The 134600-nt window shown below is 40.5% G+C and overlaps 3 protein-coding genes across 4 annotated transcripts; 2 read left to right on the plus strand and 1 right to left on the minus strand.

The window, feature by feature from the left end:
- Positions 1 to 4386: 4386 nt before the first annotated feature.
- Positions 4387 to 91008, plus strand: ITGA11 (integrin subunit alpha 11). Its single transcript, XM_075207565.1, has 30 exons — positions 4387 to 4803; positions 20398 to 20509; positions 42000 to 42109; positions 42497 to 42588; positions 42855 to 42969; positions 43546 to 43673; positions 43750 to 43898; positions 44016 to 44160; positions 49118 to 49286; positions 51773 to 51843; positions 55235 to 55379; positions 59089 to 59237; positions 59607 to 59747; positions 60572 to 60775; positions 61440 to 61570; positions 62608 to 62774; positions 64926 to 65071; positions 65936 to 66046; positions 72880 to 72965; positions 77620 to 77827; positions 79212 to 79310; positions 79914 to 79990; positions 81236 to 81325; positions 82397 to 82487; positions 82801 to 82911; positions 83017 to 83103; positions 83644 to 83754; positions 83861 to 83956; positions 86955 to 87068; positions 88287 to 91008. The coding sequence occupies exons 1-30, from the start codon at positions 4737 to 4739 to the stop codon at positions 88344 to 88346; spliced, it is 3582 nt and encodes a 1193-aa protein (XP_075063666.1). The 5' UTR covers positions 4387 to 4736; the 3' UTR covers positions 88347 to 91008.
- A 6954-nt stretch (positions 91009 to 97962) lies between these two features.
- FEM1B (fem-1 homolog B) lies at positions 97963 to 100950 on the minus strand. The gene is made up of 2 exons (XM_075207566.1): positions 100600 to 100950; positions 97963 to 99935 (listed from the first exon to the last, which is right to left on the minus strand). Exons 1-2 carry the CDS (start codon positions 100851 to 100853, stop codon positions 98300 to 98302), a joined length of 1890 nt encoding a protein of 629 aa, XP_075063667.1. The 5' UTR covers positions 100854 to 100950; the 3' UTR covers positions 97963 to 98299.
- Positions 100951 to 101015: 65 nt separating this feature from the next.
- Positions 101016 to 109118, plus strand: CLN6 (CLN6 transmembrane ER protein). Of its 2 annotated transcripts, none has more exons than XM_075207568.1 (7): positions 101016 to 101092; positions 102042 to 102156; positions 103272 to 103370; positions 104599 to 104787; positions 106461 to 106516; positions 107917 to 108039; positions 108378 to 109118. In XM_075207568.1, exons 2-7 carry the CDS (start codon positions 102154 to 102156, stop codon positions 108646 to 108648), a joined length of 741 nt encoding a protein of 246 aa, XP_075063669.1. In that variant the 5' UTR covers positions 101016 to 101092; positions 102042 to 102153; the 3' UTR covers positions 108649 to 109118. The 2 variants fall into 2 exon arrangements, with proteins under 2 accessions (XP_075063669.1, XP_075063668.1); XM_075207567.1 differs by lacking the exon at positions 101016 to 101092 and adding an exon at positions 101102 to 101323.
- Positions 109119 to 134600: the final 25482 nt, after the last annotated feature.

Raw genomic sequence — 134600 nt, forward strand, 5'->3', positions numbered from 1 at the left:
GTAAACCAAGAATATGAATTGATTTGAAATAAGTAAGAAATGGAGCAAAAAAAGTCAGTAACAACAGATTTAGCCGCAAAGAGAAGACGGTATGAGAAAGGAAGAGAGCACAAAGTGAAAAAGAGAAAAACTAAGGAGTAGAATGAAAAGGATTAAAGGTTAATTCAGTTTTTCAACAAGTGTCTTCTATTAAATATATTGGGCCCGATTCATCAAGGCATGAATCTGCCGGTTTTGAGCGTACTCTGCACATGTCCAGAACCAGACCCTACGCCAATAAACGCAGCCCTGTCCGCTCCCTCTGCGAGCGCAAAGGACACTTACTACAGCCTCTAATTTTGGTGAGTGAATGGGGCGGAGAAGGGATGTTTTGCCGTAGTCAAGGTACAGTAGGGACATGCCAAGGTCAAGCACACATAGCCACGTCCGAATCTAGCTCTGAGCTTCTCAAAGGTACTTGATGTTCTGTCGTATCTCTCGCTCCAGCTACAGGGCTAGTTTAAGTCCTGAGTACTAGGGATGACAGTTCTGTATGCATGCTATAACATGTGTTTGCAAACTGGTGCAACTGTAAAAATGTTTTTATGTTCAGTAGACATTAAGATCCTAAGAAATGTATTTCATGAGAGGGGGGCATTTTTTTTTTTTATCATTAATACCTTTATTATTAACAGGTGATATTAATTCTATATTTTTTTCCTGTGCATTCTTTTGCAAATTTATAATCCACATAGGCTTTGGCCCTATCCTGCAGTGTCTTGTGTGAGCACAGCAGACCTACACCCGAATTCATCAGCGCGCGTTTCTGGAGATCCGTTCCTCGATGAATTCAGGAATGCACAGAGCCGATTTATGTGTGTTTTAAAACAAACGCATGTTGCACTCAGTAGGCAGGTGAGCTTAAATCCCAATATAGACATTTTGTATACAAAATTGTTCTTTATGTATATCATACTTGCCTACTCTCCCAGAGTTTCCGGGAGGCTCCTACATTTCGTGGAGTCTTCCTGGACTCCCGGAAGAGTAGGCATCCTCTTGGACACTTGTAGAGGCGGAGCTTAATGATCGTGCCTTTAAGCCTGCTATTCAATGTTGTGAATTTCTGCTTTTCTTTGTAGGGGGTGGGGCTAAGTTGACGCGTCAGTGTCACCATGCCTCCCCCTTACACTTGTAACATGACCTGTCCTCCGGGATCTCCCAGAGTACAGGTTTTATAAGTCGGCAAGTATGATATATATCCTGACACATAGTGATTTATATATTGTTTGTCTTTGAGTACCGGACAGCATTTTTCTTTTTTTTTTCTTTTGTTTGCACATGCACATTGGTCTCAATTGTCCTTGGCTCCTCAAATGATCTTATTCAATTGTACATATTTCATTAATTTAAAGAAGCATCCCTTCTGTTCTTACACTAAATTTTAACATTGTTACAATAATTGCACATGGTGACGCTGTGATTTCACTGCAAACTGTCCTTCCCGCTAGAACTTCATTTTGAAAAGATACAAAACCTAACAACTGGTACCAGGATTCACAGAAGCTCCTATAAAATGTACTTCTTTGGGTCACAACAAAAAAACAGAAACAAATGTATTGGGTATTTATTGTTTATACATTTAATTATTTTCTACTCTGTTAAAATAACTTGGAGTTGGACGCAGCAGGCACAGAAACCTTGTGACTCCTATATAACTACCTGTGCTCTTCCATTAATTTAAGTACTAAAAGAGAATCTGATAAATTAAATTACTGTTAAGATTTAAAGTTTCAAAGTTAATTAAACACACTGGTCCTATATTGAGTGTTTTTGTTGGAAAGGCAAGGTGAACCTCTAGGATAATCAGTATAATCAGTTGTGTTTCGGGAAAATATGAGTCAGATGTTCCGTAGAATGAGGTAATAATCAGATGTGAGATTCAGTGGGATATTCCCTGTAAAAACAAGCAAACAAAAAGAAGAACATTGGGTGTCACCATCTGAAATGCTGATGGCCTATCGGAGTGGCCTGGTAGCACTCTCTGTCTGAATGTTAGCCGCCAGGCACGACCATGCAGTGTGCAGCGGCACAGTTACTGGGTATGACAGGTTTCTGTTATACCAGTAAACAGCTGCTAGAAATCTGAATGATTGATGGCACTGGTCATTAAGAAATCAGAGTGGTGGGAGGTCTCCACACATTGAGTGGCGAATAGCTAGTACTAACAACCAATCAGAGTGCAGCAAGCTGTCAGATGTTCCCTGACCACAGGAGGTTTAAGTAATTAAATAATTCAGTCACCCCCACAGATCAGACTTTAACACTATAAAGATTGAGAGGGAGTTATATATAATAATGCCAGAAATCAGGATGGTAGGATGGGAGGGGATGTGTATGTATGTATGTATATATATATATATATATATATATATATATATAAATGCCACCAGCTTCTCGTGGTCGTTATTGGACAAATAAAGCCTCATGTCACACGAAGGGTGGATGTCATGTGAAGCTCAAGTTTAACCATTTGCTGCCCTCTTTAGTGTCTCTTGACATCAGCAAGGGTAGGTGCTAGTTTTAAAAAAGGCAGATTTATTGATTAAATATGACATTGAAAACTGCTACATATATGTTTCTCAGTAGTATTCCAGTAGTGTTCCTGTAGTAGTCTATTTTTAAAGGAGTTCTTAAGCTATTAAGCTACTGCAAATACATCTACATCATCAAAGCAGTTTTGCTATAAGTTTCACAAACATTAAAAATTCTTTGTACCTAACATTATGAATATTGTTATATTGAGAATATTTGGTAGATTGGTTGGTTAGATTGCATGTTATAGGCATATTTGCATTTTTTGTTTTTTAAACTCCTTATTTTGAAAGGAAACATGAGAACAGGACAGCATGGTGACTCAGTGGTTAACACTTCTTCCTCACAGCACTGGGGTCATGAGTTCAATTCCTGATCATGGCCTTATCTGTGTGGAGTTTGTATGTTCTCCCCCTGTTTGCGTGGGTTTCATCCGGGTGCTCTGGTTTCCTACCACACTCCAAAACCATACTAGTAGTTTAATTGGCTGCTATTAAATTGACCTTAGTCTCTGTGTGTGTGTTAGGGACTGTAAGCTCCAATGGGGCAGGGACTGATGTGAGTTCTCTGTACAGAGCTGTGGAATTGGTGGCGCTATATATATAGCTGATGATGATGAAAAATCAGATACTATAAACCCATAAATACAAAAGTTTTTTCCTCAGAATTTTGTTATTTGTAACAGAAAGAGAGACATAATATATGCATATTTTTAACCAAACATCTTTAAGCATTAAGTTTTAATCCTACTTCCTTCTTCTTTCACTAACTCGTAGTGCCACCAGGGACTCATGCTTGGGACCCATATGGTTTGGGAGATACTCCAGTCGATGCCTTTAACCAGTGGTGGAAGTGGGCTGATATATGGTGGTATCTGATATATAGTGGTATCTGATATATGGTGGTATCTGATATATGGTGGTATCTGATATATGGTGGTATCTGATATATAGTGGTATCTGATATATGGTGGTATGCCATACCACCACTTGAACAACTTGAGAATTCTGAATACAAGCTGAGCAGAATGACACAGAACAGCTCTGGCATTAAGCATAAGGTCATTTGTGCTATGTTCTCCAACAGCATGCACAATAAGAAAGGATTCAGTTTGCACCATCTTCATTCATCCCTTGTAGCATTTTAAAAGCACAAATATTTTTGTACTTTTACACTATGCTGATTGCATAGCACAAATGCAGAGGAAACCCTCCTAGCACGGTGGCTAAGTGGTTAGCACTTCTGCCTCACAGCACTGGGGTCATGAGTTTAATTCCTGGCCTTATCTGTGTGGAGTTTGTATGTGCTCCCCGTGTTTGCGTGGATTTCCTTCGGGTGCTCCTGTTTCCTCCCACACTCCAAAAAAATACTAATAGGTTAATTGTCTGCTAGCAAAATTGACCCTAGTCTGTGTGTGTGTATGTTAGGGAATTTAGACTGTAAGCTCCAATGGGGCAGGGACTGATGTGAATGAGTTCTCTGTACAGCGCTGCGGAATCAGTGGCGCTATATAAATAAATGATGATGATGATGATGATGAAGATGGCAAAAGTTATCACCTTGCCTCACACAGTCGTTCTCAGCCGAGCCACAGGAGGCACAAAGCGTAGGCTCACCTGATCTCCTTCTACACTACTGATGTTTAAGTATTATGCAACAATAGGGACAGTTTCTTATGTGGATTTGGCTGACATGTACCAGCTTACACCAGAGTTGTTATTGTGTAATCAGATCCTGCCAGATGTAAAGTCATTTTATAACGCAGACACTGAATCAGAGTGACTGCAGATGCCTTTGAATTTTTTTGCTAAGAAGACAAAAACAAGCAGGTATCTAAAACATTGCAACACAGAAGCTGAAATAGTCGTCCTTTATCTTTACATATGATCTGACTCATGGGTCTATTTAAGGGGCCACACTAGAAGGTTCACATTCTTTGTCTCCTATTGATGACCTTATGATTAATGTCCTCTTGCAGCCCACTATATTTTGCTCTTGTCCTGTCCCCTGTACCACTTACACCTCCTACTAGAGTCTGGTCCTCCCACTTCCTTCGTCTGCTATGAAAATCTAAAGTTTTGGGAGCCAGGGAATAGCGGAGGCTGAAGTGGGAAAGTGGCAGCTTCTCCAGCTACCAGTCTGGCAGAGGGATCCCCACAGACAGAATGAGAGTCTGGAGCATGGACCACGGGAGAGGGCTCCTGACTGCCTGGACCCTGTTCCTCCTGACAGGTGAGCTGCATCATGACCTGGACCCTTCCTCTCACACACAGACATAAGAGACACATCATCTTCTGATTAACCCTCGCATTGGCACAGAGAACTTCATCTAATGCTGCAGATGTATTGTTGTACAGCAGGGAAGGTCTAATTCAGCGTATTTGGGTCACTTTACAAAAATACTCTAAAGCTCAATAAAATAAAATAAATTGCTAGCTCTTTGGGGGAAAAAAGTACCTTGTACTGACTTCCATAGACTAGCATTTCCTGAGAGCGGGGATATTACATATCTTCCACCTGATTGAAAGGAGATGAGGTTCTTCTGGATGGTTGAGATGCCTAAAGTTCTATAAGGTACCGTTTGGGGTTACTGCTGGATCAGAACTAAAAGACCACATTGTTTTTATGACAATAGTTATATCCACTTTAATAACATCCATTAACATAAATTAACCCATGTAAGGAAAGTGATGCCAAGATGATATGAGAATTAACACACACCTAGCTTTTATAGGTAATGCAGTGCTAGATGGATGCAATAATGTTATTATAATATGATCTGCAAAGTGTCATCTTCAGAGCAGTTGTTCTGAGATACCTGGAAGTAAAAGTGTTATAATATTGCACAGTGATGATATGGGCTCTGGCTGTGTTACGGTTCATGCACTTTGTCCCTTTAATGAGGAGTCATTTTCCCTTTCTGTCTAACGCTGGACTCTCCCCGAGAGTTAAACATCTGGCAGTAACTGGAAACAAAATCCCCCATCAGCCCAAAATCCCAAAGCATAGCAGAAATGTGAGGAGCGGGGGGCTTGGGAGATGAAAGGCAGGAGCGGTGGGGTAGGGGGCAGGGGTGCTGGGCTATGTATCTTCTGAAGATGTTGCAGAATTGGGGGAGCTCAGGACCGAAAGGAGGCAGCGGAGGACAGGTCGAGAATTATTTGAACTACTGTAAGATCCACAAGTGTGTCAGGAAAGACTGTGCCACACGTCAGCCTCAGCAACACTAAGGAGAGGGAGCACATGTCACAGAGAAAGGAGTAAGATAGGACAGTGTGGTACCTGGGGGGAAATATAGAGATATCCTACAGACCCCAGATCTGTCTATCTATATCTAAGTAGGCAATGTGTACTAGTAAATGATGGAATACTTAAAGATCTAAGTAATGATGAGTAAACAACAAAATTGTGCATGTCATCTATAAATAAGAATGCATAGAAATAGCTATACCAATCATGTATTGGGGGCCATAGAAATAGCTATATCAATCATGTATTGGGGGCCATAGAAATAGCTATATCAATCATGTATTGTAGGTCATAGAAATAGCTATACCAATCATGTATTGTGGGTCATAGAAAATAGCTATACCAATCATGTATTGGGGGCCATAGAAATAGCTATACCAATCATGTATTGGGGGTCATAGAAATAGCTATACCAATCATGTATTGGTGGACATAGAAATAGCTATACCAATCATGTATTGGTGGACATAGAAATAGCTATACCAATCATGTATTGTGGGTCATAGAAATAGCTATATCAATCATGTATTGGGGGCCATAGAAATAGAAATAGCTATACCAATCATTTATTGGGGGTCCTAGAAATAGCTATATCAATCATGTATTGGGGGCCATAGAAATAACTATATCGATCATGTATTGGGGGCCATAGAAATAGCTATACCAATCATGTATTGGGGGTCATAGAAATAGCTATACCAATCATTTATTGGGGACCATAGAAATAGCTATACCAATCATGTATTGGGGACCATAGAAATAGCTATACCAATCATGTATTGGGGGCCATAGAAATAGCTATACCAATCATGTATTGGGGACCATAGAAATAGCTATACCAATCATGTATTGGGGGCCATAGAAATAGCTATACCAATCATGTATTGTGGGTCATAGAAATAGCTATACCAATCATGTATTGGGGTCATAGAAATAGCTATACCGATCATGTATTGTGGGTCATAGAAATAGCTATACCAATCATGTATTGGGGTCATAGAAATAGCTATACCAATCATGTATTGGGGGCCATAGAAATAGCTATACCGATCATGTATTGGGGGCCATAGAAATAGCTATACCAATCATGTATTGGGGGGTCATAAAAATAGCTATACCGATCATGTATTGGGGGTCATAGAAATAGCTATACCAATCATGTATTGGGGGCCATAGAAATAGCTATACCAATCATGTATTGGTGGACATAGAAATAGCTATACTAATCATGTATTGGGGGCCATAGAAATAGCTATACCAATCATGTATTGGGGGCCATAGAAATAGCTATACCAATCATGTATTGGGGCCATAGAAATAGCTATACCAATCATGTATTGGGGGCAATAGAAATAGCTATACCAATCATGTATTGTGGGTCATAGAAATAGCTATACCAATAATGTATTGGGGGGTCATAAAAATAGCTATACCAATCATGTATTGGGGGTCATAGAAATAGCTATACCAATCATGTATTGGGGGCCATATAAATAACTATACCAATCATGTATTTTGGGTCATAAAAATAGCTATACCAATCATGTATTGGGGGCAATAGAAATAACTATACCAATATGGTTTGGGGGGTCATATAAATAACTATACCGATCATGTATTGGGGGCAATAGAAATAGCTATACCAATCATGTATTGGGGGCCATAGTTGAGTGCTCATAAGGAGCAGACAAGCAACAGCTTCCTGTGGTTGATAATGACAATGTGCAGAAAGTGCTACTATGGCACTACCCTAATACAGCTATGTCTACTTAAAGGAAGACGTGATATTCCAAAACCACGGCCTGTGTTACTTGTTTGATGGTTATGGTGTCTTGACCTAGTAAACTAGTAGAGACATAGCCATTTGATTGTGTATATATATATATATATATATATATATATATATATATATATATATATATATATATATATATATATATATATATATATATATATATCTGAGTTGTAGAGAATAGTCACCTAAGGAAGAACTTTAATTCACTAGGTGAAATTCTGAGTATTGCTCATTTAGTAACCTCTTATGTGTACTAAGAGTTTGGGAAAAAAAATGTACCATCCGTCCATCATACCAGGATACCTTCTTCAGGGTGAAAATACCTTACCATATTAACTTCCTGGCTGAACAGTATAAACTCTGATGACCATGTTTATAAATAATTATGCAACAGCTCTATGATTTAGATTTTTCTTCCATGCTAACAGCTGACACCTGGTATACCTCCAGCCTTCCATGGCAGTGCCCGCCTTGCCTACCTGTAACGTTAGTTAGTGACAAGAGCCTAGGGCTCAAAGCTGTTTTTCAGCTTATAAAACAAGGATAGGCATAAAAATGTAGCGTGCACAATTAATCACCTGGGATTAAATTTATTAATCACCTGGGGTTAAATGTATCAAGCTGAGAGTTTTCTGGCGTGTTTGAAAAACCAATCAGATTCCAGCTATCATTTATTTAGAACATTCTACAAAATAATAGCTAGAATTTGACTGGTTGCTATAGGCAACATCTCCACTTTTCAAGTCCACCAGAAAACTCTCAGCTTGATACATTTACCGCCTACCGTGTATTAACTCGTGCAGTGAAAATGGTTATTACCAGCATTTATTTAGAGTAATAGGACAAAGTTTTTGGTGTATATGACATTATGGGCTCTGACCCTCACCTTGTTACACCGTTACCCCTTTCCTTCGTCTATGTCAAAATTTACTTAGAACATCTCTTCAATATATCTGGAGCTATTGAATGTAACCCAGATCCATATTCTGCAAACACACCGCACAAATGACCAGGATCTGTTTGTAAGCCTATCAACATAGAGCAGAGTTTTAGGAACAGGTATTCAATTACTATACATATAATCAGGACTTTGGGTTTTCCAGATAAGGGTTTATCCATAATTTCTTACACCTTGTCTAAAATCTATATATGCAGCATATATACATTTTCCTTCTATGACAGTGCTCCTTGTAGTAACTATAAGACTAAACACATCTGGGTATATGAAAACTAAATAAATTGAAGCAATGTATTTTTCTTCTTTATGTACTTCAGAGTTTTGTGGACGATGGGTTTAGGAGATCCCATACCTTTACTTATAATGAAAGAGTCATAGTATGTATAGTAGCAAAATATGGTAAATATTATATTTATATTGAGTAATAAGTGTTAGCTGGAGTAATTACAAATTATTAGCAGTAGTAATATGAGCTAAGTCTAGTACTCATGAGTCATCGGCTGATCTATGGAACAACAGCATTTATTGGAGTGTGGAGACTATATGGGATTTTAGGGGGTAATCAGGAGAAACCAAATGAATAATCTACTGGGAGTGATTATATGGAGTGATGACTTTTCAGTCTGATTCTTTTTTTTGTGATCAGTTCGTTATTAAAGTTCATTTATAAATAATAGAAAGCAAACTTACCCTGAACAGAGGAGCTATTCAATGGGATTTAGGCCATACATGGACTTAAATGGATGTTTATACAGTGTATAATACATAGAACAATCTAACATTCCAAATGACTAAAAAGGGGGTTCAGGTACTCTGATGCCCAAAGGTTAGACACAGAATAAGGAGCTTGGTAAAGTATACTGGTAAATACCAACCAATATTGGCAGAGACACTATGGGCTAGATTTACTAAGCTGCGGGTTTGAAAAAGTGGGGATGTTGTCTATAGCAACCAATCAGATTCTAGCTTTCATTTATTTAGTACCTTCTACAAAATGACAGCTAGAATCTGATTGGTTGCTATAGGCAACATCCCCACTTTTTCAAACCCGCAGCTTAGTAAATCTAGCCCTATGAGTAAAAGGGGAACACCCATACAGGAGGTGTATACATCACTTTGCAGAATGGTACAATATGTGAGGTAAAAGGAACAGGTGAATTTGGATCCAAAGGTGTAAAGTAAGTAAAACTGAGTATGACCTCTAGGATGATGTTGCCTTAGACATGGTCCTACAGCTCACAGGAGGAGCGTACCATCTCTCTAACCGCAAACAAGCAACTCCTGTTCAGCAAAATTTACCCCTCAGCAATGTTGTTTGTGGCACAGGCCAGTAATGATCCAGAATCCAACCTACAGTATATTTCACCCTTTTGGGGGTTCCTCAGTATGGGTTAAGGTGTATGCTAAGCATGTAAAGTGCTATAGAGACGATGTTACATTTATGAATACTGGTGCAGTGGAAAAAATGGAAGTGCCTATGGCAGTCAGTCAGATATTTGCATTCATTTTGTGAAAACCTGCTCTTGTCTCCCCCATACTCAAGAAACCGTCCCTTGATCCCGCCTCTCTCTCTAATTACCGCCCTATTTCGCTTCTTCCTTTTGCCTCCAAACTCCTTGAACGGGTTGTCTACAACCGTCTCACCTCCTTTCTTTCCTCTCACTCACTACTTGACCTGCTCCAATCTGGTTTTCGCCCCCTCCACTCCACTGAACCTGCCCTTACTAAGGTCACTAATGACCTTCTCCTCGCTAAATCCAATAGACACTACTCCCTTCTTATCCTTCTTGACCTCTCTGCTGCCTTTGATACCGTTGACCACGCACTCCTTTTGCAAACTCTCAAATCTTTAGGCCTATGTAACACTGGCATCTCCTGGTTTTCCTCTTACCTCACCAACCGCTCCTTCTCAGTCTCTACTCATGATTCTACATCACCCCCTCTTCCCCTATCCTTTGGCGTTCCTCAAGGCACCGTTCTTGGCCCCCTGCTTTTCTCCCTCTACACCTCCTACCTTGGTGTCCTCATCCACTCCTTTGGCCTCCAGTACTACCTCTATGCTGATGATACCCAAATCTATCTTTCATCCCCTGACCTCTCCCCTTCCCTTCTGTCTCGTGTCTCCTCCTGTCTCTCGGCCATCTCATCTTGGATATCCCAACGCTTCCTTAAACTCAATATTTCAAAGACCGAGCTTATAGTCTTCACCCCTGCCAGGATTCTTCCACCTCCCCCCTCTCTATTTCTGTTAATAACACTACCCTCGTTTCTGTCCCCCAAGTCCGATGCCTTGAGGTCATCCTTGATTCTTCCCTCTCATTTAAACCTCACATTCTGTCTTTCTCAAAATCCTGTTACTTCCACCTTCGGAATATATCTAAGATACGTCCCTTTCTCACCATGGAAGCCACGAAAACCCTTGTTCACTCGCTTATTATCTCTCGCCTTGACTACTGTAACCTCCTTCTCTCTAGCCTACCTGATTCTTGCCTTGATCCTCTTAAGTCTATCCTCAATACTGCTGCCCGCCTCATTTTTCTCTCCCGACGCTCTATCTCTGCGGTCTCCCTCCAACAGTCACTACATTGTCTCCCCATACCCTACAGAATTAAATTTAAACTCCTCACCCTCACCTTTAAAGCTCTTAGTCAATCTTCCCCTCCCTACATCTCCAATCTCATCTCTACCTACACTCCTACTCGCCCCCTCCGCTCTGCCTCTGACCGCCGCCTCACTACTTCACTGATCACCTCCTCTCACTCTCGTCTTCAGGACTTTGCCCGGGCTGCTCCCCTGCTGTGGAACGATCTTCCACGTTCCATCAGGTTAGCATCTACTCTCAAAGGCTTCAAGCGTGCCCTTAAGACTCATTTCTTTATTCAAGTCTATCAGTCCTCCTAACTTTCTTGTCCTGGCTCTCTCCCCTATGTACCACCCTTTATGTGTCTCCCCCTTCCCTTTAGGTTGTTAGCTCTCATGAGCAGGGCCTCTTTCCTTGTGTGCTCCTTCTACTGTTCCTTCACCCTCTGTACCCCTTGGCCTGCTTTGTTATCCCTGTTTTCCCTGTTTTATTAAGCTTCGGCCTTCTTCTTGCTGATTTCTACCATCCCTTTCACTATCTGTCAGATATAATCTGATTTACTTTACCCTGTCACCTGTGTTTGTATATATTTGTGTATCATGTTGTGTCTTGGTTCTGTTTTCTGTATATGTAATGTATGGCGCTGCGGACCCTTTGTTGCGCCTTATAAGTCAAAGATAATAATAATAATAATATGATTCTGGTTGCCATGGGCAACACCACCTTTTACCCTTTGCAGCAGTTTTCATAAATGTCCCACAGTAGTGTCCCTTTTAGATTCTGCTTGTGCCAGTTTAAAGCTTCCGTAGACATTCAGTGGTACTCACAGAATGGAGTCCCCTAAAACTGCCATCCTCTGGGCTTGATTATTCTAGCAAAAGTATCTGGTCGGTATATGTTGTATGCAGACTTCCTTCTTATCCCTTACACAAATTTCTAGAAAGATTTGAAGACATGTAATGCTTTCTACAAATAGCATTTATCAACATTATAAACATTATTCAATCTATATATCAAGTAGCAAATTAAATGTAGATTTTTGCAGAAATGAAAGTTTTCATTTTTAAACAGTTTCCCTGCTGCCCCCTAAAACTTGTTGCCTTAGGCCAGTGCCTCAGTTGCCATATTATACTGCTACTGCCAACAGCCCAACATCACTTTATGTCTCGCATGTAGGGTATGAACTTGTACTTCTGTGATTTTATGGGCCATGTCTGGGCTCTTATTTTAATTGTTGGAATTGTTATAATGCAAAAGAAATCCCCAAAATATAGAAATGCTGGAGGAAATACAGTGGGGGCGTAGACAATAGTACATGTCCCTTCCCTATGTCTGAGAGCAGCAGTGGATATCCCACTGGTGATATTGTCACTCTATTTTCTATAATTATCCCATTGCTTTACAGAGCTAGAAAGCCACAGAAAGTTCCCTGGCTTTCATATAACATGAACCATGTGGACAGATTACACGTTGACAAAATGTTTTACAATCTCTCCTCACGGATCAGAAAACTCCCTGTAGATCTCTTTTGCCTCTCACTGGCTCCATTGAGATTACTGCACATTTCCTAAAAGTAATATGTAGACTAAGTATAAATCCTTAGCACTGTGATATACAGCAGAGCATGTTACTATACAGCTAGAGTTATCACTGTAACCTCCAAAAAGAGAGTATCACCATAAAAGTTGCTCATTGGGCTTCTAGCACAGAGATATAAAATTAGAGCTCGTATGACTGATAAAAACATTATATTCTCCCATTCCCTGCCCAGCTACAAGTACTGATCAGAGAACTTGCGAATCAGCCTGAAATCCTTTTCCCTAGAACTCATACGGGTTAATTTAAGAACAGCTCCCGTGCAGATCATTTTTTTACGACATTCCTGTGGGTTGTGCACTTTCCGTCTGGAGGTTTTTTCAGGACATTATTCTGTAAGTAACGAAATATTCTTCTCAGCAGCCAGATAATGCATGCGTTCTAGCGCACAGTGCTGCAGCACACAGACATGAAGATCACTCACTGCTCCTAAGTATGCTTCCTAGAAAATACTGTAGGCCTCATTTACAAAATGCACTGTTTTTATTTCGGTGCACATAATGGTGCCCCCGAAAAATCACACACAGTGCTAAAGTAGAAAAGGCTTACCTCGAAGCACTTCAGAGACACCTCTTAAATTGAATTAAACTGTTGTTCTCTTTCTGACATTTAGTTTAGCCTTATTTATGGCTTAAACTAATCATGAGAGTGAAGGTACATTAGGTCTATGTTTATTATATATGTCACATAGTGATGGAGGTGGTTCAAATCAGGCTTTAGGCTTAGTGTGACGTCGTAGCCAGCGTCTTACTTGAAGCCAGGCACCAGAATTTGGTATTTAGCTTGGATTTGAGTAAAGGTCATGGGACTGGTGTTTTCCTATTATTCCTATAGTATAGTAAATTCTTAGTTATGCCATAGGTTTAAGCCTGGGAATGATTTAGCTAGGTTCAAGATTAATAATCGACTAGGTGGTAGGGTTAATTCTTTGATAATCAATTTCATTTTATCCCATGCGTACAATGAGTTTGTGGTGGGTCTTGAACTGTCAACGTTGCTGGGTTTAATTGTTTTTTGGGATCCATATAAGGTCTACCATGTGGAAGGTCTCTTGTATGGCCTTTTTTTAGCCCTACTCCGGGTTCCTGTGGAGATGAGAAGAACCATTTTTTAAGTTGGTCTATGAGGAACACTTGTTGATATTTTTCTAAATTTGGCAGTGTGTTGTTCCCTAGATAATCTAGGTATCTATTTTCCAAATAATTGTTATCTTATCATCATCCCTCTTGACTATTGCAACCTGCTGCTATCTGGCATTACTGACACCCATATATCCACACTTCAATCCATCCTAAATGCTGCTGCAAGACTGATCTTTCTCTCTCACCGCTCCACATCTGCTGTATCACTTTGAAAATCCCTAGACCACCAGAATCCAATTCAAATTACTCACCCATACCTACAAAGCCCTCAAGAACACCACCCCTGCATACATCTCAAATCTCATATCAAAATACTCTCCCTCCCACCTTCTTAGATCTACCTCTGACATGCGCCTTGTCTCATCTCTGGTAACCACCTCTCACTCCCACCTACAAGACTTCTCCAGTGCAGCTCCCCACTTATGGAATTCCCTACCACGCTCTATCAGACTTTTCCACAGCCTTAAAATCTTTAGACGCTCTTTGAAAACCCATCTCTTTTTTAGAGGTGACCTTATCCTTGATAACACTATTCACACTGATGCACCCTCACAACTGTCCCAAACTCCAGTCTGAGACATATTTGCTCCTTTTGTTTCCTCTCCCACTTAGAATGTAAGCTCTCTAATGAGCAGGGTCTTTCATACCCTTTGTTTTCATGTCTGCATTTATTTTTTCACCTCACAGCATAAAATTTGTTGAAGTGTTTGAGAGGCATTATAAACGGTATGGTGGAAAAAAACAACAACAGTATTTTAGGTAACAACATTATTTATAAGATTTATTGAAATGTTATATAAAACTGTTAGTATAGCCATCTAGGTCTGGAGATTTGTCTTTAGTCAGTGATCTTATGGCCATTTTTAATGTCCCATCTGTCGAAAGGATACAGAGAGATTGTGTTATTTCCGGAGTTATAGTGGGTAATCTTAAATGGTACATGGAGGAATTTATAGAAACTACTGTGAGTTGGTATATAGAGGGGTCTTTTCTAGATTGTTTTTTTTCTTTCGTAAAAAGCCAAAAAGGCGTTCATTATATCAAGAGGGTTTGATACTGTAGTCCCTTTCTTATTATTATGTGTGTTCATTATTCTATTTAGTGTTGTTTTCCCTCTTAGTTTGATTTCTATATCCCTTTCTATTTGTGTCAGAGACAAGGTGTGGAGTTTTTCCCTCGACTTTGAGTGCTTGCTGCAAATATTAAGTGTTTGTGGGGCACCTTTCAAATGGCTTTTCAAGTTCTATTATTTATTTCCCTAAATTAAGCTGTACTTTATTGTCTATTTCTTTTATTCTATCTGCTACTTATATGGCCGCACTTCTTAACACAGCCTTGAGAGTACACCAATATGTAAATCTGGGCAATTTGTTTATAGTGTTTCCTGTTTGACTTTGTTTGGCTTGTTTGGTCTCAGTAGATTATAATAAATAATTTGGATATCTATTGGAGGGGTTAGTGGATTTTAATTCCCATTTATATATCAGTCTGCCCATGCTATTGGTAGGATAGTCTGGGTTTGGTGGCAGGATCACTTATCTGTCAGGATCAAATCTATAGTATGAGCTATTGACATGTAAGTAGAATGTATAGTATTTAGTATTTAGTGTGTGACCCAACATACGTTGTAGATGGTTAATTTCCTGCAAAATGTGTTAGAACCCAGAGGAAGCTCTTAAACTGGCATTACTTATTACCTTCGTATCTGGTAGAGATAATTTCAACCACGTTAAAGGCTCTCATCATTATTATTGCCCCACTCATGGATTTTATTGAATCTCTCAACACAGTTCTTTAATAAAGTGAATTTGTGTTAGTTGAGGGCATATGCAGTCTGCCTACTAGAGTCAGATATTGTGCTTTTCTGCTTTCCATGTTATGTTCCATTTTAAAGGGGCAGTTTACATTCAATAAAATATCTACTCTATTCCTTTTGAAGGGACTGGTAGCTTAAAAGTACATTGGGCACCTAACCTAAAATGGTTACTTTGATCCCCACAATATCAACTTTGTGTTTTAAGAATGATTTTAGAGCAAGCCTACATTTATTTAGGGAGTATAGTCACTGTGAATAAATTAATATAAAAATGACCATGGTATCTTGAAGGTGGGGGAATTTAGCGATGTGTGTAGTAAGTAGAATTATGTTCATACCCTGTAAGAAAAGTAGCAACATATAAACCAACAACATTAAACTTGGCATAGATCAGTGTTTCTTTCCCTCCGCTGTCCATTACTGGTGTATAGTGCAGGCGTTTGGGGCATTTAAATGTCAATAGGAATGTTCCAGCCCTTCAATGTTTTCAGGCCTGTTCATGTTCAGTCCATTCTTCTGGCCATTCAGTTTTGTTGATAATCCCCAGCGGTACATTATGTTGGCTGATCTCAATGCCACTATAGTAGGTTTGACTAGATGTTGTTACGCTAACATGGTGGGAGATAAGAGCTGAAGTTCTCCCAGCAATCCAGTGTAGAATGTTGAGGGTTTGGCAGCTCTGAGAGACCTTTCTCTTATGTGGTGTTAGTGGTCTCTGAGCAAAGTGTCTCGGGGAGTCCCTTCTGGAGCTTGTCTGGATTTTAGTAGTCCTGACTTTTCCTGACGCTAATGGGGAATACCATTAAGATTATTGGGCCGATTGTTCCGATTTTAATCGTTCCATACATGGTGTATTAATTGTGTATGTTTTACCTTCTATAAAACCTACATGAGTGTGATGATCCCTTAATCAATGTTTGGTCTATAATATGTGCAGGTTTGTCGAATGTGCTGTTTTTATTATTAATGTAATATATTATAGATTGTCTTATTAAATACTTATATTACTAACAATGAATTGTGACAACTTTTGTTTAAAGATTCAAAGTTTGATTTTCAAGCGCTGTATGTTTTTTTCTTTTTGTCTACTTTATTCTGCTTGTGGCAGTTCTGTGGCTTTCTCTGGCAAGTATATTATTCCAGTAAGTTATTGTATTTGTCGCCTGAGATCAAGCAAGCCTCCACAGAAATATTTCTGTAGCTGCTGTCTGGTTGGTCCTATTACAGGACTTTACGGCTGTGCATTATAGATATTTTGTTATTAGAGACTTGTCTAAGCCGCTAATATATTACTGTATTTACTCTAACAAGCAGTCCTTCAATGTTTGATGTGTTTGCTAATAATATCAGAGTTAGGCTTCACATATGCTACGGGGTGTTTTCCTCTGATGGAGCCTATGGATTTCTAGGGGCACCACTTTGGGTAACCCTTCTTCCTCAGGGGTTAATATTTAGGTCGCTATATTGCTCTTGTGGGATGTATGTGTCCCAATTATTTGTTGTATTATTATTGTATTATTAATATTATTGTATTATTATTATTATTGTATTATTGTGTTATTAATCAGCAGCCGGGAAGCCTTTTTTATACTGTCTCTCTGATGGACTTTTCTAACAGAGCTACTGAGTTGCAGCTCTGTCTGCGTTGTCGGCAAGGAGTTCCCAGCTTACGGGCTTGCAGTAGGCCACGACATAGCGGTTGTCTCAGACCTCTTATTTCCTGACCGAGACCAGTGGAAAGAGCTTTGGTCATTACCAGGGATCTGGCTCTATACCTTAGGGTACAGGCAATACCCAGTTACCGTGGGTGCTATATTATTTTTGGCAGAGCTCATTTACCAGCAGCCGACACGTTAGGCTCTCTAGCCACCCCTTTATTTCATTTAAAAAATGTCGCTAAGTAAAATTACATTTTATTTTTGCACTGCTGCACAAATCTAAGCATAATGATGTACTTACTACTTACTTTGCAAGAAATGTTTGTCCTCCACGCAACACTTCCACTATGCCCACCCTGTGCAAACACCACCATCTTGCTCTACATATCTATGGCTTTAAGAGAAATCTACACGCATTTAAACAAATCAAGGCACTCTGCAAGTTTTTACCTTCAGTATATTTCTGTTGGTATCCGTTAATATAAGTGGAGTTATTGCATATTATTGTCTGCTATTATCACACATAATACCATGTACAACTTTCCAAAAATGTATCTCTGCATATTTCTGCTTGGTTCCTGTGAATTTCCTACAGCTAAGCCTATGATGACTCTCTATACCTTCTGCTGTTCCATGTCTAGGTCATAGCAAGAGAGTTGGAAGGAGGAGGATTTTTCCTACATGTTTTAATTCTAACCTTACTTTATTAGTGCTGAAACAAGCTGTTTTGGTTTGTGGTTATCTAAAAACGGGTAAGGAGCGACTCCTATTTGCCTCAGCATAAAATCCACAGTTCTATATGACTGTATGAGGAGGGTTCAGTACTAGGAACTGTATGCTCTGAGAAGCCAGTATTCTCACTTTTTTTCACTTATGCAGCCACTAATTGAAGCCAATACGAAAAATCTGATTTTCCCATTAATCCCTGCAGTATTCTCCACAAATCAGGTTGCATGTTAAAATCATCTCTGTCATGAATCTAGTCACACCTAGTAGACATCACATTTCTGCCACTTAGTGGCAATTATTCATTTATATTATTTTTAATTTTCCTTTGTATTTGTTTAATGCAAATATTATTAGGTGAAAGTATATTACTTTCTACAAAGGTATCACTAAATTTAGGCAAACCCAATTTCTGCAAGTATAGAATGATTGTCCAAGAATAAATATGCAATTCTCTCCTCCCAAAATCCTCCTTGCTGTTGTACATCAAACCTCTGACAATAGAACAGCTTTGGAGTAAACAGTCTTATATTGTCCTTTAGATTGTAAGCTCTTGCGAGCAGGGCCTTCTTACCTCATGTCCTCCTCCTCTTGTTACCCTTCCTTCTGCATGCCAGCACCTCCTCCCTGGGCTCCTGCCCTTAGTCTCCACATCTCCCACACCTTTGTACCTCAATCACTGACACTGATCCTGGTACTTGCACCCACTCTGCCGGCACAGGTTCAGCTTGCTCTGGTTCGTTCCCCTACCTCTCCTCCTTCCCTTTTTTAGTTTTATAGTGTTCTGGGATACCATTATACCTTATTGGCCTGTGTGGCGCAAGGACGTCACCCCTTTTACCCCTGTCACGTGACCTGTCCTCCCGGAGAACAGAATCACGAAGTCGGCAACTATGAAGTAGACAGAAGAGGAAATCACTGCTTTCCACAGAGAAACAAACCAAAAACTAACATTGTCGTCTGTCTCACATTTGCCACAAACCACTTAGATGACCCAAAAAGCTATTCAAAGGTTGTTCTGTGGACAGTGGGACAAATGTGGAATTTTCTGGCATAACTGACAACTGCTATAATTAGAGAAAATTCTGGATCTCAACAAATCAGCTTGATTTATAAGTCGTCATCATCATCATCATTTATTTATATAGCGCCACAAACTCCACAGTGCTCTATAGAGAACGCACTCACATCAGTCCCTGCCCCATAGAGCTTACAATCTAAATTCCATAACACACCCACAGACAGACGGGTCAATTTGATAGCAGCCAATTAACCAACCAGTATGTTTTTGGAGTGTGGGAGGAAACCGGAGCACCTGGAGGACACCCACGCAAACACGGAGAGAACATACAAACTCAACACAGATAATGCCATGGCCGGGAATCAAACTCATGACCCCAGTGCTGTGAGGCAGAAGCGTTAACCACTAAGCCACTGTACTGCCCTTAGTCAATTATTGAGAGAAGAAATGATTCTAAATAGGACCTGAGCATTCTACAGGAAAATATGTTTGTATCAAGCAATGCTGGTCTGCCTCAACTGCATGTGCTTGAGCATGTCCTTACCATACTCCGCCTCGGTTAGACCACCTCTTCCCTCCCCTGCGCTGCCTTCTAGTCATAAGGAGATGCAAAGGTCAGATGTAACATGCAGCTCTGCATGGGTGCATATATATGCAATCTCTTTGTGGGCACGTGCAGTGTAAATTTTTAGCATTTACGCTATGCAAATGGTCATACATCCAACTCAGCATCAGGCCCTGTGTGCAGTATTGATAAACATTACAGGTAGCATTGGATTTAAGTTGTTTCTGCTAAAGGAGAAGCCATCGGTTACAGTACACTTTTCCCCACAATGATTTTGATGCATATGTGCAATAAAGATATGATAAAGTTCACTTGTTTTGTTTAATTTGCTTATTTGGAAAATTATTCTTTTAATGCATTATTAGACTATATCTAAACTTAGATCTCATTTTAGGTCATAGAAATGAAAGATCTAAAGGTGCCCATACATAATACAATTTTTATGATCAATTAGTCCTTTTTAGACCTCACAAAACACTAACAGTGAAAATCTATTACGTGACATTTGGGGTGGATGGTAAATCTGGTCTAATGATCACCCAATATGACAATGTATGTGGTCATGGTGCTAATGGTGCCCTGTTAGCCCTTCAATTTCCGCGGCACCAGTATAAGGGCACCTTTACTATCATGCCTGGCATACACTAGTCACGTGTGCCTTTTCTGTGTTGTGTGCCATACTTCTCAGTCATACCAAACCCAGTCTCTTTCTTTTCTAGGTCTCACTAACACATTCAACATTGATGACAAGAAACCGAGGATAATCCCTGGGTCCAAGGATGCTTTCTTTGGGTATACTGTACAACAGCATCAGATTGCAGGCAAGAAATGGTACGTGTCATTCCACTAATCACCTTTTTGTCTAGGTCAGTGTTTCCTAAACTCAATCCTCTAACAAAGCATGTTTTCCAGGTCACAAGTTAAATTAGAGCCACCTGTGGATCTGTTACAATGTGTCAGTCAATAATGAATATACTTGTGCTCTAACAAGGAGATGTGGAAAACATGAACTGTTAGGGGTACCTGAGTATGTCGTAGTTACTACATGAGCAGCCCAGGGAATTTATTGTGGTGGGATACTCCACAGAGATACCTCCATCATATGGAAGGGTGCAATACCTATCATTTGTCTAGGTGGCGCTCTTACTTTAGCTGTCTCCTTACTTGAATGTTTCATCATCATCATCATCATCGTCATCTATTTATTTATTTATTTCTAAAGCGCCACTAATTCCGCAGCACTGTACAGAGAGCTCATTCACATCAGTCCTTGCCCCCATAGAGCTTATAGTCTAAATTCCCTAACATAGAAACTCACAGGCCGAGAGAGACTAAGGGCAATTTACCTACTAGTATGTTTTTGGAGTGTGGGAGGAAACTGGAGCACCCGGAGGAAACCCACGCAAATATGGGGAGAACATACAAACACTACACAGATAAGACCATGGTCAGGAATCGAACTCATGACCCCAGTTCTGTGAGGCAGAAGTGCTAACCGCTAAGGTTTCTGGAAAGAATGTAGAATGGTAGCAAATATAAAGTGAAATAAATATTTAAATTCTAAAGAAGCATTATATTATATATAATTAAATTATATTATTAAGTTGTCCTTTTTAAAATATGGTGTTTCAAGTTGAATTTCCCCAACAAACTACACTCACATAAATACTTTCAAAATCAATAACAATTTATCACAGAGGTGGATTTTCATTTCACCCCCTATTCAAATTTAACATTGGAATATTAATCTCTTTTTAATCTTTGTTTTAATTATTAAGGCCTTCCCTTGTTTTAGAGTGTGAATGTATTCTGCTGTTTATCAAAGCAAAAATCACAGCATTCTATAAATTCTGGACAGCTGGGGAAAAGAGTACAATAATATAATACAGTTTAGTACAACACGGTTAGAAAAATATTTAGAACAGCAAATGAAGACAGATCGCTGTGCTCAACATATAAAGCATTATTGATAAATGATATTATAAATAATAGAAGAAGCAGATTACAAAATGTTACTTTATCATACATTATTATATTGCCACAAGAGTAGTTTCAGACATAAATTGGATCATAAAGGTACATATTAAAGAGACACATACTAATGGTAATTTACAAAGATGCAGGACAATGCCGTTCTGTGATCCTATGTACCTATTTATGTGCCTATCATCGGTAAACATGTGGCTTAGCAGGTCAAGATGTGTTCTTATGGGTGGAGCTAAGTGGATCTTGGGGTTGCTTACAGAATGTGGGCTCACTCCACATCCACATATAAAAAAAGATATTGGGCTACAGTTTCTACGCTGCGGGTTTGAAAAAGTGGGGATGTTGCCTATAGCAACCAATAAGATTCTAGCTGTCATTTTGTAGAAAGCACTAAATAAATGAAATCTAGAATCTGATTGGTTGCTATAGGCAATATCCCTACTCTTTCAAACCCACAGCTTAGTAAATCTAGCCCATTGTGTTGCAAGAGAGATATCAAAATGAACCTCACATGGTGGAAAATGTCTATTTTCAGAGGAGCATTCCCACTTTAAATGGTGGCCATAGACTTGTAACCTCCACAAAACTCATTTTTATACATCTTGTGGTGGGTGCCAAAAATCTGGAGTTGTGTTTTCAGTGGAGGTTTCTTTTTGCTCTAACCAGGCACATGCTAAGTATTATATGTTAAAAGCGTTCACATTTACAATAGTGACATATAATAGAGGCAATCCCAATTTGTCTTGGAGGTTTCAGGTTTTTTGGGGAGTTGCTGTTTTTTCTTAACATTTTCTATTTAAGTCTTAACAAAAGCAATATGTTTGTCCCGTGCATTTCTCAATTCACTTGAACACCACAACTTATGTGGATCTACCACCCTTGCTGTAAAAAAACAATAGTGTGTTTCCTTGTTCTAGAAATTCTCTCTTTATTTTAAATATTGTTGTTCTAAACCAACTTGGCATGTAACATATACCTCTAGTAAATCACATTATGGGGCATATTGTGTGTGCATGCCTTTTTTTATTCCTATAATCTTTAAACTAATAATTGATTAATCCAATACAGATGATTCATTTAATTTTAAACTTAGTGTGCCTGCTATATGCTGAACCCATTATAAGTTTATTCTTAGCTGAGATACAGCTCTAAATGATATCTTATTGCAGAGATGCCATAAATTAGTAATGCCTTAAATGTCCTACATTCCCCTTTAATTAACTTGCCTCCATTTGTTCCCATGTTCAATTCTGTAGTATTCTCTCTATACAACATATAGTCTTGAAAAAGAGATGTTGCTTATATCAACAAATCAGATTCTAGTTATCAATTATTTAGTACATTCTACAAAAAGAAAGCTAGAATCTGGTTGGCTGCTATAGGCAACATCTCCAATTTATCAAATCTGTAGTTTAGTAACCCTTAGGGCTAGATTTACTAAACTGCGGGTTTGAGAAAGTGGCGATGTTGTCTATAGCAACCAATCAGATTCTTGCTGTCATTTATTTAGTACATTCTACGATGACAGCTAGAATCTGATTGGTTGCTATAGGCAACATCTCCACTTTCTCAAACCCACAGTTTAGTAAATATACCCCTTAGAGTGGATTATGAGTGTTTGAAAAATATCAATGAGCACTTGCCTTTGATATGCTGAAAATAATTTAAGAAAGAACCAAGTAGGTAAAAGGTATAAAAACAGGGACTTGTTAGGAGATGAACTGAACTCCCACTCTACTTATCCTCTACATGTCTCACAATGGCCCTTGCCCTCGCTATAAAAGATACAATAGGATTTCAGTATTGTGACACCAATGCAGTGAAAGGGTTAAGAGTTCCATATGTTTGCATTTTTGTGGTGTGTTTGTATCTCATTTGGGATCTGTAGGAATCTCCAGCTTTGGCTGGGTCTTATCTGGAGGAATTATTTAAGGAGGGGTTTAGATTCTAGCCATGATTCCATATACAGGGGAAAGCCAGACAGGATGAACCCACATAAAATATTAACCGTTATTTATGTAGCAATAGAATATTATGCAACGCTTTACAGAGAATGTCTAATCATTCACATTAGTGTCTGCCCCAGTAGAGCTTACACACTTAAGCTGGGTACACACTACATGATGTAAGGTTGGATGCAATTTATACTTAAATAAGTGTAAATTGCATCTTGTAATTCACCTAGGGTTCCAAGTCGCACGTATCTTTAGATCGGTGCAACTCAAAATACTATGCAAATTACACATATTGCGTTAGACACTCCTCTTTGTCTGTCTTACAGACAGGTGCACATGATACCCTTAAGTGTATCAGTTTCAGCGGCCTCATAAGATAAATCAATAACCAGCTAAATGTAAAAATAAAGAAATGGCATGCTGCAGCCTAGGCTGGTATTTCCAAAATCAGGGGGACAAAGAACATGGGGTCCCCCAAATTGACTATTATTAGCACTAGGCTTTGCCAGCCTGAGCTGGTGGCACTATATCAGGGAAACCCACAGCATGAGGTCCCCACTTCCATAATTGCAAGCTAGCCCTAGGCTGGTTGTTGCAGGGCCATCTTTCCGACTGGGCACACTGGGCAGGTGCCCGGGAGCCCGGCAGGACAGGGGGCCCTAGGCAGGACAAAAATAAAAAATCCTGTTTAAAATAAAAACAAAAAAAACCTTACCTTTTGCGGTCAGGTCATGTGGCTCCCTTCCTGGTCCCCTCTTCAGTGCTGCGCTCACAGTGAATGTCGGGCATGATGACGTCATCACGCCGACATTCACTGCGAGCGCAGCACAGAGCGAGGACTCAGAAAATAGAAGTGAAGGGGATCGGAAGGTAGGTTAAGGGGACGCTGAATGAGCACATATAATTTTTTTTTACATATATATATATATATATATATATATATATATATATATATATATATATATATATATATGTGTGTGTCACTTTTTCTTTTTTGTTTACACACATATATGGGCCCCGGTGTACTGCTTTGCCTGGGGGCCCATACTGTTGTTAAGATGGCCCTGGGTTGTTGGGGACAACAGACTGATTTCTCAATATTAAGCATGAAGCGTCACAGTTTACAGATAATTGTTAAACTTTGGAGCTCAGGCCAGCTTTATATTTTCAGCTTTGCACAGATTGCAGGGGCTGTTAAGTGATAACTGGGCTGAGATCGCTTGCAAAACTGAAAGTATAGATTCTGTAGAACACAAACTCCTTTTTCTACAGTGTATTCTGCACAATCTTCGGTCTCGATGGCGCTTACTCTCAAATAAAAATTGGGAAACATTTGCCAAAACAACAATTCCCTACCATGCTATCATATGGAACATCTGAATGTTATCCCTGAATGTTGTGAGCCAAGTGCTTCGTTGTCTCATCTGACATAGAGTGACTTAGAGTGGAGAAATGGAACCAATGTGTTCTTCCAGGGCAACATTTAAAATCGGTTCCAGGGACACTTTGCTGCAGAGACGCTGCGTCCACACAGGTTTCACATGATCCTGTTTCCTGCAGCACGAAGCAGTACAATACCCGTTATGTTATGGGTACTGAATTTGATAACAGTGGTTTTTTTACATTTTAAATGCTCTCTAATAAGTATTAACTTATAGAGCCACAATAGTAGAGTAAGATGGTAAGACTGGCATCTAACATGCAGAAAAAGAGGGATTGTACATTTATAAAACCTTGTACTGTTCTTGGAAATAGGCAAGACTCATATAAAGAAGGTTATATTTACCATAGAAGTATATTAGTTTAATGAATACCACAACAGGGGCTGCATAGTACTTGTTTTATATTAAATATAGGATGGGTGTAAACTACAACACCTTATGGCAACATTAACTATAAATATGGCCCTGCCTATAAATCCCTTTATTTCAACACATTTTACCTTTCTATACATTTAATGGTATAAGATAATACAGGTCACAAAATAAGGCTCTTCATATTAGACTGGTTTCTAAGTATGGCACTACATATTGGTGCCAAATCAGGCACTGCATATTAGGTTCGGCGCCAGATGTGGCTTAGCATGTTGGCTATATCACCAGATTAAGCTCTTTTGGACATATTCAATTAAGAAGGGAGATTGCGGTAAGTGCAAATATGGTACCCTATGGGGTGCAAATGGAAATCCGCGATGTTGCAATAAGGGGAATTGTACAGTTGTGCGTAACTGTAATTTGCCTTCTTAATTGAATATGCCCCTTTATATTAGACTTGGAAAAAACGGAACCTCAGCCTATTATTCTGCCATTCATTAGGAGCGGACTCCTTGATTTGTGTCCAGTAGAGGCCTGCTGGTGCCTCAGAACCATGCCCTGTGTGGTATGTTAAACCCGAGCTGGACCCTGAAAGCTGCTGCTTAGAATGCTGATGATTCTATATTTCTTCCAATGTAAGCAATAGATGGCATAGGGTTTTATTCTGCACAGTGATGGGCGTTATCATTGTTTTATGAAACAGACCTATTTTATTATTTATTTTTAACTGGTTTGAGCATTATATTTAGAGATAAAAAGTATTAATGTCTATTCAATACAATTGCCTGCTGTTTATTATGCCAGTAATGCTGGTTACCCACTGGTAACACACATACAGTTCCCTAGGGAACGGCCTCGGCGCTTGTAGTCGGCAGATAATCCTCGTTAAGGGAATGTTCTCTGGTTAACCCTGCAGCTTAGACCACGGTTCATCGAGCCGTGTAATATACAGAAAAAAACACACCAAAATGTCCAGCGCTGGGAATAAACCTTCTGCCCATATACAATTAATCTCTATTAAATACACACTTGAATAAAATGCACAATGGTATTGCATAAGACACCAATGACAGCGTAGGTTGGAGTTGCAGTGAACTTGAGTTCAGAAGTGGCCAGTCCGTTGACCTCAGAGCGTTCACTTGCGATTATTAAATGGAGCATAAACCATCCAAAAAATGTTGCCACAGCACCAACAGTCCCAACAGCAAGTGCACATGCTTGTGGAGATGGACTCATTGGAGTCTATGGGTTCAGTTTCTTTTCTCTTTTAAAAGTGATTACTGGCATTTAAAATAAGTGCAACTGACCTTTTTATCTGCATCGCAGATAGTAGCCCTGAAATCCACAATATTATTTTTGATCATATCCGCACTTACTAATTGATTAGTAATCATCTGATTTTCAAGTATGGAAAATCCTAGAATATTTCAAGTAAGCTGGACTCCCATAAATGAATTAAGCCTATCAAACTCAGTTTCTTATGCACAATTCCAAGTCACATAATTAGAGGGAGTACATTTAGCTGTCAGCGACGGAAGCTCCAAGGGATGAGTTGCTACTGCTTTTCCTGTAGAGAAATAGAGATCTCGGGTAGGGTAATGCCCGGTGGTCAAAGTGGTCTGGTATATGGTGGTCTGCCATACTGCCACTTCTCCTACTGCCTTCTTTGTTAAACCTCCAAAGAATTGTTATCTGCTGAGGCTGAGAAACTTACAATCAATAGAAGGGAGTTTATAAAATGGACATTTTTTTCACAATATAGAAATATAGAGATCTGATGCAGTAGTTTATCTTTCTGTCAAAGTTTAATATGTGGAATAATTAGTCATGTTCCCCCTGGACCAGTGATGGGGACGGTTGTTTTTGTAAAGAGAATGGATGCTGAGATACTGTCATTGTTATGTAACAAGTATTACTGAGTCCAGGATTTAGGGTAATCTGAGGTTGGCCCAAGGGAAGTTTCTCATTAAATGGAAGGTTTATGGAATGAGCTCATTTGATGCGTAACTTTCTTAGATCAGAAGGCGTCAACGCGTTTTGGAAGTGCCAACTCTGCACTGTCTTCTGGATACAGAAATGATGTAAGAATAATTCTTTGTATACAACAGCTTGGCAGCAGCGTGTGCGGAGGGAGAGGAGATAGGGCCGTTCATGTGATGTTGAGCAGCACAAGCCCAGACACCACATTAAGGAAACTTGAAGGGGAGAGGGTGGATATGTTTTTTCCTGCTTGGGAAAGACTGGTTTATGTCTTATTACTGACATGATGCTGAGCTTGAACTGCCGGCTCTTCACCCTTTCTTCCATATTGTATCTTATGTCATAGCTTATTCCCTATATATGTGGTGTCTGTGTGAAAAGCAGAGAGTGGAAATTCACACACAGTATTCATGGGGTATTTGCCAGGGAATTCCATCACATTCAAATACACAGACAAAAAAAAACAATATTGTTTTCTTAAGAAGTGTTTAACTGTTTTGTGCAGAGTCAGATTAGAGGGGGGCGGGGGCATTGGGGGCATCCCAGACCAAGTTCTCTTTTTGCTGCCCCAAATGCTGATATACAGGGGGCAGCACATGGTCCCGCGTTTAAGTGCTTAGTCGGCATTATGCGCTTAAGATCAGGCCGGTATTCTAGTAATACAATGTGTGGATGCTTTTATTTGAAGCCTTCTGGGCTTCCGTAATGATGACACTGCCGCGACAATGACAGTGTGAAGGGCAGCAGAGAGGAGCCATGAAGATCTGCAGATAACGGAATAAGTGTGTGTATTTGTGTGTGTGTGCGTGCGTGTGTGTGTGTATACCAGAGGAAGGGAACAGAGCCCACACTAATGAGGAATTGAGGATGCTAAGTAGGTGTCAAATGAGGAGTGACAGGGAAGATAGAGAATGTTTTTAAGGAGGATAGAGGATTCAGATGAAGAAAGGGATTGAGGAGTGGGAAGTGGGGATGGAAATGGAGAAAAGAGAAGTATGATGTGGTACTTAGACCTGGATTTTCTATTTGCCCCTGTGGAAGCTTTTATTGTGTAACCTCTCTCCACTATAAAATTGGGCATTATGGAATAATGAAACAGTAAAATTACTGCCACATTTTCCATTAGCTCTCCTCCTCTGAACATACTTTATATGGAAATGCATAACAAGGCCATGTAAAAATGTTAATATACCTTCATGTTAGCTCTGTTGCCTTGCCACAAATCCAGACTGCTAGTGCTTAGCTGGACTAGGCTGGTAGGGATAACTAATATATACTTACATATATTAAGGTTATTTTGTTAATTCTATGTGTCACATGACATGAAGTAGGATGATCTGTCCAGGTGGAGGCTGCAAGAGAGGCCAACAGAAGATTCTGCCTCTCCCAACACAGCTCGGATATGTGAGGACAGGATTCTTAATGTAATGTGGGTAGAAGGCTATTAGTTTGGGTGGAGGCTAATTATTTAATGGGTGCTATTAATTTATTTGTGGGGTGACGGTGGGGTATTTAATTTAACAGTGGGGCCTATTAATTTAATGTGAGGCTGAGTTTGGGGAGAATGAGGGCCACTTATTAAGTGTGTGTAAGAATTTTTTAAATGTCGGCAATGGGTTTGGGAAATGGATTTATTTATTACATTTATTGCCGGGCTATTTGGTGGGGAGGGAAATAGGTTAATTTATTAAATATGTACGCTATTAATTTATAGTCCGAGCAGGTTGGAGAAAATAGTTTTATTATTAAATGTGAATACTATTAAATCTATTAGATTTCAAATTTGGGGCTGGTTGCAGGGAGGGAGGCCTAATTATTAAATGTGGGTGCCATTGATTTAATCCTGGGGCTGCTTGGGGCTTCATACATTTTATGTGCCTATCTTTTTTCCAAATAGGGATCCGGAATTCAAGGATCTACACAAGCAGCAACTAAACTTAAGACACCGGCAGCCACAGGTAGTGATAGTCACAAGAACAGGTAGGAGAGAGCATGACAGTTAATCATATGTCCTGAATCTGGTGGGGCAGTCACAAATTTGGTTGACTGTCCCACTTAGTCAGGATTTGGTCAGACTACAAGGACGTTTGTGAGGTATGTCCTGCTTCACACTGTACTGCTCATGGTCACAGCTGCGTGTACCTAACAGTAGTGCACACAGTATTGCCTGTGTATTTGTCTAAAATTATAGCCATATTACACAATAGCCCCCTTCCTTTTTAAGTGCCCCAGGCATCCCAGAACCTTATTTCAGCTCTGGTTTTGGGTAGGTATTTTGGTAATAACAAATTAATCTTAAGTGTTCCTTGTTGGAAGTACTAAAAGAGATGTAAAATATTTACTTAACTCACACAAATGATCATTTAAATATATGCTGTACGACAGTAAGAAGACACAGTTAAACAATTTCTTTAATGGTAGCTGAGTGAAATATTATATCAAGCGCAAGGGTAAACCATAGAGAGTTTGGATGAAGCAGAGGGGGTGATGACTTTCCAAGCCTAGTTCAGTGGATAAGGGGGTGATGTCTGTGCCCCTGCTGTCCTCAGGTTACATCTCTGCTGTCAACTGCTTGCTGTGGTAGTATCAATTGACTCTTATATTAATCAGGTCAGAAAAGAGGAATACTGTTGTGGACCATCCTTCTTTGCCTTGCTTTTACCTGTCCGTTGGTGGTGTCTATAACCCTGAGTACCTACTGCTTGTATGTACAGTAGGAACCAGGACTACATATCTATTAACAATTAGCAAAGATTGCAGGTTTTTGCTCTATTATGGCAGAATAAGATTAATGTATATGGTCAACAACTTACATTGTATGTGTCCACCCATGTAAACTTGTCAAGAAGTGTTGTATTTTCATTGGTCCCCTATATTGTAAGCTTGCGAGCAGGGACTTCTTACCGCTCTATCGGTCTGTATTTTCTAGTATTGTTTTATTACTGTGTTTGTTCCCAATTGTAAAGCACTACAGACCTACCTGGCTACTCTGCTCTGCCTCTGACCTCCACCTCAATTCACCTCTCATTACCTCCTCCCATGCTCGTCTCCAAGACTTCTACCAAGCTGCCCCCAATCTTTGGAACTCCCTACCCCGTCTCACTCAACTCTAACCCAACCTTCAGTCCTTCAAACGCTCACTCAAAAGTCACCTTTTCAAGCTCGCCTATCCTACCACCTCCTGACCATCTTATCCATCACCTCCTCTTCCTCGTCTGCCATCTCCATTTTCTCCCAGTCAGTCCTACTGTCTCCCATCACCCCTTCCTCTAGAATGTAAGCTCTCGTGGGCAGGGTCTTCTCTACATATTGTCCTATGTCTGTCTGCTGTCTGACTCCCTCATACGTCCTGTTTTTTTTTCCTGCACTCTGTGTGAGTTGCCCTAGCATTACTCACACTCATCTGTGCTACTTATGTGTATTACCCCATTTATTTGTTACTTGCTTCTGTATCCTGTGCTACAGATTATGTGACGCCTTATAAATTAATTAATTAATAATAATAATAAATGACAGACAGACCAAGAGGTAAGAGGACCCTGCTTTAAATCTGTAGGACAATAGGAGTTGGATACATGAGGCTAGGTGCCACATATTGCATATTAGTTCAGGTGTAGGAACAGATGATGAGAGTGAATGAGAGATGCAGATTTAGTACAGAGTGGAGTTGTTTTGTTGTGGGATATTTTGCAACAAGCGAGGAAATGTATGTTGGCACAGTGTTGTTTATGGCCTTGTAAGTTAGTAAAAGAATTTTACATTGGATTCTGTAAAATACTGGCAACCAGTGTAGAGACTGACAGAGCGGAGCAGCAGGAGAAGAATGTTTTACAAGGAAAATTAGTCTAACCACTGCATTCAAAATAGATTGGAGGGGTGAGAGTCTAGTTAGGGGAAGACCAGTAAGAAGTGAAATTCAGTTGTCAATGTGGGAGATTATGTGTTTATGAATTAAAGCTTTGCCGTGTCTTTTGCAAGATATGTGCATATTGTGGAAATGTTTCTTAGATGTATGTAACAGGATTTGGATTCAGATTGGATGTGCAGAACAAAGGAGAATTCTGAGTCAAGCATAACACCTATGCAGCGAACTTGAGGAGTGGGGTTTATTACCATGTTTGTTGTCAACAAGTTAGCTGGTGCCCACCTGTTAACACCTGTTGACTTACCATAGTGCCTATTGGAAAGTTAAACCACAGCTTTTATTGCTTATGTAGACAATGTGTTTCTGGTGAATGCCTCATAAAAAATGCTATATGTGAACCAAAAGAGTAATTCTTTTTATTGAGTGTCATCCGTACAGATCTAAGGACACTGTGCCATGGTCTGTAGAGCTCTCACATTAGAGTTTCATGAGTCTGTCCCGTTGCTGGGCTACACTTCTGCTGCTGCTTATTTTTTCCTGGCTCTGCTCCCTTAGACCAGATGTTAGAAGGTTCCTTCTTTATGTCTGTTCTTCGGAATGTCCCCATCAGCAGTGTGGCCACATGCGCACAGCAGGAGGTGTTGGCTGTGTGTGGGGAGGCAGCGAGGATGCATAAAGACTACTGATTATAGACATGAGCAGATATGTGCGTCTTTAGGTACAAAAATACACTTGTTGTTTGATGCAGTGTACACTTGTGTAGTTTATAGGTTCAGTTTTTTAGCTAAGGTTACCCTTGCCCAATGAGACATTGCACCCCCTCCCTTTACATCTGGTTTTGTTGAGTAGTTTTTGGCTGCTGCCTGAGTCTCATGGATAGGATCCCAAACCCGCTTTGTCTACTGAGAATGAACCCAAAACCTATAAAATAAAATGACATCTTGCACACTCCCAAACGGCAACTGTGAATAAACATAAGTTTTGGGTGAACTGTGTAGAGGTTTGGTAATTAGGTGGAATAGCCTAGGGAGGTTAAAAGGTGGTTCCAAAATTTGACAAGCTTGCCTAAAGAGGTGAGCTTTCAGAGTACTAGGTGAAAGTCTACTTGTATAAGAGATGGAATACCACATGCAAAATGATTTAGATATGACCAAAATGAATGAACTACATCATCATCATCATCTATTAAATTATATAGCGCCACTAAATCTGCAGCGCTGTACAGAGAACTCACTCACATCAGTCCCTGCCCACTGGGGCTTACAGTTTAAATTCCTAACATAAACACACACAGAGACCAAGAGCAATTTAATAGCAGCCAATTAGCCTACTAGTATGTTGTTGGAGTGTGGAAGGAAACTGGAGCACCCAGAGGAAACCCACGCAAACACAGTGAGAACATACAAACTCCACACAGATAAGGCCATGGTCAGGAATTGAACCCATGACCCCAGTGCTGTGAGGCACCGTACTGCTCCACAGATATAAACTTGTGGCTCAGCAAATGTATGGATACATATTATTATGTACCACACATTATAACTTTTATAAACAAGACAATACACTAATTACTTAATAATAATATGCAGGGTAAATGCTATTGTAAAAATAATACAGTTTTGGGAGGCGGCGGTGGAGATGATACATACAAATCTACTCAATAGGCCTAAGAGAGGGACACAAATGGAGGAACAAGGAAAGGGATTGGGGGGGGGGGGCAGGATTTGGAGCCAAAAGTGAGACAGTTTGGATTAATGGGCTAAATGTGGACTATCTATGGTGACTTTGTTATTGTAGTATCTATGGTATTGAGAAATGAGGAGTATGTGATCAAATGGACATACTCCCACAGAAAGAGACTGTATTTCCTGTGAGCATGTCTAGTCTCATATCAGTCCTTTTTTGAAGTCCATATTTGTAATTTTTAAAATATTTTAGACTTAATAAAGTAAGAAGTAATTTTGTTTTTCTAAAGCAATGGCACATACGGACTATGTAAATATACTGCAGCTTTTTAACTTAAATGTTTACAGATCTCTACAACGTCTGAGAGAGGCATCATCTGATAATAACTTGCTATAGTCCGTCTATGAGTCTGCATGTCTGTCTTACTCTCTGTCTGTCCTTCTGGCTAGGTAACAGTTGTGTTTTGTGTTGTCTGGTTATGACACGGACTGTAGTTTTTGTGGACTAGTGTCGGCAAGTCTCACGTTACTACTTATGGCGGAGAGACGAGCTAAGATCAGAAATTTCCATTGACAGCAGCCAGGTCCAAATAATAAGACTGGCAAATTGTTTTATTGCAGGATCTGCAAATGTAAGCGTTACACCTGCAGACACCAAACTGTAGACTTCATTTTTATTGTGTAACTATGGTAACACATTCTTGTAGTTGTGTAGTCCATGCACCTTTATTCTACAAAGGTCTTTCCATTGTCCCTAGCAGAGAAGTCGACCGAATGTTGCATATGCTTTACATTGTTACAATTCGGAATACATATTTTATAAAGCATTGTTAAGAACTATGACCTTTTTGTACTGTTCACATGTTAAGAAATTAGAAACAGGTAATATAAGAGTTAATGGTGGTGTTTGCATTCTACAAATTTCATGCTACATTTGTAAGGTTAGAATATGGCACAACCTACTCCTTATGCATTATACGCAGTATAACAGATTGTATTGGTAACAGCACAATGTATGAAAAGCATACTTGACAACATTTGTTTTTCTTCTTCCGGGAGATGCCGGCTGGGACGTGGGCGTGCAGGGGGCGGGGCGCCGAAATCGCGTCATTTTGGCCCTGCCCCCGTGATGTAATGATGCAAATCGCGTCATTTTACAGCGGGGGCGGAGCCAAATGCCGCGATTCCGGGGGAATCGCGGCGTTTAAACCGAATTCTGTCCACTTCACTAGGAAGTGGGCAGATCAGGGAGATTGCCTTACTCTCCAGAGAGTCCGCGAGGCTCTCGCGAAATGCGGGAGTCTCCCGGAATTGGCAAGTATGATGAAAAGTGCACAGAAAATTCACCACTTCAACACATCTAAAGTACATGTCAGTTTTCATGTGTTTTTACCCATTGTACTAACACATACGTGTGAGCAGTGGCAAAAATAAGGCAGTATGTCCTTGTGTAAATGTATTTAAGATAAAATATAGGTTATTTATAAGCACAGATAATTGTTGAACCACAGAGCAAAAGCCAGAGAAAGGACTCTGGTTCTGCGGGTAATTGCACAAACAAGGTTTTATTTTGTGGGACAACATGCTCAATAATAAGTGATCAATGTCAGTTGTGCATTTCCTGCTTGTCTTGTCTGCAGAGCCATTTTTGCCTTGCAAAATGAATCTCAAATGTGATGCAATCTGGCACTGAGCATTGCTTTCAAGCATTTAAGCACATTTTATAGGGTAAGTGCATTTATTTAGGCACATAATCCAATGTAATTAAGCTGTTAAATAGTCCATAAGCGACACATGTAATAAAGTGCCTGGGCCTGAGTGATCTTTAGACACAACCTGCAGCCAAGTTGCTGCATTTTTGAGCACAGAACTTGAATGTTCATGCGCCTGTTTTCAAATCTAAAGATACGTTGCCATTAGAATCTTGGTATAAGTACGCTCTGCCTAAACGTCACTTGGTACACGTCAGAGCCCAGTGCAGAATGCGCACAAGCGTTTGTACAATATGAAGCCCCATCAGAACACATTAAAAAAAAATGATAAAATAAATTGCCAACTCATAATAGTATAATCATTAATAAGTGTTTTAAAAAAAACAACAACTTTCTTTAACATAATAAATCAGGATGTCCTTAATGCGTACTGTTCGTGCAATCAATTTTTATAGTTTATCTTCATTGCAAACACACGTTTTGTGCTATCTAGTAGCACGCAGCAACACGTAGTAGCATGAATACGTGTCGTTTTTAAGATAAAAACGCTGCCGTAACATTCGATACTTACACCTGCCCTGGTGTAAATGATACGGCTAAAAACACGTATGTACAAGAAGCCCAGATCTTGAATCATCTGCATCTGTGTTGGCACGTCCATAGTCAAGGGCACCCCTGTGGGGGAAGGGGGGTTCCAGTTGCCCAGAAACCCCCCTTCACTTGAATCAAACAGTTCTGTGATTTAGAAGAAGGAAATGGCTTCCAGGCCCCTCTTCTTGTCTGCATTAAAAATGCTATAACAGTATGCACTCTTAGACCCAATTGTGTTATGATCTGCCTATGTTTTAATGGACTTTGGCTTCAGTACAATGGCCACCATGATTGTGCTCACTGTTGGCTGTAGTGTTGTGTGACTTTAGAGAAAAGGAAAATGTGATATTCTGCAGTTTCTTTGCTGCTGACAGCAAACTGAATAACTGTAATGTAATGTTTTTTATTTAATTGGATGTGAGTGGGAGATAAGTGTTAATTTTGTTGCATTATTCCATAAGTTATTACATTGTTATTTTGGTAAGATGGTCAAGAATAATTTATTTAAAGCAGATTAATTTTAATGTGGGTTTTTTAATGTACAGCTTACGTTATGCCTCATTTTTTTTATTTAACATACATTATTACATAATCAGCAGATTGAAGATGTGTCACTTCTGCTGTTATAACCTTTACTACACCTAAATTCCTAATACTAAAGTAATAACACAACACAACAATTTGTTGGTGAAATAATAGGTCATAGTTTATTACATTTTAAATTTGATTATTGGAGAAGGCAAATTGCGAGGGGGCACAACCGATACCAATGACCAAACAGTGTATGGCCATCTGGCACTAATCACTGGTCCCAGGACCAAAGTCCTTTACGATTGGCCGGTGCTAAATCTGGCATCAGAGTGACTACTTCTCCTCTGGTCTCACAATGATGTGTCCGTATGGGGCAGGTCAAGGGATCCCTGAACAAGGGGACCAAGAGCCAAAGTACTTCGCAGAGGGTAGTGACCTGCGGCCAATCAGTGATAGCACCATATGACCTGGTCGCCAACTAACAAATGCCTTTCTGCCAACTGTGCCTGCTCTGTATCGGAGGGAAAAATGGTTAAGCATCAAAAACATACATAATAAATTGACGGGAGGGATTACAGCAGGGAAAAGAGGGTCCAGCATGCTTTGTGGGAAGATATATACTATCCTAAGAGGACCCTCCCATCGACATCCTATTGGCTGGAAACTACTGTGAACTTAACCCCGAATGGGTAAGCACCGTACATTAACCCTCTCATCTGCGTTTAGGGACATTTAGTTTACGGCTTCACTTGTCATTATATACATTGAGATTTTTTCTGCAGCAGTTTTTTTTTCTGAAACCAAGTATTTGGAAACCCTTCATTAGAAATCTTGTGTTTGCTCCTGCTTAGTGTACATTTCCTAAGTGCATCTACCCCTTCCCTCACCCATTCTGCCCTTCAAGCTGTAGGCAGTAGTGTTATTCGCTTTTGGATACGGCTGCATATAATTGAGTTCATTGGCGTAATGTCCATTTTTGAGCATGCGCAGAGCACTTTCACCAAGATTAATCTGGGCCCCCTGTGTTCACTTACTTATTGATTTGGTGAATCCACTAATACATCTGATTCTTATTTTATTTCATCTCACTTAAGTGTAGCCAAAAGCCACATTGTAGTTTTGGGTGTATTAAGCCTTTAAGTCATAAATACTGCTCAACAAGTAGTATAATAGTAGAATTTTTTTTTTCATTACTATCATAATTAAGGGGTAATGCAGATGTGAGATAGGAATTTTGGGGGTCAGTATCAGCTTTGCCTATATGCTTCACACCAGCAGTAAAACCCACAAAAATGTCAAGCAAAACCTATGCACAGACAAATGAATCATAGAAATATAGAGTACACACCTGGAACTCATAAAGGAACATTTGATTTAAATATAATGTGACGTGCCTCTACTTTTTCCATCTTATACATGAGCCACATAGGGAAATATATAGAGGCACACTGGATGCAAAAAGTCATTTTATAGCTAGAACTTACAGTGATAATCCTATTACTTGTTACTTATTTACTTACCAATTGAGAGGAAGCCATGTGTACATTTAATATTCATAACACATACAGATGAAGAACAACAGTACATGATTGCCTCAAGTAGGATTTAGTATGAGGAAGATGACTTTAATGAAAGGCTAAATATACCCAGGGGTGCCGAGATGGGGTGGAGCAGGCATAATGTACCAGGGTCTGGGCCTGCCAGTGGACGTTGCCTGCCTATGGAGTAGGAGGCCCCACCAAACTGGTGTGGTCACGCCCCCTTTTGTGGCTATGGAAGGGGCCCAACAAGCTGCTGTACCGGGCCTGAAATTGCTCTTGATGGCCTTGAATATACCATATTTATAGGTAGTAGTAGCATTGCATAGTTGCTAATACGTCATGTCAAATTCCAAGGATTATTTCCATCCATTCCATGGCATAATCACTGCACTTGACCTTATGCACTATTTTTTTGTATTTTATACAATTGCCTTTAATAAATTGTAGATTTTACTGAATGCACAGTGCGTGTGTGTGTGTATCTATCTATGTATGTGTGTGTGTGTGTCTGTCTGTGTGTCTGTGTGTATGTATGCGTGTGTGTGGGTGTATGTGTGTGTCTGTGTGTGTGTATCTATCTATGTGTGTGAGTCTGTGTGTGTGTGTGTGTGTGTGTGTGTGTGTGTGTGTGTGTGTGTGTGTGAAACTTTTTAGCATTCTCCTGAAGTTAAAAACGTAAGTGCAGATCTAGTCCTATTATGAGGAAAAAAACTGTGAATTATCAGGATACATTCTTGATGGCCTAATTTGTGCTTATGTATTCTATGGTCCCCTCTTCTTCTTCTTGTGCTCCCCATCCTCGACCCAGGTTTTTTTTTTTTTTCCTCTTTCGTCTCCCTCCATGGACATAGGGAGCATATAATGGCATATATGTGAATGTATGTTACTAGGTCAATTGGAATCATACTTGCCAACTCTCCCGGAATGTCCGGGAGACTCCCGCATTTAGCGTGAGTCTTACGGACTCCCGGGAGAGTGTAGCAATCTCCCGGATCTGCCCACTTCCTTGTGAAGTGAGCAGATTTAGGTCCAAAACTCAGCGATTCACTGGGAATCTCTGCGTTTGGCTCCGCCCCCGCTGTAAAATGCCGCGTTTTGCGTCATTGCGTCACGGGGCGGGGCCAAAATGACTTGATTTCCGGAGACCGGCCTCCTGCACGCCCACCTTTCCCGGCAGGCTCCCGGACCATACTTGCCATAGGTTGGCAAGTATGATTGGAATTTCGGGACTTGAACTTTCCTTCCTCCTTTTTCTTTCCTTTTCTTCCTTTTTTTTTATCTTCTTTCTTTTCTTTCTCACTTATTCACTTTATCTTAAAAATCACCAAAAACTATATTTGTACATTTTATTGATTATTTACATTTAATTGTAATTGTTATTGTAATTTTCTTCTTTCTGTACAATAAACAGATTTGAAAGAAAAAAAACTGTAATGTAAAATCTGATCAAAGTAATGGTGGAATTGTGCCCACGAATATATTATTTGCCATCTGATAGTTCCATTTCACTGTACCTTTTATTACTTGCTATAACTAACGAACAAACTTGCTATTGTCCACATTAGTCATACCCTGTAAATTATGTTTGGAAATCTGATATGAGTTTTGTCCTGTTCAAATGATCCTTCATAGTCTGACATGCTGCTAACCTCAAACTTCTGTGTAAACCACAAGGTCACTCTGCCAGTAGTTTGTGGGGTTTCAAATCTCTTGGATCTTATAAGTCCCTTCCTGACATCTTTAAAATCATAAGTCTCACCATTTAAATGTATTTACTAATCACCCCCATCCTTCCTGCCCTCTATTACAAATGTATTTCTTCTTATCTCTAGTTTAAAATTCTCTTATTCAAACGTTATCAGGGCCATCTTTTCCATTGGGCACGATGGGCAGGTGCCCGGGGGCCCCACGGGCAAGGGGGCCCCATAGGCAGGGCTCTTAATTAGAATAAATAATCCTGCAAAAGAAAAAACCTGCAAAAAAAAAACCTTCAAGGGTCACTGAGTAAGTACATCTATCTATCTCTATCTCTGTATATCTATATCTGTATCTCTACACATCTATATCTATATATATATATCTATATATGTAGGGGCCCCGGTGCACTGCTTTGCCCGGGGGACCATAATGTTGTTAAGATGGCCCTGAACATTATTCCTTTATTAATGGAAACCTTGGTCCCAAAACCAGAAAATAAGTCTGATTGAGACTGATTGGTTCATTACTGGAGATGTCACTAAATCAGATCAGAGGATGACCACTATAAGCCTGTGTGTGCAGTCATCTTTAGACCCACGTGTGGTCAAATTGGACACTGATCCTCATGCCAAACATCCAAGCCAATTGACGGGATTGAACTATGTCTGGTCAGCATTCTATATTCTGGTCAGCATTTCATATGGAATATTTACTATATAAATAAGCAAATAGTTTTAATAATGGACAAGCAAAGAAATGTGGGGAGCTCGTTAGAATACATACATCAGCTAACAAAGAGGAGGCAATTGGACACACAGAGTCCCTGTCGTCTGCTTTGGAAAGTCGGCAGTGTGCACTTCACCTATTCATAGGGAGCAATGATGGGTAATAAAATCTGAGAAAGGACATCTCTTGAAAGCTCATTTTGGGAATGGACTAACACTCCAAATAACAAAGTATGAGGATACCACCCTTAGCTTGGATGGTGGTTACCCTCCGTGGGATTCAACTCACTCGTGTAGAGCAGAGCATATCCAAAATAAAGCTTTATTATGACAGCACAACACCATAAGACGTTCACAAGTTACAGGGTAAATGGTAGCATGTACCATCCAGTAGTCTCTTGCAGTCAACACTCCAAAGTAATAATCTCAGTATCTTTCAGAATTGTATCTTCTCACAGTATTACCACTGCCATTTAGCTAGACAGTTACTATGTTGCCCAGCCTGGGATACTGCCTCACACAGACTCTGTCCTAGTAGGGTTTTCTCAGTGGCACTACAGTGCCTGCCCAGAGTCCTGTTTGCTGATGTCTTGTACACCAGATTCCTCCAAGCTAGAATAACCTCTATTGGCATTCTGCTCTCCTTATATTCCTGGCTGTTTACACAGGGAGTAAGGTCAAATGTCTCAACCCTCCCTCTTTCAGCAGGGTCTATCAGTGGACACTTAAATTATTTAACAGTTAATCATACTATCTCTGTTACCTTGATTATACAATGCAATGGCTTTACTGAATTAGCTATTTGGCTGGATACACTTAACAAAGGGTTACAATATTACATAAGGGAATGACGCTTCACGCTTGGGTGAAACATTAAGACATTTGACTCATTGCAGCGTTACACAATCTGAGTCTTTGATACAATAACATTTATATTGATACATATTAATACATTTCCTAATGCTATTTCAGTCAGTATAGTACTGTGGGGCCACATTGTACATAATCTAGAAGTTCTAACCTAATTACCTCTCAGATTACCTGTTGACCTAGCTAAATAACATGGACTGCCAGCTAACTATGTCAAGTCACTCAGACATTGTTCTGATTACAACCCAGATCTAACCCACACCTCATAACAATGGACATTTGAGACAAATGGTAATTACTTTAGCTAATACAAGCAAAATTACTTCTGCTGTCCTGTTAATTTCACACAGTATGGTAATGTTCTTTATATTTGTAATACATACAATATTGCAGGTAATAGCATGCACAAAATGTACCTAATAACAAAACACATAAAACACCAATGCTCTGGTGTATAGACTTAGACTGGGACAAGGATTGAAAAATACTTTAAACTGAGAAACAGGTGATAAATAAAAAGTCCTCAGTCCAGTGGAACCACGTTTCATCCCACAAAGTATCATCAGACAGCGCTGTACTCCATTTTTACACTTTTTGCACTTAAATTCCTGTGACACATTCAGCACTGGGATGCACAAATGTGTCCTGACATATTGATTGGGAATCCCTATATTAAGTGGCCTTGGAGACATATGATTATGTTACCACTATGTCCTTGTGGGCTAGTCTATACTAGCAACTTTATACTATATAAACTGCATGAGACAGATTGCAATATCTGTCATTAATTTTTCTCAGTGGCCACACTGACACCACAGTAGTAGTCTGATAGTCTGATACCATATGCCAATACCGGGCAATTGTCCTGATATGGCAGAATGCGACCCCAGAATAACGGAAATGCCAAATAACAATCCTATTGAAATGAATAGGATAATTGTCCGTTATGGTGGCAAAGGCAATCTGAAGATAACATCTGTTGGCCTGTGTGTGCCGTCATCTTCCAACCGCACTGACAAGCTGAAGCCGGACATGGTCAGGTCGCTCTACTGGAGATCTCGAGGCCAGATCTGAATATCTGATCCTGTTTATCAGGTCATCCTGTACTATTTATCAATTTGTAATGCAAAACATTTTTTGTAATGTAAGTATACTACACAACTACTTAGTCATAAACGGTACACAATAACACCCTTCTCTATATGATTTAATGTCAATTTTCTCTTTTAAATGTATTTAGCTAGGATCTAATGCATTCACCTGATAGTCCTCAGATTACTTACTTAGATAAGGTGTTCCTATACATGATCCCTTCCTTGGATTGTTAACACTGTGCACCATAACATTGTGTTGTGTCACCTTATACAGGCTGGTGGTGGGAGCCCCCTTTGATCAGAACGGAGCTCAGAAGACGGGGGACATATACAGGTGTTCAGTCGCAAATGATACGTCCAATGACTGCAGCAAGCTTGGAATTGGTAGGTGACAGTACCCACCCTCACTCACACACATGATCATATTTACATGCTTCATGCATGGCTCACAGATGAACTCTGAAATTGACATGGCAGTAATGAGCCTCAGTTAATGTTTAGTCCATTCCCGTTAATGTAAGCTATGGTATTTGGCTTTTGATGCTGGTACAACTTAGACTGGTGTTATCCTCTGGACCACACATTAAGCGTGAGGTCTATAAATCTATGCTCACTTTGACAACACAGTTTTTTTGTGAGTGACAACTTGCAGATATTTTAGACTCGCTGGTAGTTTGGTTGTCTCTAAGATCTCTATGGTAATTCAGAGGTTTCTCAGGTCTCTATGGAGGTCTCAGAGGTCTGTGTCTCTGGTAACTGGAGGTCTCTCAGGCAGGGTGACGCTGTCAAACGTCTCGGAGCGAAAGGATAACATGCGCCTGGGAATGAGCCTAGTCACAAATCCCAAAGATAACAGCTTTGTGGTAAGATTATATTATATTCTGAACTTGCCCTACGCTACCCCTTCCTGCTGTACACCTGGCTTATGTCTTTCTTTGCATCTCAAAACCATCCTTGCAGCATGACGTGTGTCCCATATTCCAGACTGTGTCTGGGACTTGTCTTGACATTACCTTCAGTGAGTCCTGCATGGTCGTCTTCTGTTATGTTAACTTGTCTGCTTCTCTAACCAATATTAAACTTACCCAATGCTGAGTGTACATAAGTGTTGTACTATTTCATGTTTCAGGCTTGCAGTCCACTCTGGTCTCATGAGTGTGGAAGTTCTTATTATACCACAGGGATGTGCTCCAGAGTTAATGCCAATTTTCGCTTCTCCAGAATTGTGGCCCCTGCTCTGCAAAGTAAGCCAGAAGTACACCTGAATTCTACCATCTATAACCCAATACACATTATAGCCAATTGTTTTAGCCCATTTCAGAAACACTTTGAAAGCTGCCAGAGCCTGATTATATTAAGTGCCTCCATGATAGAGTCAAACATTAATGCGGTTATTCAGGGGTAGTTACCAATCCCATTCAAAAGAGTGGGACTTACATGATGAGAGATGTTCAGCTCGTAGCTTGCAGGACAGCACACTTACACATTTATATGTGGATGTCTATTAGAATCTGATCACATCCCGACAGAGGGGGAGCTAGCGAGCTGTGGGTCCCCGGTACAGGGAGTGGGGGAGGAGGGAATCTGGGCCCCCAACCCTCTGCATCTGCCATGCAGCGGGCCCTATTAACTCCTTGGGCCCTGGTGCACCACACCTGCCGCAACAATGGTAGTTCAAGCACTGCATCCAGACATTATTAGGGGATAAAGCTAATGGTCGAGTGTCTTCTCATATGGAGATTCTGATTGGTCTTTCTAGTATGGGACAGGATTGAACTAGTGTGTAGATCATACAAGTGTGCCCATGGTTTCCTTCTTAGGGTGTCCAACTTTCATGGATATTGTCATTGTGCTGGATGGGTCCAACAGCATCTACCCTTGGACAGAAGTACAGAGCTTCCTCATCAGCATCCTACAGAAATTCTATATTGCACCGGGTCAGATTCAGGTAATCAAGTTAAAAAAGAGATCTAGTTCTGTATCAAAGCCATACATTCCCTAATACTCCCTTCTCTTTCTGATAGGTCGGAGTACTGCAGTACGGGGAAGAGGTCGTTCATGAATTCTACTTGAATGACTTTCGCTCAGTGACTGATGTGGTGGAGGCTGCAAAACGTATCGAGCAGAGGGGAGGAACAGAGACACGTACTGCACTGGGGATTGAGAAAGCCACGTGAGGAGACATGAGCATGTTGTGTACACAAAGAAATAATATACATTATATCTGTATGTCTGAAATTATATATATATGTCTGTGTCACAATACATTCATGTTTATGTCTCTGGGTAGGACTGAGGCATTCCAGCATGGTGGGCGGAAGGGAGCCAAGAAAGTGATGATTGTTATCACAGATGGAGAATCCCACGACAGCCCTGACCTAGACAGGGTGATAGAGAGCAGTGATAAAGACAACATAACACGCTATGCAGTGGCAGTAAGTAGCTTTCTTTCACTGGTGTATGTTTTCATTAATTCACAGTGAACTTAATTTGTAATATTATAGTGTCAGAGATACCACTTCAGCATCCTACAGAACACTGCAGTGGTTTGAAACTTTTTGGAAGCATGTAGAATGACTTGCCTTTGTCCTCACTGCCTGCTGATTAACCATTTAGGTAACTGGGTGAAATAGCAAAAGGTTTCATGTACTACCTGGAGAAGGGTGTACACTCCCGAAATATTGTATCTTTACCTCAGCAGTTGGAATAAAAATACTTCTTTGGTAGATATTAGTACTCGCTGGGCTGGGTGGCTGCTTTTTCTTATTTATATTGTTGCTGAGACTTGTGGAGGTTCTTCTATCTAAAGCTGGCATTGGCTAGAAGTTTGGAAGAACTTCATCTTGGACTACTAAATAGTTACCACATAATCTTCATTTTGATTGGCAGGCACACACAGTTCAGCCAATCAAAATGAAGCTACACCTACAGAGCTACAGACCACAAAAGTAGGTACAAAAGGGACTGTATACAATTAAATATTATTGCATTACAAAGATGACTCCACCTTCATATTACTAATTACAGCTATTTCTGGTACATATTTCTATATGTTGGTTTTAGCAAATATAATTCTCTACATTTATAAACAAAAGTTTGAGATACCAGAGCTCCTATAACGGCAATAGCTGCCAAACTCTTAGATTGCTTCCCATACAGCAAGTAGACATGTTTGTCGTTTTTTTACTTTATATTTTCAAAGTCCCAGTGCTATACCTGTTTCCACTGAAACCTTTACACTTAATGCTGGACCTGGAAGTATAATTTTTAGATTGCATTCATTTGCTTCTGATTAAAATGTGTCCAGAATTCAAGTAACAAGGGCTTCTCAACTTTTGAACAGATGATATTTGGATAATTTATGAACCAGAAAAAAACTCTGACGTGCAGTGCATATTTTTTGTACAAATGCACCAATCCTCTCTCCCCCATATTTCCCCAGACTGTGGTTAGCTGTATTTTCAACTGATTAGGTAAATTGTACTTTTTGCTATATGTACCTACTTGGGACATTTAGCCAGTATTGGTCATCTCTGTAAACACTATAGCATTGAGCATATGAAGACAGGAATTCTTAAACTATGGCTCTGGTCTGGAGCTAATACATAACTCGCCAAGTTATTTAGGGTGTGTCCGCATGATGCTTTGCTTGCAATCCTCCTGTGTACCGCTTGCTAAAAAACAAATGAAGAATCTTGTTGTTATATTATATTGAGGTCTAAAATGTAATACATTTGCAGAAGTATACACTTCATTTCTAGATAGCAAGTGTGTTATGAGATTGTTAAAGATTTGTCCCTCATTCATGGATCTAAAAAGTCATTAATGAATGCAGAAAAATGCCGACCTTCAGTGCAGATGTTTTTTGGGTGATTATGCTATTTTTGCACTGTTGTGCTGTTCGTTTACGGTTTAGCACATCTATCTAGTGGAGACTGCAGGGAGCAAAATGTGGCTTCTTTATATGGGGAGGCCTGGCAAGATCAGAGTGTTCCTTGCTAAATCTGGACTGCAGTGGCGCACTAGTATCCAAATGTCCCTCTATTCCTATGATCTATATAACACATGAATGAGACACTCAGGGGTAAATTTATCAAGCTGCAGGTTTGAAAAAGTTGGGATGTTGCCTATAGCAACCAATCAGATTCTAGTTATCATTTATTTAGTACAGTCTACAAAATGACAGCTAGAATCTGATTGGTTGCTTTAGGCAACATCTCCACTTTTTCAAACCTGCAGTTAAGTAAATATGCCTCTCAGTATTATATGAATCAATTATTATAGTAATTAAATGGATGGTCCTACAGTGAGAGTAGACAGAACAAGATTTCATGTCTTTGTCTATGGTGAAGCAAGGTTTTGCAGAATGGGTGAGTGTACATGAGTATGTATATGGGGGATGGGGGATATTGGTGCATTTGTGCAAAAAATATGCACTGCATCTTAGCATTTTTTTCTGGTTTTGTAAATGATCTGTTAAAAGGTTAAGAAGGCATTGTCACTGATTCTACCTGTTCACATCAGGGGGTAAATGGATGAAGCTCCGGGTTCTTCAACACCCGCGAGTTCGGCGTCTTCATCGCTTAAATTTAAAGCGGCGCTGCCTTGTAAAGGGAAGTCTCATACATTTACCCCCAGATGTGCTTTATAATCCACTGGCACTGTCTTACCAAGCAAATTTGCACCATAGTGAAAATAGGTGTTTTCACTTCACCCCATATATGTAGGGTGTTAACTTTCACATTTTCATGGGCAAGCCTAATTATAATGTGTCATGATATCAGGATGGTGTTAACATAAAGAGATGACTTAAAAAAATAATTTATTGATGAAAGAAAAAGTTTTTATCAGTCTCAATTTTTTTAATCAATGGGACTATGGACCTGTACCCAGAAAATAAATATTGCTTTTAAATATTGGAGTGAGGTAAACACTAGTGTTATTATTTTATTTTTATGTACATAAAACCTTTTTCTTAAAAAATATATAATTTGTTAGTGTGCCAAACTGTGTCAAACTGACCTTCCAGTACTACGCATGAGCCAAGCCCCGCACAATAAAATAAAATAATGTTTAATTGCAGCAAGTATTTTTTGTAGCACTGTGTTAATTGGTGTTAAAAAAAATGACACGTATTACTTATAAGTGTCATTTTAATAAATAGGCCGCTAAGTCTAAGGGGACTATTTACTAAACTGCGGGTTTAAAAAAGTGGAGATGTTGCCTATAGCAACCAATCAGATTCTAGTTATCATTTATTTAGTACATTCTACAAACGGACAGCTAGAATCTGATTGGTTGCTATAGGCAACATCTCCGCTTTTTCAAACCCGCAGTTTAATAAATATACTCCTAAGTGTTTTGCATGTGGTAGACATTCAGTTGGCTATGAAATTATACTGTGAGGCCTTAGATCAGTGGTAAATTAAACCTAGCGTAAGCCTGGGATAATGATCAAGCCACATGTCCCCCAATTTACATACAATTTTTTTGTATGATCACAAAGTAAAACATTAATTTCTTTAAAATCTACTGCAGTTATCATAATTATAGATAGCAAGCCTCAAGTAACTGCAACAGTAAAAACATCTCTCCAGGTACAATGGAATATTCAGCAAATCCCCCACCTCAAGCTCACTTTATCCCTCATCTAGGTCATACCTGCACCCTTGAACTTGAATGAGGAAGGCCTGGGTCCCATTAATGCCCCAGGCTGCTACCCAAAATGCCTCGATTTAATCCACACCTGCTTCATGTTTGGAAGACAACCCCTGCAGACATGCAACGCCTAGATTGTCTCCATGCCCGCTGTCCAATAAATTCCATTGTCTCTACCTGTGAAAACTCTTACAGGCAAAGTACAAAGGTACTGTAAACTTTGAGGCTGATTCAAGTCCAAACGTAACTTGCGGTTGAAAAAGAGTACGGAACTTGAGCATAATTCTGCCCGTATTCAAATCCAAGCAGATTTCGAGATGCGTTTCGATTTGAATCTGATTATAAGTACTTAATGCCTAAATGTATTTGCAATATAGAGTCACATCAGTACCCATGCAAAAAAAGAGATTTCAGAAAATAAAGCTCTATTTGTGTGAAGCTATATACTTCAGGTGCAAAGTCATGTCTGAGAACCAGATGTGTTCCAATTAAAATAACTTGTTCTGATGTTTAACTGTAACATATTGTAGTAAAACAACTTGAGTGAAGAGGCTGTGTCTGATTTATGGGTCAAGTTTGCCCGTTAAGTTTTTAATCACTTTGAGTTTCAGTGCACACAATTAAACACCAAGCACATTGCACACAGCTTCGAGCTGCAAACCTGTGATAATAAGATCCAGCCAGTTTGCTCTATGTGACCCTTGAAAAATAATGAGCATGCATCCAAATCTCTCGCACCATCTCATTTTTTCTCATTTAAATGTAACCTGCTAAGTCACCATTTTTGTTTCAGATTTTGTGCTGCATAAGACATAGAAATGTGTGCCCATCCAGACCATCCATTGTAGGTACAACAGCCTTCATAGGCATAGAAGCCAATTTGGCGGATGAAAATTAAACAATATGTGTATTACAAAATACACCACTGCTTTTGCCATTGCACCAAAACATTTTAAACAGGGCCTGACTAAGGGTTCAGGCCGCTCTAGGCTAATATGCTCATATCGCCCCCTGGCCTTCCACACCAGGCTAATACGTCGTAGGCAAAAATGAACGTGTAATTAATTTAAAATCTAGCTTCCTTCGTCCCAACCCACCAATGTATATGTTTACGTAACTCTGCTCCACTAGTCTTTTTAAAGGGTCACAGCAATCTTTGTTACACTTTGTTTTTACTAAAGTCAGAACTGCATAGCAGAACAAGCGCTACTCAGGCTAAAGATGTGACGGGGGAGGGGGCTGTCACATCTGAACCTGTCGTCATCCTTGTCTCTACTAATTGTTTATCCTCAAGCCATCGCCCAAGGAAAACTCATTGCCTTCAGTCTTTACCATGGGAATATGTCAATATTAAAACCTTGATATATTTTTCTGTCATGTTTCCTTTTCATTTTGGAGAACAATTATTCTCTTATGTTTTAAAATTAATTTCAGTTTATAACTCTCCCCGTCATGATTTTGCACCCCAAGAAAATGTTTTGCCCCACCCAAAGCCTGGTGCCCTAGGCTGCAGTCCAGTCAGCCTATTGGATAATCAGTCCCTGATCTTAAGTGATTCATAATATGTTTCCAAAAAGGGTTACAGAGTTAACCAACTGTGTACAAATCAGACTAGTCTGGATATTGTATGGGGAATTTGATTTCAAAGGATCTGGTTAAGACTATTACAGAGAATTAAAACTGAGCACAAGTCCAGAGAGGAAAATCTGACACCATAATCTGCTTTTCCCTCAGGTTCTGGGATATTATAATAGACGAGGGATTAATCCTGAAGCTTTCCTAAATGAGATCAAATTCATTGCCAGTGACCCTGATGACAAGCACTTCTTCAATGTGACAGATGAGGCTGCTCTAAAGGACATTGTGGATGCGCTCGGAGAAAGGATTTTCAGTCTAGAAGGAGGTATGCTTCATCCTGCAATGCTGACAACATTATATGTTAGTAGCAGTGCTTTTGTTGTAAGAAAAAAGGTGCCGGAACTCACATCACGTAGTCAATCACTGTACACACACCCACACACATCAGTTGTGTAACGAAACATAACGGTCACTGCCCGTAGTGAGCACACAGCGGGCGACCACACAACCAATCACATGCTGAGCAGCGCCACAAGCCGAGCAGTGACATCACAACCAGTGCGGACGAAGTACACATGCATCGGATTCGACACACAAGCAGCCCGCATGCACCGTTATAATGATTTTGCGCTGACCTGCTACACTCAACGGGGTGATTCAAGTCCACGTGGACCAAACATCAAATGTTCAAATGTTACTTTTAAAACTTAGAAAATCTGTCGAAAAAAGATGACGGAACTCGGCGAGTTTTATGACAACAAAAGCACTGGTTAGTAGGTTGTTTGTTTCATTTCATTGTTATATTATTTATTTGCATCACACTTCCAAGAACATGCAACACACAATGAAGAAGGGGAAGGTTTCAGAAGTGGAAAGTGAGGGATAGGAGCAGGCTGGGCTGGTACCATAAGTGGGCTAATTTGGGCTGGGTCACCTGTATTTTTTCCCGCTTTAAAATAGGCTGCTGAGCCAAGTCTTGCCCCACGGTCTAACATTTGTCAGTCCCCCCCCCCTCCCTGGTGAGGGAGGGCCTGCAGGGTAGGAAGTCTCAGGACTTCTGAGACCTCCTACTTACTGCAGAGAAGGGATTTAAGAGTATTCTATGGGATTATTTCTAAAAAAAAAATCCCTATATGTGACGTCGCTGTGCATCACTAAACTAGAGCTTCGCACGTGTGTCATTTTTGCTGAGTACAATATAGGAGTATGAGTATGTCTGATTTCCTACCATATTGATTAGGAGTTTGAGTGTGTCTGATTTCCTACCATATTGATTAGGAGTTTGAGTGTGTCTGATTTTCTACAATGTGAATTAGGAGTATGAGTGTGTCTGATTTTCTACCATATGGATTAGGAGTATGAGTGTGTTTGATTTTCTACCATATGGATTAGGAGTATGAGTGTGTCTGATTTTCTACCATATTGATTAGGAGTATGAGTGTGTCTGATTTTCTAGCATATGGATTAAGAGTGTGAGTGTGTCTGATTTTCTAGCATACGGATTAAGAGTATGAGTGTGTCTGATTTTCTACCATATTGATTAGGAGTATGAGTGTGTCTGATTTTCTACCATATTGATTAGGAGTATGAGTGTGTCTGATTTTCTACCATATTGATTAGGAGTATGAGTGTGTCTGATTTTCTAGCATATGGATTAAGAGTATGAGTGTGTCTGATTTTCTAGCATACGGATTAAGAGTATGAGTGTGTCTGATTTTCTACCATATTGATTAGGAGTATGAGTGAGTCTGATTTTCTACAATGTGAATTAGGAGTATGAGTGTGTCTGATTTTCTACCAAATGGATTAGGAGTATGAGTGTGTCTGATTTTCTACCAAATGGATTAGGAGTATGAGTGTGTCTGATTTTCTACCATATGGATTAGGAGTATGAGTGTGTCTGATTTTCTACCATATTGATTAGGAGTATGAGTGAGTCTGATTTTCTACAATGTGAATTAGGAGTATGAGTGTGTCTGATTTTCTAGCATACGGATTAAGAGTATGAGTGTGTCTGATTTTCTAGCATACGGATTAAGAGTATGAGTGTGTCTGATTTTCTACCAACATGCATAAACAAGATGTTGTTTAGAGGATGACATTTTTTAAATGAGATAAAGGTGAGGACATTTGCAGGGACTCGCCTTTCTTTTCAGAAGGGTGGGCAGCCTTAATCCTCCTGCAGAAGTCCTTGATTTTCACACCACATCTTAAGTGCTTGTGGTTGGTCTCGTCCTGAACTTCTAATGGGACATTTGGCATTTTGCACCTTACTGCTGCACGTCTGCAGGAAAAGTGCCTTTCTTGGTGTATGTTACATATTGTAATAAGAACCTTCAAACACACAAGAGCCCCATGTTATGAAGACATTCTTAATATCCCCTCACTCATGATTAAATAAGCCTAAAACAAGCAATATTTTAGGAGAAAAACATAAAAGTGTAAGGTAATAAAGAGGGTGTTCGTAAAGTTTTAGTAGCTCCCAGGACACACCCGTAAATCCGCCTGAAGAAAAAGTGAAATATCACTTCAAAGTGAGGCGCAGATTGATAATCTGAGGACAGATACTGTGACAGTGAAGTGGGCGTGTACACAGCTATACGCTAAGTGGACAAACAGTCTTATTCAGTGTGTGAATGACACATGATGTACTGTATTTATACTTACGTTGCTAATCGGAAAACCCAGAGCCATAACACTTTGGTAACATTGCCTATCACACCGCAAATTGAATGGTTATGCAGCCTTCTTTCAGGTACTTTGGCAGATAGTGGTCATTCACTCAAATTTTGTTTTTCATTTTAATCTCAGGAACCAATAAGAATGAGACATCATTTGGGCTTGAAATGTCGCAGGCAGGGTTCTCCTCACATGTGGTGGAGGTGAGTACAGAACATACAAGACCACGGTGTTTCCCTGTACTTCTACTAATAAGTATCTCAAGTAATCATGTCTTGTACTTGACACAGGTGTAATGGCAGCATGGTGCTGCAGTGGTTAGCACTGTTACCTCACAGCGCTGGGGTAATGGGTTAGAGTCCAGCTAAGGCCCTACCTGTGTAGAATTTGCATGTTTTCTCCGTATTTCGTGTTTTTTCTCCACAAGCGAACAAGCTGATAGGTAAAATGGCTGCTGACAAACATGGACCCTAGTGTGTGATAGGGAATTTACACTGTAAATCCACTGTAAGCTCCACTAACGTGCATGATTTAACATTCTGTGTGCAGCGCTGCCTAATATGATTGGTGCTACATAAATAATAATGAGGGAGCAGGGCTTACAGAAGTATTGAAAATGTTTATTTTTTATCCCATCTAGGAAGGCTCTATATTAGTTACTGGAGCTGATGACAGGGGGAACACAGTTACCAATACTCTATTATTGAACAACAAACACTGCCTCTAATACAGTCTACAACAGATTTACACCCTCAGACTTACTGTTCTTTATTTCCTTCCCCTTTAGTATCTGTGCCTAAACAGTTATTTGTTACTTTTCTCCTTTTTTCTCTTCTTTCCTTCTTTTATTTTTTTTATTCTCTTTTCTCCTCATGTACTTTAATATTCTTTCGCTGTGTCAGTCATCACCTGCCTTACACCTCAACAGACTTTCTGGCTATGGCTTAAAGATGCTTATTACACACCAATATTTGACACGCCCGTTTTATTAACGTTACAGGTTACAATCAGAATGCTGCTGTCCCAGTAGATGACTGAATGGATGGTCCTGGAAACCATCACTAGGTCCATCACAGGGACGGATCTAGACTTTTCTTTTAGTATGGGCCAGTTTACAGAGTTACACCATCTCTATTGGTGTAAAAACAGACCCCAGATCTGTAGAGGGGACCCAATTAAATTACTTACCCTCCTGCGGTCCCTCACTGTCTCTCGGTGCTCAGTACAGGCCATGTGACGGGATCCTGCACTCTGATTGGTGGATAGTTCCCGCCATTTACCAATCAGAGTGTGGAGGCCTCCTACTACTCTGATTGGTGATTGGCCAAATGGAGGTCCTTGGCCGCCAGGTAAGGTAACGTAGTGTGGCTGCGGCTGCAGTCAGCCAGACTCCTAGAAAAAGCCGGACTCCCACCCTGACCCTGGCCTCTGGATCTGTCTCTTGCCTTTCGTACACTTAAAATTCTAATTATCTGGAGATAATTCTAACAAAAAGGAGAGTATGCACAAAAATGTAAAATTGAGGCATATAGAGGAAATTGAGTTCAGGGACTGCAAATAGGAGGCTGAAACCCATATTCAGGCCCTAATTGGTTGCTTAATGCTATGTGAAATTAAATACTATCCTCTATTGTTACTGACAGGCACAAATGTGACTATAATTTACTGATGGCTGGCAACCACGGACAAGTGAAGTCGGTAGTTCCTGGTGAATTGATAGGTTGATTGTTGCTACAGGCCACAAAATAGCAGTTTTCACTGGTCCTTATTTACGACATGCAAAATACACGGATTAAGTGTTCTCTATTTCTACAGCAAAGTTTTACCTTGTTCTAGTTTCCTGTGGTCTGAAAAACAAGCTACACTATAAATTATATGTTTTTCTCTGATGCAATGCAGAGGCTATCCTTTCCACTCGTAGGAAGATAAAAATTGCTCTTAAACATTTTCCATGTTTACACAAAGCTCATTTACCCATTACACATTCTTGACCACACTTTTCTCTGCTAGTCTGGCTTTGGGGTAATAAACATTGGTGATTGTTCAGCAGGGGCTTATCATAGCAGTAACTGAGCTTTCTTTATGAGCAGTTTTTCATGAATAATCTTTTCCTACAGTAAATATTGAGAGTTTTTCTTTCAAATTTCAGCTTTCACGTGCAGTGGAAAAGGACAGCAACAAATCGTTGCTTAATAGCAGTAAATTTGCTATGTGGGCCAGGTAGTTGGCAGATACCATTGATTCCAATACAGCTGCATTTTCCACTACCTTTTTATCTGCTGGACTAAATTGCTGTCAGCAGCAACTGTCACTATAGGAAAATCACTGGTGTGCCATCCAAAAACACTTAATCTATATGGGAACAAATTTGTAGCAATTTTGATTTGCTAGTGTAACACTAACCTTACGTACTCATGGCCATATGTACAGCTGTATCTGTGGGGGCATCAAAAGCAGCACCACTCCTGCCATGGAAATGATGCCACCCCTTTGAGTGCTGTGCCCTCACCTCCGATGTTTCCTACCTTAGCAGAGGTTTGGATGGTATCCTCTGCTCCTCAGTGGAAGTATGGCACTTGGCTGTGACATCATAGCCAAGCGCCACTCTCTCAGCCCATCCCTGACATTGAGGTAAGAAGCTGTCATCTGCTGCTCCTCCATAACAGCAGATGGCGGTCCGTGTGTGTGTTGGGGACACACATAGGCACTTAAACACTGGATGAGTATGCCGCTCATTCAGTGTTTTAAGGAACCCCTCCATCCCCAACCATTGGAAAATTAGGCAAACACTTAGGTTCGCCAGCACCACCCTGGTGAACATAGCACGTCATCCTAAGTTCACTGGTAGGTGAATCCATCATAAATGCAACATAGAATAGGGAGGCATTATGAGATTCACATAACACCAGCCTGACCGATTATGCAGCATTATCTGCCCAGTATGCATCTAGCATTTAAAGTTAGTTCTGTGCCCTTATAGTAAACTATTGATCACTACTCTGCATTCACATGCAATGTAGCCAGGAGCATAAACAAGGAAACACATTATATTCAATTAGTATGTTCTAAGGCTTATATATTATGTTCAATTAAGGTAAGCAGAAAAATTTCATTTATATCAATTCTGACAAAGACGGTTATTTTCCACACCTCTCCTGCATAGGGACAGGTGAAATCCCAAAGAGGCTGCATGTACAGACAGGGTTATATTCCCACTAGTGCTTTCATACAGCACACAGATACACAGGTGCACCACATGGGTGTAATTAGTTCCTCTACTGATTAATTAGTGCTTGTGAGGAGAATAAAAGACTGTTTGTTTGGGCTGGGTGACCGCAGCCAGTTAGATGGCTGGTGACTAGAAAGAAGATGTATGTCTAGACAGAGACAGGGTCACAGGGATTTTGAATGGCTACAGGTGTCATTATATGGTGAGCAAACAAACCTCTGTCCTTACCCATCCTGACAATAAAAGTGGACACTTGATTCAGCCATCCTGGTGTGAAGTGTCGTGTAAATACCAACCTCAACACACAATTTATACCAGTTGTTGTTCTCTATGATATCATAACTAATTGATGTCTCCTCCGCTAGGACGGGATATTGCTTGGTGCTGTTGGAGCATATGACTGGAATGGAGCCGTTCTGAAAGAAACAGGCAGTGGAAAGGTTATCCCACGGAGAGAGTCCTACCTGAAAGAGTTTCCTGACGAGCTTAAGAACCACGGAGCTTACCTTGGTAATGGCAATCGTTCAGAGGAAAGTTTGCTTAGAGGGAATATCTATAAGTGAAAGGATGTGGTAGATATTACAATATAGTGGTCACTGGCATGTAATGATGGAACTTTCATACACAATATGACCTTGTTTTCCTAACTTGAGTTTAAAACTACTGTAGTATTTTTCATTGAACAGACGCTTCCATTTGACTGTCATAATACTGGCGTGATCCCACTTTGGTTGAGATAAGAAGTTTGGACCCTTTAACATGGTAGACCTGGTTTATGATTTGCACCTAGAAATGTGCTTCTCCACAGAGGTTCAATTGGAAGGCACAAAGCGTGTCCCATTAAAATTATAGAACGAAACCTGATCTCCACCAGCTCAGCACTAGAGCAAAAATCAAGTCCTTTGCAAAGTGCAAATGGCTGTGTGTCCTCCTCAACGCAAGGAACGCACCTGAAAATGTGCCCTCTCCAACCCCTTATCACATATCAATGATCTCAGTCTGCAGAACGATTGTCTTGTATTTGCTCTGTCCTACAAAACTAGGCACTCTGATGTGTCTCCAATGTACTCTGCAAGGAACACCCTCAGACTAACTTATTCCATTATTATCCACTCAGATACTCCCATCGCCCTGGTGCAAACTTCTGCTATTCCCCAAACACCACTATTGTGCTGCAGAAACCTATGTGCTTTGGTGGGAACCTAGACGCGTTATTATAGCGAGTCAAAACTTGGCAGCACCTGGAGAAACCTGTCTGCTTATACAATTTTAAACCAAGTAGACTTATAATATTAAATTAAATCAATCTTGGCAGGCAATCATTACACATAATAGAGTTTACAAACTTAAATCCCTCATAGCGATTTCCACTAATACAGAAAATGAATCTTTCATTTTCCCCTGCCAGATCATGTCTCTTCTTAATACCATTATTGGCCCATAACATTTTTTCCAACTTTTCCATTGATGTATTAACTGCTCCCTATAGCTTCTCTAATATGTAGTCTATATATTAACTCAGATTGACTTTCCCATCTGCTGTAAATAATGACAATATACAGGATTGCTTAAACTATGTACCAGCCCCTTAAATATATTATTTACAACTATAATAAGTGGATTAAGAGTAAGGGCATCATTCTTTGATACTTTATGATTAATACATAACTTGTATTCACAATACGGAATCATAGGCATCTTACGGGTTAATGCCCAGTTCTGAATTTTGATCTATGTCTTGGAACATGGCATGGAAAATTGTGATGAGAAAATAAGTGTTTTATATCCGCAATGTCCAGCATGGATCTTATTGCTTTGGGTCCTGTGGAAAAGAGCCCTGGCCCATTGCCCAGAGTCGCTTACCACACCACAGACCCAGCGAATGCTGCAGGGGGAATGTGTGATTGCTGAGTGCTGCTCTCCTGCATTGGGGATTGTCTTACCTCTATACTTCAAGCATGTACAATAATGTTATGAAAGGCAGTAAGCCAACAGTATGGAGCCAAGACATGCATAGAAATCCTAAGCCGGCTCCTGCATCCCATCCCAAAGATTCCTCACCTTTCAGTATTAACCCTTTTGGGCATTAGTGGTTTCAACTCGGCTGTTTATCAGGACCACGGTTAGCGACTGTAAAGAAACACAACCTAAGAGACTGAAACATCACCATGTCTGTGGTATAAACAGCCTCGCTCACACACACTCTGTATCCTACTCACTGATTCTGCCAGTATTCACTTGTCATATTAATGTGCCAGGCTTATATCTTGTTGCTGCATCAGCAATCTGTATTATGTGTATGTGTATTATATTGTTATGTGTATTATATTCGGTCACAGAAGCATTAACATGTGGAGGCTCATTTAATGGCACAAATGCGCTTCAAAAAATTTCTTGCAATGCAAAACCTCACTGGCGTAAATCTCCTATCCCTAAAGATTTTCTCACATATAGTGCTAACTATCACTCCTTTCTAAATGCCCTGGATACTGCCAAACAAACATGCTTCCAATCTCTCATCTCTTCTCAGACCTCTAAGTCCAAACACCTTTTTAATACATTTAAATCTCTTTTCTACCATTCCTCCGCAAACCCTCCGACTACTCTCAGTATCCAAGATCTTGCTTCCTACTTCAAGGACAAGGTTCATTAGATCCGACATAAAATGTTATCCTTTTTCTGGACAAACAGCCAGCTCCATTCCTTCACTTCACCCTCTAGCATTATCTATTCATTTGATCCCACAAACGAAGATGAAGTATCTACTAACTTCTGATCTTCCTACTCCACTAACTGTCCTCTTGATCCTACACCCTCACAAATCAGTCAGTCCCTGTCTCCTGTGCTCATGCTAAACTTAACTAAACTCTGTAATCTATTCCTCTCTCTTTCTCTCACTATTCAAGCAGGCAGTGATCTCTCCTATCCTGAAAAAAAACTAAATTCTGACCCAAACTCTCATATTACTGCCGGAAGTGACGTCCCGGTCATCATGACGATGGCCGGGACACAGAGGGGAGCGAGTTGCGGCCGTGCCCGGAGCCGCTGCGGCTCGTAACACGTTTTTGGGATTTCAGTATCATCTCTATGCAGATGAAACTGAATATACCTATCCTCTCCAGATCTCTGGCCATCTGTGTTGGCCTGGATTACTGATGCCTTTCAGCCAATTCATCTTGGATGTCCTCTCGCCAACTCGTACTCAAAAAGGTAATAATATTCCCACCAGCCAACAGAAGTTTCCTACTTGATACTTCAATTTTTGTTGACAACATGACAATAGATCCTACCCTCAAACTTGTTGCCTTGGTGTGATCCTTGAATCAGAACTATTCATTGTTCACTAAATCCAATCTATATCTAAATCCTTTTACAAACATCTAAAAAACATTTCCAGAATGCGCACATATCTCAGTCCAGACACTGCAAAAACTTTAACTCATGCACTCATCATCTTGCACATTGACTATTGCCATGTTGACACATAGATTATTTTCCACACTCATCAGCTGCTCCCATTCCCAGTTACAGGACTTTTTTTGGCTGCACCCACTTTGTGGAATTTCCTCCTTCACACCACAAGACTGCCCTCTAGTCTTCAAACCTTCAAGCGTTCTCTGAAACCCCACCTCTTCAGGCTAGCTTATTAAATTTGTCAACCATTGTCTTATCCTCCCTTATTTACCCTAGTACCGCCCTCTACACAGTTCACAGAAGACTTGCATGTGTCCTTTCTATACTCAGTCAACCCTCTGACCCCCTGACCAACATTGTGTCACTGTGTGACTGGATCATATAGCCCACTAAGCACTTTATATCCTTGCTATCTGGCTGAACCAATATGCAATTTGTATCACTTAACATCATGTATCAAACCTCTATTATTCTATAGATTGTAAGTTTGCGAGCAGGGCCCTCTTACCTCTCTGTCTGTAATATCCAGTCTCCTTTTATTACTGTGTGTTTCCAAATTGTAAAGTGCTGTGGAATATGCTGGCACAGAATATTAATAATAATAAGTCCCCTTCTCTTTATTCTCAGCAATTTTATACAATAATATTTAGGAATCTGTTAAGCAGTAATATTTTGTCACTGTAGACATTTGATGCTGTACTGTTATACTAGGGATTACTAGAGTACAGTATAGTTTTTCATGCAGTTTGTGATTTATCCACTACACATTCTCAGCCCTCACCGTTCTCTCTCTGTCTCTGTGCAGGTTACACCGTCACCTCTGTGATGACCCCACAGCGAGTAAGACTGTATGTGGCAGGAGCTCCTCGGTTCAACCATACGGGGAAAGTGATCATCTTCAGCATGCAGGGGATGGACAACCTCATCATCCACCAGTCTCTTCGAGGGCAGCAGGTAATCACATGCCATTGCAGTGGATATGCAGTGGCCAGTTATATGACTTTGGGATGCATTAGTGCTGTATTTACTATGGGTATGCATTTGGTGTGTAAAGTATGTACTGGCTATGCTACAGCATGTAGGAAAATTACGACGGGGGATATTTATGATAATTGGTTCAAAAGCAAATTGTGCTGTTGCCCATGGCAACTAATCGGATTCTCTTTGTCATTTCTCTACTGCAGTTTAGAAAATGAAATCAAACTTCTAATTGGTTGCTATTGGCAACACCACCTGTTTCCTTTGCAGCCCATTGCATAAGTGTGCTCCAATGTGAGCAGACTGTTGTCATTATGTGACATGACTTTCTTTCCTCACTGTTAGATCGGATCATATTTCGGCAGTGAAATTGACTCTGTAGATGTGGATGGTGATGGGGTGACAGATGTTTTATTGGTTGGAGCTCCAATGTTCTTCAGTGATGTCAGGGAGCGTGGCCGGGTCTCTGTGTATGTCATGAGAGAAGTAAGTAATCATGCTCACCAGTGCTGACTATATATAGGTTGCCTTATATAAAGAGCTGCTAATCACAGTGTCTGAGTCGTCCTGTCTGCATCTTTTGACATTTGAACGTTCTAATGGTAGATGTTTCTGTATAAGTACATATTGTTATTTTCACTATTATGGTCTAGCAAACTAGCAGCTTATTACAGGCTCATTGTGCCTTATATCAAAGGTAAGAAAACTAGCAATTAAAATTTATGGACTCAAAAAAGATTATGTGCTTGATTATGAGTTAGGAACAAAGCAAAGAAAAGGAGCAACTTTGCACCTGGATAAACCATGTTACAATGCAAGGGGTACAAATGTACTTATTTTTTTACATGCAAGGAAATTACTGGCTGTTTTTTCATGTAGCACACAAATACTTCATAGATTTATTTTTACACTGAACTTTAAGTTAATCTATGACATGCCCTATCCCAACTATAAATTTGTCCCTACATTTTAAATTTACCTCCCCCTCTAATGCAACATGGTTTTGCCCAGGTGCAAAGTTACTCCTTTTAATTACTTTGCTCCTAACTCAAAATCAGGCTCTATATCGTGAAGTAAAACCAAGATGAACATTATAAGCATACAATAATTATATATAAAGGGTGTGTTATACCTAAAGGGTAATGTATAAATGAAATCCATATAATATAGCATATATATATACAATGAACCCACAGTGTGTGTTATAAATGCATCCTTGCGTGTAAAGGACAATATATCTTCCTTATATGCAAAAATCCCAGTTCCCAGTAGAATTGAGAGAGAAACCTTAATATATGTTGTTGTTACAGAAGCGGTTTGTTCCAGATGGGGTGCTCCAAGACTGGGACAGCTCACAGAACTCACGCTTTGGATATTCCATAGCGGCTGTGCCAGATCTTAATCAGGACTCTTTCAATGACGTGGTGATTGGAGCTCCCCTAGAAGACGGCCACAAAGGTGCAATCTATATCTTCCATGGGTTTAAAAAGAACATTTTGAAAATGTACAAACAGGTAAGAACCAAAGCTATAATAGGACTCATAACAGAATTATGATTTATCGCAGCTTCAAAGGGAGTTTCCCGTATCAGGCAACTTTAATTTATTGGTTTTATCATAACTTCCTGCAACTTTTACTGAATTTATTGCTGTGTTTTCATCATGGGGTTACTTCTGTGTTTCTCATCAAGGTTTTCATATCTACCAGGCAGACTTTGCTATGAATATTGCCTTAGCTACAGCCTACCACACAGCACAATGTTCTGTACATTGAATACAGTTGTATCCACAGAGTAGTTTTCTGTCCTATCCAAGGACAAAGACAAACTGTGCTTTGATTTTGTTAAAGATATGGAGAAAACCACACAAGGAAGTCAGAAATATGAAGCAAGTTGTAATACACTAAAGAAAGATGAAACTATGCATTTAGTAAAAGTTGTAATACACTAAAGACATCACAATGTAGAGAATCTCTTCTAACAATTAGATTTGTGCCATAGGGTGTTAATGCTAACAGAACCCTGATATCTCTAGATTGATAGAGCTGCAATCACTCCCGTCTCCTTATTATGCTGTAATTGTGCTATTTCAAAGACATGTTTTGTGTGCTTGGGATGGAGATGTCTCTTACTATGTGCATTAGGATGTTGACCTTAGTTCTTGATTTTCTCCCTTTCAGCGTATTGCTGCCACTGACCTATCTCCCCAACTGGTGTATTTTGGCTGCAGTATTCATGGGGAGATGGATATGAATGAGGACGGACTGGTGGACCTGGCAGTGGGATCCATGGGAAATGCTGTTGTACTTTGGTGTGTGGATGATACTGTACAGAATAGATACAACTGTGCTAACCTTACTTCTGCTTAATGCAATAACTATGCTGTAAACATAAACCGCTCTAAAGCATGTATCCACCTTTTGCTGTAAAATTAATAATTAGAATCCCCACCCTTCCTGCACTTTTAGAGTCTCTGAATAAATCAAGCTCCCACAATAAAGGTCCATATTCAGGGTTGGCCTTGACAGTTACTTACTAGCGCTTTGGGCTGCTTACGTTCACAGTACCAGTACCAATTATTATTATGGAAGCAGGAGGTGTGGCTGACAAAGCGTACTTTTTAAGGTGGACCCTCTTTTGTGGGGGCCCCATCAGCGCAGAGGAAGTAGGTACCATAAGATTCTTAAGTTCTGTACAGAACCCCATGATGAAATGTATCACCTAAATCTAGAACTACTGCTAAACTTACCCATCACTCAGCACATCACTGCAGCCAGTCAGCAGCTGTAAAACAGAGCCTGTCCTAACCAGGGCCGGTGCTAGGGTCCACGGCGCCCTAGGCATTTTTTAAAAAAACGGCGCCCTTCTCCCTCCTCTCCTTACCATGTCTCACCACCGCCGCCTCTCTGCTCCGTCTCCTCCCCTCCACTCACTGACACTAGTAAGTGGAGGGGAGGAGACGGAGCAGAGAGGCGGCGGTGGTGACAAAATAGCCTCTTCCCCCCCCGTCCCCGTGCATCTGAATGCTGTGCGGCGGCCGTGACAGGTATGGTCAGCGGTCGCTGCACAGTTTTAAAGTTATTTACTATTCTATGGCGCCCTCCAGAGCCCGGCGCCCTAGGCAAGTGCCTAACCTTGCCTAATGGGAGCGCCGGGCCTGGTCCTAACACCATAGCACCATGGTCATACTGCTGTATAGTCAACCTGGTATACAATCTCATACTGACCTCAAAGTTTCCTGCAATTGTCAGTTATGCTCACACTGCTTTCTTCTGTATTTGTGTCCCCTAATATATGTAATATTATGGAGCTGACAACCACTTGATGCTTCTGTGCTCTCCTTGGCAGGACCCGCAGCATTGTACAGATTAACGCCACCATCAGGTTTGAGCCACCAAAGATCAACATCTTCAGTAAAGAGTGCCGGAGGAACGGACGAGAAGCCACTTGTATGGCAGCATTCATCTGCTTCTCCCCCATGTTTAAAGCACCCCAATTCCAGGGGCAGAGTGTGGGTCAGTGTACATGTTTTTTTAATTCATCCCTAATTCATATTAGCATGATTTTCAAATGATAGTTATGTTTTCTGGTGGGGCGCTAAGAATATATTTATGTTTAAATAGTGGGTTTCATCCTCCTCTCCCTGCTCACTATTAGGGCATTTGATGGACAGTCACAATTAAAGTTTTATTGCTTTACTGGAACAATATTGTTGCACTCTGTAAACATTAACCCTTTATCCCTTTAAGAGTAGCTGCTAAGTAATGGTCTGTGGCCGCGATCTGCATTTTGCCATATGAGCCCGGTTTAATACATATTCTGTATGGAAAGTTCAAGACAGAGATCTGACCACAACTTGCACTTGACTACACATATGTACAACATGGTGTGATTTTGTAACAATTTTCCAGGAAATAATAAATTACTTAATCAGGTATATAAGAACTCCAATAACATAATGCAATCAAAATGAATTACTCAAGATGCAATCAACAGATTTGTGCTTAAAATATTACAGAACAGGTAACATCCACATTTCCCAGATTGTTTCCCCAGCTATATAAGTATAAATAGAAAAATAAATCAAGGGATGTAACCGATACAAATGGTAGAAACACCCAGGATACACAGTAGAAACGCACTGGTTTTGCACACAGTGGAGGCTGAGTGATGAGTCCAGCACACATGAAGGTACACACCTACTCTACGCTCTCATGAGACACCTCCACAATCTAAACTTCACCTAGTTGTGCAGAGAGGTGGGAAAATCGGACTGTGCAAAAGTGTAAACGTCACATCACATCACAAGGGCAACCTCCCATTACTTTAACACCACCCCTTTTATTAAATAGATTTTCAGTTTTTCTCCTATAATACTGCTCAGTTTAGCTTAATTTATGGGAGAGGAAGATGCATCAGGACTGTCTAATTTACACCTGTCACTTTTGTGTGTTTTTACATTGGGAAAATTTATCTGCTCGATCATAGAACAACTAGATGGCATAAAATGCATTCAATGTATAGGATGAGACCTGGGGGTAAATGTATGAACATGCGGGTTCTTCAACACTCGCGTGTTCAGCGTGTTCGGCGATTAAATTTCAAGCGGCGCTGCATTGTAAAGGGAAACTTCCCTTTACAATGCAGCGCCGCTTGAAATTTAATCGCCGAACACGCGGGTGTTGAAGAACCCGCATGTTTATACATTTACCCCCTGATCTCCAACAGACCAGAGCTGGTGAAAACAACCTAATAACCACCCTTACTGCACTTTCTGCTTGTGCATCTCGATTTGCACAATTGAGGTAGGCTTACGAGATGCACAGCACAACCATCATCATCATCACCATTTATTTATATAGCACCACTGGTTTCGTAGCGCTGTACAGAGAACTCATTCACATCAGTCCCTGCCTCATTGGAGCTTACAGTCTAAATTCCCTAACACACACACATAGACAGACAGAGGTGAGAGAGGCTAGGGTCAATTTTGATAGCACCCAATTAACCTACCAGTATGTTTTGGAGGAAACCAGAGCACCCAGAGGAAACCCACGCAAACACAGGGAGAACATACAAACTCCTCACAGATAAGGCCATGGTTGGGAATTGAACTCATGACCCTAGTGCTGTGAGGCAGAAGTGCTAACCACTTAGCCACCATGCTGCCCACAACCAAAGAGGGATTTCATCAAATTCAATTGCTAATTAGTTGATATGGATTTCTGGACATTTGTACTAAATATACCACTTAGACTCCAATGTAACAGTGCCCCCAGAGGCCACAGTATAAAATGTTTTGTTGACTTTAGCGAGCAATAACTTTTATCAGTATCAGTGTTTTATTTAGTAAGAGCAATTCAATAAAATACGTAGCTAGGGGTGATATAGGTGATAGCGTCACTTTATAAGTGGATATGTAGAAAATAACAGTCTGCTTTAGAATAGGAAATCCCTATACACCTTAGACAATGGAATACTTTTTATTAATCATGTACACAATATTCTGTGTTGAGCTTTACCTATGATAGATGATGTGTTATTACTACACTATATTATATGATAAAGAGATGTCACAACACTCAGGAACTACAGAAATATCTCATCTTCATGTTGATATGATTGATAATATCCTGGAGGTCACCTATGTCTGTATGTGTTTTCAGCCATTAAATACAACGTGACGATTGATGAGCGGAGATATACCCCCCGCGCTGTTATTGATGACATTGGAGGAGACAAGCACTTCATTAAGACCATCCGAGCCACAAGTGGGCACAGCCAGTGCCAACAGCTCAATTTCCACGTGTTGGTGGGTGTGAAACTGGGGATTTGAGGATTTACTGCAGCACTTTGTCACCTTTATTTAATTGAGTCAAACTCTTCCTGGGGGAACAGATTAGTGATACTCTTATAGATGAGATTAATAACCATTCCCCATTACACTTTCTCTGCACTAGTACGATTCTTATAGGTCCTTCCTGTTCAATCTGACGCCATGCACCCAGCAGGTCATGGTCTGTAAATATCTATATCTGTCGTTATAGAATAGGATAGAACAGACCACTGAGGTTTATTTATGAACATTATTTAAAGGTACAAATCTGCGGTAAAACTATAGCAAGGAAGGAACAAATAACTTTTATCTATCTAGTGCACATTAAAAAAATCAAAACAAATTTATGTTAAGAAATGTTCAGTCTTTAAAGATTGAAAGAGTTATGATTACAGATGCTCGAAAATTTTGGACTGCTTCAAAATTTGTTTGAATTTCCCCAGTTTGAGGACAGTCACAGTTGAAACAACATACCTGTAGATGGTAGGGCATGAAGCAAAACAAAAAAAAAGCCCAGGGGGTAAATGTATCAAGCTGAGAGTTTTCCAGCGGGTTTGAAAAGTGGAGATGTTGCCTATAGCAACCAATCAGATTCTAGCTATCATTTTGTAGAATGTACTAAATAAATGATAGCTAGAATCTGATTGGTTTTTCAAACCTGCAGGAAAGCTCTCAGCTTGATACATTTACCCCCAGATCTGGGTTTCAAGTTATGAGTCAGACAAGACAGGGAAAGGCTGATTCTACCCAAACCAGATTGAATGGGATCACTGACTAGGGGGGATATCAAGTATGAAAAGCTACTTTGTGTTATTTTTATATGTACCCTTTCCTCTGCAGGATACAGCAGACTATGTAAAGCCGATCACCTTCTCCTTGGAGTATGAGCTGGCATTTCCAGAGCAAGGGCCTCTACTGGAGGAGGGATGGCCTACATCTCTCAAGGCGTCGGTATGTTTGGAATAAGACAGGGAATAAAGTTAATAGGGATATGTACACTGTAATAAATGCTCAATAATACATGCATGCGTAAGTTATAGTGATCATTAACTCTGCAAAATCTGGAAGTTTATTATAATTGTGGAAATGTTTAAATCTACCTGAATTACTTATTATTTTAATAAACTTATTTGTTGCTTTTCCTGCCCAGATGCACAACCCAAACCAAAACAACCAATCAGTCACTTGCTTTCATTGTCTAAATTGCACTGGACAAAATAAAGCTGATTAGTGATTGGTTATTTGATGCAATTTTAATAAATACTAGTCAATATTATCTTCATAGTATTTAATCGGGAGACAATTGCCTGTGAGTATGTTCTCTGCCGCCTCTAGGCTTCAGGACTGTACTTATACTACATCCAGACCCAATACATTGAAACTTTAATTTCCTACTTTGTGAATCAGGGTTATCACTTTGACACACTATAAAGTCATTTTTTATGCCTTCCAAAATTCTGTACTGATTTTCCCACTGATTTTGTAACTGTAACTGCAAGAAATGAATATTTAGTATCTGTTTAATCCACTAACTGGAAAATCAGTGTGAAGAAAGGAGCTGACTAATGTATAACTGTGAAATGCGTTGTGTCTCTTTCATTGTCAGGATTTGGTTGCATTTCAGGCTGCAGTGTTCTATAGCACCATATACTTCTATAGATATTCTAACAAAGAAATGTTTGAAGCTTTGGCCACATTTGAACGTCATAACTATAATACATAGGTTTGTATTGATAGTTCTTGGTAAAGCAAAAGACTATTCTACCCTCCGCTACACATATACTGCTCACATGAGAACAACAAAACCGCTTTATGCACATTACTTATATTATGAGCAGACTATTCCAACACAACCCCCAGATGCTGAAACTGATTATTTTCTTTCCTTACAAATTCAACTTTCTGTCATTTATGTAAATATTACCAATTCTGGCAAATGTCACTGTTTCCAATCCTTGAGGGAAGGGGGTCAGTGACTGTACCAAAAACTGAAGCTGAGGGCAATGAGTCAGCAGTAGTGGCGCTTATTGAGAGCAACAATCAGTTAACAAGGAACAGGATCAGCAGAACATTCCCCCCTGCTTTACACATGTAACCCCCTGTCACTGTGTGTAGTGTGGTGTGCAATGGGTACACAGTGCACCTCCTTCTCTAGCCCTGGCTAGCTGATGGGCATGGGTGTAAATGATCAGGGGGTCCCTGCACATACAGGTGTTTCTTTGTAGTTAGTAGGACACAAGTAATGTCACTTTGTAATGCAGTGTAATAGAAGTCACAATAATTTGGGCGCCAGACCATCTCTATGATAAACTGAACTCTTTATTTACACTCCTCTTCCTCCAGCACGATAATCATAATGGTTGCAGCAATAAAGAAAAATATATACATCTCCTCACTCTCTCCAGCACAGTTCTTAATGAGCAATACGAATATGGTTGCAAATATATCTCATTACTCCTCCTGCACAGTTCTTAATGTTATCCAGATGTTATATAACATAAATCACATGTCTTGCAGATCACCCTCCTCTGCAGGGGCACTCACATGGATGCTAACAGGCAGGCAGCTTCTCCTCCATGCAGCTCTAACACACTCTGTGTACCTCTCAACTGCAGCTCACTCACCCCTCCTCTGTGGGGATGATGTCTCCTGTCGGCTCTGACACTTCACTCTGTGTACTCCCAGCCTCAGACAATACAGCTACCATGCCTCTTGTAGCAACCCTCACTCCAGGGTCTCTTCAATGCGACGTGTCCCCCTCTCTCTTGGGTTCTCTATAATGACATGGAGTTCTCCCCCTCATCCAGGGCACACATTCCTTGCCCTGACACAGTCACCATGCTCAGACTTCCAGGCAATGCTGGGGGATCCTGGAGCTTCCACCCCACTCTCCCAGGTCCCCAGCTACATCTCTCCACTCCTTAGTGATGGGTAGTTCACGAATGATTAGTTCAAATGAACTAATCTTCAAAGTGAACTAAATCATTTAGTTCACAGCTCTGACAAAGATTAGTTCACCAGGAACTAAAACAAGTGGGTGGAGTTAGAGATAAAGCAGAGCAGCCCCAGCAGCCTCACTCACTGTCTCATTCACACTGGCTCTTTTGTTTCTATTCAGCTCTCATTTAATACTCATGAGTCAGTACCTCTAAACTACCAAAGGTGGCACTGCTGTGCTCAGACATTGTGTGAGACTCTGGAGCTGATCACTGAGCTATGAGTCATTCTCCTCACTCAGGAGTTCAATAGTTCATCTAGTTCATTTCACTCTTCGAATCTTTCCACTCTTCGAATCTTTCAACTCTTTCCACTCTTCGAATCTTTCCACTCTTGAAATCTTTCCACTCTCCGAATCTTTTCAATCATTTAGATCATTTAGCTCATGAGTCACAGGATACATTCCCTTCCCTGTCAGCTCAAGACACATTGCACTGCTGAGTGCTGCATGCTATATACTGTAGTTCTGTTTACTGCACCATATATACAGGGGAGATGTATTAAACCTTCAAGAGAGATAAAGTGGAAGCGTTGCCCATAGCAACTAATCATTTTCTGTCATTTTATAGACTGCTAGATAAATGACAGAAGCTGATTAGTCATAATTGGCAACATTATGTTGGTTACGTCTGGGAGTTCCTGGAGCTGGGTATTGGTGTAGGGGGTGGGGCTTCATGAATTGCGTCATTTTGGCCCCGCCCCCAGTGACGTGATGCCTATTTGGGGTCTTTTTACAGCTGTAAAAATTCCCCCCTAAGGTTTGATACATCCCCCCTATATCCTGATTGCACTGATCTCAATTTTAAAAGCAAAAAAGTGACACTTTATAATACTCTGAATTTTGGTCTTTTTCATTTGCATATTATGGAAATAAAAAATAATAATGAAAATGTAATTAACTTTGCAGAGCTCAACATGTCACTACTAGTTTTTGTATAAGTGATTGCCCTTTTTAAAATATTAAAAATGATCTGACATATTAAACTTATCTGATCATTTTAACAGGACTATAACTCATCTAATGAGATGTAGTATATATGCCTACAGTATGTGTAATAGACTAGGGGCTAGATTTACTAAGCTGCGGGTTTGAAAAAGTGGGGATGTTGCCTATTGCAACCAATCAGATTCTAGCTTTCATTTATTTAGTACCTTCTACAAAATGATAGCTAGAATCCCCACTTTTTCAAACCCGCCGCTTAGTAAATCTAGCCCTAGGTCTATGTCTCCAATCACTTCTCTCAGCAGTGTTCCAGAGCCAGTGATCTAACTGAACTAACTGAGCTAAATGAACTAAATGAACTACTGAGTCAAATGAGTGAAAAGAGCGAAATTAACTACTGAGTGAAATGAACTAATCTTTTGAACTAGTCTTTTGTGTGAACTAGATCAGAATGAACTAATCTTCAAAATGAACAAGATTTCCCATCACTACCACTCCTGTCTCGCCCTATCTCTTTTCCCCCCTTTCTGACAGCCCCTCCTTCCTCTCACTTAGTCTCACAGGCTGGGCTGGGTTATCACCATGGTAACCAGTTTATGTAACTTTTCATAAACTTCTAGCTTACCCTCTAGGTGACCCCTTTCTGTATTCACTGAGGTGCAGGCTTAACTAAAACGCCACTAGGGGGGCGTTACACACAAATAAAACCTAATATTAATTTTATTAGTAAAATACATCCAAATTAGATACACATTTTGCATTAGCACGCATGTGCACTCTGCTCTGTGGTGACAGATGGTACTTGTAAGAAGATGAAAACAGTATCATTGGTCCTTATGGAGAGCGCCTTGACTATATACATGACACTTATATTAAATACTGTACATACATGATAGTCCTGCATGTTAGACTGACCCGCAGTTATACCGCCGTCTCATGCAGGGTCCGGCGTCAATCACCCTGGTGCATGAAGTATTCTCTGAATGCTAACTTGCATTGCGATTTTAAATCATTCATTGGAACAAGTCCTTGGGGTTTAATCATACTTTAGACCAGAGCTCGGCATCCTTTTCTCGCCCTTGGCACACCTAAGCTCTGCACAGAATTCCGTGGCACACCAAAAGCAAAAATATACAAAAAAAAACAGGACTTACAAAGTGCATACAGAGACAGGTTACATGGCTGCACATTAAGAGAGCAGTGTAGCAAAATGTGCCTGTATGTTAGCAAGTATTATGTTGAAACACTCCTTAATGCTCCAGCATCCAGCAGGCTCGGCATGATTCTTTTATTGACTTTTCAAATATCTCCCTATTGTCACATGCACACATTCCTTAGTGTAAATTCCCTTAGGAGATGGTAGGTGTGTTTTTTCCGTGACATTGGAAAGTGCTGTGTGCACAATATTTTATTTAAACATTTGACATACCTTGATAGGTCAGGAAGAAACCCCTGCAAGGTTGGATCTGATTGGTTGTCCGGTGGGGGTGTGATTGCTACATACATCAAATCCTGTTGGAAGCTTAGCTGCAGCCAGAACCGCATCTGATGTTGCACTTGTTACACCTCTTACAAGTAGATTGTGTGTGGACTCTCTGGGACACAGGGGTTATGGGCGACTTTCAAATTCAAAATGTCTCAGGAACAGTTTGTAACACTGATCCTGTAATCAGGGGAAGGAGGCGTCCCACTTAGTGTGCACCGCGGGGAGCCGGGGGGAGAGGTAATAGAGAGGAGGTGGGGAGCAGGAAGGGGAGGGATGGATCAGCCCGGAACGGATCCCACACGGCACAGCTAGTAAGGTGGCTGGATACTGGGGAGGAGCCCGCCACCAGGAAGTGCCTAATCTGCCCCTGGGCCCCTTTTTCTCCACGTGCCCCGGTTCCTTGCACCGGCTGCACCTCCATTAGTTCTGCCTCTGGCGCCACGACACACTTAGCAACATCTCGTGACGCACTGGGTGAGGAGCACTGCTTTAGGCCATTTTAGGGAACAATGTTAGTGCTCTAGAAGGGTATCTTTCTCCTGTTTCTGAGAATGATAGGGGTCTATTCAATCCAGCACGATAAGTGGAACTTTTAATTGAAATATAGCACACTTTTTTGTGGCCAAAGTTCCACCCAATTCAATGGAAGTGTCTGCTTACTGCTCAACACACGAAAAGTGCAGGGTTTGGTGAGCAGGAAAGAGCAGCATAGTGTGCAACTATGAGTAGCTGGTAACCAACTAAGGGAAGGCCATGCTAGTGCTTGTTGAACCACAAAGACCCCCATGCCCTTCCTGTCAATGGCTGCTAGTGCATACAGGAACCTCTCCCTGTGAAATTGCTGTTGTACAAAAAGAGCCTCAAGGGTTGGCAGAGGCACTTCTTGAGCTTCGATGCAATAATAAAGCAGGTATTGCATTCGAAAAGAAAGCAGATCTGTCATATGTTTGGATGTCAACAGCTGCAAAGGCATTCAAAATTGCACACGAGGAGGCAGTCGAAAAGTTGCTGCCTTTTGCAACAACCTACATTTGCGAACAAGGATTTTCCACTCTAACGAACATAAAAACAAAGCAGAGAAATTGATTGGACGCTGAAGACTGTATCCAAATTGCTCTGACATCAAAATGCCCCAATATTGATGCTCTCGTATCAAAAATGAAGTTTTGAAGTTGAAGCTTTCAAAGAAATTTGGATTAGATTCAATAAAATTTTGAATTCCAATAATTAATAATATATGATTTCCTTCCTTTCAAATCAAGGGGGTAACGTCGGCGTATCTAAATATATCCCTTGCCTCAACTGGCTCCTCTTGTGCCTGGTCTGTTTACCCTCCCTTAGGATGTAAGCTTGTATGAGCAGGGCCCCCTCTCCTCCTGTCTCCATACCTGTTCTTCCGCTCTGTCTTTACTGCATATGACTGGCCGGAGTTTCTGAAGTATTGGTACTTTTTGTTCATTGTTCTGTATGGTTTCACCCTGTATAGTCTACTGGCAGTACTGTGTGCGGCGCTGCGGATACCTTGTGGCGCCTAACAAATAAACTTATAATCTTTTACCCCCAAAATATATTTGGGGGTAAAAGATAAAAAAGTTCCCTGACCCCTGATCTAGAATATATCTTCCTACGAATAGTAAAGTCAGACTTATTGTTTACGCAAGTATAGTTTTGCTGCTCCAACTATTTTGCTAGATGAGATGAATAGAAATAAGAAGTTAAATCCCTCTTGACAACATAAAAGTGATATATTAGAAAAACAATTTAGCCCAAAACAACTAGCAAATTGGTAGTGACATATTCACTCACGTTTCCCTACACTGATGGAAATAGCATGCCATTGTCACATAATAAATGATAGTACGCATATAAGGTAATAAATATTAGCACATTTCCATTTATATTACATACAGATTCATAATAGAGCTTAATGTGTAACCAAGAGAGACTGACTGCTGGATACTTGTTGTTTTCAGACCGTCTCATTCAGGATATACAAACCCCAGGTCCTGCAACTCATTATTTTCTTTCCAAATTCAATTTTCTACCATTTATTAAACCGTTGACAATGCTGGCAATTGTCAATGTTTCCACACTGTTTGTGTGGGGAGCATTAGTGGCATAAATTAAACAAAGCTGAAAAAATAAGCATAATAATCATATAAGCACACAATAATGGCTGGTATAGAAGGAGCTGCCACCAGGCAGGGGGTGGGATGTTTATTACAACAATCTGTTAACAAGAAACAGGATCAACCCTAATATATATTCCTTCCAGCGTTGCATAGACTTAAAACCTAATATTAATTATTATTTTGTTGCATTCAATGTCCTGTGATGATGACTTCTCTGCCGGTTCAGGTTCCGTTTTGGAATGGATGTAACCAGGAAGAGCGCTGTGTACCTGACCTATTCCTGGATGTGAAACACGATATCCCGACAGCACTGTGAGTGTATGCATATGGGGAATTTTATTATAAGGCCCATTATATATAGTTTTTATATAATATGTTCGTTATATATTTGTTAGTGACATTAATAAATGTATAAACTCCTTCAAATACTATTTGTCCCATGTCATCACATTCATTAGAAACACTTTTATTTTCCAAAAGTATAACATAAATCCTACTCTATTATTACCGTATATATGATCATTGGAGCCTGTAGTGACACGGTCCTTGGTGTCAGCTCTGGGGGGTGCCCTAGACAGCGCCCTCCCCCACCTGGGAAATGATGCCCACCTCTCCCCCTCGGGCATTGCACCTCCCATACTCCTTACCTTAGCAGGCGGGAAGCAGCATCCTCTGCTCACAATGGGAGAGTGCACCTTGGCTGTGACATCATAGCCAAATGTCACACTCCCAGTCCATGAAGGAACACCAGCCGGTAGCTTTACAGGTAAAAGACTGCCGGCTGATTCTTCTCAATGTCAGCGGCTTCACGTGGGAGCACCGTGGGGGCATTAAAAAAACTGGATTACTCATTCAGTGTTTTAGGCACCCCCTAACTATTGGCGTTCTAAGCAACTACCTAGGTTCACCTATTGCTAGCTTTGACCCTGCTTAGTGCCATAGGCCCCGTCTCATCCACTAGCCACAACTCTTTGATACAGAACATTTTCTAGCTTTGCTGGTTCTGTCATACAGCAGAATATAGTAACATCACCTCCTTAGCAGTTGATTTTTCTCAATTGCTCAGTTTATTATCATCGCTTGTGGAAGAAAAGTATTTGACATATGCACTGTGCAGGAAAATACCTGTCTGCCTCTGCTGATCCTGGACACAAACATATAATGTCCGATGCTTTATCGGGCCCTGGTGGCAAGCAATCATTCTGCAGGTTTATACATTTATATTGTCACTAAGCTACTTGCGTTTTTCTGATGTCCTTCTGATTTTTCTAAGGGGTACCTTATTCCTAGGCTGCATGTTTTCTAGCTTTCCCAAGACAATCTCTGCCTTTCCCACTCATATTATGTCACAATAATTATATTGTCTTAATTCAGACTACTGCTGCTCCCAAATTAACAGGGTACATGGAAAATATTCCTATAAATTTTTCATCCTATTTGGGAACTAAGTATGTGGCAATATATGGCAATATGGGATGTATTTTATGGCCTAAGCCAATTTGATATGTCATGTGTGTCCTGATTCATTGCAAGTAATAAGATTCCTAATTATTCTGTATCATCTACTCTATGTACGTTAATGGATGTGTGCCAGCTAGTCTGTTTTCTATTTATAAGGTCTGGTGTTTATGATATTATTGTGTTTATTCACTTTTACAATGCTTATATATGTATCCTAATCCTTTCTTTAAGGAGCACACAATATAGATTAATCTTCCCTTCATTGGGTCGCCTAATCCAGATTGTCTGAGTTATCCCTATAATGAGGTGGGGATTTAGTGAGAGCGCGTTACTATAATGTAAATGTTTCCATCCGTCCCTCTGCACGCTAACAATAAGACACAGTAGCACATGGCCAGATGTTGAAAGTATACTGTTACATACCTCCTGTCTGGATATTCAGCCTTCCCATTACTTAATAGGTCTCACCGGTGACTGCAACAGATTTTATTTAAAGGGCCACAAAACTGAATAATAGTTTATCTAAAAAAAGTAACTTGTAAAATTCACATATAGAAGTTATGTAAAACTGTATACCATAACTAATACCACTTTAAGCTGCAATAATGCTGAAAGTATTCATGGCAATTGGGGGGGTATTCAATTGTTAGCGAGATGCGTTAAAATTTCGCGCTCGCAAAAAAAAAAAACGCGCTAGTTTTTTCCTGTTCGAGCGTGCGTTTAAAAAAAAACAAACCTCAATTCAATTGGTTTTTTGCATTCACCCCCTCGCGCTCTATTATTGGTCCTGGCGAGTTTGAAATGAAGAGTTGTTAAGGCAGTCATTTTACTATAAAAAAATAAAAGTAAATTAATGCAATCAAGAAGGGCCCCAGCACTGCACAAGAGAATGGGCCCCCACACTGCAATGAAGAAGGGCCCCAGCACTGCAAGCAACAATGGCCCCCCCTGTACAGCAGAATTAAAGATTTTACAAGGAGGTAAATTTTTTGAAATTTACAAACATTTGAACACTGGCCAAGCATGGACATTTGTAAGGTACAAATATTTGTAGGACAGTGGGCTAGCCGGACCTTTCTTCGAAGGTAAAAATATTTGTTGGGACTTTGCGTAAATGAGTGTGTGTAAGTAAAGCATCATAAAACTGAGGATTTCGTCCATGGTGAGTATTTTTTTATTTTTATTTTTTTAATTAAAATCTATGGTGTACATGAGGGTGTTTACTGTATTTCTTGGGGTTTTATTATTTTTAATAAAGATTTGTGGTTGGAATGAGGGTGTTGTGCTTTTATTTAACATTTTGCTTTGTGGAACTACAGATCACAGCCAGCCGTGGGTGTAAGAGCATGTTGGCACTTGTGGTTCTACTACAAGTGCAAACATGCCCTGGGTGCTATGGGTACGCTGGTGCTTGTAGTTGGAAGAGTAGCAGCATGCCCACACTATTTAGGACAACATGGCTGGCTGGGACATGTAGTTCCACAAATCAATTTTTTTTTATTTATTTTTTTTATCCAAAATCCCCATTTATTACCCTACTACCCATAGCCCAGGGGTAGTAGGAAGAGCCCTAGTGCTATCGGCACTGGCCTGGGTGTCCCTAGGGGGGTGGCCCGCTTACATTTTTCAGCGGACCACAATCCCTAGGGAATCTAGGCCAGCGCTGAACAGTCTGTGGGTGTTTAGTCATTATGGCTGTGGGACCCAAACTGCGTCCCGTCCCCCCCCTGTTATAGTGCCTATCACCCCGGCTGGTTTGCCTAGTGCTGGTTCAATTAAATTAGGGGGAACCCTACGTCAAATTTTTCACACATCAATAGCCTGCCAGCACTAGGGCGAAGACTAAATAGAGTGGGGAGCAAACGATTTTGCTTTTAAAATTTTTTTTAAAAAACATGATACTTTTTGGCACAACCACCCTCCCCCCCCCCCCCCTTAAAAACAAAAAATATATATAAAAAAGTTTAAATACATGCATCACTATGGTTATTTCTAAAGGGGGAAATTTTCAAAAATTATTAATTATTATAAAACTTTTTTAAGTAATTTTTTTTTGTTTAGGTTACTTTTATGAACTTTTCCACCTATTTTCTCAATTTAATGTATATTTTTCTTAACTTAATAAAAAAAAAATTCTTTGAGCAGACCATGGAGGTGCGAGAAAAAAACAGCATATTTGCTTTTTTCACACTCGGCGCTAAAAAACAATTGAATAGCTTTTTCCGCTAAGGGTTCGCAGCCAGCCTATACTTTAACATTGACAAACGCTTGGAGCGCGATAACACCGTTTCGGTAAAAAAAAAAAAAAGATTAGAATTGCGTGAGAAGTTTTCGCGCTCGAAAATAAGGTAAAATAGCAAAAAAATTACTTTGCACGCTCAAATATCCAAACTCGCTAACAATTGAATACCCCCCTAAGAGTCAATTAAAGAAATTTTGAGGGTAAAAACCTAAATCATTTATTTTGTTACTTTGAGTTGTTCATTTTTTTGTTTTAGTGGTTCCACTTATGGAATAAATCACCTGTGAGTAATCTTACAATGCGTCATTTCAGAAGTAGTCTTAAGACCCTAAAACTGCAAATACCCAATGAATTATTACATCATTTTGCTTGTCTGGCATTAACGCTGCTTCTTTAGTAACCATATACAATATGCACAAATGTGGAGTTTAGCCATGACAACCAATAAGGTGTTTGCTGTCATTTTCTAAGCTACAATGGAAAAATGAAAGCTAGATTCTGATTAGTTGCTGTAGATTACAGCACCTTTGTGCACCTTGCACCATGTGATGCCTTGTTTCCGTTCCATCTAGTTCAGTGACGGGCAATAGGCACCCTAGGGCGGCATGTGGCCCTCCAAACCTTCACCTGCTTTATTGTCAAACTGGATTGATGATTAATATCTTACATTAAAATGCCTGATGACATGTTATTACATGATCTTGGGCCTGATTCATTAAGGATCTTAAATAAAGAGGTAACTTATTTCAGTCTCCTGGACAAAACCATGTTACAATGCAAGGGGTGCAAACTAGTTTTCTGTTTTGCACATAAATTAAATAATGACTGTTTTTCATGTAGCACACAAATATCAACTTTAAATTTCAGTGTACAAATAAGCTATCAAGTATTTGTGTGTTACATGAAAAAACAGTCAGTATTTAACTTATGTGCAAAACAGAATACTAATTTGCACCCCTTGCATTGTAACATGGTTTTGTCCAGGAGACCGAAATAAGATACATCTTCATTTAAGATCCTTAATGAATCAGGCCCTTTTTCTCTTTCTTTCATTAAACATATTGTTTTAACTAATTATTGACATTGAGGGCAAGGTGTGGCCACTATGAAGGTTAGAGGCTGTCACTGTGGCCCCTGAAGTATATCAGGTTTCCCATTACTGATTTAGTTACCATATCAGCAGATTCAGTTTTTTCAGGGTCATTTTGTGCATTGTATTTTGTTATTGGTGACGTCTTCACTCTCTGCTCTCTCTGCTCTTAGGGAGTTCTGCCAGCGCTCTCTCAGAAGATCCGCTTCAGACTGCGCTACCTTTATGCGCTCTTTCGACAATTCCGTCTTCATCATTGAAGGGAGCAGAAGGCGAGTGGCCCTGGAGGTCACACTTGAAAACAGAGGGGAGAATGCATATAGTACCGTACTCAACATTTCCCACTCTCCGAATCTTCAGTTTGCCAGTCTGATTCCCAAGGTGAATACACATAAGCCTCTGGGTGAATACAGTCCATCTATTCAGGATGCTTCATTTTTATAGAGACTCTCAGATTAACACAGAACAGGGGAAGAGCAGAGACACACAGCAGGAAACGCCCAAGAGAATTCAGTGATAAAAGAGGTTAATAGAATTTGTTGGAACAAAAATATGTCTACTGTTATGCTGTTTGTGGAAGCTTTTTTGTGAAAGCAGGTTTAGACATCCAGAGGCTGGCAACCATGCTGAGACCTGTAGTTTCACAACAGTTGCTGAACCACAGGCTGACTGCCATTTGTGCTGGAGAAAGGCAGGCAGTATTTACTATACCAGTGTTGGCTAACCTGTGACACTAAAAGTGTTGTGAAACTACAAGTCCCAGCATGCTTTGCCAATATATAGCAGCTTATTTCTGGAAGGGTATGCTGGGACTTGTAGTTTCACAACACCTGGAGTGTCACAGGTTAGCCAACACTGTACCATACGTTAATATTTAGTGATCACTGGGGTACAGGAGCTGAGAATGAGCTGTGTGTATTGTAACGACTGATCCAATAGGTGAATTGGATCATTGGTCTAGGTGAGCAGTGGCCCACAGGGGCCACTTGCAGCCCCCATTGGGGTCACATGATGTCCATGAGGCTATAAGAATTTCCTTATAGTGAGTACAGTCCGTGCACACCGTGTTGCCAGACATAGTTTAGGCTTGTAGACTTGTGTGACCACTACATACTGTGGCTATGATATCATAATGTGATCTGATGCTGCTCTGCTAAAGCAATTTGCAGCCCTTTGTGGGTCCAGGGGCCACTTGAGAGGCTTAGAAAAAATATCATGCTGACCGCTATTGGTCTTACATAGTGCTAGAATAGTACAGGTTTTATGGCTCATTTATGAAAGTGCAACAGCAAAACCCACACAGTGTGATACTGGCATAAAAAGTGTAATGTAGAAAACAGCAACTCACCAGACTTTGTTGAGCAGTCAGAAGAATGCCCTATTTATGGACTTTAGTATTCAGTCCTGGATTTGGACTTCTGTCAAATGTTCTGTGCCAGCTGTTTTCTCCATTTAACTCTGTTGAGTATTCCGCAATACAGACACCAGTTTTCAGTGCTGCCTGCGTCTCTCCCTATATATATCCAGCATTGACCTGGGATGTCCACGGCCTACCGGTAGACCCCACTGTAGAGCTGATAATAGGAAGTGTATGTAGTACACACATTTTAGACCTCAGATGCACAGTAACATACACTAACATAGACATATTTAATAATAAAGTCTCTTTTCCTATTTTACCCTTGTCAATTATGCTTTAAGGGCCCATTTGGGCTTGTTGCCCACCAGTGGCCTCTCTGGTAACTCTTCTGTGTATGCCCTGCAGGAGGAATCGGATATTAAAATTGAATGTAAAAGCGGTGAACGTATTCCACACAGCAAGATTTGTAACGTCAGCTTCCCTTTCTTCAGAGCCAAAGCCAAGGTAGGCAGACAGCTGTCAATCACTTACTAATGACAATTACTGATTGGTGTTTATAGGTATTGTGCTGCACTGTGAATGTGGGAGAACTACCAATTGCTGGAATACCACTACATTACCCAGGAGAACTACGTGTGCAGGCAGGAGACCCTACGTGGCATTATACATTCGTATTTATATCTGTTTGTTGTGTCTTCTGCTTTATTTTACTCTCTGTATCTATTGAAGAGAACTCTTCTAGCACATATGTATTTTTTGCTTACTACAGGTTCCCCTGTTAATAAGAGAGGTATTATCAAAAAAATTAAGGTGTTTTTATGTGAGATTAAATCCTTTTCACAGACACTAGGTGGGGCTACTTACCATAGCCTTATATAGGAGTTTTGCCTCCAACAGAATGGTCTCAATAATACAAAATGAAGTGGTATTCTTCCTGCTAACTGTACATTAACTGATTTGCACTTAGTTCCATATTGCATCATGTTCAGCTGGGGAAATAACAGAAGATGCTTTTGCTATATGAGGCCTCTATCTAGGTCAGGGCAGCTGTAGCAGACCATCTACCATATATGTTCCTGACCCTACCAATGTATTTCTGACATATAGGTGGCGTTCCGACTAGACTTTGAGTTCAGTAAATCTGTTTTTCTTCCATCTCTGCAAATCCATCTCACAGCAAGCAGGTGAGTTATGTGTTGTCTTTGTCTTGGGGTCTGTATAACTTCCCAGTGTGTTTACATGCCACATGCCTCTTTCTGGTCACTCAATGACTGGTACATTCATGAATGAGCTGCTTATTAGTTCCAGGTTAGGCTCCCTATGTAGAAGGATTCAGGGGGAGTTCCATACACACCATCTCAATGCTAGTAAGCACATTTCTCCGTGTGTGTAGTGTTTCTGCAAGTGGAAACTATCCCTTTTCTGCATAGATTCTTATTGTCTTCAATCAAGGGATATATCATATTAGAGAATAACAGAGAAAAACTTCCGTGTCTTAATTTATATACAGTTCCCTGTGTTTTAATACTGGTTTGTGTTTATTGGAAGCACTCTATTATACCACTCTCCCTGCAACAACGGGAGACTTTATATTGTTTGTATCTTACTTACTGCTTGTTATTGTGCATTACATGTGTATTGTGCTGTGTTATATCACTTTATAAAAGATGAGTAGTGTGAATACTTGTATAATTAGCGGTGAAATAGATCTTTATCTTTGTCTCTCGCTACTCATCAGGAATAACATGTTTCATTATGGTGTCCACTTAAAGCATAAACATAACTATGTACTTCACACTTATTCAGTCACTGTGTTTAGACACTACTTACTGCTTCTCTGCTTCATTCCTTTCTTCTTTAATATGAGTAACCACAGCAACAGATTACGCATTCCACAATACCCCCAGTCTGGTTCTACCAATTATAATTCATGCCCTATACTGAGCCCCATACTCTCATTAAAAAAGAAAAAGAAACATAATTGAACATAGACAATTAAGCAAAAAGATATGTATACAAAATATTGTAACATTGTAATAAAATTACTAAAATATTTCAAAAACTGCTTCCGGAATAACGCACCCCATGCTGTGAAATATAAGGGCAGCAAAAATCATCTCGGAGTAAAGGGTTCTTCATAAAAGCAGTGTGCCTGTTAACTTTATACCACCACGAAGCTCCTCCGTGACTTCTAACCTTACATCTGGAGCTACTATCAGATATAAGGATATTACAAGTCATCTCCAATTGCGTTGACCCTTATAAAAGCACTTGACCAGCATATGTGTGACTTTGTGTGCTGGCTGATCTTCCCTGTGACTTTTACTATCTTTATATTTTACAGTCAGGGTGAATTATTCCCATGGTCTATTATAGAGCCAGCTGTGTTTTTTTTGTGTCACCTGTTGCACTTTATCCTGTTTTGTCAGTGACAGTGAAGAACTGGAGGGAACAATTGCCGATAATGAGGTTTTGTTGGACTTCAACCTGAAGTATGAATCTGATCTCCTGTTCACTAGGTAATCCTGCTATACAAACCCTCCTGACTTCTAACACAACTCTTGGGTTTATATTTGTAAAGTCGGACCTCCTATAATTCTCCATGTTTTCATTGCGGATGGGAAAAATTATACAGTAAATACCTGAAGCTGATCTTTATTTCTTGAGACCTGCCATTCACTGTTTTATCTTCTTTTGAGCATAGCTTTATCTTGGAGCCATCATTCCTACAATATATCTGTGGTTGACAGCTTATAGCCATTTTGATAAGCGCTACGGAATTTGCGGCGCTATATAAATAAATGTTGATGATAGTCCTACTTTATGTATCCAATCAACTAGCAATTATCAAAAGAAGTCTATTATAGGATCTGCTTCCCCTTTAATGAATTATCTTTCCTTTGGTGATCAATCTTACCTAGCAACGAAGGAGTTACTATACATGCTGTTGAAATATAGTGTTCTTATATTCCCTGATGGGAGATTATTTTGTGCAGCCACTACCACAGTACTGCATTGAAGAGCAATATTCGGTGCCCCATGTGTTTCAATTGCTTTTGGTGCAGGACAGTTATTTCATCTGGTTTTGATTCCAGTTGTTGTGTAGAACCTTTAGAAACCTTTGGGTGAACTTCGAGTACAAAAGAGACATTGAAGTTGGAATGTACAAATCGCAGAAAAGATATGTGCTTTAATCAAGAGCCAGACAGAGCACTCACAGTGAGGTGTCTGGCTGTGGGTACCACCTACTTGTCATATTAAGAGCTGCTTTTAGTACTTGCGCATATTTCAGAGTGAGCATTTGAAAGCTTCTTAGAGTGATGACATGATATGGAATCCTACTTCTAAAATCAGGATGTGAGGGACGTGACTCTTTAGTGTGACACATGTTTGTGATCAAGAAAATATTTGGGCCACGTGCTGCTGGAACCAGCCCACATTCTTTCTCTCCTAAATGTATCTTTACACTACTGAGCAGGTCTGCTGCCCAGGGACAGTCCATTAAGAGCCCTTTGTAGGTGGGTGTAAGGAGCGGCCTGTACAGGTAGACAGACACCCGCCAACTCTTGACAGCCTTTCATCTATTATAGATATTCCAGTCTGGACCAGTATGAAGTCAATTCTAAAAGGTCAACTGACAGATACAATGCAATCGGGCCTCCATTCAACTGCACCTTAAAGGTGAGTTACGGATTATGTCAAATAGAAGAAGCTGACAAAATATTCCGCTTATTTTACTGATAACTGTGTTTAATGTGATGCTCCATTTTGAGGGCTACAGTCGTGTACTACAGCTGCCTCCTGTACATTTAATTCAATGACTTTTCTAGTGAATATCAAAAGTTTACAACTATTTTCATAAAAACAGAATAAAGGCTAATACATATCGGCATTTAAGCTAATGTGATCAAGTGACTGGATCCATCTTGTAGAGTCATTGACAGACTGTGCTCTAATTGGTCCAGATCCTAGACTTGTCTGTATTCTTTTACAGATCCAGAACTTGGGCTTCTTCCCTGAGGATATCACTATTAAGATCACTGTGCCAGTGGCTACGCGTGGAGGGAACCGCCTGCTCATTTTACAACAGCTACTCAGCGACCAGGTAGGTACTGCCTCCTGCGGAGAGCAAAGCTAAACACATGTCCAGAGACACCGATTCCGTCATGCAGAGCTGTGACGTTGCCTATCATTGCTCTTTCTGTATTAGGGGAATGAAACCTGCAACGTCTGGGGTAACAGTACGGATTACAGAAGGAAGCCGTCGGAGGAGGACCTCAGTCACATCCCACAGCTGGTAACTCATACAGACAGTAACTGAGCAGGATTGGAAACACTGCACTAAAATCGTCTAAAGTGATTCATTGTTACATCTCTCCTTTTATTCCATTTGCAAGTAAAAAAATCACCAATTATTTTAGGCTTTAACAACAATACAAGTCACTAGCAACATTACACTACAATGAATGGTCAATATTAAAATACAGTGTTTGCCTCAATAAGTCGCTAGTTCTCACACTGCAGCTTACATTGGTAAATGTGAAGTTACACTGTTCTTGCAGATGTGATCCCTTCTACCTGATAGAAAATACTCTGCTCCCAAACTTCCCACTTATTCTCCTGTTGCAGATAGCTACACTCAATTAACCAGTGAGAAAGTTTTTAAACAATAATTAAGTCTAGATAACTGATAAAGAAAAATAAGTGGGAAAAATGGGAGTAGAGCATTTTCGCACCAGATGGAAGGTGTCATGTTGGAGGATCAGTTTTCAAGACAATTGTCTGTTCTTTCTTGTACTACTGCAGAGATGACAGGTCAGTTTGTGATTTCTTTCAGAATCACAGTAACTCTGATGTGGTGTCCATTGACTGCACTATGAGCCTGGCATCCAATCAGGAAGCAGCTCTCACTCTGTATGGGCAGTTGTGGAGCAGATCTTTCCAAGTGGTAAGAGGTGGCTGCTGTTGAGGACGAAGGTGGTAGTTAGGACATGTTTTTATATAGATATATAATCACCAGGTTATCTTGAAAGATAATAACATTTCCATTGTAGATGAACTTCCGCTCTGTGAATCTGGTTATTTTTGCGGCGTTACAACGGAATTTCCACAGTCCTTTTATTTTCCGAGAAGAGGAGCCCAGCCGCCAGGTAATGATAATTTCACATTTCTATCAGATACTTCTGTGCATTTTAGTGGTATATTCCATTATGCTCTAGGCTTCCTGAGTTTTTGATTTGCTTTTTGTTGTCATTTGACAAATCCATCTCTCTTTGTGCTTTGCTGCTTCCTTTGGTGGTACATAAGATTTTATGTTGTGCCAATTTGGTAAGTTTTGTCATTTTGTTTTCTTTGTACTACAACATATAAACAAAAATTAACATGCTTAGAAAATGTGATTCATGACACTTATTTTAAGTAGCCTCACAGGTCAATTAATGTCTTTAGTAAATCTTCCCCTTAGAATCTTTAGTAAATCTTCCCCTTAGTCTTTTTAATGGAAGGCCACTTTGCAATAATTGAACAAATTTAATTTAAAGTTCTGTAGTAAAATAATTTCTACCGGGTGTTAGTAATAAAATATATAAATAAAGAATACTGGATGCATTTGTGACATTTAATAATATAATGCAAAATCTAATATATATAAGCCTAGTGGCGTGTGTTAGTGTGTGTGTGTGTGTGTAAAAAAATATTTTCTCAGAAAGGGCTCATCCAATTGACCTGAAATTTGGTATACTGACATTATTTGACAAAAAAAATTATAATAGTGAAGTCAGTTAACTTCCATCATCCCCCCTCCCCCCCGTGGTAGGGGTAGTAAAGGCTAAATTTACGAGTTGAGGGCTCAAACTCTTGACTCCTTCCGGAATGCCAAGGCACAGATTAAGATTGAAAGTTGGAAGCATTATTATGCTATCGAGAAATCTGAATGTTAAGAGAGGACTGTGCAATGGCACTCGATTAGTAGTGACAGCACTGAAAACGAATGTGATACAAGCAGAAGTTTTGACTGGCTCTGCTGAAGGAGAGAAGGTGATGATACCTCGGATTGACTTATGTCCATCCGAAACAGGATGCCGTTTAAGCTAAGACGGCGGCAGTTCCCTTTGAAGGCGGCATTTGCTATGACCATTAACAAGTCACAGGGTCAAACACTTGACCGTGTGGGTATTTATTTACCAGAGCCTGTCTTTGGTCATGGACAATTGTATGTCGCATTTTCACGAGTACGGAGAAGCAGTGATGTGAAAGTGCAGGTTATGAATACTGCCCTTCAAGGAAGACTGATTGAGCACAGCGATAAGGTGTTTAGCAGAAACGTTGTGTATCGAGAGGTTTTAGAACAGTAAGACGATGGAGATTAAGGATGTGGCGATGAAGATGAATGATGAGGTGGTGACATGTGGACAAAACCACGTTAAAAAAGGGCGCTTACGTCGGGAAGTAACGCTCTTCCCCTGAGGAGGCCTGGCCTAGCCCCAAATGCATGACAAGAACCTTTTTAACACCTTATGTAGCTTGATTTGACTAGAATGCATGAGTATCATGCACGGGTTAACTTGTCTAATATATATAAGCCTAGTGGCGTGTGTTAGTCTGTGTGTGTGTGGAAAAAAAAAACAAGCTGCAGCGCCACCTGCTGGGCAGATTTATACACTGACCTACTAAATTCTTAGTGTGTGTGGGGGAAAAAACTCAGAAAGGGCTGAAATTTGGTATACTAAGATGTTTTTAATTTGTTAATTTAATTTGTTAATTGTTAAAAGTGTTTATAAAGATTTAAAAAAAATATATATATATTTCTTGAAGGAGAAGTGACAGTGCGGAGTGGTTGGTGGTTGCCGGGGGTGACAGTGGGGAGTGGTTGGTGGTTGCCAGGGGTGACAGAGCGAGAGGAGTGTGATACTCAGGACCGCTAAGAGAGATCCCTGTGTATGGATAGATATCTGGATAGATGTGGCGATAAAGATGAAGGATGAGGTGATGGAGAAAAATGATGAGGTGGTGACATGTGGACAAAACCACGTTAAAAAAGCACGCTTGCGTCGGGAAGTAACGCTCTTCCCCTGAGGAGGCCTGGGCTAGGCCCAAATGCATGACAAGAACCTTTTTAACACCTTAAGTAGCTTGATTTAACTAGAATGCATGAGTATCATGCACGGGTTAACTTGTATATTAATATTCTAGTAACACAAAGGGGCATATTCAATTGTCCAGATTCCCCGCCGCGTACAAACTATTACGGTAATAGTTAGCTGGATTTCAGCTCGCGACTCAGGGAGCTGCGAGCTGAAATCCAACGAGAAAACTACCGTAATAACCGTTTCCGCCGACAATTGAATATGCCCCAAAGAATAATGTATTAATATAGATTTACATATCATCATCATCAATTTATATAGCGCCACTAATTCCGCAGCACTGTACAGAGAACTCACTCACATCAGTCCCTGCCTCATTGGAGCTTACAGTCTAAATTCCCTAACACACACACACTAGAGTCAATTTAATAGCCAATTAACCTGCTAGTATGTTTTTGAAGTGTGGGAGGAAACCCACGCAAACACGGGGAGAACATACAAACTCCACACAGATAAGGCCATGGTGGGAAACAAACTTATAACCCCAGTGCTGCGAGAGAGAAGTGCTAACCACTGAGCCACTGTGCTGCCCATAATATAATATCAGCATGTAGATTTGTTTAATAAGCAGGACTGCGTAATGTTATGAGTTGTAACATACATATAGATGTTGCACAGTACTATAGATTAAACCATGAAAGTACTGTAAACCTTTGCTGTCCTTCTGTACAGTATATTCTGGCTGTGTTCTCTTAATTAATTTTGGGATTAAAACAAATTTTATGTTGTATAATACTGCCTCCTCCTGGTGGGGAACCAAAATTGCAATTATGCACTAAGAGCACTTTTATTGGGAATTTGTTTGTTCAGGCAACCCCCCTTCTGTCTGCTTAAGTGTTCTCCTGGAAAATCTTCCACATTGTCTGTCCTTTTTCAGCTGCTACATATTATAACAGCTATGGCCTGCCCTGACCTATACACAGGCTCAAGATCCTCTATGATGTCAAGAAGTGGGTCCACAACATTTTCAGGTATTAATTTCTACCATGTTTGTTTGTTTCAGATCACATTTGAAATTACTAAGCAGGAGGAATGGGAGGTTCCAATATGGATTATAGTCAGCAGTACATTAGGTGGGCTGCTGCTGCTGGCTCTTCTGGTTCTGGCTCTCTGGAAGGTGGGAAAGAATAGCTGCTCTATGAATTGCATTATTTGTTCATGATGTGTATTTATCATGTTACATGTCACCCCTTTCTATATTAACAAATCACCCCTATCTGTATAAATCACAACTATCTATATTACTAAAGCACCTTTGTCTTTAGTAACATGTCTCCCTTATATGTGATAACAGGTCACTCATGTCTGAATTAACAAATCACCCCTATCTGTATAAATCACCCCTATCTGTATAAATCACCCCTATTTGTATAAAACTTTTTATTTATTAATATTTTATCATTAATGCCTATATTATTAACAGGTGACATTAATTGAATTATTTTACTATTATTCTGTGCGTCCTTTTGAAAATGTATATATTTCACATACTGTACGTATTGGACGTATCCTGTAGCATACTGTATAGTGGAGCAGAGTAGATCTGCACTCTAATTCATCATCGCCCGTATCTTCTGATCTGTTCCTTGTTGAATTTGCTAAAACAAACGCACATCGCGCTCAGTATGCGTACCTTAAGAATCAGGCCCATAAAGTCTTCAATTACACTTAGTGACCCTGATTCATTAAAGACAGGAAAGCAAGAAAAATTAGTAAGTTTGATCCTTGGCAAACCTTGTTACAACAATGCAAGGGGTGCAAATTAGTTTATTATTTTGCATGTAAGGAAAATACTGGCTGATTTTTCATGTAGCCCATAAATATTTGATAGTTTTATATTTTATACTGAAAGTTAAAGTTGATCTAGAACATGCCTTACCCCAACTTTAAATCTGTCCGCACATTTTAAATTGACCTTTCCCTCCAATGCAACATGGTTTTGCCAAGGTGAAAAGTTACTCCTTTTTTTTTTTTGTTTGCTTTACTTTCCTTAATGAATCAGGCCCAGTGTGTTTTATTTCATCATCATGTCTCAAGTAAGCACGTTAGAACAAATGCCTAATTTAAAGAGATTGGTGCATTTGAAGCGAGAGATGACGAATAGCAATAAGAGAGAAAACCCTGTGTAGAACATACGGCTTCAGTAATACTGGATACATTAGCCCCAGATAGGTGGTAGAAAGTGACACCGCATGAATGCTGGAGCTGACCGCAGAATGAATGGTGAGCGGACAGGTGTGTGTACAGACAGGATTGACCGGATATTTATCTGCTGGCAGAAGAAGTGGGAGGACATATGTGATACACTATATTCTTGTCTGTTCCCTGTATTCAGCTGGGATTCTTTAAGCGGAGTCAACACGACAGAGAGGAAGAGGACAACGTTTTGGAGTGAGGTTGAGATAACAGACCAATGTTCCCAGCCCACTGTCTGCACCCATACATATATACTCCAATCCATGGGGGTCAGAGAGGAAAGCTGGCTGTGAATCAGATGACTGAAAACAAATGGGACAGTAGCAATTATCTCAGAAAGGCCTACTTGCACAGGGCTGAAGACCAAACGGTAACTTGGATGTTATCACCGAATGCTGCCTCAGGGAGTAAAAGCTCCCACTTCCTCCATGGCATCTATTTATTTCATTATTGACCTGCATTCATTGAACTTTCAGCCAAGACTGAACTTGCAAGCTCTGACAGGTTCTGCTCAGGGATCAATCTATCCGTCACTACCAAAAGGTGGAGACCACTGTCTGTTCCCCTGGCGTTTTTCCTCCATATTCTATGCCTGGAATTATTATTTCCATTGTCTAGTTTTTATCATTTTCTTTTTTTATTAAAAGGCCCTGTAGCATGGCCAGGGAACAGAAGATACCAGAACTACTTTTAGTTGGATGAAAACTTAAATAAGATTTTGTGTTTCACTCTCCTTGTGGGGATGGAGATTTTGTACAAATAGAACCTTAGTTCACAATCTTGCACAGATCACTTTTCACTTATCATTTTCCTACGTAAATTGTGAAAATAAGACTGTTTCATGCTATGGTTTGCCAAAACGCCTATATTCTCAAAATGCGACTTGTGGAGGCAGCCAGTTTGTGGGGTAAGGCAGTATTCATGAGAAGTCAGGAACCAGCAAGTTTGACTGCACTGTTTGTCCATTCCTCCAGTTTTAGGTAAAACAAGATATGCATAATTAAACACACAGGTAAAGTAAGTGCATTCATTGCTTTCACATGTAATCATGCCAAAAAAAAAGTTTCATCCGCTCAACAAAAATAACTGGAAAATAATGGGGAAAATGCACTATAACAGTTAAATGAGGTATTTAAGATATTTTCATTTTATTCAATAACACACTTATCCGGGCAAATTGTGTTTAACATAAACCTGTTCTCAACAGATCACCAAATACTAAGAACAAATGATTGTATAAAATTGCATAAACAGTGGTGTAATTAAATTCCTGGGTAATCACTAAAAAGGAAACCTAGTTTATTGAGCTTATTCTTTGTGTGGTCACAATTGCATAAAACCCCTTTTATTATTCTGTATGGTTAGATATTTAGGGCTAGATTTACTAAGCTGCGGGTTTGAAAAAGTGGGGATGTTGCCTATAGCAACCAATCAGATTATAGCTTTCATTTATTTAGTACCTTCTACAAAGTGACAGCTAGAATCTGATTGGTTGCTATAGGCAACATCCCCACTTTTTCAAACCTGCAGCTTAGTAAATCTAGCCCTTAGTCTCACAATTCCAGATAGTGTTATTAATACTATGATCAACTTATCATAGTAGCCCAACTGCAATGAAACCACAACCACCATGTAACATACCTACACACACTAATTTGTATGACGGTTTGCGGCACTTTTCTGAGTGGTTTGCGTTCCGCAATAGGCTTTTTGGCAATATCCTTGCAGTTCTTTTTTCAGGATTATACCACTGTTCATGTATTAAAGCAGCAATCTCACATATAGATTTATTTTTTTAAACACCATGTTAAGTGCTTTTAAAAGCACACAATTGATCTAATTTTTCCTTAGCTATCCTCCTACAAATCTTTGCCTGCTTTTCAAAATCCTTCTGGTTAGCAAACAAAAATAGCCACCAAACACAGTCAGTCTGCTACACAGACACAGGCAAATCATGTGATGGCAGAGGGGAAAAAAAGGAGAATGTCACAGTGCAGACAGAGCTCAGAGGAGTGTTCCAATGCCTCTCTGCTCACTACATCATGTGCCATGTAACTGTGGTTGCCATGGTAGACCAGAATCATAAATCACTACTAGCAGCCTGAAGAAAACAAAGGAAAATTGTAATTACCAACATTGTTCTTATAGCTTGCTACAGCGATTTATGCTAAAATAAAACACAGCTATTTTTTATGAGATTGCTGCTTTAAACACAATTTATAATGACAAACAAAAGTTATTTACAAAACATTTAAGCATAAAAGGTTTGTATGAATTTGCTTATATTGTAAATTTAAACTTTCTTGTTTTAAGATATTTTTTTGAGTCATTTTTTCCAGGGTGACTTTAAATTGTACTGGTCATCTGTTCACAGTCACAGTTATTTTGTGGCCTGGACCAATATTCAGCCTTTCAATACAGTGAGAACAAGCAACACCACTAAGGCATCAGAATGAGGTACACGGTGCCTCATGCCTCAGTATAGTCACTAGTTTGTAGTGAATTGATAGACTACACACTCTGATGAATATTGGTTCAGTCCACAAACTGGCTGCATCCACGTGAGTAGATGGCAGATACACCTTAAATTTGTGACGCATGATTGTGTGCTAGGCATTGTATATCGGATATAGTCACCAGTCGTTGGAATGAAAGCATGATCAGGAGTAGGAGAGATTGACATGAGGGACACCTTCTTCCAAGTCAACAGTGTACTAATACATGCTGCCATTACAACCAGACATCTCTTTCTACGACTGCTGTTTAACTCTTCTGGTGACAACGTATGTGCTAAATATGACACAGGTTCTTTTGTATTTTGTGCTATTTAAAAACCCAGATTAAATACTATTTTAAAGCCATGTCTGATGATTGCTTTACGTTTTAATACACCTTGTGAGATATCGAGTCTTCCTGGTTATACGAGCGTCACACCTTAAAAAAAGCACTGTTATAGCAGAATATAACATATTTATCCCTTACCCACACTCTTTTCAATCCTGGAACTAGTTACAAAGCAGCAAAAAATATACATCACCAACTCTCTTCCATCTATCATGCCAATAAAACATGCAATATGCAAAAATATGTACCGATTTAGGGATTGATGCTGAGTTAGGAGCAAATCCCAAAAAATAAGTAAATTTGCTCCTGGACAAACCATGTTACTTAGCAAGGGGTGCAAAATAATGTTTTTTTTTTTGGCACGCAAGGAAAATACAGGCTGTTTTTTCATGTAGCACACAAATACTTGATAGCTTTATTTTTACACTGAATACACTATAATATACCCTATCCCAACTATAAATCTGTCCGCACATTTTAAATTTACCCCCCTCCCCCAATGCAACATGGTTTCCCCAAGTTGTAAAATTGCTTCTTTTTTTTTTGCTTTGCTCCTAAGTATCAGACTTTTAAAGCACAATTTAGAAACAATAAAATAATGAAGAAGAGAATATCACCAATAAAAAAATATTTTATTATGAAATCTCAAATAATTTTAGCAGAGATTTATACACACAGATGATATAGAAGACATATTTGCTGTAAAGTTTACATTCTGAAGAAACTCAATTAATTCCAGAGAAAGAACAGTAGACACTGGAAGATTCTGTCTTCCGATAGAACCCCGCCCATTATGTTTTATCACTGGGATACAGGAACACACCCAGTTCACCTCCACAACGTACCAGAGCAGGTAATGATTAAAATATATTATATGAACCTCTTCTATAGACAGTGATAAACAGTCCTTCATTTGAATTTTATTTTTTATTTCAGGAAATTAACTTGCGCAGAGTAGATTTTACTTTTCATTCATATACCCCAATTGGTAATGAAATGATTTGTAAATCCTAGTTATAGTTGTTGTGAACTTTTCCCCATCATACAGTGATGTCAGTTATTTTTTGGCCTCAACCAATACACAAGACTGCAGAAACTTAATTTACTTTGACCCAGTAACATTACTAAGGAATGTCCAGACCAAATATTCTTAAGGCCCTGGCTCCCGAGTGGACAGGATTCATTCTCAAGTATATGGGCCTAGCTGCAGCTGCTGCGTGTAGGGTTTTAAAAATGCGTGGATTATCCTTTTATGCGTCTGCCAATTAGATTACATTTATTTAAACATGGCATCAGGTCACCCCATTCCTAATACCTCCTCCTGGCAAATGCAGTTTATACAAACAAGAAAAATATTAAGTAGTATGATTAACAGATTGTTGAATCTGGTGTTGAACGGTCCATACACATAGGTGTTTTATACCAAATAAGCCCACCTGTCCGTAACTGATCCACAAAGATGTCTCAGAAAATGACGGTCAGATTTTAATCGTTCCTGTTGAAAAGTAGCCGATGACAGAGATTGCATTAGTCCCACCGACCACTAACCACACATAGAAAAGACAGAGGCACCATAACCCCCCCCCCTTCCACGTGTTTGAATAATTGTCCGATTGCTAAAAGGCCAAATCTTTGCATGTGTGGTAAGCTATGACGGTCATGAATTGTTTCAGGCAAGAGAGTTCTAGTCAGCTCCATATCAGACATGGACAATGTATGATGTCAACCAATGCAGACATGTTACACATTGACATTTTGAGTTAGTGTTTTAGAAGATAACAGAGAACAGTCTTCCCAAAACTTACCAAACCTGTTTAATTTTTTATTTTTTTTAATTTATTTCAAAACAAACAGGAAATAAAAATTATGGCATTCATGTTCTCGTCAGTTATTTTAAAGAGTGAAGACAATTATGTATAATATTGCAAGGAATAAAAGAAGGTTAGTGAAGGATGGAGCTCCTATTATGTTCAAAGGGTTTCTCCACCCTCTGAAACACAGATGCAGGCACCAGCTACATTACATTGCTGATTTTCCAATCCCCATCTCATGGATAGGATCTAGGTTAGTTGTGGACTAACGATCTGAATTTAAATGCCATTCAATTGATGACCCATGTGTTTTTCACCCACATTCTCAATCACAAGAGTAGCCCATTCAATGGCATCCAAAGTCGGGCTGTTGTAATGAAAGGTTATAACACCCTGTTAGAGGGAGTTCTAAGGCTGGGTAGACCCTACAAGTGTTTCAGACGATAAACGACTGTTAGGTCTGATATCGCATTAGTGTGTGCGCTCCAATGATCATGTTTTATCATTCCAAAGCACATTGTATCGTTTGATTTCATAAAGTGACTAAAAATCTCTATAAAACGATGGATTGATGTCAGGCAAATTCTGCAGTGTGTGCACACACCACCGGCAGTGTAGGCAGATCTCTATGTGTTCCGAGTCAGATTCTTTTCAGCCAAGAGTTATGACAGATGAAGAGCACAGATCTGAAGGTAAATCATGTAAAATGTGTTTTACATTTCCAATACAGAATTGTGACACAATTCCAAATATGTATGTATGTGAAACAAACACAACCCATAGATACAAAAGTGTACACCAAGCTATGCCAAACTCAGAACCCACAGTTTAGTAAATATACCCCTTAGACTCTTGTCATTCCCAACCAGGATTAAACCAGTTACTGCACCTACCCTCAAATGCCCAGAAAAGGTAATTACAAGAGTCTAAGGGGTATATTTACTAAACTGCAGGTTTGAAAAAGTTGAGATGTTGCCTATAGCAACCAATCAGATTCTAGATGTCATTTTGTAGAATGTACTAAATGATAACTAGAATCTGATTGGTTGTTATAGGCACTTTTTTCAAAATAGATGTATTTTTGTACTTAGAAAAGATCCAAACCACACCAAGATTCCCACAATTTATAAAGTTAGCTGATCCTTCCATTAGTCACATTCAGTCATTGCCCGAGAGAATTCATTCCACAATTTCAATGTAATGTGTAGTTACAACAACAGTGATGACAACACTAGCAAATCAGTGAACCTGCATAGAAACACAGAGAGGCAATTTTAGATCATACCACACACTAAGTGAATAAGGCACTGAGATTGCCAGCTAGCTATCACAATTCCACTGTACCTACAAAGGCTAAATTGTAAAGAGAGTGTGAGCATATGCTGTGGAACCAGGGACTGATCATCATCATTTATTTAAATAGTGCCAACATATACCGTAGCGACAATTGGGGACTGATCTAAAGACATGCTCAAGGCTTGGTGACACATGGAAAGAAGTTCTTGCTTTTATATAGTACTCACTATGGAATATTACATTTATTCCACTTCTATTAGAAAGGTTAAGTTGAGCAGAACAAGACATATTTATAGCGGTGCTCACACATACTGTGTGGTGGGGGTGGCAATTGTTTATTAGGGAGTTGTTGAATTTTGCAGACTAATTCAATACATGTTTATAAAATATAATGGAGTTAAACTAGTTGTTCACTGTGAACTGTACAATGAATGGAATTATTAAAAGCACTCCCTACTCAAAGTAATTATTCTCCCTCCAAACCACTTATGTAGCCATATATGGTAATTAGTATTTTCAGTTATTTACTGCCTCCCGGGTACACTGCTAAAACATGTTGAACTAGATGGACACTTTGTACGTGACTAGGTCCAATTATATGCGCTACCATACACATCGTATTACAGGAGAGTAGCATAAAACACAGGTCTGCAATCTCACCAGACTTTGGTGTAGCAAAGGTTAGGGGGTTTCAATTCAACAAAAAGAAATAGAAATATGAAGGGCTTGGAAAGGGAGGAAGGGGTGCAGGACAAATAATTAATTTGGGAAGAGAAAAATGTGCAAATAATGTAAGAAAGCCATTGCTAAAAAAAAATACATTAAACATAAGTAGACACTTAATAAATGGACAAGGCCAAATTGACTGTCTAAAAGACATCTTAATATAAGAAATGTACAGAAATACAAAAGTATTATCCTAAGTACCAAAAGTCTTTATGTAGGCAGTTTCTGATGTGTGTGGGTTTATGCTGCAAATTAGATTCAGTGTCTTATTAGCGTAGATTGTGTTCCCTTTTATTGTCACTTTCTAAAGTCTTAAATAAATATACAGGTAGGTGATTGTACACAATGATTGTACAGAAGGGTAATTTGTAAGGGTAACATAGCATAATTTAGACACTGCTCCAAATTCGAGAAAAAGAAACCACATTTGGAAAACTCAGAATTTCATCACTCTGCCCGGACAGTCCTCCACCAAATATATTGTTTAGCAGTGAGGGTCAGAGGGGACACCCGATGATACTAATATAGCAGTGAGGGTCAGAGGGGACACCCGATGATACTAATATAGCAGTGAGGGTCAGAGGGGACACCCGATGATACTAATATAGCAGTGATGGTCAGAGGGGACACCCGATGATACTAATATAGCAGTGAGGGTCAGAGGGGACACCCGATAATACTAATATAGCAGTGATGGTCAGAGGGGACACCTGATGATACTAATATAGCAGTGAGGGTCAGAGGGGACACCCGATAATACTAATATAGCAGTGATGGTCAGAGGGGACACCCGATGATACTAATATAGCAGTGATGGTCAGAGGGGACACCCGATGATACTAATATAGCAGTGAGGGTCAGAGGGGACACCCGATAATACTAATATAGCAGTGATGGTCAGAGGGGACACCCGATGATACTATCTGTACAGAGATTATCACCAAGCTGAAGAAATTATTTACTTTCTGGTTTTGGAACTTCCTCGAGAACAGAAGAACACATATGTATATCTTTGAAGTTTGTAGAAATTGGAGCTTGAATCAAAGGAAACAAGACATGATATAGTTGAAGGGTTGGGCCAATCTAAACATAGGTGTGCTCCAATCATGTAAATTTATTTACACTCACAGGAGCAGTAATAGTGGTATTTTAAAGATGGATGGCACAAGCTTGCCAGCAATTAATAGGACAAAGTATAATCTCTTGGAAAAAGTAGAAAACATACCGCTACTCTATTATGTTGGTTTAACATCTGACTTCAACATGTATGTTTAAAAGATGATGTCCCCTTTTGCACAACATATTCTCAGTAAGACATCGCCTCCCTTCCATCCAATAGGAGGGTTCCCTTAGCTGGTAACCTAATGTTACATAAAGCCATGTGCCAGACTTCACCAAATGCTGCTCACTGCACACTATGCATAGGTTCCATAGAGCTTGATTGTAGATATTGCCTGACTGCCCAGCATCAAAAGCCACAGAGCCAGCTGGCTTTTGTCTTCAGGACACAGAGGTGTTTAGGCAACAGGAACTCCATATTTGCTGTCAGGGTGGTTTATTTTGTTTTTAGGAGGGGATGGTCAATGCAACCCCTTTTAAAAAGAAAACTCCAACCATAGTAATGTTTTAAAGCAGGCCTGTCCAACCTGCGGCCCTCCAGATGTTTGTGAAACTACAAGTCCCAGCATGCCCTTCCATCTATCAACAGGTTGTCTACTGGCAAAGCATGCTGGGGCTTGTAGTTTCACAACATCTGGAGGGCCACAGGTTGAAAAGGCCTGTTTTAAAGGCTCAAGCAACAAACGTTCTGTAACATATGGGGTTACATAACTCTAGCTACACTATATAAAGTATGCTTATTATGAAAGTATTAAACTTGCAGCTTTCTGTATTTTTGGTCAGTTTAAACCAAATTTACAACAAATCAGACCACTTTCAGTTAATGGGATTTGTTGCAATTTGCATGGAACACAGAATCAGAAATTTAAACACACAAATCTAAAGATTGATGCAATAGTACGTTGGTTAGCACTTTTGCCTTACAGCACTGGGGTCATGAGTTCAATTCACAACCATGGCCTTATCTGTGAGGAGTTTGCGTGGGTTTCCTCCCGATGCTCCGGTTTCCTACCACACTCCAAAAACATACTGGTAAGCTAAATGACTGCAAAGAAGTGTGTGTGTCTGATGTGAGCGAGTTCTCTGTACAGCACTACGGAATTAGTGGCGCTAGATAAATAAATGGTGATGATGAATGGTAAGATTTTCTCCCCCTCACAGAGCAGAACAGTGTGGATTCAAAGAATGGGATTAGCTGTAGCCATCACAAGAGTGTCAGTGATAACAAGACTCCCAATTCTGCAAGCAGCGACCACAGAATGAATTGTTAGTAGGGTTGTGCATATTTTGGGTTCCATATATTGAACTACCATTGTTCTGCTAGCTGGAGAAGGAAGCATCATTGTTAAAAGGCAGACTGGAATTCTCCTGTAAGTCTTTCCCTATGAAGCTACTAGCTGGAGAAGCAGTGACTTTCTTTGTGAAATACTAGAATGACATCAACAGCAGGGGTGCACATACACTGATAATTTAGGAGCCAGCCTGAGTTTTTATTTAAGACAGAAAAGGGTGAGCATACGGACATCTTAAAATAAAGAGGAAGAAAAAAAAGATTCCCGAAAAGCTAGGAGCCAGCAGTAAAATCTTAGGCATATAGCTTACTGGGATATTGCCAGCATTGATGAATGGCACATTTTTCGATGACATTAAGGGCTAGATTTACTAAGCTGCGAGTTTGAAAAAGTGGGGATGTCGCCTATAGCAACCAATCAGATTCTAGCTTTCATTTATTTAGTACTTTCTACAAAATGACAGCTAGAATCTGATTGGTTGCTATAGGCAACATCCCTACTTTTTCAAACCCGCAGCTTAGTAAATCTAGCCCTAAATCTCTTACAACAAGCCTCACATAATTGGTCATAAGAGACGTAAAAACCTAGGGAGAAAGTCCCATTTTAACAATTTTCTACCAATGAGGTAAATAACATCTGTTCAAGCAGAAATTAAATCACTGTTCAGTCCATGGAAATATTCAAATTAATTCATTTTAAAAATGTGCAAAGCCTCATTCGATGGGAGTTTAAAAAAAAAAAAAGGTGGGGTTAATGCCCCAACCCACCACTAGAGGTCTCCTGTCCTGACAGGATCTCCATACTCCTAATTCAGCACCTTATCTTGTGCCTTAGAGACACTTATTTAATAGTACAGCAGTTCTCTGCTACACTGTCTGTTCCACCAAATGATTGCATTACAATTCTGTACAGAGCAGGAAGACAGATTTACAGTACATATGAAGAAAGGGACTTGGTGTTGGATTAGCCCCATGCTCTGACAGAATAGGCAAATTCAGGAATGGTGTACATCCAAGCCTGGAGATATTTGCATGCACAGAAGTGGATTCCATCCATACAAGCATTCAATGAAACTCCACAAACTCCTCAAGTGTTCTGGGAATTTGGTTCTTGTACTTTATGTTGTGTAGACGCACGGCTCGGGCAGCAAGGCACTTCAGGCTGAGCTTCATCTGTGTTTTCAGCAGGATCTCCGACACGCCTGTAGTGCTCCTGTCCAGTGGAGTTTTCTTTTCTTTGTTAGTCATATCTGTGTGAGCACCCGCCTCCACCAAGCTGATAATGATGGAGTGCAAAGTGAGAAAGTCACTAATGGGACGGTTGTACTGTACAATCAAATGGAGCGGGGTGTTCCCTACATTGTCTGTGGCATTAACATTCGCACCACAGTCTATAAGTAACTTAGCTACTGGGGCACTGGGGAAGGTACAGACATCATTAGTGTGAAAATCATCAACAGGCGTGCTGGAATCGACTGCTAAATGAAGGAGGCTGCATCCTTCCCGAGTTCGAGGGTCAAGGTGCACTAGCCGATAGATCTGCTTGTTGATTCGGGACTGCTCTTCTTCTGAGCACTGAGTCTTGGTGGAGATACAGACGAGGTAGAGAAACGTGAAGAGATTGCATTCATGGTTTTCCAGTGCAGAATGAGCATCAGGCTCTTGTGGATTCTGAATTCGTGTTACCCCACGTTCAATTTCCAGGACACTACATCTCAAAACACTCTCTACGTCATATGCTTTGACAGGCTCATTCAAGTGAATCATTTGGGAGAAAACCTGTGCAAACCTCAGCAGGTCTTTGTGTGTGTTGCGGTTTCCTTTCTGCCGCAGTTGCAGCGCATGTAACCAGAGCTTAATACATTGCTCAAATTCCATGTTATCTGCATACACAGCACCTCGATATATTATTGGGTGAGACACATCAATGTTATCAGAGCCAAGTATTCGCTCACGTACAATCAAGCCCTCCATGTGTAATGCATCTGTATCACGGCAGATAGCATCCAACTCACGCGGGTTACAACATTCTGTTCTCATACCATAGGCTGGGATTGGAGGGAGAACTTTCTTGTTGAGGATGTGGTCAGGATCTCTGAAACGTTCCAGCATTGCCAGGTACAAGTACTGATAAGTCTTGGTGATATTGTAATTTTCACGATCATTGGCAAAAGATGCACCCAAAAGCTCCAATGCTTCTACTCTGCTTTGGACATCACAATCAGAATGTGCAAGAAGTAGCTCCACCACCTCTGCTTTGCAGCTCTCAGCCGCTACTTTTAAAGGCGTCATCCCATGACCATTTACAACCATAGCCGCTTTCCATTTAACCAGCTCACGCACAATGTCCAAGTGTCCGGCTTCAGCAGCAAAGTGCAGAGCTGTGGCTCCACAATGAGCCCTGGCGTTTGGGTCAGCATGCTGCTCCAGGAGGTAACGTACTACATCAGTGTGGCCTTTATAAGCAGCAATCATTAGGCACGTGTTGTCATACTTGTTGGCAATACTAATGTTTGCATTGTTTTCCACAAGGAAGCGGACAATGTCAAGTCTGCCATCAAAGCAGGCAGCCCTCAGCGGGGTGGAATTGGTTACAGTTGTATGGTTGACATTGGCTCCATGGCTGACTAGCAGCTTGACTACTTCGTAGTGACCGGCTCCAGCTGCACACCAGAGGGCCGTGGCTCCATCAATGACATAGCTGGAGGAGATGAGAGAGAAATGGGAGTGTGAAGGAACAAATAAGCTATATCTATTTGTAAGAGTAGCTAACCTAACACATAGGTAATTATTGTTATAAGGATTTTCACAATGATGACCACTTCGTTCCCCCCCCCCCAATACTCATGACAGCTTAATTCTACATATGCACCCCAAAATATTATTATCATAATTTGTTAGGCACCACAAGGTATCCGCAACGTTGCACACAGTACAAACAGTAGACTATACAGGGTGAAACAGTACAGAACAATCAACAAAAAAAAAAATACTCTAACTCCCAGCCACTGCTGCACTTATGACCAATTACCAGAGGAAGGCTAGGGTGGGCCCATAGTTTCTACCTCGGGCTGAGTAACCTGCTTTTTCTCTCTCTAAAATAGGCTGCTGAGTCTAGTCTTGCCCCACGGGCTAAAACTGCCAGCTCTCCCCTACAGAGTACCTATAGTCTCGCTTCCAAATAGTGTCCCACACATTAAAACTTCCCTCACTACTGTCAGTCATGACCACATCTGTTTACAGTCACATTACCGCCCACTGTTATCAGTGTACCCCCATCTACCCCTGTATGCAGCTGCCACTCCCTCCAACCCTGAGCTGCTGTCTCTTCCGGGTTCCCCCGGCCCCACCATTCGGATCCTCACCCATCGAAGCGCACGGTGCCCATCTGCTGGGTTTCCACCCGGTAGTGCTCCAGCAGCAGCCGGACCACCTTGCTGTGCCCGTTGCGGGCGGCGATGATGAGCGGAGTGGAGCGCTGGCCGCCATGCTGGGTGACCGAGCTGAGCAGGGTGCGGATCTCCGTCTCTGTTCGGTTCAACAGCAGCGCGGCCAGAGTCAGCACCCGACCCTCAGCCGCCGCCTTATACACGTAGACAGACAGCCCCTCCAGGGCCATCCCGGGGCCGCAGCAGGAAGTCCGCAAAGTGCTCACTTCCGGTCTGTCTACCTGGAAACAGGCTCACGTCACTCGGGTTCCGGATGCCAGCAGGGAGGCCGGGAGAGGTCGTGTTTACATAACAGTGTGGAAACAGAGGGCGCAGAGCCATGTTTCCATGTCACCCGTATGTGACCCTCTGCTGCCTCCGTCATTACTACTACATTTCCCAGCATTCCTAGCGCCGGTGACACTGCCCGGTACATACAGTATTCTGAGCCCAGCAAAGACAGTTAGCGTGTCACATGTCACTCCAGAACCGCCCCCAGGCTGGCCCCGCCCCTAGCCTAGCCCGTGATTGGCCTGTGCAGTGATACCTGTGTCTCTGCCAGGCTGCACCGGTCCCGGGTACCTCAGAGGAGACACAGACAGCCCGGCATGCAGAGCTCAGTGCGGCGGCGACAGCACCCGTCTCCGGGGTCCCCGGCCAGGTACCCAGCACAGCCACCGTCCCTGCAGGGCTGTCTCCGGTGTCAGCTAGTGCAGAGCAGCACTGTAATCCCCCATACCTTGTGATACTCTGCACACCAGGCGTGGGCATACATGGGGCAGTCAGCTGTACCCACTGCCCTGCTAGTAGGCACACTTTTGTCTGCACTAGGGAGATGGCCTATCAGACATGGGTCCATAATACTTGTGCACATTATAAAGTGGTCTTAGCCCAGCTTTGTCTATGGCGGGCTGAGATACATAAATGTAGATATGCCCTCTGGGTACCTTCAGTATGAGGGACTTGTTCTCTTGAAACTTTAGATTGTGTTGCAAAGTGATGTTTGCAGAATAGTCATGTACTGATAGCAGGGGAGGGCTGGCAAAGTTTAGCCTGGGGGGGGGCAAGACTCGACTTAGCAGTGTATGCAGGTGACCCAGCCCAATATAGCCCACTATGGGACTGGCCCCGGGGGGGCAGATGCCGCCCAGCCTGCCCCGATTGATAGCTTTACCCATTCAGAGATTCTCTTGTACGTTTCACACCTGCAGGTAGAGAGGGGCAGGGTTGGCTTCTGTTATAGTATGGTCTGGGTTACTTCATTAATAATTACTTATGGCATCTGGCCTCCAATGGTTGACCTTGCATCACTGACAAGAATGGTGTAGAAGATCTCTTTGCTTAATTATTAATGTGTAGTGTTTTTCATGGGTTCTCAGGTTTGGTGGTGTTCATCCCGATGATGGCTCAAGAAATTCTCTCTTTCACCTGGACCTCTGGTTCTACTTCACTTTGCAGAATTGGCTCCTGGACTTTGGGCGTCCAATTGTTATGGTGAGTATGTTAAAACAAAAAGGATTTAGAAGTTATTTATTGAGCAAAGATACATATATGGAAATGGACAATCACACTAGATAGTTGATATTCAATAATGTGTATTCAGTGGCCAGAGAATATGACACTTGTCTTTTGAGTGGGCTGACACCATGTTTCTTGTATCTGTTTTCTCTAACAGTGTGACAGGTATATAAGCTAATACTGCTGGTCTGAGGCAGGTTGGGGACTGATATATATTGGTGAAAGATCCATGATTTTACTGTGGTGGTCAGAAAAACAAGTTATAATTTAAATTTGACATATCCACTAGTGACATTAGCACAGACAAAATAAGCCCTTACTAACGCTGTAACGTTATCCTTGTGAGAGGTGGCAGTAGTAGGATGCTAAAGCTGTGAAAGGTTTGTAGTGATGTCATATTATCCTGTCAGGTAACATGAGGCTCAGTGTATTGGGCACTGGGTTATTCAGTGCATGTTAATTAATTTAAATCCAGCTTGATACAGGCTAAATATAGCCAAGTACAGACCTCCATATGTTTTTTATGTAAATGAAATACATGTCTTCTGTTACTGCATTCCTGCCTATTCTGGTGGTAATCGTTAACATGATAACCACAATTACCACACCCACGAGACCTACAAATAAAAAACAAATGTATTAAAAACCAATGTAAATATTAATAGTCTTACCTGAAAACCAACTGTGCAGATCACCAATGAAGCAGCATGATGACCACAAGTGATTTCGAATGAAGAGCTGTCCGGCACTACAGTTTAGTGTCATCGCGACTTCTATTAATGTTAATTTAAAGCGGCAATGTCGGGACCCCGCAGGTTAAGTGTTTAAACACTTAACCCGACTTCCATGCATTCGTTTTCTATTTGTAGGTCTCGTGGGTGTCGGATTTTTCGCAATCGAAGAACTGTACCCTCCCCGCCTATTCTATTGTTCATTACAGACCTTTTGAAATCCACATGTGGGTAAACAAATAATCTTCTTCAAAAACCCAAATGCACAATGTTTAACCATGTATTTCTCCAATTATGTTGTCTCTAAAGTGACCACGTTGACTCATTATACTCTAGTTACACTGTCCGTTTTCTCTGCAGATTATTCTTCCCTTGGACTGGTTTCCATTGAATAAACCCAGTGCAGGCGACTACTTTCATATGGCTTATAATGTTATAACTCCTCTCCTGCTGCTAAAGGTAAAATGCGATAAATAATAGGCAGCCAGGACTAGAAAATATATTAAAGTGAACCAGACACTTTGAGTATTACATTCTGTAGTACAGCAGAACACAACAGTAACTTTAACTTGCTTATTATTTATCCAAGGAATACTTTTATTTTGGTTACTTACCCTTTTAATCTGTCGCAGTCTGTTAGACTATTGGCATTCTATACAAAATAACAGATTGGGGACAAATTTAGTGGGTAATAAGATGGCCATGGTAGCTTCGGTGAGATAGATATAAGGTAATCTCCAAGGTTCCATTGCAGTTATAACATACAAATAACTAGACAAATGCTTCATTGATGTCTTGTTGAGGTATCTTGTGGTAAGACCAGACATAATTAGTGTCATATTTTAAAAGTTTATTGGTAGGATATTAGGCATTTAAAATCTCAAGTTGCATACATGGGCAAATGGCCATTAGTGTGTGGTAACTTATCAAGTAGTATGTTCCTGTTTTTATTTTCCTCAATGGGCTGTGGAGACCCTTGGTAATGTAAGACCATATACCACAACAATGCAGCACTCCTTGCAATAAGGCTCCATTTCCATCAGCTGCTAGCCAGCTTTTAGAGCAAAGCTGAGTGGGGACCTGCAAGTGGGCTGTTACCTGCACACAATGGAGGCAGACATTTTATGGACTGAACTGGTTCCTGGCGCACAATCAGTTTGCCAGAAACCAGTATTTTAGGAGTATAAATAAGACCTCATGAATAATAGTTAGACTGCGCCTCAGTTATGGCAATAAAGTGTTACGCTGCATTCTTGTTTATTTTGTGCAATTGAGGGGTGCACGGTAAGTCCTGCTTTAGTTATGTCCGTTAAAGGGCACATTGGAAGCAGGTAAAATGGGCAGAGCATACACACTTGTCTCCACATTGAAAATGGGGTAGTAAAATCAGTAGTGGCCTCGGGCAGTATATTTCCTAAATTGTGGGTTTGAAAAAGTGGAGATGTTACCTATAGCAACCAATCAGATTCTAGTTATCATTAATTTAGTACATTCTACAAAAATGACAGCTAGAATCTGATTGGTTGCTATAGGCAACATCTCCACTTTTTCAAACCCGCAATTTAGGAAATATACCCCCTGGATTAGATTTCTTCATAAATCTTAGCTTGCTCTACATAATAATCAAAGTATAATTATATTCTCAGTTTGTGCTTCGCTTGTGCTCATGTCTGCTTGTCTCTTCCAGCTGATAGAAAGGTCTCCAAAAACCCTCCCTAACGCTGTAATATATATCAGCATCATGACCTTTGTGATGGGGGCGAGTATTCACCTCGTGGGCGACTCTGTAAATCACAGACTGATCTTCAGCGGATACCAACTTCACTTGTCTGTGCGGGACAACCCAATCATGCAGAAGCTGCAGCCCCCCACCCTGGTGAGAAGGGGGGGGGGGGGGGGTATGATGGGAGTGGGGTACTACAGCTTGAACACGGGAGGTGAGGAAACTGCTATATTAAATAAGAAAGGGGAGGTTAAAATATATATATATATATATATATATATATATATATATATATATATATATATCTATATCTATATCTATATACATATATATCTATATCTCTCACACATACATACACATGCAGTGGAAGCTATGATAGATTATTCAGTCTAGTCAACCGTAATATTCTGAGATACAAACACATACGAGGTATGTCTAGTAAATAACGAGACTGTGATTCCACCTAGTAAACAAAGCAGTCAGAACCGGTTATAACTTCATACGTAGTAACCTTGAATCTGTCTGAACCTGCATGACAAGCTGCAACACTCTGACGTTCAGTTGATTGTGAGTCACCATTTAGTTTGGTTGTGTTTTCTGTAGAGTGCCGAAAAAATGCTAAGTTTAAAATTTGAACAATGTGTCAATTTGAAATTTTTTGTAAAATTGTACAAAATATGGGAATGACTGCCTATCTCGTGTGCGTGTGTTTGAGTGGCACAAAAGATTTAGCGAGGGACATGAGAATGTTGAAGATGAACGCCTTGAACGACCTTGCACTTCAAGAACCGAAAAAAATGTAAAAAAAATCAGTCCGTTTGTTCTAAAAGACCGTCGAGTGTTCGAATGAAAGCTGAATCCGTGAACATTGACAAAGGCGCCGTATGGAAAATTTTGCGTAAGGATCTTAACATGATGAAAGTTTGTGCAAAGTTGGTTCTAAGGGTTCTCACACCAGAGCAAAAAGAACGTCGCAAGGAATGTTGTGTTGACATTCTGCAGCAACTTCACACAGATCCAAACCTGTTTCATAAAGTAATCACTTGTGATGAGACCTGGATCTTCCAGTGCGATCCTGAAACCAAAAGACAGTCAATGCACTGGAAAACACCGTCATCACCAAGAATGAAAAAAGCTTGTCAAAGCAAGTCAAAATTCCAAGCAATGCTCACTGTTTTTTTTTTCGATATCAAGGGTATAATTTTGGAAGAATGGGTTCCAGAAGGCACAACAGTTAATCAGCATCATTATAAGAAAGTTTTGCAAAAGCTGAGAGAAAGAGTCAGAAAGAAACGGCCGCAACTGTGGAAAAATGGTTTCTTTCTTCACCAGGACAATGCACCTGCTCACACAGCACTTTCTGTGAAGCAGTTTTTGACCGACAAACACATTACTACACTTGAACATCCTCCGCCAGATTTAGCACCTTGCAATTTTTATCTTTTCCCAAAAGTTAAATCTGTGCTTAAAGGGACACATTTTAAATCAGTTGATGCTGTAAAGAAGAAAACGGCAGATATGTTGAAACAAGTGACAGAAATTGATTTGCTCCATGCTTACGACCAGTGGAAAACAAGACTACAGCGATGTATTAGTGCAAATGGGGAGTATATTGAAATGGACAAACATATTTATAATACCAATAAATAAAGGTGAGTTATTTAATCAGTCTCGTTATTTAATAGACATACCTCGTATCTATAAATGTTAGACATTCTGATTTCAGATTCTGATCCTCTTATTAAAGTGGGAAAAAGAACCATATTGTACTGTGCTCATCTTGTCTTATCGCAGCGTGTCTCATACTCCCTTCTGTTACATCACAGGTGGACTCCTTTGAGTTGTTGTATTACTACGATGAATATTTGGGTCACTCTATGTGGTAAGAACTTGCGTGATATCTGTGACAGTAAAAGTAATTGTGCCAGGTGATCAAATATTGGGCTAAGAGATTATAGAAGTATTATTATGCTAATGCAAAGTAAGATTTTATTCTATTGGTTTTTCCATACATACCTACTTCTAAATAACATTTTATTTGGAATACTTGAATGCATATTGCTTAAATACTCCATGTAGTACTATTGACATTGTTATTATGCCCTGACAGGTTATTATTTTCATGGAATGTTATTAGGGCAGCACAGTGGCTTAGTGGTTAGCACTTCTGCCTCATAGCACGGGGGTTATGATTTTAATTCCAGAGCATGGCCTTATCTGTGTGGAGTTTGTATGTTCTCCCCGTGTTTGCGTGGGTTTCCAGTGGGTGCTCCGGTTTCCTCCCACACTCCAAAAAACATACTAGTAGGTTAATTGGCTGCTATTAAAGACCTTGGCCTTAATCGGTCTGTGTGTGTGTTAGGGGATTTAGTCTGTAAGCGCCAATGGGACAGGGACTGATGTGAGTTTTCTGTACAGCGCTGCGGAATTGGTGGCGCTCTATAAATAGCTGAAGATGATGATAGAATGGCAGCCTCTATCTTGCTGTTTGGGTGGTTGCCTGTCAGTGCTAGAACGCGACTGTCACTCTTGCTATATTGTCTACAAAATTTAAGGAGTTCTTGATTTGATATATGTAACATTAATTTTACACTAAAATAAAATTGAACCACCTGCCAACAATAAATAACTAAACAAAAATGTTTTATTGAAGAGATGAATTGAATAACAAATGCTTTTCCTATAAAACAGCAACTCCTTAGATGTTAACTATTATAACATATGGGGATCACGTGTGATAAGAGATTGGTATAGAAGGGAGAGGCTTACATTTAATACATTCTGTTTACATACAACAGGTTAGGTATTGAAGATTTAGAATGTGACAGTTTAAAAGAAATAATGAAAACTCCCTAATCAACAAAATTGTCACTTCAACTTTATCCGACAGGGGATCTGGGAAAAAAAGTGACAGGGCCCATAGTTTTAAAATTGGAGGCTCATCATGAAAATACTTACATTAAACATTGTAATTAGTATCTATTCATACACTTAAAAGCAATAACTTAATTGACAATCTGTTGATCCTGGTACCAAAGTTAATTTTTTCATCCATCTGTCAGAAACCTAGAGTATGGGATGGACTTTTTCAAAAATATGATAGCCCGCAATGAGCAATTTATAAATTACTTTGGAAGTAAGCAGAGAATTTCTGACATCAAATGAGAGAGAACAGAATCGTACACCCTTCTTTACAACCAACAAACATATTCTTTTTCTGGTTTAATATCTTGCACTACTATCCAACAGTCATTGAATCCTATATTTGTTTTCTTTTTACAGGTACATTCCGTTTTTCCTCATTCTGTTTATCTATTTTTCCGGTTGTTTCACGTCAGTGAAGGGTGAGAGTCGGATGCCTCTGTCAGCCTGGTCTTTACTGGCCCCTAGCAGTCTATATTACTGGCAAGTATCTTGATTGCACTTTCCTGAAGTATGGGATATCTGGTATGATTTTGTCAGGACCGCCTCCTTCCCCATCACATACAGTGCAGTGGTATGTACCACTGCACTAGTTATTTCTGCCTGATCATATAAGCACATGCCTAAGCCCACAGAAAGAAGCCTGTAAGATAAAGCAAAGGCATATGACAGACAATAAATTAAAGTAATCTGAAGGTGTGCATCCTTTAAAACAAAACAGAAAAACAAGCCATAAATTATGCCAGAAACCTGTACATCTAATTGTTTGTTGTCTCAGTTTTGCCTTTGCTATGGAATCATTAAGTTCCTGTTACTTGCAGGTACCTGGTGACTGAAGGGCAAATCTTCATCATCTTCATTTTCACGTTCTTTGCGATGCTTGCACTTATCCTGCACCAAAAGCGCAAGGGCTTGCGCCTGGATAGTAACGGCCTCTTCCTACTGCTTTCCTTTTCGGCCACCTTGCTCCTCATCGCAGTTTGGATCGTATGGTTATGGAATGATGAAATTCTGCGCAAAAAGTACCCTGGAGTTATCTATATTCCTGAACCCTGGGCATTTTATACACTGCACATCAATAGCCTGCACTGAAAAGGGCTGGAATCTGCTTCTTCCTCTGTAGTCACATAAAGGAGTGGAATTAAATGTAGACTTCTATCATTTTATTCTGAATTACCCGATTAGAAGCCGATGAAGAACCGGAAGCTACTGTTCTCTTCTTTACACTGTAGGGGACTTGGTTACTTCTAATATATACTAATTCTATTTTTCTATATGGGAATTGCTTTATTTAGCTCCTGCATTGTCTAGAGTCTGCAGTGCAATGTAATTTACGTATCTATTTTTTCAGTGTTACTCTGGAACTCCTCCCTAGTAGATCTTGGTCTAAGGATATCTTCAGACAATCACTTAAGGATAAGTGTGGAGTAGTCTCCCAGCAGAAATTATGGCAGCTAATGCAGTTAAACAACTCGGAAATGTCTGCACTACACATATGGATATATATTTGAGAATAAAAGCTATATTTTGTTTTTATCATAATTAAAAATGGGTAGACTACATTTTTTTTCTTTTTTGTATTTTATCTCCAACAACTGAGTGACCTTCTCAGGTCAAGATGTCTAATTAAGATTATTAGAACAATAAGCCCTCCCCCCTCAGTTAATATTGGATTCTACCCTTTTTAAGCATATTTTCTGTCTCTATGGTATTTATAATTGTGACACTATCTCAATCCATGTTCTCTTTACTTGATCTAGCTTTCCTCCCTATGGTGAAGGGGCCCCACAAATTGAAAACTTACTGGGGCATATTCAATTAGGTTTCCGGTAACGCGCGTTACCGCAGAACCTGCAACAGTGTTGACGGTAATACGGTACCGCAATAACGCAGATTTTCCTACGCAACCCTATGGGGTGCGCACGAAAATCCACGTTATTGTGGTACCGTGGATTGACTTTGCGGCGTTCCAGCGGACTGGAACCTAATTGAATATGCCCCACTGTCTAATTTGTCATATGTATGTGACATGGTGTGCACAGAATGGTTACCCCACATTACTTAATTAGTTTACGGAGTGCCGATAGAATGTGAATATTCTCTAATCGAGCTGCTCCTTCCTCTTACTGGAGCACAGGGAACTGCACACTGAAACAGCTCCTCTGTTTCTTTGTGGAAGTCTGTGAGGTCTTCCATTAGCTTGGCCTACTTAGATTAGTCCATTCCTGCTTCGTGCTTTTTTGGAAAAATACCTTTTGACTTTTTCTAACCTATCTAGACAAGTCTCCAAATCTTGGTTCACTCTTTCAGTTTGACCATTGGATTGCGGATGGTAAGATGATGAGAAGTTCAGTTGGATATCCAGGAGTTTACAGAGAGCTCTCCAACATTTGGATGTAAATTGGACTCCTCGGTCGGAGACCATCTCAAGAGGACATCCATGTAAGCGGAACATTTCCTTGACAAAAATATTTGCTAAACAGGACGCTGGTGGAAGGCCAACAATAGGGATAAAATGCACCATCTTTGAGGAAAACCGGTCTACGAACACCCAGATGGTGTTAAACTTCCTGCAGGGAGGGTGATAAGTCACAAAATTCATGTATCTATGTGACCATGGTTTGGATGGAATAGGAAGCGGCACGAGTGGCCCAGCGGGAGACTGGTGAGAGGTCTTAAGTTGTGCACAAAGATGACAAGCCTCCACAAACTGTTTAACATCCGACCTAAGGGTGGGCCACCAATAACTCCGAGAGATGAGTTCAATGATTTTGGTGGATCCGGCGTGACCGGAAAATCGAGAACAGTGAAACCAACGCAAAAGCTTCTTTTTTTTTTTCTTTTTTTTTTTTTAAAGAAGATTCCGAGACACAAAACTTCTTCCGGGTGGTGGTACTGGGTGTCAGGGTTCCCAAGGTAAGACCACGGAGAGAAAGTAGGTGAACAAAGTGGTTTTATTAAAAACACAAGTAATACAGGTTCAGGATGCAACAACTGGTAAGGCAATAATATAACCACAGATCTTAACAGCGGAATGGGCAATACTGTAAAGTGATGGTGAGATGCAGTAGCCAGCGGGTTGCGGGGTGGATATCTCTGGTAGAGGAGGAGAGATAAGTAGCCTGTGGATTGCAGGGTTGGATACCTCTTGAGGAGGTGGTGAGAGGAGCAGCCTGATAATGCTGAGACACTTGAGAGCAGACAGCAGGTAAAGGTGGACGTAAGCTGAACTGGTACACTGAGAAGCAATGAGCTGCAGAGAGCAGAAGCACAGAGATCCACACAGGTGTATAACTCAGGAACTGGATGGATGGTGAGCTGTGTCTGCAGCACTGGAATGAACAGCAAAATCACAAGTCGGGTATATAGGTAAGAATAACGAGGAACAGGAGTCAAAGGATTGCTTCCTATCAGGTAGAGTGATCTGATGATCTAGCCCAGACTGCGGCATGAGGTTGTCTTTTAAGGAGTAGTGGCAGGTGTAAATCATGCTCAGAAACCGAGCTTAGCTCAGCAGGAAAGAAAACAGTTCAAGCTGGGTCAGGAGACAAAGACGTGGCCTGAAGAAATTTGGGTTCAAAAATAGGCCGATTCACAACAGCCGGAGATTCAGGTTCACAAGGGAAAGCTCTTGATAGGGCATCGGCTTTTTTATTTCTTGAGCCCGGACGAAAAGTGAAACGTAAATTAAAATGAGAAGAGACCACCGGGCCTAGCAGGTGTTAAAATATTGTGCTGACTGGAGATACTGCAGGTTTTTGTGGTCAGTAAAAATGGTCACTGGAAAACATGCCCCTTCCAGGAGATACCTCCATTCAGAAAGTGCCAACTTCATAGCTAGGAGTTCTCTGTCACCGATGGTATAGTTCTTTTCATCGGGCAGGAATTTGCGTGAAAAGAATGTGCAAGGATGAAGCTGTTTCCCAGCAGATGAGTACTGGGAAAGAACTGCGGCAACTGCCACTGCTACATCGTCTACCTCAACTAAGAACGATTGAGAGGGATCAGGTTCTTTGAGAACTGGAGTTGTGGAGAACGCCTTCATGAGGGTGCTAAAAGCAGACAAAGCCAGCTGGGACCAATTCTTAGTGTCGGCACCTTTTTTGGTCAAAGCAACAATGGGAGCCACAATAGAAGAATAACTTCAAATAAACTGTCTATAATAGTTGGTGAACCCAAAGAAGCGTACGACCTTCAGGCCTAACGGAAAAGGCAACTCAATGATGGCTCACACTTTCTCAAGGTCCATACGTAAGTTGTCTCCGGAAATAATGCATCCTAAAAACAAAGTCTCCGTGACTTCGAAGAGACATTTCTCGAGCTTGCAATAGAGGTGATTGGTCCTGAGTCTTGAAAGAACCTCAGCAACATATTGTCTGGGAGAAGGCAGATCCGGGAAGAAAATTAAAATATTGTCCAGATAGACTACTAATGAAGAGTGGAGAAGGTCTCTGAAGATCTCATTCATAAAACTTTGAAATACCCCAGAAGCGTTACTAAGCCCAAAGGGCATGACCAGTTATTTGTAATGGTCGTCTCTGATGTTAAAATCAGTTTTCCACTTCTTTTCTTTTCTAATTAAATTTTATGCACCCCTCAGGTCTAGCTTGGTAAAGATTCAAGCCCATTTTATCCAGTCAAACAGCTCAGTTTTCAGAGGAATTAGATAACTATTTTTCTGAGTGATGGCATTAAGACCCCTATAGCCGATGCAAAGCCGTAATGAGCCATCTTTTTTTTACAAAAAAGAAACCAGCACCGGCGGGGGAGGAGGAAGGACGAATGAACCCTCGTTAAAAGTTTTCTTTGACGTAATCTGCCATGGCCTCAGGAACCGACAGAGGATAGACCCGGCTCCTGGGTGTCATCTTGCCAGGAAGAAGACCAATGGGGCAGTCCCAGATACGATGCAATGGTAAGACTTCAGACTTCTGTTTATCAAAAACTTCAGCAAACGAGGAATATTGGGAAGAAAGAACCGCTTTGGTAGATTCCTCAACAGTAGCAACAAAACGTAAGGGCTTAACATGTACCAAGCACTTGGAATGACAGGATGGACCCCAAGACAGAACTTGAGCAGACAGTCAATCAATATGAGGAGAATGCAGACAGAGCCAAGGATCACCGAACAAACCATAGATATTTTTTTTTCGAAATGCAGAGCCCAGAGAGATAATTGTTTTGTTCATAAACATAAAATACAGTTAACATACACTAAGCGCGCACCTTCTCATATACCACAGGAGATAGGGACTTCTGTATTCCCTTCTCTGGATAGATGACCCTTATCTCTCTCTCCTCAAATGGAGTTCCTATAGTCTGAAAATCAGACTCATGGAAATATAAAACAAATGGAGAAGTAATAGTGCAGATTGTCTACAATATATATATAAAAGTCCACAAAGTTCCCGGACAGAGAGTATATTCTTCAACCTCGTGATGAAAACGAAGGAATACCACCGTAATTCTTGTGACTTTGTACACCATCTCCCCCAAAGATATATGCTTACAAGATGTTAGCTTTAATAGAGCATCTCTAGTAATCCTTCCTGTATACCGCTTTCAAGTTCCTCCACAGAGTATAAACATGATATGCCAGAAAAGAAGAAATAAAAACCATCTGGTGCATTTTCAAGACTTTGAAAGACCTTGTTCAGCCATCCCTTGCCAGAATGTTTCCACGAGGGCTTCATTATTCCATTGCAGCTCCAATGAAAGTGTACAGAACTGGATAATGTATTGAGTAAGGGTCCGGGAACCCTGTCTGAGTAGACTTGAAGTGGCTGACGAAATACGCCCTGGCTATATAAATAAATGATGATGATGGCTCATCGAAAATTTTTCGGAACGCTGCAGTAAACGCAGAACAATCCTGCAATAAAGAATTGTTTCTCTCCCACAGAGGGGAAGGCCACGCCAGAGCTTGTCCAGAGAGGAGCGATATGATATAAGCCACTTTAGTGCGATCAGTGGGAAAATTTTGCGGGAGTAGGTCAAACTAAATTGAACATTTGGTCAAAAACCCTCGACAAAGTTTAGGGTCACCATCAAACTTTTGAGGAGTAAGTAAACATAGAGATGAGGAGGATTCAGTCTGGGTAACTTGACTGAGCTCAGAAACTGATGGTACCTGGGCAACCGGTAAGGCAGTTTGCTGAACATCTAGCCTAGAGGTTAGGGACTGTAGACATTGAAGAAGTTGCAGTTGCTTAGCATTCTAACGTTCACTGTGACCGACTAGGTGTTGCAGCATGTCTTTAGCAGACTGGTACCGATTGGCTTCCATTCCTAGTTTGGCCAGATCTTACTGTCACAGAGCCTGTGTTTGGAATAGGCCTTGAAGCCCCGCTCTAGATAGACTTACCCCCAGAGAGGAGTCTAACGGTAGAGAAGGTATTCACCAGGGATCCCTGCAAGGGAATATGGACTTGGCTGCTCTCTAGCTGCAGGTCGCGGTCCTCTAAGGGGGGTTAGATCAGGAACTGTGGAGTGGAGCAGGACTGCTGGACGATAAATGCAGAGGTTCAGGTGAATGGCAGTGAACCAAAGAGCTGAGATCATTAGAAAGCAAATAGCCGAGAACAGGACTAATTATGAGGCAAAGGTTCCTGCAACAATACCGCAGTTCTTGAATGTGGAACAGGTAACACCGGATATCAACTGAGAGGTGAACTGTAGAGAACTGATGCACTGAGATCCCTGGAAAGTGAAGAGCTTGAGGATGGTCTTGATAGTGGAATCAATAAAATTAATCAATAAAGGCCTTTGACACTTATGAAATGCTTGTAATTTTACTTTAGTATACCATAACAACATTGACACTGAAGCAGTAGACTTTGTGAAAAATAATATTTGTGTCATTCTCAAAACTTTTGGCCTTGACTGGAGACCAAAAATGCTATTTAGAAAATATACAAAAGCTCTGGTTAGAGAAATAAAATACAATTTTAACTAAACAAAATATTATTTCAGTAAAATTCAATTAATTTTATTGCGTCTATGATTTAAAAAATGATCCCTCTATGTGACATCCTTTTTGATTTATACTTTCACTTAAAAAACGCACTTGTAGCAAGATTTGTTGCTTTGCTCCGTTGTCGTTATGTCCTGTTGTCGCAAGGTTTCCTGCCAGCAGTCACACAATTGTTTACAACCAAAAAATTGAGAGCTGGGAAAGATATTCGCAAACAAACATATATATATATATATATATATATATATATATATATATGCAACCAGATGGTAGGCACTCCTCCTTAAAATATCTCCCTGCCTGGGTGCCCTTCCAGAAAAAAAAAAAAAAAAAAATTACTACCACATGGGGCGCCACTCCTTGGACTTCCAAAGAATCTATACACAAAGTTGTTCTTATTCCAACGTTTCAATCATGTTTAATGATTTTCCTAGGGATAAAACATAATACAAACATTTACCTTACATAGGCAGCTACACCATGTGCACATCACCCAGCAGCTCCCCCTGGAAGTGGGCTGACTAACAGAATGTACCACACCCTCTGGTGTGCATCACATCACCAAACCCCACCCCCAGGCCTATTTGCTAATTATAAAACTAATGCAAACACCCTCTACCAATAACAAAACCACAAACATGAGATGGAACTGCAAAAGCTGTCGTAAACACAACCAAAGCAATATATTACGTGCTGTAATTGACACTAGGATCCGCATAATGCCTATTTCACATGCTTAAATCAGAAGTCCAACAAGACAGTTGCATGCATAAGTTTAAGGCGACAGTGTATAGTGCCCTGCAAACCAGGAAGTCCATACACAGAAGCCATCACAGGATATAAAAAATCCTACAACTGGCTCCATATAGACACATAAAAGTACAAAAGTGCAACAAATAATTAGCATTGCCATATCTACCAAGCTATACAAAGCTAAAGCAGAAAATGTTCTCAGTTAACATGGATCTAAACCCATCAATAACTGTCTAATAAACACTTATTGGACAGCTAGCTCCTCCTAGTGGGTGTTAAGTGCATATTGTCGCTAACCAATAACGATTGTCGAACCTCGATTTGTGTTTCCAACGCACAAAGATTTATTCGCAAATAGTAGAATAATATGCTCAAGCGAAGTGATAATAAATACAGCCGTTACTTATCGCAGGCGCTCTGGATCCAGTGTGCAGTCATTCAATCCTGAAGTCTGGGGACAAGATGTCTGAACACTAGATGTGAAGCTGCTGCTTATATACACACAGAAATACAGTAATACAATGAAGGTGGTATAGCTTGCATCTATTGGTCCAGGTCTCAGGATGGTCCAAGGGGTTGTCAATCATTGGCTAGTTCATCCTAAGGAATCCAATAGAGGGGGTCACCTCTCCAGGGGGTATGCTCGGCTCTTCCCGCCAAGATTCCTTAGTCTTAAGTAGTTCATAATTCCCTATCATTCATAACTTGTGTATGCACTCTGCGATTCCCTCGCAGAGTGAACCAAACAGTAGGATATGTAAAGAGGTTTATTATGATACCACTCATGATATGATTCCTTCAACCTGTTCCGTGTATTTCACTAATATGCATGTAAATCTAATATAACATAAATACTACTATATTTCGACATAACTGACTATGTGTTGCAACTACTATTAATGTGTACTATTTTATAAGTATGCGTGTTTGTGCGAATGTATGGTAAAAGACCAATTACTGTTGCTGCCACGTGTAGTGGATGCGTACGCCCTTTCACGCCGTAGCGTACCATACGCATCTTTTCAGACAAAGACAACCAAGTTTGCTTGACTTTAATTGAAATGACTTTATCAAATTTGCTGACTTCGACAGCTCCACCCTTTGATAGTGTAATAAACTATCACCCAATCACCGTTTCAAGTTCAGGATTATACAATACTTCTTCACAGACCATGATCTCGGTATCTGGTACCACCCTTTCAGTCTCTTTCTCAGTGTTACTCCTATGATACCATTTTCCACACTTCAACACAGTAGGAACACATTTGACAACTAAACCAATTGCTAAGATGACACCCAGTATAAGGAGAAGGAGCTTACCTACACTCGCAATCATTTCCTGTACCCACTCCCCCAGACCGGAGAACCATTTCACAGGGTTCAACCACGAGAACCAACCCGCCACCTTTTCCCCGACCTCATATAATGAAGAATTATGGCTCTTTCGAAATTCCCATTTCAGCTGCAAAATTTCATCCATCTTCCGGTCTATAACCTCTTTAGGGTCATCCGTATTATTAGTAATGTACGTGCAACATTTGACACCGAACTGGGTGGCCAGTGTCACAGAGTACCCACCAGTAATAGAGGTGAGATAATTTAGTACCAGTCTATGTTGCACCAACTCCTTCTTGTACGCTTGTAGCTCCCTTACAGTATACCTGAAAGTGTCATCATACATCTCGGTGATATTATCTATTAATTTAGCTAGGTCTTGGATATATTTAAAGTTTAATGTTCCCTGAGCGGTCCTGGTGAGGTCTAGAGCAACCATAACCAGCAGTTTCACTAATCAATTTTGTAGCTATGGGTTCCTCACCAGGAATCATATTTCTCTTGCCACGGTGTTCATACTGTGTGTGTATGTATGGTGGTGATGTAGTCTTGTGAATACCAAGCATTTCTGCATGAGTAATAGTCATGATTTCAGGAACCAGTTTAGCTAAGAAACACAAGCCCTTGGAACTCGGAGTCACCCAGGAATAAGCTTTCCTTCCACAAACAAAATACACATCATCAGGGAGAACGTAAGGAACAGTATGCCCATGAATTATATCACACAGAGTTTTGATAAAACTACCCATGCCCAGTGTCTCCATTTGTTCTAGACACGTGTCGGCATTAATGACATTTTACATTTATCTGTAGAGACTTTTCCAATGGATACCTTATTATGTTTGGTTATACGCCCTAATTTGTGACTTCCATCAACATTCCTGCCTAGTAGTGACCTTGTGAGTCTCCCTCTAAAATGAGTGTGGCGAGCCATTGTCTGATCTGATAGGTCAGCCTCCCAATTCTCCAGGCGCTTTGCATGAGATATATTTAGGCACAGCAAAGATCTGCCTATGGAGTATTGTCGAAGCGGCAGACTAGGGGACCTAGTGTTATTGTACCTCCCGTCTATGGGCCTCCCACTCCTCAATTCGAGTACTTCCGATATGTTTAGAGGGAATGGCACTAGTCCTATATTATGCTGCCCTTGCGGCACGTGAGAGCACACCCAACACTCGGTTTGGTTTAGTACCTTACCCACCAGGGAGTGATAATCCTCCAAAGGATGCCCGCCTATATTCAGAGTACTGGGGGACTGGCATCGTTGGATGCATCTCTCTTCAACTAGGGAGTCGCAGAACTTGCAGATACAATACTCATCAGGCAATAGCCCCTCACACTGCCTCCGAGTTCCTGAGCTAGCAGACCTTTTCATAACCCCCGGACCAAGTTTGATAATGGGCTGCTCTGAGTATCCTAACAACTTTTCTTCTGCCTCCATCTCATCCGTATCACTCCCAGAACCTTCCTCCGTCCTCCATCCTCCTTCACAAAAATAGAATGTCCTAGAAAGAGTAAAAACAAGGAAAATCCTGGATCAAAAGAAAAACAAAAACCGCCACTCCATCGCTGGAAATATAGTTCTGGGTCAACGTCTCTGGTTCAGGTGTCTCGACTGCAGGCTTTAGGTCTCTCGGAACAGACTCACAAGTGACAGATCTATGTCGTCGGTCTTAGTTTTATCTTGCACTTTCTCCGTATTATGGACTCTCCTGCAGTGGGTGGAATGGACCCAAGTGTCTCTCTCTGCAACCTTCAGTGATGTAGTACTGGTCAGCAGCACTTGGTACGGGCCTTCCCAACGGTCTGTTAAACAACCTGAACGTAAGAAATTGCGGATCATAACATAGTCTCCAGGTTCAACATCATGACAGTTCGTTTCTGGCATACCAGGTGACAGCATTTTTAGTTTTTGTTGTTGTTGTTTTAGCTGTCTACTCATTCTTATAAGATATTGTACAGTCACTTCATTATTACACTTTAAGTCGTCTTGACTCACGATCAAATGAGGTTGTCGTCTGAACAGTATCTCAAAGGGGGACAGATTAAGAGGAGGTCTAGGAGTGGTCCGAATGCTATGGAGGACCAATGGCAAAGCCTCAGGCCATGCCAACCCAGTTTCAGCCATTATCTTACCAAGCTTGTTCTTTATAGTACCGTTTACTCTCTCCACCTTACCACTGGCTTGTGGTCAGTAAGGGGTGTGAAGTCTGCTACCGATTCCCATGAGTTTACACATATTTTGGAAGATATCACCAGTAAAATGGGTACCCCTATCACTTTCAATGATTCTAGGGATACCGAACCTACACACAAAGTCTTGTACAATTTTCTTTGCAGTGAACACAGCAGTATTAGTGGCTGCCGGATATGCTTCTACCCAACCGGAAAACACATCAATACACACTAACACATACTTTAGATTCCTGCACGGTGGTAATTGGATATAGTCAATTTGTATTAACTGGAAAGGTCCGTCTGTAGGAGGGATGTGGGATGGCTCAGTTGGAATAGTTTTCCCGACATTTATCCTCAAACAAGTAAGACATGACATTGCCTTCTTACCAGCCTGAGAGGAAAATCCGGGAGCACACCAGTATGCTCTCACCAGTTTGCACATACCTTCTTTACCCAGGTGAATCAGACCATGTGCTGCTTCAGCCAGGCTTGGATAGTATGTTTGGGGAGCTACAGGCTTACCTTGTCCATCCCTCCAGAGTCCTGAGGACTCTCGACCACATCCCTTCGCCTTCCAGACCGCCTTTTCCTGCAGGGAACACAAATCTTGCATTTCAATTAATTTCTGCATGTCTAATGTCTGAAAAACCATCATAGTCTCGGTCGATACAGTCATAGGTTGCCCTGCTGCCCATTTAGCAGCTTCGTCTGCCCTGTTGTTGCCCAATGACACTGGGTCTTCTTCAAAGGTATGGGCTTTGCACTTTATGACGGCTACTGTTCTAGGTAACTGTATCGCTGTCAGAAGTCCTTTTATGTGTTGTGAGTGTGCCACTGGTGTACCTGCTGCTGTCGTAAAGTTTCTAAGACGCCAAAGGGCCCCAAAATCGTGCACTACCCCGAAGGCATACATAGAGTCAGTATATATATTGGCTGATTTACCCTCTGCTAATTCACACGCTCTCCTTAGTGCTACTAGTTCCGCCACCTGGGCTGAGTGAGGTGGGCCAAGGGGTTCAGCTTCTACCACATCCTGATCGTCTACAACAGCGTAACCAGTACATAGCTCTCCCGTCTCTGTCTGTCTATGGCAACTTCCGTCTGTATAAAATGTAAAATCTACATTTTCTAAGGGGGTGTCACGTATGTCGTGCCTTGCAGTAAAGGTCTGATTCAGGTGTTCCATACAGTCATGCGTGTCAGTATTCTTGCCTAACTCATCATCAACCAGGGTCTCCTCACCTCCCACCCTTTGTGTCTCTAGAGACACATACGGAAGGTATGTAGCTGGATTTAAGGTGCTACATCGTTTGATGGTGATGTTTGAGGGTGCCATCAGGGCTAGTTCCAACTTTGTGAATCTAGCTGAAGAAACATGTCTGGTTTGGGCTGAATTTAACAGAGCTGATACAGCATGGGGTGTATAGATAGTTGAATTATGTCCTAATACTACATCCTCGCTCTTACTTACCAGAAGAGCCGTTGCTGCTACACTTCTGAGACATGTTGGGAGTGATCTTGCCACATTGTCTAATTGTGCACTGTAGTATGCTACCGGTCTGCTAGCGTCATCATGTTTCTGTGCGAGGACACCTGCTGCACAACCATCAGCTTCTGTACAAAATAGCTCAAAAGGCTTTTCATAATCAGGTATTCCCAATGCAGGTGCTCTAGTCAGACTATCTTTAAGATTAAAGAACGCTTGCTCTGACTCTTCTGTGTGTACAACACGTTCTGGTTTTGAGGAAGAGACTAGCTCCTGCAATGGTAATGCCAGAATAGAAAAACCTGGGATCCAGGATCTACAGTATCCACACATCCCCAAGAAAGTACAAATCTGCTTCTGGCTCTGCGGCAGAGTCATGTGTTGTATGGCCTCAATACTGTCGGTTGTCAGGTGTCTTAGCCCCTTAGTGAGGCAATGTCCTAAGTATTTGACCTTAGTCTGACATGGCTGTAATTTATCCTTTCCCACCTTGTGCCCTGTTTGTGAAAGATGAAGCAACAACAATTTAGTATCATGTAAACATGACATAAAAGAATCAGAGCACAACAACAAATCGTCCACATATTGAATTAGAACAGACCCATTGTGGGGTTGAAAGGATTGCAAACAGTCATGTAAGGCTTGGGAGAAAATACTGGGACTGTCAATGAACCCCTGGGGTAGTCTGGTCCATGTGTATTGCACTCCCCTGTAGGAGAATGCAAATAGGTATTGGCAGTCAGGGTGAAGAGGGACTGAGAAGAAAGCAGAACATAGATCAATGACAGTAAAATGACTAGCAGACGGTGGAATCTGCATGAGGATGACAGCTGGATTCGGCACTACGGGGAATTGGCTCTCAACAACTTTATTAATTCCCCTTAAGTCCTGGACTAATCTATAGCCCCTCCCCCCCATTCTTCTTTACAGGGAAAATGGGACTATTTGCTGTACTGGCTGTACGAATTAAAATCCCTTGTTGTAACAGCCTCTCAATAACAGGATATACCCCTAGTTCCACCTCCAGTTTTAATGGATACTGTGGGATTTTCGGAGCTATCCTACCACGTTTGCCATCAGTCCAGTGTCCTGTCCATCTCTGGTCCAAAGTGAACCCGGTATTTCCAGCAACATCCCCTTTACTTGAGATGGACTTTGTTCTATAACAGTAGAGTGTAACATTAACCTTTGAGGGGTGTCCAATATGTCCTGTACCTCATGAGCGACCTTCTCGGGTATATCTAGGAACACACCATCTGAAGTACAGTATATGACACATCCCATTTTACATAGCAAGTCTCTCCCTAGCAAGTTAGTAGGAGCCGCTGCAGCCAAGAGAAACGAATGCTTAGTATGCAGAGGCCCGATAGTAACTTCAGCGAGTTTAGTTAGAGGATAATGTAACACTTTTCCCGTTACCCCCATAGCTGGAATAGTTTTACTGGTCACCTGTAGATTGAAAGGAGAGGTTATCACAGATCGAGCCGCCCCTGTATCTACAAGAAAGGTTTGTTTCCTACCAGCTATGTCAACTATCATTTTTGGTTCTTCACTCTGACTCTCAGTTAACCTCACTGGCTGTAGACTACAGGTATGACCTGACCCCTAGCGCTGACTATCATTTTCTCGCGCAGCATTTGCTGCTATAATATGCGCGGGTAGCTGTGTGTTCTCTTGCCTATGTGTGTTTCTCCGTGGAGGATACCTATATGATTCCCCCCTTGATGTTTCTTTCCTTGCTTCTGGACAGAATCTCCTTATGTGTCCCTCTTTCTTACAGCGAAAACATACCATTACCTTTTTACTTGAGTTGTATGCGTGGTATGTTTGTGGTTGTGTGTGTATTCCTTCTAAAGCCTGAATACTCACCGTCATCAACCTATCACCTTTCTCTTCTTTCTTTCTAAAGATATTTTTGTCATGTTCCACAGCAGACTCCCTAAGAGAGTCTACTTTGATACCTCTCCAATTAGGTAATGAGGTTTGTACTCTGGTTTTTAAATTTTCCCTAAGACCATCCATTAACACTCCTACAGCTACTTCCCTGTGATGTGGATCCTCTCTTATGTCAGTTACTCCGGTAAAGTGTGTCATTGATGCTAGTGCCCTAGAAAAATAGTCTGCTGCTGTTTCACTATCCTTTTGCTTAATGGTGAAAATCTTACTCCAATTTACCACTACTGGAAAATAGATGGCTAAGTGTTTGACAATTTGTGCTATATTTTTTTGGTTAATCTCATCAGTCAAGGTGTCATCTTCCTCCAACAAACAATCTTCAATAAATTTTTGTATGTTAGTATTGGGAGGAAGACACGCCCTCAACACTACACGCCAATCCTTATTGGTTGGTTCGTGGGCATTTCCTAAGTCTTTAACAAATTTCTGACACTTTGCCAACTCTTTTCTAGGATCTGGGAATTCAGTCATAATGGAACGTAATTCTGATCTAGTCCAGGGACAATGCATTGTAACATTTCTTAAAGGAACTACACCATCCTTATCCGGCTTCCCATTGGAAACTGATATTGTGCGGAATGGGTACGCACCCACTGGTTCACTGACTTCAGGGGACACTACAGGATTTGCTGGTTCAAGATTTAGAATGCTTTCACTCCTAGTGATCACGCTACTCTCACCTATCTCAGCCATTTTCTCATACTTGCGCTGAGCTTCTAGTACACTAACAGCATGGCCAAGGGCCGAAATCACAGTGGGTTCATCTTCATCTTCTGATACACTTGTTTTAAACTGGCTTAAAACCGGATACAACTTAGCAATTTTCCTTTTTTCAGTTTTAATAACAGTTGTACTTACCGCTCCCGCCACATAAGGTGGCGGGGACGCGCTTGCGCTGAGTTCGCCACGCTTCTCAACGGCTACTTCCGCCGTGCGCGCGCTTTTTGCCACGCCTACTTCCGCTGTGCATTCACTGCTCTGCCACGTGTTACCTTCCATTTGCCACAATTTTAAACAATCATTATGTCTATTTCTCACTTTTGTTGATTTAATCAACCACACTTTATCTTTTACATTATTTAGTACCTCTGAATAAAAACTTCCTATTGTTGGGAAAGGCCTATCACAATCTTTGGTCATCTTGACCCACGTGTCGCAATACGCAGTTGCGTATGCACCATATTTCTTAAACATAAGGTACCTAGCTGACCCCAGCGGTCCTTCCTTAAGCAGCACAACATCAACCATCTCTAGCGTTTGCTTCGCACCCATTGTGAAAACAACCTATTTCTCAACGCTACGCAAAAAGACTTTTTACCTGTTCTTCTTTCAAACAGAACTTACTAGAGATTTTTTATCCGTGGACGGTTTCACAGGCTACGCCCACACACCTCCTAACACAGAAATATCACTATGGACAACAGAAATATCAGCTCCTCAATATCCTGGCTCTCCACAAAATTCTGTTGAGTATTACTGAACTGGTAGTACCGGAGTTTACCCGTTTGTACCAGCGTAATTCCTCCAGCCGTTCAACCCAAGTCACAAGCACGGTTGTAAAACCATGCGGTCCGATCGCACCGCTTAGCAATACTAACTATCACTAAACCTTGCGATTGCCCTTGGGGAGAAAGTTTCCAAAAGCTTTTTAACTGTTCTCTTTTCAAACAGGGCTTTTGTTGCCAGGATACCTGCCTTGTATACTACCTCGGTTGCAAGCCCGCCTCGTCAAACGGCAACCGATGTCCCTGTCTTTTTGACAGTAAATCAACTTTCACTTCAAAATCATACAATCACCAAACACATACACCTTAGTTTTCTGCGCAGAAAATCAACAATGTTCCCAACAATAGTGATAATGTTTCAGAGACTTTCACAAGTGATTTATACTATACATATATAACTATCAAATCGATTGTTTAACCACGTGGCAAATCTACCGGAAGTTTGCGTACGCACAGCAGGAAATACACATACGCTAAGCAATGCAATACAGTTAAAACGCTCAATGACAGTAAAAAGAAACAGTTTTCTCTTTTGTCCCGAGGTTCTAGTTAGCGTGCCCTAGATAATGCAAAACGGACATTCGGTTTCACAACACAGAGTAAAATTCAGGTTTTGAACACATTGCGTTCTTACCCGTTTATGATGCGTCTCCACCCTTTGTTGAGGAACCGAAATCCGTTGGTCTTGCGTATCATCGGCAACGAAACCTCCAAAGCTCACGAGCCCCCAAATTGTTATGTGCGTATTGTCGCTAACCAATAACGATTGTCGAACCTCGATTTGTGTTTCCAACGCACAAAGATTTATTCGCAAATAGTAGAATAATATGCTCAAGCGAAGTGATAATAAATACAGCCGTTACTTATCGCAGGCGCTCTGGATCCAGTGTGCAGTCATTCAATCCTGAAGTCTGGGGACAAGATGTCTGAACACTAGATGTGAAGCTGCTGCTTATATACACACAGAAATACAGTAATACAATGAAAGTGGTATAGCTTGCATCTATTGGTCCAGGTCTCAGGAAGGTCCAAGGGGTTGTCAATCATTGGCTAGTTCATCCTAAGGAATCCAAGGAGGGGGTCACCTCTCCAGGGCGTATGCTCGGCTCTATCCGCCAAGATTCCTTAGTCTTAAGTAGTTCATAATTCCCTATCATTCATAACTTGTGTATGCACTCTGCGATTCCCTCGCAGAGTGAACCAAACAGTAGGATATGTAAAGAGGTTTATTATGATACCACTCATGATATGATTCCTTCAACCTGTTCCGTGTATTTCACTAATATGCATGTAACTCTAATATAACATATAAATACTACTATATTTCGACATAACTGACTATGTGTTGCAACTACCATTAATGTGTACTATTTTATAAGTATGCGTGTTTGTGCGAATGTATGGTAAAAGACCAATTACTGTTGCTGCCACGTGTAGTGGATGCGTACGCCCTTTCACGCCGTAGCGTGCCCTTGTACGCCGTAGCGTACCGTACGCATCTTTTCAGACAAAGACAACCAAGTTTGCTCGACTTTAATTGAAATGACTTTATCCAATTTGCTGACTTCGACATGGGAAAAAAATTATGAAAAAAAGTCTAAATTAAAAAATTACATACAACATGTATCCAAATAGATATCAAGTAGGATACCAAGTAAATAACTATTAAAACATTCTAGCTAAAAAAAAATGTTACTCCATTGTTTACAAAGACCCAAAAAGGATAACAGATTGACACATAAATTACCTCTGACAAAAATACAAATAAAGCAAGAAAGTCCTAAATTTTCATTAAGCCTCAGTGTTAAGATGAAGTATCCATCTGGCTTCAAGTTGAAGCAGCCTTCTCTCTCTATTGCCCCTCTCCTCAATTCAGGAACATGATCAATCAGTTTATATTTCAATGTGGCCAAAGGGTGTCTTAAGTTCTTTAAAGTGACAAGCTACTGGTTGCTCAGCTTCTTTGCCACTCAGTGGAACCTAATAGAGGATCGATGCTGTGCCATCGGCTCTTTAAACATACAAATAGTCTTTCTGACATGTCAAGTCACACGGACAAGTAATGATGTAACTAACATATCTACTCGTACAAATTAGCACATATTTGATTGAAATTCTCCTGCCAGGGTGTACAAAGTCAGGTCCTCTATCTAGATATCTGCATGTGGTACATCCAGCACACCTATAACTCCCCAGGGCTTTAGAAAGGAAGTGTTCAGACTTTTCAGTTACTTTTGTTGTAACATCATTGTGCACCAGCCAGTTTTTCAAATTCTTGCCACGATTATAACATGGCATAATGTTTGTACCTGTCAAAGCAGTGATGTTTGTATCTGTCTATAACAATAGGTCAATATTTTTTGGGCTATTAGGACAGATACAAACATCACCTTAGCTTTGGCCAATTGTAACTGATGGGGATCATACCCTCTGTTGATAAACTTCTGAATTAGATTGTCGATCTGTGTATTCGCTTCAGATTCCAAATTAGTGATCCTTCTAACGTGGAGAAATTGTGAGTATGGATGGACTTTTTTCATTGCTATCGGGTGGTGACTAGTGACATGTAGATTGGTGTTCCGATTCGTTTGCTTACTATACACACAATTATTATTATTATTATTATCATTTATTTGTTAGGCGCCACAAGGTTTCCGCAGCGCCGCACATAGTACAAACACAAGTGTTTAAACAATTGCCATTCCTTGAAATAAGCACATCCAGGTAATATATGGCCGCTGTACTACAGTTAAAGGTAAACTTGATGTCCTTATCCATCTGGTTGATATCATTCATTATTTTTGTAAATTCCTCTATGAAGTCTCTCCACACCACTAGGATATCATCATCTATCGTGTGAAGAAAATCAGAAGACTGGAAAAGATCTCATTCTCCAAAAACTATTTTTCCTCCATTAGGAACATATAGGAGTTAGCAAATGAAGGGGCCACATTAGAACCCATAGAGCAACCTACTAACTGTAGGTAATAGGCCCCATCAACAAAGAAAAAATTCCTTGTCAAGGTTTTTTCCAATATGGATAGAAAAAAAACTGTATGTCTGGACATTTATAGTGTATGTTGTCCCTTAACAAATGTTCTACTGCTTGTGGACCTTCCTGATGGGGAATATTCCTGAATAGACTCACAACATCAATGGAACAAAATATACATTGTTCTGGTAGATTATTAGTGGAACCCAGCTTAATCAATAGGTCGTTGGTGTCTTTAAAAAAAAGTGGGTTCTTTTTGCACGACAGGATGCAGATAGCAATCTAGGTATTTTTACATTGGATGATACAGCGAATTTCTAGCTGAGATAATTGGCGTCCCAGGAGGGCACTCCAGGCAAGGTATAGAGCAATGGTGTAATGGGATATTTTTGTTGTAGTGCCAGATATGTGTTCTCAGAAATAATCTGGCATTCTCTGGCAGTAGATAGCATCTTGTGTAATTCAGGTTTAAATATAAAAGTTTTTTTATAGACATTTATATCACTTAATTGTCTGTAGATTTCATCCTTGTATGGACGTAAATCGTGGAGAACAATTGCCCCACCTTTATCAGCTGGGTGTATGATCAAATGTGGATCATTGCTGAGATTTTTAAGTGTTGTCAATTCACTCCTAGAAAGATTAAGGCTGATCTTACTCATTTTTTTTTGACCCCTTGGCACACTTCTGTATTCAGCATACGAGTATAACTCCTAATTGAGGCATTCAAAGAGGAAGGTTCAAAAGGGGACCTAGGTTTAAATGGATGAGTATCCAAACTGGTTATCACAACATTAGCGTTTGCAGAATAAAATTCTTTTAGTTTGAGAATACGAGTATGTCTCCACAACTCCACTTTCCATTCAAAATCATCAAACGGTACTTTTGGAACAAAGCTCAAACCTTGTTTAGAACTTTACATTCTTCTGCTGTGTGAATTTTAGAGGATAAATTAATGATCAGGTCCTCCTCGTGTATGGACATTTGCCTCTTGTTCTGACCTCCCCTCCTTGTCCTGAGCCTTCTCCGTCTCCCCGCTGTGTGTGGGTTCTTACCCCTAAAGGGGGCTTTATTTCCTGTTGTCGCAAGGTTTCCTTCCAGCAGTCCCACAATTGTTTACAACCAAAAAAAAACCTGTTATGGAATTTTGCAGTGTGTAGTATTATTATTATTATCTTTTTATTTATAAAGTGCTGACATATTACATGGCACTGCACAAGACACATTACATGACAGTAACAAGTTACATGCAATGACAAGAAACAAGGTAAAGATGGACCTGGCCAAATGAGCTTTCAATCTAAGAGGTGTAGGAACACATGATACGTAAGGTAGAGGTAGTATAATTGTATATAATAATAGTTCGTCAAGAAAAGCAATATACCTGCTTCTTTTTTTTTTAATCATTGTCTGGAGAACTATTTAGCTAATTACAGATAAAGCAGGAGGATGTTTTCTGTTGAACTTACGTTGTGTACAGTTCCGGATTTTCCTTCTCCAAGATCCCATCAATGCAGTACCCCGACCTCCACCATGTCCCATACACCATGGGCCTGAGTCATTAAGGAGAGTAAATCATAAAAAAGAGTAACTTTATACCTGGGCAAAACCATATTGCTTTGGAGGGTGAGGTAATTTTAAAATGTGGGCACAGATTTATAGTTGGGGTAGGACATGTCCTAGATCAACTTTAAATTTCAGTGTAAAAATGAAACTATCCAGTATTTGTGTGCTAGATGAAAAAACATCCAGTATTTAACTTATGTGCAAAATAATAAACTAATTTGCACCCCTTGCATTGTAACATGGTTTGTCCAGGAGTAAAGTTTTTTTTTCTTGCTTTGCTCTCCTTAATGATTCAGGCCTCATGGGTGTAAAATAGACAAATGTTTTCTTCATCTAATTCAAATTTTCACTATTTTTAATACTGGCATGTATAGATATAGAAAGATCGTGGGCAGCACGGTGGCCTAGTGGTTAGCACATCTGCCTTGCAGAACTGGGGTCATGAGTTCAATTCCCGACCATGGCCTTATCTGTGAGGAGTTTGTATGTTCTCCCAGTGTTTTGCTCCAGTTTCCTCCCACACTCCAAAAAACATACTGGTAGGTTAATTGGCTGCTAACATATTGACCCTAGTCTGTGTCTTTCTGTGTGTATGTCTGTCTGTGTGTGTGTGTGTGTTAGGGATTTTAGACTGTAAGCTCCAATGGGGCAGGGACTGATGTGAATGAGTTCTCTGTACAGCGCTGCGGAATTAGTGGTGCTATACTGTATAAATAAATGCTGCTGCTGATGATGATGATAGATAAGCATACCTCTCTGATTTTGTTGGGACTGCCCTGATATGTTGGCCCCCTACAGGAGCATTGCTTACAGGTAAGGAATGGGGTAGGGCTATGAGTTATGCATAAGAAAAACATGTGTTAATATAATATCTGCCACCCCTGCAAATTTTCTACATGTGGCCCTTCCACAAATTCAGGACTGGCTTTAAGGAGGGAGAGGGGGATACATTACAAATATAAGGTTACTTATTGTTAAACTACAGCATGAATTAGATGAAGAACAGACAACATTCTAAGAACAACTTGAACATAAAACAAAAAAAGAGGACAAGTTTCACTTAAAATATTGTTCTCTGTTGTGAGATATTTCATTCTGAGATTATTCTTAGTGGAGATAACTCATGGCAGAGAAAGGCCAGCCAAGTGTCAGAGGCATAGGATGTTGTATGTCAGAACAGTATGAGCGCACTACAGAAATATTGTATTGGGTGAAAAGATGAGTAGGGAGCCTGAATGAGAAATGCTGACCAGGCGGATCAAACTGAACACTAAGCAACAACAGCATTTGCTAAAAAGAACAAACAAAACATTTTAATGTCAAAATCAGAACCTTTATCATTGTGCTGTAAACAAAAAGATAACAAAAGAAAAACAATAGCAAATTTAATTGTCACAGCAGCGGCTGCACTGTCGTTCCACTTTTGGCGGACACACTGATTCACAAGACACGCAGAAAGCCGTATGAAGGAAGAAGACTTGCCAATGCTTGCAGTCTTTCAGTAGTCCTCTGATTCTCCAGTCAGTCCAGTGGGAGCCATATTCCGTCAACAGTTCTGACATCCAGCTTACGCAGACCCAGTAGTATAAGATGGTACACATCCAATGCAGCAACATGTGCTTTGTTTAGAGCCAAAACCAGTCTCCACTCCTTCCATAAGTTAAAATAATAATATTGTGCCAATCCTAGTGAAGTTTGAGCAGGGTGACCAACCTGGTAGAGGAGGTAAACTACACTGAGCCCACCAATCAGCGATATATTTCACTGAGCCAATGGGCTCATTTCTTCCCTGGCTTTCAAAGAGCGTTGAGATACTACATATTCACGTTTAGCAGCAGGGGATAGTTGTAATCAGAAGGAACAATGAGTTATTTACAATTGGTATTCAAACAATATATAACAAGAAAGAACTGTTTCATTAATATATCTTCACAGTATCCTTTAATACAGACACCCAGGGACTCTCTGGTGTGCATTCAACCAGGAATGTGGTGGTCAAGATAACACCATCCCCATACCTAGCTCAGACAGGTTATTCTGGCTTCCCATGTTCAATGTCTTACAATCTATTGTGGGCAAACAATCACTCTTTTGCAGGAATTAGTGCAAACATGAACTACAGATAACAACACAATGGCTACATCATTACATAAACTATGGTTAAAACATGCATAATACCTGCATAACTTCAACGTATAACTAGGTTAGGGGGGACAAAATAGCTAAAAAATATCGTTATCAGAGTCCATACTATGTGAGAAACTAGCGCATCAATGGCAGTGACAAGTTAACTCCTTGTTTCCTCACAATCGTCATGTAATGTGTATAGAATAATTCTGACTGGCATAATGATATTTGTTTATTTGTATATCATCTCTATTATACTGTGATTTACATAGAATATTGACTCATACACCAATGTCACTACCACATTGGAGTTTATATTCTGAAATCCTTATTAAACACACAAAGACAAGGGTCCATTTTGTCAGAAGTCAATTAGCCTATTATTATGTTTTTGTACTGTGAGAGGAAACCAGAGGAAATCCATGGAAACACAGGGAGAACATGCAAAGTGTCCAGCGCTTTTAGGCAGCAATGCTAACCACTGTGCTACTATGCCGCCTACTTTTCATACTTTTGTTCCAGGAGTGGCTGAGAGCAGTTATGAAATGAGGAGGTGGTCATGACTTGATGATGACGGGTTGCCTGCTGTCTCAGGAGTTCTCTTGTTAATTCTGGAGCCTAATGGATATTCAGAGAGAGAAGGCAACTTTGAATAGCATGCAACAGAGGTACCCTCACAAAGAATAAATACAGTTAAAAAGTGAAAACCCTTTTCCACAATTCTCGGAGTTGGTAGAACAATGTGGCTTTGTCCCGCGGCAGTTCCACCAATATCTTCAAATTAGGCCTTACCATCAAATGGTCAAAGCTCAACTCTCTTCTAGACCACCCACTACATTTGAGAATCTATGTCTATCGGGCCCATCCTCCAAAGGTCTTATATCCATCCTCTATAATACCTTACTCCCTGCCACTTTGCCTGTTAAGATTCGCTTTCAGACGCAGTGGGAGACGGATCTGGGGACTGTCTTAGACCAGGAAGAATGGTCGGATATTTATGAATGGACAGCTTGTAGCTCTATAAATGTCCGCATCAAAGAAAATGCTAACAAACTGTTACACAGGTGGTATTATGTTCCCTCAAGGCTACAAACTATATACCCACAGACCAGCGCTGACTGCTGGAGAAACTGTGGTCAAACAGGAATATTTATGCAAATATGGTGGGACTGCCCCAGGATTCGCCCATACTGGACAGCAGTTCTAAATACGCACATACCACTTCACCCTAAGCATATTTTACTACCACTGCCCTTACCAGATTTCACTAAATCTGCCCACAAGCTCTTTAGACACATCATCAGCGCTGCCACGTGCCAGATAGCGGCCTCTTGGAAAAAACCCACATCACCAACACTTCAGATGGTCTGCAGTCGGATCTGGCACACGTACCAGATGGAACACATCACCAGCGTTCTGAGGGGCTCCTCCGTTTCCTTCTACAAAGTTTGGTCCTCATGGGCTTCATATCATAATCAACATCCACTCCAGTACTAGTAGAACTTTGGCATAGAATGATGTTCTTTGTTTTTTAGACAAGCTTAGTTATCTCTTATCTGATGCGTGAATCCTCAATTCCCCATCCCTTCCTTTGGTTCCCTCATGTTCCCCCTCCTTCCATTACCTCCCCCCCTATACCCTACAGTTCTGGAATATTAAAATAACATCTTTACAGTACTAGATAAATACACAATTATGTTCTGAATGTGAAGGAGATATGACAGTGTTTATGCGTTCTGCTGTGTTTAAACACGTGTTATCTGATACTGATTAACCTCTCGACACTTTGTAATGCCTTTTTATTGAAAAAAAAGATGTTTCTAATAAAAAGTTTTTAGAATAAAAAAAAGTGGAAATCCTGTCCTCCCTTTATCTTAGTTGATCTGAAACTCTTATCTATCATCTTGAGTGAACTGACAGAGTACAGTTAAAACTATCAAGTGATGCCTTATTAAAAACCTTTTTTTGAACACAAGGCCTAGTTTGTAGCAGTACCGTTACATTGCTTTTAAGAACCAGCGATCATGACTTCATGTGTGCTTGTTAAGAATATAAAACACTAGTGTTAATTTTGTCAGCAGCCAGTTAAACTACCAGTATTTATTTGGAGTGTGGGAGGAAACCCGAGCACTCGAGGTGTGACAAGATAATGCAGAACATCTATTACATCACAGCTGAAAGCTCTGTAACCAGTGGTAGATCCAGGGTTTGCCCCAATTGCCCACATAAGTATCATGAATAAAAAAAACGGATGTCTAGAGAACAAAAGAACTGTGTTTAGTTTGCTTCTCACATATTACGGATACTTGGCAAAACATTTAGCACAGATAACACATCAGTTCTCTTGAGAACCAAGGTCAAACTACTCTATAACTCTGTCTCTGTTACATATATTTACACACATCTTCCTATTCTAACATTATAAAAAAAAAAATAGACAATTAGAGAAGACCATTCTATATGTGGTGAAATGGTTCATGTTGGCTGTTGGTGGGTAAAAAAGTATTATGTAGTATGTGTTACGAGCTGCGACGGTGCCTTTAGCTGCCGTGACTCGCTGTGCCCATCTGTTCACGCCCGGCCGTCTCCATGATGATCAGGACGTCTCTTCTGAATCGCTGCGTCCCGGCCAGGGGCAGCCGGGCGCCCGCTGGGCTTCCTACTCTATGGTTGACCCTTTCATGTATTTAAGGCAGGGAGGGCTTGGCCTCCCTGCCGGTTATAGCGTTCACGGCCTGTGTTTTTGCTGACCTATTCTGTCTCTGACATTTTGATGATCATTTTCATGATCTCCTGTTGTGACCCTGCCGGAACTTTTGGATCTTTTGCCTGAATATTGAACTTCGCCATTTTGCTTGTGACCCAGACCTTTGCTTGTATATTGGACCTGCTTTTTTGCTGCTTGCCTCGATCTCTGGCTTGTACATTGACTTTCCTGCTTGCTTCGAATCCGTGACCTTGGCCTGTCCCCGGTTCTCTGGCCTCCAGCCTTCCAGTTCCTCTACCTGGAACCGAGGTTATTCTGATAAGCCTCTACTACCATAGAGATAAGTCCTGGGGGCATCCGAGTACCTGCGAACGTGTATAGTTCTAAGGGAAAGGCGGCTGCTAAAGGTGAAGACATCTACTAGTCCGGTTCTAAAGGCTTATCAATAGCTGTGATCCTACTAGTATACATTGGTTTTACCTAATTCAGAAGTAGCTTATTACAATCTCCTCACTCCTGCAGTGTGCGAAATGTAACATTGTACAAGCAGAGAAAGAAGTTCATTCTTCCCTAGTTTTGGTGGCCCCCTCTAGGAGATCCCGGAGGGGAACTTCTGATGGCAAAATACAGGGCTTTTTGGTGATGCAAAAACGTCATCATGGCCCAGCCCCCACCGCACAATGTTGCTATTCTTGAGGGGTAAGGCCACATCCTGCCAACTTAAATAGGGAAGTGGGTGGGATTCGTGAGGGTCTCCTACTCTTCAAGGAGGACTCCCAGGAATTTGGTGGTCTCCTGGACATTCCGAGAGAGTAGGTAAGTTTCACAGTGTACTCTTACCAGGAAAAGATGTACAAACACGAGGGTGGGACCCCACCTCTGCTAACAGAAAGGCTTAACCATAATAACCAGGCTGTCCAACATGACCCCTACTGTAAGTTACAAATTGCTGTTTGCTTCCTAAATTCTTTACTATTACAGTTCACTGTGCTGAATTAATTAATTGATGTTTTAAGAGAATCCTTCTCAGGAATTATTCAGCAGACAACTGCAATAGTAAATTCAGTGTGAAGTTCAGTAGCAGAGCATTTGACCTGGGTGGAGGTTATACCCAGGGGCAGGCTGGAATAGGTGGCAGGGGGCATCTGCCCCCCAGGCCGGTCCCATAGTGGGCTACATTGGGCTGGGTTACCAGCATTTTTTTTCCTTTAAAATGTTCCCCAGGCTAAAATTTGACAGCCCTCCCCTGGGTATACCAATTCTAACCCATGAAAGCACAACAGCGAGTTACATATATAGAACATACTTGTCAACATTTAAAATGGTTCTTCCGGGAGCTGCCAGGGAGAGGTGGGCGTGTAGGGGGCGGGGTCCCCAAAATCGCGTCAATTTAGCCCCGCCCCCGTAACGTAATGACGCGAATTGCGTCATTTTACAGCGGGGGCGGGGCCAAATGCCGCGATTGC

Source organism: Mixophyes fleayi, chromosome 4 (assembly GCF_038048845.1).
Source record: "Mixophyes fleayi isolate aMixFle1 chromosome 4, aMixFle1.hap1, whole genome shotgun sequence".
Taxonomy (NCBI): domain Eukaryota; kingdom Metazoa; phylum Chordata; class Amphibia; order Anura; family Limnodynastidae; genus Mixophyes; species Mixophyes fleayi.

What these genes read in the sequence shown, in the direction of transcription:
- ITGA11 (XM_075207565.1), top strand. Translation starts at nt 4,737, where the DNA reads ATGAGAGTCTGGAGCATGGACCACGGGAGAGGGCTCCTGACTGCCTGG. An exon ending in CTGTGTATGTCATGAGAGAA is followed by an intron (nt 59,748 to 60,571) that starts GTAAGTAATCAT and finishes TTGTTGTTACAG; the next exon opens with AAGCGGTTTGTTCCAGATGG. An exon ending in GGAAATGCTGTTGTACTTTG is followed by an intron (nt 61,571 to 62,607) that starts GTGTGTGGATGA and finishes TCTCCTTGGCAG; the next exon opens with GACCCGCAGCATTGTACAGA.
- FEM1B (XM_075207566.1), bottom strand. Translation starts at nt 100,853, where the DNA reads ATGGCCCTGGAGGGGCTGTCTGTCTACGTGTATAAGGCGGCGGCTGAG. An exon ending in GGCACCGTGCGCTTCGATGG is followed by an intron (nt 99,936 to 100,599) that starts GTGAGGATCCGA and finishes CATCTCCTCCAG; the next exon opens with CTATGTCATTGATGGAGCCA.
- CLN6 (XM_075207567.1), top strand. Translation starts at nt 101,271, where the DNA reads ATGCAGAGCTCAGTGCGGCGGCGACAGCACCCGTCTCCGGGGTCCCCG. An exon ending in CTCCTCTCCTGCTGCTAAAG is followed by an intron (nt 103,371 to 104,598) that starts GTAAAATGCGAT and finishes TGTCTCTTCCAG; the next exon opens with CTGATAGAAAGGTCTCCAAA. An exon ending in AGCTGCAGCCCCCCACCCTG is followed by an intron (nt 104,788 to 106,460) that starts GTGAGAAGGGGG and finishes GTTACATCACAG; the next exon opens with GTGGACTCCTTTGAGTTGTT.